This window comes from Ursus americanus, chromosome 17, assembly GCF_024610735.1.
Source record: "Ursus americanus isolate L20-20 chromosome 17, mUrsAme1.1.p, whole genome shotgun sequence".
Lineage (NCBI taxonomy): Eukaryota > Metazoa > Chordata > Mammalia > Carnivora > Ursidae > Ursus > Ursus americanus.
This window is the reverse complement of record NC_142143.1, coordinates 983,160-1,127,338: the sequence shown is the minus strand read 5'-3', so window position 1 is coordinate 1,127,338 and position 144,179 is coordinate 983,160.

Sequence of the window (144,179 nt, the reverse complement as noted above, 5' to 3'; positions counted from 1 at the left end):
ACACCCCTTGTAAAGTCAGGGCTACACTAGCGTCAGGAGTCAGCTAATGGTCAGGGTCCAGGGATAGTGACCTGAGACTGCCCAGGATTGGCCATCAGTCAGCGGGAAAGGCAGGATGGGGCAGGAAGCCGTGCTCAGCTCTGGGGTGCTGGGGGCTCCAGGGCTGTGTGCAGGGAGGGTGACAGGGTCTGGGTCCTAACGGTGTGGACCCAGAACGGAGACACCCAAAAAGCCGGGATGCCCAAGGGTAACAAAACAAAGCAAGAGCAAGTGCATGAGCTAGAGAAAGGCTAGCTTCCACAGGAGAGAGTTGCTCTTCGTAGCCATGGCTCTGAGTGAAACAAAAAATTAAAAATAAAGAGTCCACCCCTAGAACGTACAGCACCAAGAGAGAACCAGGTGTGAACCGTGGACCCTGCTGGTCCATTGACTGTAACACACACCTGATCTGGTGGGGATAGTGGAGGCTGGGGGCTGTGCATGTGGGGGCAGGGCTCAGGAAATCTCGGCTCCTTTCCCCCAGGTTTGCTATAAACTAACACCGCTTTTCAAAAAATTATCTTTTAAAAAATTTAAAAACATTTTCTAAAAGATCAGGCCCCAGCACACCCTCACCTCACACTTTATCCAAACACACTTAGGCTGGTTTGCATTTGAAATTCACTTTCTTATGTTGCCCCCACAAAAAAAAGTAAAGGAAGGAAGAAAAGCCAAATATTTAGTTTAAAGAGGGCTGAATTGGCAGTGCCACAGAGCAATTAGCAGAGGCAAGTACGAAGCTCACCTAGAGGGTTCTACTTTGCACATTATTCAAGAGAGCATGAGATTATAATTAAAAATCACAAAACTCATAAAAGAAAAAGCCACCTGAAGTGTGAGTCAAGGGAGGCAAAGAAATGCAAAATCAGGCCAGCAAAGCCTGAGGATATTGGAAGCATCCAATTTGGAATTTAAATAAGTGTGTTTAATAAGTTCAGAGGGATAGAGGGAACTGAACGTACGATGGGGAGCAAGGGGCTATCGGAACTGAAAGGAGCATTTGTAAAAGAATGAACTAGAACATCTAGGACTTCAAAACAGAACTATTGAAACTTAAAACTAAGTGCCTGCTCAATGCGGCTAAGTGCATCGAGAGAGCATCACTCAGAAGTTCCCCAGAGCAGCAGAGAGTGAGACAGGCTGGAGATGGGAGATGGAGCAGGAGTGATGAGTCTCATGGGCCACAGAGGGAGGGGGAGGGAAGGGGAGCGAGTGTCCAGAAGGAAAAGATGGAAGGAATAGCATGAAGCCCAGAGGAGAGGAGGGGGAGAGACACCGTGTCATATCCCGGAAGTACTGGGATCCCGAGTAGGATAAATCACAGAAGTCCACACCCCAGCACATCCTGGTGCAAATGCAAACCACCGACTCAGCACAATCTGGGGACAGCCACAGAGAAGGGATGGGTGCCCTGCAGAGGGGGCTCCAGACAGCCTTTACTCTGTGGCAGCCCTGGAGGCCGGAAGAGGTGGACTAAGGTCTTCGACGCACTGAGGAGATACCTGACAGACCAGGATAATAAACCTAGGACAAGACTTCGGTGAAGGAGAGAAATATGGCGGCATTTTCAGGACAAAGCCAAGGGTTTGTGATCACTTATTATATCACTATTAAATTTCAAAGCCATACATTTCAGGAGGAAAGAAGACTCCGGAAGGGAAGCATGTTAGCTGCTGGCTAGCATGTGTCTCTTTCTAGTTTTGCTTTCTTTTTCATCTCCAGCAGTGGCTGATGGAGACCGTTGACATGCGGTTGGTGTCAGAGCATCCCCGGTGTTCACTGCCCTCTGCTGCCCTCAGCTGTCCTGTGGCTCATGTCCTCACTGTATTCAGGGTCCTTGCAAGTGTCAGCTGATCCAGGTGACCATCCCCCCCAGCTGCTCTCCGCCTTCACTCCTCTCCACGGAATCGTGGACACCAAACCAAGTAGAGAGGCTGGAAGGGAGGACCACTGAGGCGGAGTCAGCAGGGCCTCTGCCCCCCAGAACCACCTCCACGGCCCCCGCCACCAGCTTCCCCTGGAGCACACTCACGTCCACCCCCACCAGGCCCTCCCCTCACTGCTCTCAGGCTGGTCTCCAGCTGCTGCTTCTTCAGGCTGCCTCTCCCTCCCGGCCACAGCCCTGCCGCTGGGAGCGTGCCACAGCCTCCCCATGCCTCCCATAACCTCAGGGCTAAAACGCCCACTCACCCCCCACCTCACATCACAAGCACAGCGACCGTGAGCACACATGTGGGCCACATCCGTGGGCTGTGATTTTATTCAGAATCAGAAGCACAGGGAGTAAAGCAGGTGCAGGGGGACACACAGCCGGTATTTCATGGAGCCCCAGGCCGCCCGACTCAGAACCTACGCCTGCAGAGCTGATGATGGACAGGGGTGGATGGGCAGACAGACGGGTGGCAGGAGGGAGGGAGGGATGGACGGTGGGTGGGTGGTGCGTGTTTGATTTTACTGGACTGGGCAGATAATAAGGTGCTAATTTCCCCCGGAGACGCGCTCCTGTCTGTGCGGGTCCCAGAGGGCACCGTGCACCGGTCAGTCCTCAGGGCAGAGGACAGTGAGCACAGAGACCCTCAGGCCCCCTCTCCTCGGTTATCACCTCCCTTTACTTTCTCCTGCTTCACCCCTGCCCTGTCTCTGTGACACCCGGTGGTTTTCTCGGCCCCGTCCTCATCTCGTCTCCCATCGCAGCAGGGGACGCCCAGCCCTCTCCTGCAGTAGAGGCTCTGCGGCCATCGCAGTCCATTCTGTGACCATGTCAAAGAGCTCAGGACCCCCCCTTTAGACCATCCCTGGGGGTCACAGCTGCCCCGTCAAAAGGCGAAGCTCTTCTCCTGGTGAGAAAACAAGAAGCGGAGAGGCGGAGATGTTTGTGCAAGCGTCCAGGACGCTCCCCGTCCTCGGGCTGTGTCTTCATCGCCCACCGAGCCGCCCGTGTACTGTCCTTCCCAGCGGACACTCTTCAGCCTTGAGTGTCTGGGGTAGAGCACGCCCACAGGACGTGTGTGTGTGTGTGTGTGTGTGTGTGTGTGTGTGTGTAAACGTGACTTTTCCTTTTCTCCCTGTCTCTCGTGCATCCAGCCACACATGCGCTTTCTCGTGGGGACAAAGGAAAGAGAAACACAGGTGCATAATTAGTGGTGCTGAGCGTGCACCAGCCCGTGTGTCTATGGACGAGGGCCTCTGAGTGCACGCGGGTCTGGCCGGCCTCTATTAATATGTGCACAGGAGCCAAGTATCCAGCAGGGGCCTAATAGATGCTCACAGCAGGTTTGTGCCTCAGGTACATGGACTCCCTTGCCTGTGCCTCAAGCAGCACCTGTGTGTCTGGGAGAGACTTTCCCCTGGGAAGAACTTGGTTTTTGGAGTTTACGGATCATCGCAGGATTGGGTTTTGCATGTGTCCGGGGTTGAGAGCGTGTCTCTCTCTGCTCCACTCCCAGCCGTCTCCCCACACACCCTAATGTCCTGAGGCTCAGCCAGGAGAGGGGCCCACCTTCTGGGAGGGCATCTCAAAGTCCTCCTGCAGGAACAGACTCTGCAAGGCTGGGTGTGAGGACAAGGAGCCACGAGAGCCGTGGGGGCGACTCCCACCCCTGCTCGGGGGACACCTCTAGCCAGACGGCAAGCAGAGGAAGCTGTCTGTCCATCTCCTCCCTGTGGCTCCAGTGCAGAATGGGCCTTGTGGGTGGACGGTGGACAGTGGCCGCAGGCAAGGACGGTGTGACTGCCCTGCCCCTGCACCACCTGGCGGGTCGAGGCCGGAGCCGCCTGAGCCCATGCTGGACTGTCACCGTCCAACGTTTGAATAACAGGGGCTCAAACCTACCAAACTCCCCCTTGGGATCTTGGGGACCCACTTTAGGAGTGGATAAGAACAACTGGGAGTGAGGGCCATTCGGGCCAGATCCGTCCGTGGCAACGGGCTGGAACCCGCGAGCTTCCTCCTACGTCCAGAGCCATCAGTGAGGACTCTGCTCCGCACGACACCGAGTGCTGGGCTTTCTGTGGCGCGTGGAGCCACGGCACTCTCCCACAAACACGGGGCTCATGAGGGGAGGGCCACGCACGCCGCTGAGCCCCCGAGTCGGGCATCCAGCCAGTAAGTGCTTCCGGAACGAACAACTAAATAAATGAACGGTACTGGCATTTGGAGCGGTAAGACTCATGCATGGGACTCAAGAAGAGAGAAGCTTGCTTATTGAATAAATATTTATTAAGCTCACTCCGTGTGCGAGGTGCTGTTCGAGGCAGTGGGTTTACAAGACTGAATGAAACAGCAAACACAAAATCCCGCGTAAGCTCCAGCTGGGGCAGGCGGCCAGCACAGCCGGTGAGTCACATTTCGTGGTCAGTGATGAGTGCTTTATGGGGAGGATGAGGCAGGTGGTGGGGAGTGTGAGAGGCGTGAGTGTGCATGTTTGCATGCACACACGTGTGTCCACGTATGCATGTGTCCACGTACACGTGCTCCTGAGTTCACACGGGGCAGTCTGGGCAGGCGTCGTCAGCAAGGTGACCCCAGGGCAGAGCCTTGCAGAAGGGAGGGGTGGAAGCCAGGGGTGGTGTGGGCACCTGCAGAGAGCCAGGCCCTGGGGACAGCGGGACCTGTGTGCCGCTGGGGGAGGGGGGAGCCCTCACAGTAGCACCAAAAAGGAGTGCATTGCACAGGGGCCGAGAATAGGAAGTCTCGACCAAGGACACAAAACAAAAGAAAACGCATTTAAAAATGGAGTTTGCCTTTGTCTTGAGCAGGAAGACGCACTGCTCTAGGGACCCACACCCAGCAGAGCCCCGTTTTATGTCTGGGGACGCCGCCAGGAACCAGACAGGCCAGAGTCCCTGTTCTCACGGCGCCTCCGCGGGTCCACATTCTCTGGTGCGCTCCTTATGGACTCGGTCGAAATACTAACAGGCGGTTTGAAACTTATAAAATATTCTGAAGCTCCTCTGGGAAAAGGAGCACGCCGCCCAGGGACTGGGTCGGAAAGAGCTGCCCCCCACGGGGTTGTAACGCGGGCGGCCCGAAGCAGCCGAGACTCGGCCGCTCCTGCAGCAGACGGGCAGTCGACACCACAGAAATAATACCACTCAAACGTGTAGGACTGTGTTCCAGGAGGACGTGCATGGAAGCAGAGGGGCCACCTAGTGACCACGGGGGCAGCGGGCGGCCCTTGGGAACGTGTGAAGCCGGAGTTCTGTGCCACTTTGTGCAAAATCACGACGCCAGACGGGTCAAAGCCGGCAAAGGGAACTCAGGGACTCAGGGAGTGCAAGCTGCGGCCCACAGACCACGTGTGGGAAGATGTGCGTGGCTTCGCACAGAGACAGCATCATGGTTTAAAGGAAAATGCACAAAAGGGAAACGCATTGTCACTCATGTCACGGTAAAGGCTCCTTAGGTATGAGTGTGTCCGTGTAGCTGAGCGCCCGTCTCCAGGGTTGGGACCCTCCATGCAGAGGCTGCGGGACCCTGGGCCCCTTCCCCAGGCCCCACGGTCCTGCAGGTGGACGGTCCCTCACGAGCACAAAACAGCCTGCAGTGGAGGTGGGCCCCCCGCCGGCTGCCAGAATGAAAGCCCGGAACATTCTTCTGTCCTGGGCAAATGCATGTACATGGCGTCACTCTGAGACAGAGGCCAGGGCATTTAGGACAGAGGGGACGGGGAACTCCTGCAGATGTGGAATTTGGACATCTGGGGGGTGGGCTTGGAGCCCGGACAGAGCAGCCTTGCGGGCAGAGGTGGCCCCCCCCCAGTGCCAGGGTGTGCCCCCTCTGTCCTGAGATTGCCCGGGAGACCACGCCGCAGCACGGCTCATCCACGGGACAGGAGGGACAGCTGCCCGCGGCCCTTCCCCCACCGCTCTGAGAGCAGGCGCCGTCTCTAGCCATGGACTTAGCAGTACGGTTTCTTATTAAATGATGAACTCGCCTCCTCCGGGTTTGACGACCCGGGGTCAAGGGCTGTGGGCTAAACACACCCTTGGTCATTTTGGTTTCCTCACTCCCAGCACCCCAACGTCACCTGACCTTACCAGGCACCCAAAACACACAGCGTCGCCTGGCGCGGTCCTGAGGTTCCGAATCCAGCCCTCTGGGCGAGGGTCCGTGTGGTTCTCATTTCTACCCTCCAGCATCCCAGAAACTACGTTAAAACCCCGCAAATTATCTCTGTCTCTGGTCCAGCAGCCCGGTCGAAGCCTGTCTGTGTTAGGTCTCCACGTCCAGCTCCAGACAGACAGACGGCACACCTCTGCCAACATGTGCATTTACTGAGCAAAAACTGTTGCTTCCGGTGACTTCCATCTGGTTTGGTACAAAACGCCTTTCCTCTGACACGAGAAAACAAATACAAGCGCCGTGCACTGAACCGAACCCTGCGTGTGCCTGGCGCTGTGTCGGGCCGGGGACCCAGGCGCTGGAGGCACAGGCGCGGGCTCTGCCTCTCAGGTGACCTTGGCGGGCTGTCGACCCCCCGAGCCTTGTCTGTGACGTGGCTCCGGTGACAGCCTTGCAGAGAGGGCTTGCTACGGTCACGCAGCTGCCGCGTAGCGGGGTTCAGGGCTCACCTGACGGTAAAGCGGGTGTTCTCTCCCCACAAACACGTCAACACAATCTGGCATCTGGGAGAACCCGCAGCCTGTGTTCCCCGCGCCCTCCCCTCTGCCAAGGACGGGCTGTGCCCTGGGAGAGGCTGGGGGGAAGGCCCCTCTGCAGGCACCCGACACCGTCCTCCCACCCTCTGTGCTCCCCCCAGAGCTCATCAACTGTGGAAGTAGAATGGAAGATGCATATTTTGGTTGCTTTAAATAAAATTTACTGATATATGCAGATTTCATGGCTAAGTGCCTTTTTTAAAAAAGCTTCCATCACGCCGTTTCTACCCTGTTGACGGGCTGTTCCTTATTATCTGGTGTAATTAGATTTAGACTTTCAGCCAATCTTCAGCATCACTTCAGCTCTTTCAGAAAAATGAAGGGAACTTTCCAAATGTTTTCCACAGTGTGATGTGGAGCCTAGGGACCATGGCAGCCGCACTGGGCTTGGGTAATCTGCTCGTCTCCCCGGCGGCCCCGGGACGGGGAGCCCCCCCAGCAGCTCCAGGATGGGGGACCCGCACACGGGAGCAGGCCGGCGCGGCCCACATCCCTCCGCCTGGCCTCGCTCCCTCTGAGGCTCCACCGGACCGTCCTGCGCTCGTCTCTGCCCCTCTGAATTCCCACCACATTGCAAAAACAGGAAGGGGGTGGGGAGGGAGAGAGAAGGGAAAAACAACCTCTCTCCAAGTAAATGAGGCTGTGGGGCTTTGGGAAGTTGCCAGACCCTTTCTATGAGGAGCTGTTATATCAGATTTCTCAGCAAGAAAGAAACAAGGAAATTAGTGTGCAGTTGAATTCAAGACTAAAATTAGCCATCTTGAAAAACAAATCCTGGTAAATACAACCAGGATTTATGGCTAAGATTACAGGCCACACAGATGGCGTTTGATGGCATTTTATCTCAAGGGAGAGAATATTCCTTTTACATTAGAACATCGGCATCATAGGTTCAGGGATTATGGTGCAGAATCTTACACCGTTTTGTACACACGGCCAGCAAAGGACCGGGCCTGTGGGCTCTTTGAAAGGTGCTCACAAAGCCTGCGCCCCGAGGGTCGCTGTGGCCAGACGCCCGGCTTCAGGCCGACTCAGACCTCCCTGTGCCGTTAAGCAGATGTCCTCTGGTTTTCAAAGACGCCCAGCAGAGGAAACTCCACGCCAGCGGACGGCAGTGTCCATGCCCATCCTATGCTCCTGCACTGCACATCCCGCCTCCTCCTGGCCTTCCTCGGGGCTCTAGGGACGAAGGGGTGGAAGACGTCATGGCCGTGCCCCCTGACATACGAGGGGGGCGTTGGCCTGGTACAGATTTCTTCCCCGTAAGTTATTTTCTTCAACAAAATAAAGACACAGGATGAAGGTTCTTCCAAAGAGCAAGGCACCTTATGTCTCAGGGGCCACGGGTCTCCTTGGTTGGGGTGGTCCGGGAGCATCCGGCAGCGGCCACGGAGACCCACGGTGGCCGTCTGTGATGGAGACCTCGTCTGCATGCTGAGTCCCAGACACGGCCAGACCTCCCACAGGGAAAGGCAGCCAGTGCAGAAAGGGAACCCAAAACGCGAACATCATTATTTGGAGGGCTTTGCAGAGTGTCCTTCTGGACACCGGATCCCCTTATCATCGGGGTGAGGCTCCAATGAGCCCAGATGGGTCTCACCACAGTGAATGTCCGGTCCTGTCGGACGTCGGTGTGCTCAGAGAAGGAAGGGGGTGTCTAGCCCTGCAGACACCTGCATGGATAGCGACCCGGGACTGGAGGGGCTTGCTCACAACCCCTACAGGACGTCCTTTCTGTGTAACTGGCTACACCTTTCATGCGGCTTTTCATTTTGGTCGTTAATGCCCCAAGCATTAAGCACACGGTGACAACAGCCTTGACACGTGGCTGGGGGTGTCTGCTGGGTCCCTCCACTGTCACTGCAGCTCCTCTCCCTGCACCCCACTTGTTAGGAATGAGTTAGAAGATCCAATCCACACTCATGGGAGGAGGCTTTCCTCCCCTTCTGCATCTTGGGACAAGCTCCCAGACCTGTGGCCCTCCTGTGTGCCGCTGCCCTGGAGTCAGCCACGCCTCCCAGGAGCCCCTGTTCCCTCCACCAGGACATGGTATTTAGAAACCAAGATCAGGGCACCAGGAGTGCTCACTGCTGCTGAGCCGTCACTGGGGACAGAGCTGGGTTTCACAGGTACGGGGGCCTGTGTGTGTGTTTCTGGTCTGAATAAAACACAGCTCCAGCCTGCGTTCTAGTCTCCTCTCTTGCTTTATTATAACGAGTCCAAGTCTCATTACCTACAATTTATTTACACATTTGTTCAACCCTAGAATACTATAAAATAGTAATAGAATTGTTAATGTGCAGAAACAAAGTTACCAACCGGAGGACAGTGCCTTACCTTCTTGTGTCCAATCAAAACACCCTTCCCAACGTTACTTTCAAGTCTTCCTTCTCCCCCCACCTCGCAGAGCAAGTTTATATCACATGTGCGTAATGCAGTTAGGTTCAGTTCATCCTCGGGCCCCCCACCTTCTCGTTGATGATTGCAAATTTCACAAAGCAAAGCTCACAGGGTCCTGACAGACACACGGACGCGCATACCCCCCACCCCAGGTTCATAAGAGCACCTCCATCATCTGAAAGTTACCTTCTCTGTCCCCTTGAGGCCAATGCCGCCCCCATCCCAAACCACCGACGTGTTTTCTATTCCCACAGTTCTTCCTTTTCCGGAACACCGTATCGCACACGATATGGGGTCTTGTGGGTCTGGCTCTGTCACTTAGAAAGAAGCGTTTAAGGCGCACCCTGCTGCTGTGAGATCGTGGCTCGTCCCTGTACCGGGGAGGGGTGTCCGCTGTGTGGGTGGACCACGGCTCTGTTGTCCATTCTCCCGCTGAAGGACATCCCAGTGCCTCCAGGTCGGGGCCATCAGGCCACGGCTGCTGTGAGTGTCCGCGTGTCAGCTTTGCATAGACACAAGTTTCCAATGTGCTTGGGTAAGTGCCTAAGGGCTGCGCTACTGTTTGTACGGTGGCCGTGTGGTCACCTCCAGAGAGGGCTGCCCGGCTGCCCCCCAGCACTCCCTCCAGCAGCAAGTGACCATGCCCGTGGCTCTGTCTCCCCTGCAGCATGACGGGTATGCGGTAATGTCCCTTTGTGGGCTTACCCTGCATCTTCCTAGCGACTGGTGGCCTTGAGTATCTTTCGTGGGCTTATCTGACACAGTGCGTCTTCCTTTGAGAAGTTTCTGCTCAGACACTTTCCCCGCTTGTAAACACTGTGCTGCTGGTCTCGCCGGTCATTGGAACAGCTCTAAGCAGGGCGGGCTCACGACCTCCCGAACGGCTGTAACCAGCCACTCGGACCGTTAGAAACTTCTTCCTGAAGAAATAGTCTCTCCCTCGTGTTCAGTTACCCGACCCAGGCGTTGGGTCTGAGTCCTCACAGAGTGACTCAAACGCCAATTTTCAGGACGTAGCAGGTGGACGCGGCACCCAGGTTTGATGGGAATCCACAGACGAACCGACCCCCACCCTCAGGCGTCCCCCCCTTCTTTCCCTCCCTGGCTGATGCGTCCATGCGTTCTCATGGGATGGGCAGGTCATGGGGGCGAACGGATGGGCAGGGAGGCCACATGTTTCAAACAGAGAGAAGCGTCTCGAGATATTGGAGTGAAAAACAGCACATGGATACCGAAAAAGACAAAGACCTGGGCTTCGAAACAGAAGGAAGAACTTGCTCTGACATTGTTTGCTGTGCGTGTTGAAGCCCGCTGTGCAGCAACTTTTCAAATAAACACAATTCACACGTCGATACCGGATAAATTATTTCCAATTCTATCTTGAGATGAATCTACGAATAAAATCCTTCCTCCCAAATTGTACCTCCGGGTAATGAAAGTGACTGTGTGCCAGGCTGACAGGGTTGATTCTGAGCACATTGGTTCTGACACGTGGCAGTATATCCTCAAACGGAAACCGGGGAAAGAGCGGGGCTATTTTTCAAATTGCAGAACTTCATACACACGCAGGCAACCAGGCTCCCGCGTGCGCGGCTCCTAGGCTGCCTTTCTCCGTGTTTTAAGTGTTGTTTCTACAGGTGACTTCCCGGTAATCTCTGTAAGTCCACCTGCAAAGCAAACTAATCCTGCCTCTAAGCTTTATTTGTCATTGGTACTTGAAAGACATTTTCCTATAGAAACAGTATGATAAATAGTGTCCCCGCCATATGATAAAAACTTGCAGCATAGAAAAAGTTCCCATTTTTACTCAGTAATTTGACACCCAGGATGACTTATTTGCAAGTGACGGACACCTCATTATCATCATCACAAGAGGGAAGCAGTCAACGGGCACCCCAAAATCAGAAGGGCTAGAAGCAGGCGCTCGACACCGGCAGGACCCCGCTGTCCTACATTCACTGGCTCTCGCCTCCATCAGCAGCTAATTTCTCTGTTCCCGGGGTCTCCGTGAGACACAGGACCGGGCGTTCACCCCCCAGCCTCCTGTCCTGGAGCTTCGGCAACGGAAGGGAGCAGGCCGGCCTCCGTCGAGGTCACCCGTCTGCACACCTCCCGTGAGGAGCTGGGACAGGCAACCCACAATGTCACCTCTCGCAGCTGGGGTCCCATGGGAAGGCCGGCACCTAAGACGTGGGAAGTCAAAGTCTGTAGGGTACCTCCGCCTTACAGGGTCCGAACTTGACCTAACGCCGTTCTGGGGACAAACTGAAAACAGGTGGAGGGGTCCCAACCCAGTCTGCACAGCCTGATAGGAGAGCCAGGAACATTCTCTCGGGACCCCAGGACGGGAGCCAGGGTGGGATCTGGGGAGTTGCCCTGACCATTCTCAGAGAAGGCACAGAGGGGGTGGGAACGCCATCACTCCCGGGGGCAGAGAAAAGGGGAGGAAGCCCCTTGGGCCGCCGTCAGGGCCAGAGGCTGTAGGAGTGTGGCCCTCGGAGGGTGGGGCGAGGCTGGATTGGGGGTGCTCAAAGAAGCTGAATGTTGTACCAGCCGCTGCTTCTGTGATGGAGGAGAGCCCTTCTCCCTCCCCCCTACCTTGCAGACCCCCTGCGCCCACACACAGAAGCTCGCAGAAGAAATGTGGTTTTCAGAACCCCCCCTCGGCAAAGCGGGGAGGGGTTTGTGGCTGAGGGAGGGTGTGTCCAGCAGCTGGCCCTGGATCGCCAGCCACGCGGCCAGTCCCCCCCATCGCTGGCCCCTTGCCCGCCCTCTCGCAGCGACAAACACACATGAGCAGTCTTCTCTTTCCTTTTTTTTTTAATTTTAATGTTTTTTTATTATACTATGTTAGTCACCATACAGTACATCCCCGGTTTCTGATGTAAGGCTCGATGATTCATTAGTTGTGTATAACACTCAGTGCACCATGCGATACGTGCCCTCCTTACCACCCATCACCGGTCTATCCCATTCCCCCACCCCCCTCCCCTCTGAGGCCCTCAGTTTGTTTCTCAGAGTCCATAGTCTCTCATGCTTCATTCCCCCTTCTGATTACCCCCCCTTTCTTTATCCCTTTCTTCTCCTACCGATCTTCCTAGTTCTTATGTTCCATAGATGAGAGAAATCATATGATAGTTGTCTTTCTCTGCTTGACTTATTTCACTTAGCATTATCTCCTCCAGTGCCGTCCATGTTGCAGCAAATGTTGAGAACTCGTTCTTTCTGATAGCTGAGTAATATTCCATTGTATATATGGACCACAGCTTCTTAATCCAGTCATCTGTTGAAGGGCATCTCGGCTCCTTCCATGATTTAGCTATTGTGGACAATGCTGCTATGAACATTGGGGTGCATATGGCCCTTCTCTGCACTACGTCTGTATCTTTGGGGTAAATACCCAGTAGTGCAATGGCTGGGTCATAGGGTAGCTCAATTTTTAACTTTTTAAGGGACCTCCACACTGTTTTCCAGAGTGGCTGTACCAACTTGCATTCCCACCAACAATGTAGGAGGGATCCCCTTTTTCCACATCCTCTCCAACAATTGTTGTTTCTTGCCTTGTCTATTTTTGCCATTCTAACTGGCATAAGGTGGTATCTTAGTGTGGTTTTGATTTGAATTGCCCTGATGGCTAATGATTTTGAAAATTTTTTCATGTGTCTGTTAGCCATTTGTATGTCTTCATTGGAAAGTGTCTGTTCATATCTTCTGCCCATTTTATGATTTATTTGTTTCTCGCATATTGAGTTTGAGAAGTTCTTTGTAGATCTTGGATACCAGTCCTTTATCTGTAGTGTCATTTGCAAATATATTCTCCCATTCCGTGGGCTGCCTCTTAGTTTTTTTGACTGTTTCCTTGACTGTGCAGAAGCTTTTTATCTTGATGAAGTCCCACAAGTTTATTTTATCTTTTGTTTCTCTTGCCTTTGGAGATGTGTCATGAAAAAGGTTGCTTTGGGGGCGCCTGGGTGGCTCAGTCGTTTGGCGTCTGCCTTCGGCTCAGGGCATGATCCCGGAGTCCTGGGATCGAGCCCCACATTGGGCTCCTCCGCTATGAGCCTGCTTCTTCCTCTCCCACTCCCCCTGCTGTGTTCCCTCTTTCACTGGCCGTCTCTCTCTCTGTCAAATAAATAAAATCTTTAAAAAAAAAGAAAAAGGTTGCTTTGGCCGATGTTGTAGAGGTTGCTGCCTATGTTCTCCTCTAGGATTTTGATGGATTCCTGTCTCACATCGAGGTCTTCTGTCCATTTGGAGTTTATTTTTGTGTATGGTGTGAGAGAATGGTCAAGTTTCATTCTTTTGCATGTAGCTGTCCAATCCTCCCAGCACCATTTATTGAAGAGACTGTCTTTTTCCCACCGGATGTTTTTTCCTGCTTTATCAAAGATTAGTTGCCCAAAGAGCCGAGGGTCCATTTCTGGGTTCTCTATTCTGTTCCATTGGTCTATGTGTCTGTTTTTGTGCCAGTACCATGCTGTCTTTGTGATCACAGCTTTGTAGTACAGCTCGAAATCCGGCATTGTGATGCCCCCAGCTTTCTTTTTCCTTTTCAACAGTTCCTTGGTGAGTCGGGGCCTTTTCTGGTTCCATACAAATTTAAGGACTATTTGTTCCAGTTCTTTCAAAAATGTCATCGGTATTTTGATCGGGATAGCACTGAAAGTGTAGCTTGCTCTGGGTAGCATGGACATTTTAACTATGTTAATTCTTCCGATCCATGAGCATGGAATATCTTTCCATCTTTTTGTGTCTTCCTCAATGTCTTTCAAGAGTGATTTATAGTTTCTGGAATATAGATCCTTTCCTTCTCTGGTTAAGTTAATTCCAAGGTAACGTATGGTTTTTGGTGCAATTGTAAATGGGATGGATTCCCTAATTTCTCTTTCTTCAGTCTCATTATTCGTGTATAGAAATGCAACTGATTTCTGAGCATTGATTTTGTATCCCGCCACATTACTGAATTGCTCTCTAACTTCTAGTAGTTTGGGGGTGGATTCTTTTGGGTTTTCCATATAGAGTATCATGTCATCTGCGAAGAGAGACAGTTTGACTTCTTCTTTGCCGATTAGAATACCTTTGATCCCTTTTTGTCGTCTGATTGCTGTTGCAAGGACTTCTAGTACTATGTTGAATAATAGTGGCGAGAGTGGGCATCCTTGTCGAGTTCCTGATCTTAAGGGAAAGGCTTCCAGCTTTTCCCCGTTGAGAATGATATTCGCTGTAGGCTTTTCATAGATGGGTTTTATGATCTTGAGAAATGTACCCTCTTCTAACACATCCCAGGTCACATGGACCAATTTCCTGCTACCCGTTTATGTGATTTTCACTGTTCTCTTTTACAAATAAAAGATGCAACACACGTCTTTGTTCAAATACCTTTACTTAATCTGTTGGTAAAAAAATGTGTTCAAGCAAGCAGACGTTTTAGATCCAAACCTATTGATTTTGGGGGGTTTTGAGAACAACCTGGTAGCAAGGGTTCGCTGTCCCAGCAGCAGGACATGTCTGGGGAGATGGGGCTTCCGGACCTGCCCGCAGAGCCTGGAGGTCAAAGCCCCCTGGGGGTTCCCCTGAGGTCCCCGAGACGCCAGCCGGTGGGACTGCCATGGCTGCCACCCTTCTCCACGGACGGTGTCCACGTGCACCCGCGCACACGCACACACACATACACGCACACACGCACACACACACGCACACATGGACACACGCACGCACACGCACACATGGACACGCGCACACATGCACACACGCGTGCACACACATACACGCACACATGGACACACACATGCACACACGCACACATGGGCACGCACACACATACACGCACGCACACATGGACACACACGCACACATGGGCACGCACGCACACACACATACACGCACACATGGACACGCACACACACATGGACACGCGCACACATGGCCACGCACGCACACACACACGCACACACATGCACACAAAATGCTTGAAGAAACAGCCTTATACGTTAAAAATAATTCTCTATTGTGTTTTATTTCTGACAGATTTCCAAGCATGTGATGGCCCCTCTCAGCGCACACATCTCAGCAGCACCCACCAAATCCACGCAGAGAGCAGACTGGCGGCCCCAGCCTCTAAGCACACATGTAGAATTTTCCAGATTGCTTTCCAAACACTGTAACAAATTTACATAAATAATATAAAAGAGAAACATTTTCCCTGCCAACAGACATGGTGTTGTTCCTTTTATTTTCTCCAGTCTGAGGGGTACAAAACATATTGTTTCTTTTATTTGCATTTCTCTAAATAATTGCGTATTTGAACATCTTTTTCAGACATTTGTTGGTTTGTTGATTTTGTCCTTTGGCAGCGTTCTAATAATATCGTGCGCTACGTGGAGTTTACAAATAGTCATCCTACATCTGTCATTTGCATTAAAATCCTTTAGCGATATATTATTTTCATATTGGCTTTATTTAAACTATGAAAAGATTTTCATTGCTGTTTGAACAAGAATATATTTCTTTCATGGCCTCTAAATTCCTCGTTAAGGACCATTCGTAGCTTTTACACGAAACCCCCAGGGTTGGCTTCCGAGTGCGTCACCATCACCACCGCCACGTAAGCCTTGGGACAGATGGGGCGCCGTCCCCGCCCCACCGGCCAAACCCCGCGGACGAGGTTCTGAGCCCCCCGTGCCCTCAGGTCTGCTCTTCCCAGCCCGAGACTGCGCCAGGCAGCCCCACCTGGAGAAGCCGGGAGCACGTTACCCCCATCAGGCAATATTTCAATCGCTGTGCTTCTCAGAGTTTCCTTGACCACTCCGGAGTCTCCTCCTGGGTGAACTTAAAGATCGTTCAGTAAGATGACTGGAGATCTACCTGGCACCACATTAAAGGTTCCGTGCTCAGCGTCCCTCAAAACGACAGCTACCTCGGTTCCCTGAGATCCTGACTTATCTGCTGTAATGAGACCACCTTTCCCCCCACAGACCTCGGACTTCATTTTCAAGATAATCCCTGTTTTGCCAATGTTGTGAACAAAATATTTCCCTCATTTCCATTTCTTGGTATTTTATTTCTAGAATAAGAAAACCTATTGATTTTCATGAGCTTATCTCCTGCCAAGCTATCTTACCAAGGGGATGCAGACATTTCTGCTTGAGTCAGTATCAGTGATGGGTGTTCTCCTCGGTGATTCACCATTTCATCCAGATCTGAGAGGTGCCACTGAAAACTGGTACAGAGGGCTCTACGTTGAAATATGTTTCCATTAATCCTACAAACCTGGATACACACCTTATGCAGTTAAAACCTCTTTTAACATCGTCAAATGTATATGGTCTCACTCTTACTCCTCCTGATGAGACCTGCTAGTCATTTATCTATTTTATTAGTGTTTTAAAAGAAATAGTTATTTACAAAACCTACTTAATACATCTCTTCTAATCTATGGTTTTCTTCTCTCACTTGGTTTACCTGGTGCATTACTTACTTTTCTTCTACTGTATTAATTTCTATCTTCTTGGCTGAACTGTTCCCTCACTTAACCTTGTTTTCCGTCTGTAAATACTGAAGTGCTGAGATCTCTGGATTTTCCTCGGACTATAGGTTTGCCCACAATGCATGAGCACGGGGACCACCTGTTTCCATCATGTGATCCCAAAACCTCGTGACACTAGCACCTGTGAACGCCACAGCATGTCCTAGCCTGGTTTCATGAGGCACCCCTGCCCCCAGCACAGACCGGGACACAGTTCCCAGCGTGGACACGGAGCGGCTTTGCACACTGGCTTCACAGAGATGGGGGGATGGCTCTGGTCTGCGCCCTGGGGCAATGGCCTGTGAGCGGTCAGCTGTAATGGTGTGCTGTGCCTGCTCCTGCCAGCAGAGGGCAGACCTGAGCTGGGGGCTGGAGCAGCCCGGTCCTGAAGCCCCAGTCGGGGGTCCCTGCTGCAGCCCTGCCGGCCTTCCACACACTCCTCCTGTTTCCATGAACCAAAAGGCCCAGAAGTTGGTTTGGGGTGTCTTTCTGCTTCTAAGAGTTTTCTAAGATGGACTATGATTTGAAATTATGAGCTTTTCTCAATTCGATCAAGAAGAAAATGAAGCATGGAGGTGAGGGGACTTCTGAGTGGTGCACACCTCCCCTGTGTTTCTTCTGTTCATTGTGGGAAGAAGCTAGTCCATCAAATGTTTGCCTTGGGCAACTGAGATTTTCTTTGAGTCTTTTTGGTGTTTATTTTCCCCCAACGGTTCGTGGAGCCTGGCAGACAAAGTGCATTTTTGGTTTGTAAGGGAAAAGTTGTATGTAACTTGCAGTATTGCTGTGTCTGTCTTCCCACCTGAAGTACAAAAAGCATTGTGAACACCTGAGATGTTACTGGCTTATTGGCCACTATGCCCCCAGTTACTGGAACAGTGTCTTACACAAAGTAAATGTCCTGTAATTAATTGTGGAAAAACTCAGTCATCGACAAAACCATCACAATACCAGGCATCCAATCAGAAATTAGTAAAAATGCAGAATGTCACCTACAACTCCAAGAAGAATCAGTCAACAGGAAAGTACACAGAAATGGCAGAGCTGTTTAACTTGCAGACGAGGACTTTGAAATGACTATTACAAATGTGTTTAGGGGGCGCCTGGTGACTCCGTCAGTAACGCATCTGCCTTCCACTCAGGGCATGCTCTCACGATCCCAGGATCGAGTCCCACATCGGGCTCCCTGCGCAGCGGGGAGTCTGCTTTTCCCTGCTCTCAGTCTCTCTTTCTCAACTACACAAATTTTTAAAAATCACTAAAAAAATAAAATAAATGTATTTAAGGATTTAATAAAACATGTGATCGCCATGAACAAAGAAACAGAAACAACAAAGAAGAAGAAAATGTAGCCACTGCTAAAAAAAAAAAAAAAAAAAAACCCACGGCAACACAGTATCGCAGAGACTGAGACACCGAGTAGAATCAAACAGTAGAAGTAAACCAAGCAGAACTTGGAAATACCGTAATTATCCTGAGGAAAGAGAAATACGGGAAAAAATTAAGTGACTTCCGTTACCCTCGGTACAACGTCCATCTGTCTCACATACTCATAGGGCTTTTTTCTAAATTTGATGAAACTTGAAACCCCTCCCTACAGACATCCATTGGGAAAAAGTCCTCAGTGGCCCGTGTGGAACAATGAGAATATCAGACACTGTAACAGCTGCAGTGACTGACACTCGTCAAACATGGAATTCCCGGGGCCGCAGCAGCGCTCACCAAGGTAACCTTGCTGCTCAGACTGGGCGGCTGCCGGAACCAACCGTCCACTTGGAAATAGAGAAAAGAGTTTAAATGTTTATCTTTCCCATATCTAGTTTAAAACTGGTGAGAGAAAATTATTCTTTATTGGAAAATCCCAACCGCTACTCAAAAGTAGAGTTAAATTAGAAAATCACCATTCTGCAACCCTTAATGGCATAATGGACTTACTCAACCAGCATCAATGGCTGTTTTCACATTCCTCAAGTGATTGGAGGGGGCATCAGGGTGGCTCCCCAATCTTAAGATCGGGAGACAGAAGTACCTCCCGGCACGATGAGTAGCAGCAAGCGGCACCCTTGTGGAGAAGTCGTGCGGAAACATCGAGCCGGAATCAGATCAAGCCTCCATCTAGCGTTCACACGAACACGGAGAGCGGGACAGATCACAAGAAGCCAGTTGGTCCAACAAATCAGTGGTATCTAAGGAAGATAACCGCTCTGGAGCGCAAACAGCTTGGTGGACAGCCGCCAAACTCAAGGAATAAACCAACTCTGAAAAGACCCCTTGGAGACAACAGGGAAATCTGAACGTGGATTGGAAATTATAGAACATCAGAGGATTACTATGACCTCGTCAGGTGTGATAATAGTATTGTGGCTCTTTGTAACAGCTGGATGGGTGGACGGATGATAGATGATAGACAGACAGATATCATTTATATGAGTGTGTGTGTATCCTTTTAAGTAAAGATGCATAATGAAGTGGTTGAAATGACATGATATGCCTAGAATGCGCTTTAAAATATTTGAGAAAAATCTTTGGAGAAATAGATGAAGAAATATTGGCATAATTTTTAATGCCATTGTATACATAGCCATTTATAATATGATTCTTTCCAGTCTTTCAAATATTTTATAATAAAAAGTTAAAATATTTTTTGAATAAAATAATGTATTAATGGATGTATCAGGAAGCTGAGCAGTGATAAAGAATTGGGAGTCAGAGAACATGATCAGTCATTAAAAGTATGCGATTCAATAAAAAAATTAACAGGACAGAAGATGTCTACAGCAAAAATAAAATTATTGCAATGAATGAATGAATGTGAATGAAATGCTTTTGTGTCTTGCACGCCCATTTGCTCCTTATGAAATGAGTGTGTAGGGCTGGACAGGGTCTACTCTTCCTTAGCTCTAGTCCTGCTTCTCTGGTCCCAAGCTGGAAAAGAACACACATGAGCTTGAAGAATATACCCTTGTGCATTAATTCACTTATGTCAACAAGGAACCTTTAAAAGTACAAAAAACAAAATCTAACAAGTTTGCTTTAAAGGTAAAGATATGATGCCCAGGGAACAGCAGAAAGAGTCAGGTAAGTGTGAGCTGTTAACAAACATTTAAAAGTCGGGGTGGGGAAGTGATACGTTCTACCGGGACCCCAACAGAGCCGTCCGAGAGCAGACCATGGCAGGTGGGTGGTGGCCCGGGGAGCACTGGGCAGCGTGCACTCCCTGGATGGTGGGGCGCACGCCGGGCGGGGCTCCCGCTGTCTGCTCACGGGAGCTTCGTCGGCACACGGTGGCGACTCAGTGATGTCTGCTAAGGTCTGAGTAAGTTGGAGCACCCGGGACCCGTGGCTCGGGAAAGTATTGACGGGGCCAGGTTTGCCCTGCTCAGGAAAAAGAAAAAAGAAAAAAGATGAAGAGGACACTTGAAAAAGTCCTTCAAATATTTGAAGAACGTTCAAGAAGAAGAAATAGTTGTCTTGTTGTGGGGGGAGTGTCCGCCAGGCGCTGACCTAAATCTGTGAGCATCAGAGAGCGGCAGAAAGATTATTGCTCGGTGTCTGGATGACATTTCTCTGGGTTTGAATCTGTGTTGTTAGAGGGTGTTCCTGATGATCTTACCCACGTAATGATAACATGCGCTGCTTTCGGAACGAGAGGCTGGTCTCAATGGGGGGGCCCAGCAGACGCAGAAAAAAACCTCGACCAAGCCTCTCTTAGGGGAGCTTCAAGGACAGGATTGTTCTGGGATTGTCCCTGGATAACAGGGGATCATCAGGTGTGGGGTGTGTGTGCACATGCATGTGTGTGCCCGTGTACACACGTGGGTGTGTGTGCATGTGTGCTCGTGTGTGCACACGTGGTGTGGTGTGTGTGTTTGCACACGTGTGTGCATTGTGTGTATGCATGTGTGTGCTCATGTGTGTGCATGTGCACTGTGTGGTTGTGTGTGCATAAATGCATGTGTGCGTACGTGTGCTCATATGTGTATGCACGTGCGTGTGTGTGTCAGAGAGACAAACGGGGAGGGAGAGGGAAATTTCGTGTGCACCTGTCTCGGCCCTGGGTCAGCGAGCACCACCCTTCCTCGTGCTGTGGTAAAGGGACCACAGGAGGCGTGTAAAGTGCGTGTAGCTGCTCTGGAAATCCGAACAGACACAGATAAAACCTACCACACTCGTCTCTAACCCCCTCAGATGAAGAGTTTGCCGCCCCCACCCCGGAAGGCCAGCACGTTTTATTTTCTGCATAGATACCAGGAGGTGTGGAGCGATACCCTTTCCCACTATTTTGGGTGGTGACTGCCGCTCCTATTGTCTCATGGCCATGTTTTATTGATAAATAAACATAGTACCTTGGCTTTGGTGCTGGGATCCCTAAGTCAGGGACAATGAAATAAATGGTATTACAGAAAGAAGCATTATTAACCGGCAGCCAGCACAGAAGTGCAAGGAATTAATCTCGCATCAATTCTCTGCTCTTCAATTTTTCAAGATCTCTCGGTAAAGCCTGGAAATGACACCCAGGAGTGTCTTGCAGACGAGGGTTTGGCTCCCCTCGCTGCCTCTTGCCCTTCGGGCGTCCTCGGGGTCCCACGTCCCCTCAAGGGGCATGAAACTCTGGACACACGGACGCACATCCGTGCCTTCCCTGGGTCTGGTGAGGTGACAGCAAGACGTTGCTGGGTGCAGGCCACGCTCCTCTGCCAGGGCCTGACCTTGGCTGAGGGTCGTTAGTGGTGGGGGCAGGTCAGCAGGGCGGTCGTGACTGTGCTCGTTTCCACTTCTGCGGGACACGTGATGTCCCTCCATTAGGAGTGATATGTATACACGCCCCATTTATCACTACACCTGTCACATGCCCAAAACATCCCGTAAACCATGTGGGAAGTGTCCACCGTGCTCACACGAGCTCCCGAATCTGTCTCGTAGCCCCCAGGGGGCCTGTCTCCCCGTCCTGTGCTTCCTGGGGAACCAATAGCCAGGATGGGCACCCAGGGGGTTCCAGCGGGACACTTGCTGAGAGAGTCCCCCACTCTACTCTTCAGGGCCCCTCAAATGGCTCCATCCACCACAGCCCCATTGCACCGGCCACACCCAGACCCACCGCTCCAGGCCAGCCCGTGAGTTGGCCCAGCGATGCTGTCCAGGGCTGGGGGGAGGGGCCCCCACCCTCTCACCGGCTCTAGCTCTAGGGCCCCAGCACACCTGGCCAGAGCTCTCTGTTGGCAGCAGGAACGGATGCACGGCCACCTCCTGCAGGAAGCCTCCCTGAGCTGCCGCCTGGCACGCCTGCCCGCAGCCTTCGCTTTGGGGACCGCTGAGCACCGCGTGGGCCTCCAAGGACCTCATCCACTTCCACAGCCTGTGTCCAGCAGGACAGCTGCTTACAACCTTGGCCGTCAATCTCTACCGTCAGCTAACACAGTCGAGGAAAAGAGCCAGACCCTCAGACACCGCAGACACATGAACGTGACCTGTGGGCACACTTACGCCCTCTGGGTGGGTGACACCCGGGAGAGCAGTCCCCCCCGCCACACAGGCGAGTCACCTGGACCACGCAGAGCCTCCCTGGCCATCCTGCACATCTGCTCCCAGAACCTCCCCTGTGCTCACCCGCCTGTGAGCGCTGACCACTCGCAGCCCCACTCACGTGTCCCGGCCCCTGTGGGCCTCCTGGCGGGTGACTACTCCGTCCTGGGGCCCCTCCCACTGCGCTCCCCGGGCTCCGTGCACCCCCAGCCCGCACTGTGAAGGCTGCTCGGGGGCTGGGCTTCATCCATGTCCACACCCCGCTGTCTGCCCAGCTTGCTCGGCGGGTCCCACAGGGCTGTGAAACAAGGGAGCCGTGAGCCACCAGGCCGTGGGGGCCGCGACCAGAATAATCAATCACGCACCTCTCCCATCGGAGCTCAGGACCCACGGATCCAACGGTCTGGCAGCATCCGGGATGAGTCAGAAGACTAGACCCAGCAGTGGAGCTGGCATGCACGTCCCTGCAGCTGGTCAGCATGGGCCTCTCCTTCCTGCCCCGGCCTCTCCTTCCTGTCCCGGCCTCAACTTCCTGCTCCGGCCTCCACTTCCTGCTCCCGCCTCTCCTTCCTACCCTGGCCTCTCCTTCCCGCTCAGACCCCTCCTTCCTTCTTGAACCTGCATTTTCTCACCAGCTTTGAGGCCGAGCACTTGAGAGACAGGAGGAAGTCCAGTGGGAGACGAGGTGGGGACACATATCGGCACCAATGTCAGCACTGCCCTGCCACCCCGACACCTGAGCTGTGCAGGTGGCATCTGGGCACGGAGCTTTCCAGAAGCTGCCTTTCTCCAGGATGGAGAAACGGGATGGTGGCCTCGTCCAGTGCACGTCCGCAAAGCCCTCTCCAGGCGCCGTGGGCACTGGGTCCCGCTCCATCCACGGGTTCCCGCCCACCCGGCTGTGGTTGTCGCACTGCTAATGCTCGGGTCTCTGTCCTCCTCGTGCAGGTGGGAAGCGCCACGGGTCACAGCGCTCCAGGTGAGCGTGTCCACCGGCTGGCAGCGCCCCTGGGCTGTCCACGCGGTCCTCGAGGGGGAGCCCACATGCCAGTTTGTAGAAGGGAGCTTAGTCTCTGCACCGGCAGGAAAGCTGGTCGAGACTTTCGGTGTCTTTTTCACCTCTTTCATTCTGAGGTTTTTATTAATTTAGTGGGGCTTCTTAATTAAAGTCTCAATGAATAATTGAAACGTAGCTTTGACGATGCTGGGGTGGGTGCCGTTTTGAGCTGTAATTGTAACTAATAAATTACTTACGTAGGTAAGACGGTGAAATCTTCTCTCAAGGGGAGCACTGATAATTTCAAGAATTTATCTACATGTCATTCAGAGAATTTCTGCAGAAAAAAAATAGATGATCAGAAGGAAAACCAGAACCAAACCTTATTAATCAGCCAGGTCTTTCTCTGAAGAGCTGGACCCACTAATGACGCCCCGCCATCCCGACCGGAGGAGGCAGGACCTCACCCGCCTCCCGCAGGAACGCGGCCTGGTTCCTCCCTTGGTCTCCCTACGCGGGGCGCCTCGCCAGGGAGGGGAGGGGCCCCTCCGGGGTGTCCCCAGTCCACGGAGCTCCAAGGGAGCCTGCGTGGCCGAGCCGTGTCCCTGGACAGTCCCCACACCCTGTCAGCCTGTGTGCCGCCTCCCGCACCCTGCCAGCCGGTACCCCCCCTCCCGGGGAGCGCAGACCCTGGACAAACGTACCTTACACAGTGGAGGCAAAGATGCCAAGTCTGAAGGGCCTGCAGGCGGACGGAGGGAGAGCTGGACAAGAGGGAGGGACGATGGGGGACCCTGAGCAGTGACGGGAACCCGGGCTGGACGCAGTCCTCTCCCACGGGTGCCGTGCCTGGTAGAGAGGGAGGCTGAGCCGCCGGAACTCCAGGCCTGGGCACCGCAGGCCCCTGGTAACGCTGCGTCTTGTCCAGCACAAACGAGCCGGCAGGATCCACGTCCACATCACTCCGGTCCTGGGGCTCCTGGGACCCCAAGCACTCAGAGCTGAGACAGTTTACGCCCAGTGAGAAACCCCTCTCCCTGGGTTCCTGGGGCCGACGCACGACCTCTGCCCAGCAGGACTGTCTGTGCTGAGTCCTGCGTGCCCTGCAAACACCGCGTCACATCGCACTCTAGTTCCTTCCTCGTCTCCGTTTGCCCCTCGTGGCCTGAGGCCCCCGACGCCAGAGTCTCCAAAACGCTCACTAACCTGCAGCCCCCTGGGCGGCTCCCAGACGGGGTCCTGGGCCGGGACCTGCGTCCAGGGGTGACCCGTGGCTCCGAAACACACTGAGGTTTGAGGGCCGACCGCTGTCCTGCTGTCTGTTGGGGTCCGGAGCTGTCGTTTGCTTGCGGGTCCTCAGCGCTCTACGGCCCCGTGGAGGGGTGAACACACCGTTGTGTTGACTCGCCAGCTACGAAGTGAGGGTCACGGCAGGCGTGGTCAATCCCCTGACGCCGTGGGCAGTCACGTGCCAGGTTGTGCGTCCTCGTGAGCGGCTCGGCCCCGCCCGGGCCTCCCCAAGCCCCTGGCACCCCAGCTTGGAGGACAGCACCGTTGGAGTCGTGCTGGCGCGGGGCAGAGGTCAGCAGGGCATGCGGCCCACAGCGGGGTGTCTGGGCACCTCCTTCGAGGAGAAGGGAAGCCGGTGTCAGGTCTCAGGAGAACCCCATTGTCCAGTTCCTCACATCTTCGGGGTGCAACAGACCATCTCGGGCACCCCCCTTGACCTGCACAGCCCACTGGATGGGAAGGGGGACTGGCCGGCGTCCAGCCGGTGGGACACTCTGGACCCCAGCGACCTGTCGTGAATCCAGCTAACCACACGTCATCTTAGAAAGAGGTTTAAGGTCTGTGTGCTCCGTTCTCTCATCGAGGAGTCGGGTAAAAATGGACCTACCACCACGGTGTGGGGTGGAAATCAGGGCATTGCCCCATCTAGGGACGGGAGGACTGCCCGTCCCAGGGTACGTGGCCACCTCCTGCTCACTGTACCCCTCACCCCTGCTCCGTGCCAAGCCCACGTCAGCATCTTCTGTTCCTGGACCACAACTCAAAGAAGACATGGTTCCTGCTCCCAGGGAAGAGGAAATGATGGCATGGCCAGCCATGTAACCCACAGAAGGGCGGCCGACGGAGAGTGGGGACCCGAAGGCCTGTGTGCGTGGGAATCAGGTTGCAACAGGAATGCAGGGCTCAGAACTGAGAAGGCAGAATCCACTCTCAGCAGGGAGCAGAGGGCCGGCTCTCTCCTCTGATTCTGGCTCTCTCCATCCTCTGGCTGCACCTGAGTTCCCGAGCCGCTCGAGACCTCTCTGCTCAGCCAGGAGCATCCTGAGTCATCCAGGTGGGGAAGTGGAAACTGCCTGGGACACACGCCCGGTGCTCTGGGCATTGCCAGGGACACAGCCCAGGGTCTGCAGCAGGAGGCCAGGGGAGGGATGAGGCGAGGGGGGCAGATTCTCTAGAAAGGAGGGTGGTGGGTGGGCTTCAGCTGACCTCCCCAGTACAGATGCCTGGAGGTGGGAGCCAGGTGCTGCAGAGAGCTCCAGGCCCAGGGCAGGGATGGCGAGGTAGGGGTCAGGGAGAGGTGCTCACAGGTGGTTGGGGAGCCCTGAGACTGGTAGCTGAGTCTGTTGAGAGAGGCCAGGGGAGACCCAGCCGCGTGAAGCACAGAAAGGGTCTGGGGGCCAGACAGCCGCAGAGTTGTCCTCAGCATCCTGGGGAAGGACAGATACAGATACGGTGGGGACACATGGCATTTGCTGAGACGGGGCTGAGAAACCAGGAACCCAAGGAGGGAAGGGGAGGGATGCCGGGCATGGGGGTGGGGTCTTGCAGGTCCTTTCCCCCAACTCACCAGCAGGTGCAGCACGTGCACGCACCAGGAGAGCTCTGCGGCCAGCCAGGGCCCAGGGCCACATTCTGGACCAGGCGGACGGCATCGATCCACGGACGCACCAGCGAGGCCCCTCAGGAGGCAGCACGGATCCCGCCAGTGAGGCACCTGGAGACAGAGCCGCTCCCCTCCTCCTTCCACACCGCAGGGTGCAGGCGGGGAGTGCGGGCGCTGCTTCTACCCGCAGAGCCTACGCTCCCTATGCCCGCCCCACGTCCCGCCACCTCCCCCCCGTCCCGCACGTCTGGGGACATGGATGAGGAGCGAGCTTTAAGTGCAGATCCTTGCAGTTAATAGTCCCTTAAACACGTAAAGTTAACAGAAGGTTCTGTAAATGTCTCCCCTTCTGTCGAGCTGGAAAATTACAAAAGCACCACTGTATACGGCTTAACGGAGCTTCCCCTCAGTGACTGGGAAGGAGCACCGCTCTCCCGCCGGCTGCTGAGATGCCGCACTTCCGGATTTTTCTAGAAGAATCCGCAGGAGTGAGATGAAGCTAGATGTCCCACGTCACTATCCCCACCTCTGGCTCGACTGAGCTCAGAGTTGTTTGCTGCCAAAGGGGCTTGTAGGCACCTGTTCCCCGTGCTCACACGGCATGGATCCCAGGTCATGTGCTCACTGGACGTGGTCCTACTTGACACGTTTCCCAGAGTCGTGACCCCTCCTCACGTGTCAGCTCCCGTGAGCCAGGATCCGTTCCTGGACGTTGCGGACCAGTTCCTACCACGGCATCTGCATGACGAGGGCCTCAAGATTTAATATTTCTCCACTGGTTTTCTCTGTCATTTCCTCGGCTGTTCTGGGGCCTTAATTTTAATTTCACCCTGTGGGTTTCAAGGTCATTCTATCTGATCTTTACAAGAAATCAACTCAGGCTTTCGTCCTGCATGGAATTTATATATTAGTTTGGGGAGAACTAACTTTGTTGTTTCAATTAAGTCTTTCTGACCAGGAACAAGGGGTTGCTTCTGCTGTGGGCCAAGGGTGTCCCCACAAATCCATACATTCAGGCGGGATGTGTTCGGAGGTGGGGCATTTGGGGGGTGATCAGTGCAGATGGGGAATAAGGCTGGGGTCCTCATGGTGGGATGAGGGTCCTTGCAAAAAAAAAAAAGCAGGAACCACAGGCTGTCCCTCTTGCTGCATGCTCCAGGGCCGTGTGAGGAGAACCGGAGGGACCTCACCAGAACCTGACCCCGCTCGCCCCTGTGTGGGACTCACAGCCTCTGGAACCAGGAGGAGATAAATTCCTGTTGTCTGAGCCTCCCAATCTACAATGTTCCCCTACAACAACCCCAGCTGACAAAGACAATCTCCCACCATGTTCCCAAAGATGTTTTTAATACCACAGCCAAGCCTCTTAACTAGACTTTGTCCTGGGTTTATTTCCTACTGCTTATTGCTAATGTAAAGAATATCGACTGATGTTGAAAATTTATCTTATATCCAGCCACCTCTACAAAAATTTTAAATCAACTCTAGTCAGGTCTTTTTTTTTAATTTTTCTTTTGTAAAATAATCTTCTTAGTTTCTTAGCTGTACAATTAGGTCATTAGGTAAAAAGATGTCTTTTCTTTGCTTCACCAGTATTTATACCGATTCCTGAGTACTTGTCTCCTTACCGTAGCTGGAGACATCAGAGCATACTGAGAGTGACAAGGGCGCTTCCTTTAAAGGAGATGACTTAGCGTTCTTACACTCGCCATTATTTCCCACATTTCATCCTAGACAAGTTTTTGCCTGGGGTTTTTGCATTAGTTTTCTATTACAGCATGACAAGTTACCATGAATCTGGTGGCTTACAATAACACGGATTCTGGCCTGGGCTTGGCTTGTGTTATGGACAGAGTGTGTCCCCCCCAAACTCATATGTTAAAGTTCTAAGCTCAAAGTGAGCATATTTGGAGGTGGGGACTTTATAGAGGTAATGAAGTTTAAATGCGGTCATAGGGGTGGGCCCTAGTCCAGTCGGACTGCTGTCCTTGCAGAAGAGACACCAGACTCCATCCCACTCTCTCTCCCTCTCCACTCAGAGGGAAACGTGGCCGTCTGCAAGCCACAAAGAGACACCTCACCAGAAACCCCCCTGGTAGCACCTGACTTGGACCTTCAGCCTCAGGAATGTAGAGAAAATAAGCCACCAGGCTGAGGTGTCTGTTACGGCAGGCTGAGCTGACCGACACACTGGGCCCTCTGCTCTGGGTCTCCTAGGCTGAAACTGTTCACGGGCTGCATCCTCATCTGGGGCTCAGCTGGGGAAGGATTTGCTTCCAAGCTCCTTAGACTGCCGGCAGAATTCATTCCTTTGTTGCTGTGTGATTAAGGCCCCTATTTTCTTGCTAGCTCTTGGCCAGGGATGGCTCTTGGCTGCTAGAGACCACCCACATGCCTTCCACGTGGTCCCCCAGGCAGTCACGGTGTGGGTGCTGCTTCTCCAAGGCCAGCAGCAGCCTGTCCCTCCTATTCCTTCTCTGCTTCCAGCCTAAGAAAACGCCACTTTAAAATGCTCACCTGATTAAGTCAGGCCCACCAGGATAGTCTCCCATTTGCCCAACAAAATAACATAATCGTGGGAATGAGATCTCATTGTATTCACAATTTCTACCCACATCCAAGGGGAGGGAATTGCACAGACCCTATTATATACCTGGGTCCTCTTAAAATCCTGTTTGCCACAGTTTTTAAGAATAATTTATAGATTTTCTTAAATGTCTTTTTTCCCTTTTGGAATTTGTTGGTGTATTGTACTATGATCATGGATTCCTAATCCCTAACCACGTTTGTATGTCGAATTAAACAACCTGCAGTATCCCTGCTTTGTAAATGTTTTAAGGTTTTTTTGGTGATTAAGTGCAATCTATTTTTTATATATTCAATCAATATTACAAAAGTGATCTTTCTATTTGAAGAGTACAAATTACGTTATACTGTTTGTTATTCATGTCGTCTAAATTCTTCTTTATTTTCTACTAGAGCAGTATAATTCCAAAAAGACGACTTCAAATATCCCACTACGCTTTTTTTCCCATTATTCTGGCTTTTCTATTTTTCTCTACTTATTTAGTTGTTATACTATTTGTCGCTTAGCAATTTGTGCCAATTCAGTTCAATATCTCCTAAGTTAGGCAATTATCATCATGTAACGCCCACTTTCCTCTCCAATATCTTTAAGCTCCTCTTTGTAGGAAGTTAGAATTGTCACTCACTTACACTGAGCCTCTGTGCCACTTGCTCTTAAGTGTTTCTTACAAATCGCAGAGCTGAATTTTGTTTTCTAAATCAATCTGTCATTCTCTGTCACTTAGAGAATTTACTCTATTCACATTAAGATGTCATTAATATTCTTAATTTTATTTCTTCCTTTTTACTTATTCACTTTCAACTCTATTCTTTTCTTACTGATTTTGATGCTTTGTCAAGCTTCTATCCATCACCTGGCTTTTTTCTTTCCGCTTTGGGAGCCCCGCCGCACTCTTGCGTTTCACTGGCGGTCACTACGCCTTGCTCAGCTACATACACATACACGAGTCCTAGACACCAGCATCCCTGACCCCTCAGCATCTTGCAGACACACCTGGGCTGGCCTCGGCTGGTGGAGGTTTCGCTCAGCACACCAGTCACCCCTCTGAGGCCAGCACGCGTCCCCAGCCCTCAGCCACCCCCAGGCTGGTCACCAGGCTCAGCTTAGGACAGAGTCTGCCCAGCAGAGGTCAGCAGTCACAAGCTGACGTGACGCTTACTGTGCTCCACAGAGGAGTTGGGACTGTTTGTTATGCAACAACCTCACGGCAACCGCTGACCAATACACCACCCACTCAGTGTATCCTGACCCGTGTCACACAACATCTCCCCACACACCAAAGAACTTACCCGAAAAATACGTTTGAGAGTTTTGTTTGTAAAAAGAAATCAAAAGAAATGCTTTATTTCTAGTCCACGCACAGAAAATTAAATGAACTATAAATTCTTAATGGGATGTCTGATAAAGCAGAAAGAACCTTCACTCCAGACACGATATTGGTCTTGACATTTACAACTTCATTAAACAATGAAACAAAGTCACAGTGTTCATAGCTCATGAAAGATGACAGGCCCACATTCAGGCGAGATTGAGACATTTAAGGATATGAGGTCGAGGCTTTGCCATGTCATCTCAGACTCAGAGTTAGTGAACTTTATATTTATCCAATAGTTATTCAAATGAATGATGGCACTTTATTTTAGGCGTGACAAGGAAGGTTTACGATGAGGACGATGCTGGGCCCGAGTCCCCGCATGGAACCACACCACCGTCAGCAGCACGTCCTCGAGGCTGAGACGGGCACGTGGTTTGATCGCCCAGCGAGTGATGGTCTGAGACCGAAATCCCCCTGTGGACAGAGTGAGCAGTTCTCCAAGGAAACAGTGCCATGGGATGTGCTGGTCTGTCCCTTTGTCCCCATGATGCTCCTGGCGTCCCTCTCCACCCCGACATGCTCCGGTCAGGCCCACGAACAGCCAGGTTCCATCGACACTGAGACCCCACTGACGCAGGCAGATCTCTGGAGAGCCGGGTGGAACTAAAGCCCTTCTGGGGACGCACCTGCTGGCTGGTGGCGGACGGGGCAGCCCTTACCTTCATCAAGGTCTGACTTTCACCACGTGCACCACTAGTCACACCACTTCTGAAAAACTAAAAGCAGGTTATGTAACTTCTCCTTGTCTATAAAAACCGGATAACAGGAAAACCTCAGCGGCATGAAGGTTGGAACCCATCTTGTACAAAGCGCAGGGGCCTGGAGATCTTACGGGGTGAGCTTTTTTATATTTTCCTGGAAATCCATGATTTTAAACACATTAGAAAAGAGTTTCTGGCATTTCCCTTCTTAATTTTTCATATGTGATTTTGTTAATAAATACAGGTTTGTCTAATTTATCCTATTATTAAAGATCATACTTTTATTTGTTTATCAATTCTACAGGACTTTTAAAATTATAACTTGACCTTTAATCGTCTGTGCCCCTCTCTTTCTCACAGCTGTGGGTCCTTCTTCTAACAACTCTGTCCAGCGCTTCCCTGACCGGGTGGACGGCACGGAAGGAGCTCCCGCAAAGCAGACCCGGCAAGGACTCTTTGGCCCGAAGATATCACCAGAGGAGAGGAGGTCTGGCCTCACCCGCACCCTGAAAACCCGTCCTGCCCGTGAGGGACGCTGTCCTCAGGATGCCTGGCTGAGACTCGGCTTTCTGCTCCCAGCTGGCAGGTCTGAAAGCCTAGAGCCCTTGGTGTGTCTCCGTTGGCCCCTGCAGGGAAGGAGCCGGGGAGGGTCCTGGGACTGGGCCGGGTCCGGCAGGGCAGGCGCTCTCTCCTCCCGTAGGGCTGAGGACAGGAGAAAACCCTCCATCTGCCACGGGGCCGATGGCGGCCCGTCTCTTTCCAGGGGCTTCCCTGTGAGACAGAGGCACCCGGCTGGGAAGAGACCCATGTTTCAGAAGCCACCTTCCTGAAGGGAAGCACGGAGTCCCAGGGATGGGCAGGGCCCAGCCACAGGAGCCCCGGGGAGGGAGGCTACAGGTAAGCTGTTCGCAGAGCTCTGCCATCGTCGCAGACCCCGCACGTATGGATGAACCAGCCGTCTGACCAGCCCCAGCTGAAGTCCACCCACTGCCAAAAAGAGCAACTCCCGACACCGTGAGTCGGGCTGCTCTTTCTACCTAGTTATTTGTGGTTTCCCATCTGAGTTAAGTTTTTACAGAAAATGTGCAATGACACCTTGATACTAATGTGTTGATAAAAACAGTGATACTAAGTGTTTAACAGTTTGCCAAAACCCTTCTTGATAATCGACGGCGTGAGCTTTTCAGACCAATGGCAGTGAAAACAGACATTGTGCTTTCTTCTTGAGTGTCAGGCGAGGTGACGAGTAACCCGCATCATCACCTCGTCTGATCTGCACAAGGAGCTTTCATACCCGTTTATGGTCGGAGAAGCTGATGCGGGGAGGCTGCCGTCTTCCTAGGGCCTCGAGGCCACGAGGCGGTGGCCTGAGAGGCTCCCAGACCCCGCAGAGCAGGGCCGGGCTCTTCCTCCCCACCCCCCAGGCCCCCAGACGCCGGGGACCCTGCAGTAGCTCCCGGCAAGAAGCAGAGCCTCCCGCCTGCCCGGACTCTCTTCGGCTCCATGGGCTCCAGCGGGAAGTCGGAGAGAAAGCAGCTCGCGCTAGTGCAGACTGTTCTGGAAGCCACACACCCGCACACAGAAGAGCCCGAGCTCACCTGCTGGACCCCCTCAGTGGAGGGCATCCCGTGCAGCAGGTGCGGTGAGTGGGCCGTGCTTGGCCGTCCAGCCCAGCCAGGCCAGCCCAGATCACAGGAACAGCAGCAAGTCCTGGGGATGCTTATTACACACACAGGGCAACTTGGACACCGTGGACGGGGTGACCCCACTGCCATCTGGGGTGTAGGAGCCTCATCTCCTGCTGGTCAGGGCTCTGACCAGCATCAGCAGGACCTGATCGTGAGGACTATCGGGAGCCACTCCTAACTGTCCAAGGCCAGGCCTGGTGTCCTGGAGCCACAGTGTGTGCAAGGCCTCTCGTGGAAAGGGGAGGGGGCCCTTCTCTGGCAGAGCTCGGTGCCAGCCCCGCCCACCCCGAGCAGGGCCCTGCAGGGCCGACCCCCTCCAGCTCCCCTCCAGATGCCCACACAGCTGCATCTTGGGCCGCTCTCACTTCCTCTCCCCTTTCCCACCCCCCCACAGATGAGCACACGCTCTCTCGACTCCCCGTCACCCAGACGGTTGCAGAATCTGTCCTAAGGACACCATTAAGACCTCCTTAGCATGGGAATGAGCAGCCCCCCACCTGCACAGGGCACCACCATCACCTCCACCCAGAGGGGCCCTGGTGGGGAGGAGAGAAGGGGGCTGAAAACAAAAGGAACCGAAGAGCCAGACCCAGGCCCAGCCCAGAGCTACAGCGGTCTCGAGGTCACCAGGCCCCACGCCCCTCCCCAACGCCGAGCCAGGCTGTACTCCAAACCTCCTCCCTCTGGATCCCAAGCGGAGGGCCCTTCCCTGGACATCCTGCCCGAACCTGGTTAAGGAGCCTCATCCGACCCAGCCCAGGGAGGTGGGGGCACGGCCAGCAGGTCCCGGCAAACCAGCAGTTTTGAGATTTGGGACGCGGGCGTGACAGACACCAGGGCATTTCCGCCAGCGCTCCAGCAGCGCTAGAGTCGGCTCCCCCGGGCTGTGAGCCCCCTGCTGCCGCGCCCCACACCGCCTGGCAGCCGACCTGCCACCCCCAGCCCGCTTCGGGGGGAGGACTGAACCCAGGACCGAGACCCACAGCCGAGCGCGCCCCAGGCCTTGTGACCAGCACTCGGGCGCGGGCGGCCGCGCTCCCTGCCTCCCCCCGCCCCCCACCACAGTTCTTCCGTCCAAATCTGGACTTGGCTCTGGCCTCAGGCCGCTCAGGCTGTACAGGGCAGGGGCAGGGGGAGGGCCTGGCACAACAGCCCCCATGGGCACCCCCTGCCTCTGGAAGGACCTCCACTGCCTTCACCCGGCACAGGGTGCCCCTCTAGGCCCCAGGAGGACCCTGGGAACATGACTTGCCAGAATGCCCTCTGCCCCCCACGCCTCTGGGAATCCTAGCCGTTCAGGTGACCTCCCACCCATGGGGCAAGAAGAATGTCTCCCCTCTGCACCCCAGTCAGACCCCTCCGGGTGGCTCCTGTGCGGGATGCCAGAGCTAGCTGGACAGACACTCCACCGGCAGGCTCTCCCCAGGCCACGCCGCTCGCTAGAGGCCAGCGTCTCGGAGGAAGGGTCTGCACGGCCAGGAGCTCTGAGCTGGGCCTTGCAGTCGGGACTCAGGCTGGTCACAGACTTGCCAGGTGATCTGCCCGCATCCCGTGTAACGGACTCGTATCAGGAGCTGTTGGAACGGCCAAGACTCCCGGGGCTGCACCGTCCCCGGCGACCACGCACAGCAGCCATGGGGGACACCGGACTCCTCACCCGGGGGGTTCATGCAGTGGCCTCCAGAGGCCACGGTTAGTGAGCACGTGCTCTCCTGTCCACACAATCTCAGTGCACTCCTGAGCTGTTTTTAAATACACAGCAGAACCCGAGTGATTGAATGTGTTATTAACCAATGATGGCTTGTGATCGCCAATTACTTAACTGAGAGAATCAAAGTACAAATTGCCGGGTCCGCTCAATTACTGCTAAAATGGCATAAAAGCATTTTAATTGTGATCAGGACATGCACTCTCCAGTGTGGATATTAGAGGAATAATGGGCAGTCATAAATACAGGGACCCATTTATCTCCTTATCTGCTTACCAAACAGAAACATCACATCCCAGCACACGGACGCAAACGGCAGAGCCGAGTTAATTAGGGTTACTGAATTAGTGGAACATCTACATTGGACTCTATCCCAGAGTTTAGTTGAAATTTATCTTAGCTGGGAGCTGGGTTTCCGGCTGAAAAACAAGTGTCAAGTAAAATAATGAACCTAATACAAAATTATTTTCTTAAAAGAATTAAAAACCTATTCCTGGGAGGTTTTTTTTTTTTTTCCTTTTTGCAAAGATGGCTTGAGAACTTAGAGGCAATTGTAGCTACAGAGCCGGGCATTAGCTCTGTTATGAAGGTGCCCTCCTTCCCTGCACTGACTCGTCCTTACTCAGCCGCATCAGGGGGAGCCGTCTGTCTCTGGGATCTGGGTTTCATGAGCTTAGTAGATGATAAGCGTGCCATGCTCCCATGGCCACTGGCTGCTCCCCCAGGACACCCAACCTGGTGACAGCACCCAACACTCTCTTATTCAGAATGTGAACGTGCAGGCCTCAGGCCAGCCTGCTGGCTGCCTTATTGGTGGTGGGAGCCTGGGGGACGGCAGAGGGAGCCCTGGCAGAAAGGGCTCCCAGACTGCTCCGTCTAAATGGCTCCGTCTAAATGCCCCATCTGTCCAGCACTTGGCTACCGGCATGGGCAGGAGGACAGAGATGATGAAGAGGGGCAATATTCTAAGAGGTAATGGATAGGAATCTTCCACAAATCTTCCTGGACCATCTGTGCAGTGAAATCCACCCCAGAGAGAGACGCCCTACACACCCCACAGGTCAAGGCCAGTTGGCACAGAAGAGCACCCTCAACAAATACACAGAACCTCGTGATAAAGATAAAAGGGCACCGGCTGTAAATAATGAAGATCCCAACACGGGGCAAATAATCAAGGACGATAGAATGGATGCTGTGAAGGGTGGGTCTGGGGGGAAGGTAAGACAGGCGGACGTCCTTGTCACATTCAGGGAAGGGTATATAGCTGGAGTAATTTTAGACCATATTATAAAAAATATGCTAAACATGCAAGAGTATAAATAGTTTTATTTTTTTATATTTGCACAGACACATAAATGTACCAAATTGACAGAAATAAACTGACTACAAAGGCTAACAATTATGTAGCTCTCTGCAGACACTTCACAGACATTAATTCACGTACTCTTCACCCAAACATTATGGTTAAGCACTATTATTATCCCATTTTACAGAGAGGGAATCGGAGTCACCTGGAGGTAAGGCCACTGGCCCAAGAACAGTCAGCTGGTAAGTGGTAGAGCTAGAATCCAAAGCAGGGTCAGTCTGTCCTTAATCACAAAACTAGACTGTCTCTCAAGAAAGTCGAATCAACCAGAGTAACATCAAGGAAAGAGGAAGAAAAAAGAAGCAAAGAGAAGGATTGATATGCACAACACATAAAATAAGTTGGCAGATATTTGTCCAAGTATATGAGTAATCCAATAAATATAAATGAGTTAAATATGCTTTTTAAAAAGTGGAGGCTCTCAAGCAATCATGTGAAAACAATTCAACCTATCTGTGTTTACAAGCCTAAAAAAAGGACAATGAGGATAATGTGTGTGTATGTATATATGCATAGATTGTGTGTATTTAATTTGGTTAGAGATAGAGAGAGAAAAGAAATATAAGGCATATCTTGGGCAAATAACATTGAGGCAACAAGGGGCACCTGCGTGGCACAGCGGTTAAGCGTCTGCCTTCAGCTCAGGGCGTGATCCCGGCGTTATGGGATCGAGCCCCACATCAGGCTCCTCCGCTATGAGCCTGCTTCTTCCTCTCCCACTCCCCCTGCTTGTGTTCCCTCTCTCGCTGGCTGTCTCTATCTCTGTTGAATAAATAAATAAAATCTTTAAAAAAAAACAAACAAACATTGAGGCAACAAAAAAGAATAGTTCTGATTTTTAAAGAGCAAAACAGCAATTAATCAAGGATGTGTAGTAATACTGAGAGTAAATGCAAATATTAATGTGACTTCAAAAACCATGGAGGGGGGCACCTGGGTGGCTCCATCGGTTAAGCGTCCAATTGTTGATTTCAGCTCAGGTCATGATCTCAGGGTCGTGAGATCAAGCCCTGTGTCGAGCTCCACACAGCATGGAGTCTGCTCGAGATTCTCTCCCTCTGCTTCTTGCACTTTCTTGTTCTCTGGCTCCCTTGCTCTCTCTCTCTCTCAAAATAAATAAGTAAATCTTTAAAAAACAAAAACAAAAAACCATGGAGAGACATGGAGAGAGCCACAGGGAAGCACTGGCAGCTGCAGCTCTAGTGGGAGGTTGTCCACAGAGTCCTCTCAGACCACGGTCCAGTGAGTGAGCAGATGAGAAGCATCTAGAAGCCTAAACAGCATAACAGAGGTTTGGGGTCCTACGTGACCTGTGACCTCTCCTGCTGGCCCACACATGGCCAGCCCACGTGCGTTCTCTGGAAGGGCACACGTGCGCATGCTGACGGCCAGCCCAGTCCTCCCCCTCTCACGGCCTCCCCCACCGCCTCTCGGAACCCCTGCCCCTCTGCCCTGCCAGTCGTCGTCCAGGTGGACCTCCGCTCAGGACACACTGCAGCAGGAGACTCCCCACACTCATTACTCTCCCTTCCCTAAACCCGGAGAACCCCTGTGGTGTGAAACTTGACAGCTCACTCATCATGCTCTCTTTTACGTGTGGGCATAAAGAGACCCCTGGTTCTGAGCCCCGCAGCAGGACGGAACCTGAACCTGCCTCCTCGGGCCTGGCTGCCAGCTGGCCAACCAGCAGAGCTCAGGGTAGGGGTTCTTGGGGGCCACCGGTATGGCTCCCTGGGGCTGCCTGGGCAGACTGGCTCCAAACTCTGGCCTGGAGACCCCTCCCCGGGACCCCTGGGCAGGAGCAGCCACAGCAGGAGGCAGGCCAGACCCCCTCCAGACCTCCCAAAAGGATGGTGTACAGAGAGGCCCTGGGGTGCTGGCCGCAAGAGCAGGGACCGAGGGAGCACAGAGGCTCAGCCAGAGCTGGGATGGCCCGCACTGGACTTGCCCCTGGACAGGGAGCCGTGTGGGAATGCCCAGTGGTCAGAGTGGGTCCCTGGAGCACACAGGGAGGACCAGCCTTTGGGCGTCCAAACCAAGCTCATACCTGGAGTGTCTGGTGATGGATTCTCTTTCAGTGTCTATGGACGGTCATCCTAGGATAAGGTTTGTGGACATCTGGGCCACACCGTCCTTTGCTGGGGGCCATCCTGTGAACAGCATCCTGGGCTGCACCCACTTGATGTCAACACCACCTCCATGACCTCCTGGTAACAACCAGGAAAGCCTCCGCACGCCGCCCCTGTGCCCTGCTCGCCGCGGCTGCTGGATGGCGCCTTGCGGGCATGAGTGATTCCGATTCCTGTGTGGCCTGCCGGGGAAGTCACACCATGCAGGACGGCATGCGGATCGTTTTCTCATGTCCATTGTTACTGGAATCTGTAAATCCTGGTGACACCTGTGGAAACCCCGGTCGAGTCACCCATCCGGGCCTACTCACAGGGTGGGAACTTACGCCCATTTGTCTCTGTTTCTATTACGCTAAGTCACGAAGGGAGAAATTCGTTTTAACCGCATGCCCAGCGCTGGTTTAGAAGGCAGACGCAGACGCCTTCCCCAGCGCTGGTCTGCGTGGCTCAGGACGTCCTCTGTTCTCAAAGACGCGGTGCTTACATGGGACGCTGGGGCGTCGGAGTTAATCAGCCCGCCCCCCCATGGAGAGCAGATTCCAGCAAGAGGTACAGGGCCCTGGAAGGGTCTCACTGACTGAGAGCGTCGCCGAAACTGTGCAAGGGCGGCTGGGTAGCTGCAGACGGCAGCCCCCGGGACGCCGCAAGGACCTCACAGCCTGACCTTCATCTTCCGCGTCTTCAATCTGCACTCTGATTAGCTTTTCACTTTCTCCATCTGCCGGGATTTGTCGCTCTTAATTCACAATAGATTTCCTTGTGTCCTTGTTCCAACTGTTTCCTCCACCCGCGGAGTTCCGACAAATCACCTCTGTGCAAAACCCAGCGTCATCGTCACTCAGACGAGGCGGCCAGGCTAGTGGGTGACGTGTTTCCACACCTGGGAGACAGAGTGTGCGGCACAGTCCCTCCCCAGTGAGATGCCCCTCTGCCCGTCGGCCATGCTGGACCCCTAACCAAACAGCACCATGTTCCAGAAACCTGCCAGTTTCCCATCTGGGAGACTGAAGGATGCTTCTGCCTTAAAATGATATCAGGCACCAAACGCCAACAAACAGAGCCCAGTTCTCCCTGAAGGCTTGATGAGGTCCCAGGGGATAGACAGAGGGGACTGGGGATGTAAGAGGGGAAATCAAGACACAGAAGACGCAGCGAGTGAACCGTACCTTCCTGGTTCACAGAGACACTCCCCAAACTCTTCTTCCTTCAAGCTCCAGGGAAATCCCAGGCTCCTGAATAGTCTGTGGCTCCTGAGGCCCCACTCAGCCCATCCTCAGGATTGTCCACTATTACCTAGGTCCCGTCTCCGGGCACTCACCCCTCCTACCCACAGGGGCCCCAGTCTCGGGGACCTGCAGATCAGTGGCCCTCCCTACCTCCAGGGGCGCTGTCTCCCTTGGGTGCCGCTGCACCTCTTACAAGCACCTTCTAGCTCCTAGAGAACAATCCACGTGGCACATCCCTGTGCAATGTTTCAATCAGACCAAGAAATAATTTTTCAGCTATGCCTCCCTCCAAAAAAACCCAAAAAATCAAGAAGCCTTCCTAGTTCTAACTGAACCATAATCATTCACACAATTTAAGACATATTTTTATATTACCAAGCCGATCATATCATTCTTTGGTCTAAATTACTGTGTAGGGCCATCCTGCCAATTTTCTGGAAACCCAGTTACAATCTGTGTTCAGAATGGTCTGGTGTCTCTGCCTCTCGAGGTCAAAAGTCACTTGCACATTTTAAATAACAACTTTCACTTCTCATCAAGATTTTTTTAAATCTTAAAATCAGGTGGGACCACAGCAAAATTCTAAATGCAGACAATGGCTTAGAGACTTTGAGGACCTGACTCCCCATAGACAAGAGGTGCTCACTGGGCCTTGACGTCCAGCACCATGACCCCCCCACACACCCCCTCTCCTTCATGCTTCAGAAGCGAGACACAGTAGCATGGCTGTTTGGAGAAGCCTACTTTGACAGAGCCAATTTGGTGCAAGAATATTCAGGTGTATCCTACATCTTCGAGCTTTTCATCAATTTCACTGCAACAGCAACAAAAACAGAAATGCTTCTACCTACTATTCCATTTTCCAGGTGAGGAAACTGAGTCTTAGAGAAGTTCAGTGAACGTCCTAAGGTCACACAGCACATCCCAGGCTCGCTTGTCTGACTCCACCACTGGTGCTCTCAAATGGTCTGCTATGTGGACAGCCCACTCCAGCTTTTATGGGTGCCCACCCTTCAACGCACTCCTTACTCACTCTTCCCCAAACATCATCCAGTTGCCAAGTCTCACTGAACCCCTGAGCTGTCCACATACCTCACCACTTCACTGACTCCTCCGGGACAAACCCACACTAGCCCAGGTCACTGCTGATTGGTTTACACCACCGGTATTTCAAGTCTTGAAGACATTACTAATTCCCTAGAAACCATGTAGTCAAACAGGACGTTGAGACCCAACTGAACAGAGTATCAGAGCTAACGTCCAAGTGTTGAATCCACTGTCCTTACAATTTCCAGTTTACAAATGGTCCATATTTGGCAAAATTCAACTCAATTTAGAAAAAATTAATGTGTGATTATTACCAGTGGACACAGGTCAATATCATATGGCACATGAATATATGAAATGCTCATAAATTTGGTGATGAAACAGAAAAATGTGTAAATGATTCTAACGTTGATGAGGATGAGTATCATGGTGATGATGGTGGTGACGGTGATGATGGTCATGATGATGGTGGTGGTGCTGCTGCTGCTGGTGGTGGTGGTGATGATGGTGGTGATGCTGATGGTGATGGTGATGATGATGGCGGTAGTGGTGATGGTGGTGATGATGGTGGTGGTGATGATGGTGGTGATGCTGATGGTGATGATGATGGTGATGATGGTGATGCTGATGGTGATGAAGATGGTGGTGACGGTGATGATGGTCATGATGATGGTGGTGATGCTGATGGTGGTGGTGGTGATGATGACGGTGGTGGTGATGGTGGTGGTGGTGATGGTGGTGATGACGACGGTGGTGGTGATGGTGGTGGTGGTGATGGTGGTGATGATGACGGTGGTGGTGGCGGTGATGAGGGTGGTAATGGTGGTGATGACGATGATGATGATGATGGTGGTGGTGGTGATGGTGATAGTTAACTTCATATACCAAGAACTATTCAATATTCATTATCACACTGAATATGGCAGAGGCACCATTAACTCTTCTTAATGTATGGATGGGCAAAGTGAAGTATGGAAGGTTGGTATTTTATGTTATTTGGTCACACAGGTCACACATGCCACACAGCCTGACTACTCAAGTGGTCAAGACTCAGACCAGTCCGGCTTCACGGCCCCTGCTTTCAACACTGGATGAGCAGACCAGGAAAAGCAATCAGTCAGAGTCTCCAAATTACAATCAATTTGTGCCATAAAAATGCACTGATACCCCTCTGACGAACACCTGAGGACACAGTCCTGAGCCAAACCCTTCGATCTCCCCTGACTGTCCATGGGGAAGTAAGCAAAATACTGGAGCCTTCTCCTGCCCTGCTGAGCCCCCATCACCTTCAACACACTGATGCCAGCCCCCTGCAAAGCCTTCCCTGACCTGTCGGCACAGAGCAAGTGTCCCTGGCTCCTTTGTGCTTCGTGACCATAACAGCTATCATCTGTAACACAAAAAGTGGTCACCGTGCTGCCTCCCCTACTAGGCTTTTGGCTCCTTGAGGGAGCCATGTGTATGTGCCCCCGTGTCCTTAATGCCCAGCACAGGCCATGGTGTCCATCTTCTCCACAAGCAAGCACTGACCAAGGGACTGCTCTGCTGAGCAGGGGTGTTCACCTACTCTGCTGGGTAAAGGGGCCGTAGCAGAGGAACCTCCCCTCGGGAGCTCCGGGCTGACCTGCCCAAACAGTAATCCAGTAGCTATTTACTCCCCGTAATGAATGCGATCAAGGAAGGTGTAGCCCGCTACAAGGACTGGAAATGGGGAGCACTAAGTAGGTCCAGGGTGGTAACAAGGTTCTCCGAGGAGGCGACATGCAGGCTGCTTCCTAGGGGGAGTGCAGGAGTCGGCGGCAAGGAGGAGCACAGACCATGGGGAAGGAAGGAAGAGGGGAGGAAGGAGTCGACAGTGTGTGGGGGACAAGCACTCTGAGCACCCTGACCCCCCCCATCTAAGTGACTGTATGGAGAGGACGGGAGACCCATCTAGGACCTGGTTTCGATCACATCATCTTGGGTCCACCCAACATGGGTTTCCATCTCACAGGGTCTGGATCTGCCCCTCAGTCCCCTCCCTGTAAAATGGACCCAACGGTGGCCCCGCCCCCGAGGACTCGTTGAGGAGAGCCGTACAAGGAGAACAGCAAGCATGTCCACACAGTAACATTTCAAGAGACGAGAAATAAAGAGCAAGGAAGGAGACTCGTTGACCCCACGGCCGCCCCGCTACAAAGGAGCAGCTGCCCTGCGTCTCCGGTGCTGCTGGACGAGACAGCCGGTCAGGACACAGCAGAGCAGCCGTCACTCGGAGGGCACCCCTCAGCGGCTTCTCTCCAGTCCCGTCTTCCTGTCATGCCTCAAAGTCACCACCAAGGCCAGACCAGCAGGAGCGAGAGGACAGAGAGATGGCGCGTGAGTTGGGGTGGCCTCGCAGGTCACAAATGGCACCACAGACGGAGTCCACAGCGGCCTCCTGGGCGCCCGGCCAAGTGGGACCAGATGGGCACACAGACAGGCGCTCTGCAGCTTAACCGTCCGTTCTCCACACATGGCCTCGCACAGTGCTCTCTTTGGTCTGATTATGATTAGACACGGTTCAGAGTAAAGGAAACAGCCTCAGTTTGTGGCCAGAAAGTTCTGGCTCTGGACGCAGGGTCCGTCACATGTGCATCTGATGAGTTCTGTTTCTTCCCGTGTCTGTGCCGTTACTCACGGAGAGTCACTGAGCTCGTGCTCTGTGCCAGCCCAGCACTGGCCGGCATACAAGGCGGCCGAGGGCCAGACCTCAAGGGCTCACTGCCTTGGGACGCCCACGCAGCGACCCACAGACGTAGGTGTAACATGCACACGCAATGAACATGCCCCACACGGTGAGAGAGGGTAACGGTGGAGTGGAGCCGCTAGCTGGTCGTGAAAACTCTGATATTTGATGGATCCACGGAATCTGGGAAGGAGAAGAAGACCCAGGAGTGTAGACAAAGGCCCTGCCCTGGGGGCGAAGAGTCTGAGGGGTGAGACCCCAGAGGGTGGGTCTGGTGGACGGGAGGGAAAGGTGAATTCAGGTATGATGGGTCAGATCTTATCTTGAAAATGTTCGCTCTACCGGTGGGGGAGGCTGGATCTGACAGGTGCCAACATGAATCCAAGCAGGCGTGTAAGGAAACCGCACTGCTTGTCCAGATGAGAGCTCGTGGTGGACTGCAGCGAGTCCACCATCACAATCAGAACGATTCTATCACCGAGAAACTTCCCGTGTGTCTCTAGAGCCACCCCTCCCGCCCTCCCGACACCCAGCGGCCAGTGGCTGGCTCTCCATCCCCACGGCTTTGTCTCATTTGGATGAGCGCACTGATGGAATCACATGCCATAGAGAAACCACTTCCCTCACTCAGATGATGGCTCGCGATCCGTGCACGTTGTATGTAACAAGCACGCCTCCCTTCTCGTTGCTGAATGGTACTCCGTTCTGTGGACGGCCCTGCGGCTTCCCCACTCCCCTGTCCAAGAGCGTGCGGTGTGGGCGCCTCTCACCTACCCTCTTTGGTGACTGCTTCCAGCGCTGAGCAATTACGACAGATCTTCCATAAACATCCTCGTGCAGATGCTTGTGTGAACACAGTTTTCGACTCCCCCGAGTAAGTGCGTGAGACAAGGACTGCGGGTCACAGGGCGAGGGCAAGCTCGGCCGTAGAAGAAACGGTCCGGCTGTCTCCTAGACTCCCGCAAGCCGTGTGAGAGTCCCATCTTCCTCACGTCCATGTCCGTTTGGTTCTGTCCGCGCTTCTTACTCGAGCCATCCTGACGGGTGTCTGGCGGTCCCCCAACGTGCTTCCATTTTGTATTTTCCAAATCAGGTGCTGATGATGCCACTGATGGCATTTTAATTCTTTTAAATCTGTTCAGGTTTGTTTTTTTGATTCATTGTGGTCCCTCCAGCCGAGCATTCCTTACGCACTCGAAAATCAGGACTGCCCCCCTGATGGCGGACAGGTGACAAAATCACGAATAAAGAGAGTAGCAGACACGAAATGAGGAGGGGAAAACGTAATGGACCATCAGGAGGAAGAAATAAACAACAGAAGCAAACCCACGATGATCTCAGTGTTGGAGCTGGGAGACAGGGTTTGAAATCACCGTGCTTACCACATAAGAGGAAACAGAGGGAAAGATAAATAGAACGGATGAAAATGGAGAGCTTAGGAGAGAATGAGAATCGTTAATGAGACAAATCGGATGGTCATTCTAAATGGAAAAGTACAAGAGAAAATATCCTTAAGAGCAGTATCCAAAGATGGAACGTAAAGCAAGAACCCGACGGTATCCAGTCGGCGGCCTAAACACGGGGGGCCGACTACTCGGACTGAAGGTAAGTGGAGGAATGTAACAGCACACCCAAGTGAGGTATTCCGGGGTGACGAAACCACCTCAGAAACGGAGACCCGGACTGCCTCCGATGAGCCCGCCGTTTCCCGCGTGCGGTGTCTGCAGTCCAAGGCTGCGCCGGGCGCCAGCGGAAATCCTGCCAGCGTCTCCAGAAGGTGGGTCTGGGGGCCGGAGTGGAAGGAGGCACCGACGTCCGATTACTAAGATTTCTACAGACAGCGTAGCCTTAAATTTGAAGAATAATTCCCCAAGAGCTCGTGACGGATTCTTATCTTCACAAAATGCCATCTACCAGCTCTGCCTTCTGAGGACGTCTTGAACCAGGGACCAGCCCCGGAGCCGAGGGCGGCCTTTGCACATCGCTTCCCAGCGGCGGAAGCCGCCGTCCCGTGAGGAGGTGGTGGCGGTGGGGCTGACGGGAGCCTCACGCCCGGCTCTCCTGGGAAACAAAGTGACCAAAGCCTGAAAACAGCACGCGGAGGGCGTCAGGTGTCGACGGTCATCCGGAAGGCCTATCAAGGCTGAGTGTGCGGGCGCTGACTCGCGGTGACACCGCAGGCCCTCATGGTGACACCACGGAGATGCCGAGGGACACGCCGACTCGGCTGGAAACGGTCGAGGAAGCAAAGATCCGAGCGTTTACCGCGCCTGTGTGCGAATCGCGCTGGAGGGCAGCGGGTCCCCAGGGAGCAGATGTTCTCTGAACAGAAGACGCCAGGTGGGAGGCCCGAACGCAGTGCTGGGCGACCTCGGGGTACCACCCGTAGAGTCAGTAGCGGGGATCCTCAGCCAGGCCCCCGTGCTCCCCAGGACGTGCGCCCGGCCTCGCACACTCCCAGCGCAGCGCCTGAACCGCCCGCCAGCAGTCTTGCCAAAACGCAGACTCGCGCTTACGGGTTCTTGCATCCCCTCACCCGGAGGGGACCCCGGGCTGCGGCAGGACCCACGGACGGAGGACAGCCGGCCGCGCTCAGACCCTGATTTCAAGGATAAACCAAGGAGCTGGGAGACAGTGAGGGGACGGCAGGCAGGACGCGGCCCCTGACGGTATTGAGAAATCACAACCAGATCTGGGGGCAATAACACGAAAGTCGTGCTTCAAAAAAATCGGCCTTATCTTTGATGGGCCGTGTGGAGCTGTTTACTTAAGAAGTAAATACCATTTGAAATTTACTTCCAAAAAATCCAAGACAGAAGGAAATAAGTGCACGGGGGTGCGGGTGGGGACCCCAGGCCGGACGAGGTCTGCCCATCGGCGTGGGTTATGTGGACGTAGACTCTGACGGATTCTGCTCTCTCCTTTCGTATGTATTTGAAATTTTTCATGACAAAAAAGTAGAAAAAATTATAGATACAGCTTGCTCACCATAGAATTGGAGGAAGTGAACGCAGTAGGACCAGCACCGTATTCCAGGTGTGGCTATGAGTCACCACACCAGGGTCTGGGATCAGCTCTCACCACTGGGGCTGCTCGTCAACACCGGGGAGGCCTGGACCGGCTGGTGACAGCCTGAGGCAAGAGGGAAGCGGAGAGCCTCCCTCGCCCCGGGGCCCCGCTCCGTGTCCCCACATCCAGTCTGGGGCCCCCACGGATGAGCTCAGTCGGGGAAGAGAGCATGCTAAGCCTCGCCAGTCACAGACACGCCCCGGCCTGTGAAACTGGCCCAGAGATGGCCTCCCTTCTCCACCAGCACCTTCTGAAACTGAACAAACAAAACTGAAAACAAAACAAAAGCATTGCTCTGTGCTGATGGACTGCAGAGTCCGCGTCCTGTTCCCAAAAGCAGAGGAAGAGCAGAAATATTCTCCCACTGCAGGAAAGGGAGCAAGAACCTGCCGCCATTAATAGACACGTGCGCTGCTTCTGATAAAGGAAAGACACCTTTCCTCCGCACACTCCCCCACCTCCCCAGCCACCCTTGCAGCAAAGGGTGACGGCGTGACCAGATCTGGCCCCTGACTCCTCAAGGAGTCTGCAGGGAGCTTCAAACAAGCATTGCTTTTCTGCTTTTCTGATGAAAGCTCCAGAGGGAGCGGCCTCTTCCCTCCTAGAATGTGGCTGTGATGCTTGGTGCTGTGGCAGCCACCTTGCCACCAAGAAGCTGTGAACCGAGTAAAGGAAACCTCACTGAACATGGAGTCCGGAAGCCCTGAAGGGGCTGCGCTCACGCACAAACCATACCTTTCAGGTGCACGACCAGCAAGAAGAGGGAAGATAAGGATTATCTCGACAAGCGGGAACAGACTTCACACAGGAATTTCATCCCCTGCTTCTGAGAGAAGAGAAGTCCCTCCTACTCCAGCAGCAACAACGCACCAGCCCCTGCCTGCAGCCAGCGAGACACTGCCACACCCCAAACTCTTTGTCTTCTCCAAAGAACTTCTGTCCAAAACACCCCTCCCCAGTTTCCTCCCAACACCTGATAAAAGCTGACCTCCCGTTTGCATCCTCGGACTTGCCTGTGGTCTGCCACAGTTTGCTCGTCCTGAGTGCAGATCTGTACTGTTCCAGGATAAGCTCATTTTGCTGGTAAAATAACCAGCTGTTTTATTTCTAAGGTTGACAAAGCTGTCAGCGGCAGAGCGGGAAGGCGAGGAGCCAGCTCCCCACCACACTGCAGGCCTACCCTGTGGGATCTTTCAATGTCTTTACTGCCCGAGTCTCTGTTGTTCCCGCTGTCTGTGCTTGAAGACAAGTGCATCCTAAGTGATTTAAAGTCTTTCCTTTTAATCTACCAAATTAAGGGTAAGAAGGGCTCCTTGTGTGTTCCCTGGGCTCCCATGGGCACATCCAGCATGCCTACCGCTGTCCTGGGAGCCGGTTGGACACACGGAGGTGGGCAGGGTTCAGGGGAACGAGCCTCCCTAAGGCATTGAACCCGAAGTTGGCGGTGCTCTCTGGAGGTGAGCGTGTGCCCCGGAGACACGTGGCAATGTCTGCAGACATTTCTGATCGTGGAGCCTGGGCAATGACCCTGGTATTTAGCCAGAAGGTGACTATTTCAAATGCCAGGTCAGAGACGGCCCAGATCTGCCCCGTTCCAGGGTTTTCCTTAATTAAAGAAAGGGGGTGAGGGGCGGCATCATTAATCAAGGACTATCCCCAAATTCCTGGAGGACCGGCTGTGCAGGGCTCCCGCGGCGCTGCCCCGACCTCACCAGCAGCCCGGCCGGATGGGGCCACTCCGGCCTCCGACGGCACCAGCGGGTCTCCACAGCCGCCTGGCTCTGGCAGGTCCCCACGGTGTGACTCTGTGCACACAAATGAGAAGAAATGCTAAACGTTCTCTAAGGGGCGGGGCATCTATCGGGAACGCAGGAGAAAACGCCCAGAACACAGGAAGGGTCCGCGGAGCTGCCGTGCTGACGCGGGTGCAGACCGCCTCAGGTGGAACGGCAGGACAGTGAAGGGATTTCCTGTCCTTGGGCTGTTCTGACACGTCAGACTGTTTGCACAACTACGTACAGTTCCGTCTTGGGAACACTCAGGAGAGGAGTGGGTTAGGACACGGCCACACAGGCCTGTAACATCCCGTCCACAGAGAAGGGGCGGAGAGCTCACCCCGTCTCCGTGGGGCACCTGCCCCTCTGTCCCCTCAGAGCAGGTAACCTGCCCTCCGGCCGCTCCCCTCCGCCCACTGTGACGTGGCCGACGGCAGAAGGGCGTACTGTCGAGATTCTGCTCTTTCTGACTTTGAGAAGCCAGGCCCCTTTGGCGTTCCCGGGTCTCTCACCGTGAATCCCTCTCTTGCTCAGGCAGCGGAGACCCAGCCTGCCCTCTAATCTCCGAATCCGCAGAGCAGATCAAACGGGCACGATATGCACACGGGCCTTTGAGCCGGATATTCACAGTGACGGCATTCCTGGCCTGGCCAGCCCAAATGTTTGGGGATCTGGGACAAATAAAAAAGAAATAGCTGACGAAGTGATCCCCAGCGCTCCATTCCAGGGCTGCGCTCAACCCCGCTATTTCGTTTGCATGATTTAGCAAAAGGAAGTTTGCGTTGATATGTAAATAGTAATGCAAGTCGTTTACATTGGAAAACAAAGGCGGGCAGAACAGCCTATTATATTTTATAGCCTTTTGACTACAGTCTCTGTTGCTGCCGGAAAACACAACAGCAATTATGCAGGACCTACAATTTAAATCGCTCTGCCTCGCGCTACTGTTTCAGGAATACCATTTAATAATGGAATTACGTTGTCATTTGCATATGGTGCTCTCGTTTGAAGGTGTACTCCGAATTTACTGGGCATGTTTATTAGCTTTCAGTGACTGACTTCTGGAAATTTGGTACGCACATCTTGCAGCGAGGGGGAAAAACCGGTGCATGAAGATAAACGACACCCGCTGTTAGGGAAGGCTGCCGAGAAGGGCGGCCCTGAGCGCCCTTGTTTTGTGGTATTGCGGGATCTAGCGGACCTGGAGAGTGGTCTCCAGACGCCCCCGTACTTCTTAGACTCCACAGCATGAAAGGCCCTGTGGGTCTGGCCGCCCACGAGGCTCTGTGGAGCCCAGGATGGGAGAGGCTTCGGGCGCGAGGAGCACAGAGCGTAAAAGCTCGTGTTCTTGACCCAGCGTCTGCACCGGCTGCGTGGGGGGGGCCGTGCCACATGCACTGTGCTGAGCAGCCCGTCAGGAGCTTTGCTGGGAAGGCAGCCTCGGGGCCCCGGCTCAGACTTGCGGACGCAGAATCTGCAAGACCCCCGGGTGGCTGGCAACCACGGCGGTCAACCCAGAGGTGATCATGACATTGTAGGATCGAGAAGCACGTTTCGCGTGGAACCCAGTTACCCGTGCGTGCGTGCTCGGGTGCGTGCGTGACCCGGAGGTGTCGTGATAGGATACTCACCGTGGCCAGCAACCCGGTGTTTCCTGTTCCGTTTCACTCAGTTCTACCGACAAATATTGGCCACCACCCTCTGATCTGACTTCATGACCTACCCATTGTGACCACAGTATTTTAGACTCAGCTCTAGAATTTCATTCTGGCACCATGACTATCTGGATCTCCTCCTGAAAAAAATCCTGAAAAAAAATCCAAATAAGATATTTTTACGATATAGGAAGTGTATCAGGGAAGGACAAAAAGCCAGGCCGCCCGCAAGCCGAGGGAGGAGGGCCCTAGAACAGGTTCTCGCCTCGAGCCATTTGTGGTGAACTCGAACATCAGTGTTCATGGTCTGTTGCCGGAGGAAGGCAAAGCCCAGAGTCTTCCCGAGGTAGGGAGCGCAGCGAGACCCCCCACAGGACCGCATCTCAGTGCGCAGAAGGCAAGCAACCCTTCCCATCACGAGACGGTCCAGCAAAATGTCGGTGTCTGACTTTGTGCTGGAATGGGCGAGCTCCTTCCAAGAGTTCTTGACAACAGGCCGTCTGACCCGATTAACAACCCAGGCCCACACTAATCACATGGTCCAGATAAAATCTCAACCCAGCCCTCCTCTTCAAGAGCCCCTGGACAGTGCCTCTGGAGGCTAGGAGATGTTCTGCAGAAACTTCCAGAACAGGGAACCGTTCTTCATGAAAGAAATCACAAAACGGACACAAAAACAGGAGACAATGAGCAAGAGAGAGCAGAAAACAGACGGAGGGTAGACAAAGGAGACGGAATGCATGAAAGACCCAAACCGACAACACGCTCCAAGGACCAGAGACCCGAGAAGGTGAACAAGGATCAGGCTGGGTCTCCACCGAAGCAAACACGACTGCTTCTACTGAAAAATGCAGTTGTTGAAATTAGTAACTCAGTGGTAGACTTAACAGCTGATAGACGAAGCTGAAGAGAAGGAAGGGTTAGTAAGCGAGAAGTTACAGAATAAATTACAGTGGACGCAGCAGGAGAGACGGAGAGGCCGCACTGGGGGGGCCAAGAAGCTTGAACGCAGAGTGAGGACGTTTACCTGCATTTAACTGGAGCCCCAGAAAGAGAACAAAGGGACAGACAGTAGGACAGAGACAATATTTTAAACAATAATGGCTGATAAATTTCCAAAAAACACAAAACAAAACAGAAAGCAGTTAAAGGTATCTCTGATTCAAGAAGGCCAATTAATTCCAATCAGAATAAATCTGAACAAAATTTATGCACTGAAACAACACAGGGACAGCACAGACACGCACAGATACGGAGAAGGTCTAAACGCAGCTGGGAGTCAGGAGGGGGCGTCTTCGAGGAACCGCGTGCAGCCTGAAAGCCGACGCAACCCCTCGCGGGGAAGCAGGGAGACGGCTGACTGGCACCCACAGGGCACAGGTGAGGTAACCCAGAAGTCTGCACCTGCACGTAGCACCTTTCAGCAACAAGATGGAAGCGTGCTTTCCAGAACCCAAACGCGGGGATGGTCGCACCAACAGACCCTCACTCACAGAAGTTAAGCGTGAGCCCACACAGAAGGTCAGCACTCCCAGGAGGTCTCCAGCAGAAACAGAGAAATCGCCAATGTGAGAGAAATGATTACGCAAAATATAGAGATACTGAGCTGTTACCAAAAACACAAGTAACCGCTACGGTGCAAGAGTCAGAGAGGTGACCAGAACAGCCGGGTCTTGGTCGTACACGGTGGAAGCTGAGGAGATCGACTAATTTTATAACTTGATGAGTTAAGTGTAGGAGTGACAACAGTTATAGACTAACCACTAAAACAAAAATGGTGTCCACTGTCCAAAGTGTCAGGGGAAAATTTCGAAAGAAGAAAAAATGTCAATGCAGAATAAAGAAAAAAAAAAAAAGGAGAGAAAAATGGCAAAGATTTCTCATCAACATAAGTATCCAGTTCTGACAGCAATGCTGGTGCAGGTGATACCCAAGAGTCATGGAAATAACTGTCCCCGGAAAAGACTTGCCCACGAACGGCCGCAGCTACTTTATTTACAATATGTAGCCGTCTGTGCAACTGTCAAGAGCAGAACAGAGAAACATGTAAATCTCAGCCTATCAGCTGTTGACGAAGGTGTGGAGCAACCGGAACTGTTACTATACCACTGGGGGGAGCGTACCGGAACGACCACTTTGGAGAAGGACTTGTCCTTGTCCGAGAAAGTGAATTTGAGCGTGATTTATGCGCAGGCGATCCCACGGCGAGGCTTCGGTTCTAACACATCTCTGGCCTGTGTGCATCAGGAAACAAAAGGAGCCCACAGGCATCCTGTCTATAACGGCAGAAAAACAGAACGCTGGAAGCAAGCCAGATGTGCACCAATCATAAAGTGAATAAATAAATCATGTTTATATATCCGTGCAAAGGCATGTCAATGAATATGAATGCATTGCAGTGACAGGAAACAACGTCAGCGACGTCAGGAGCATAATAACGGCAGGACTGTAAGCGAGTCTTGGACACGAGTCCACTTAATATAATACTAGGCTGTTTTATAAAATCCAAAGACACGCAAAAATATGAAATATATTGTTATAACCATAGGTGCAGACACGGAGCGACATTAAGAAGAGTAAAGGGTACGGAAAACAGCGTGGAGGACACAAGGGGAGGGAAGGCAGCCGGAGGGTCCGTAAGGGGCGTTAAAGGAAATGCTGGTTTCTTCCTCGAGGTGAGGTGACGTGGGTCTCACTACCTTGTTATTCCTGACACTCGACAGAGTTTCTAAGTTCCTGAAAGTCAATAAAGCAAGTTCTGAACAGTGCTCTGCGTCGTCCCCCCCTGCTCGCAGCGACGCCCCTACGTGCAGACCAAACAATCGATCCAGACGTTTCCCTTAAACCAGTGCAGGTTTCAGCAGCAATTCCTCCCGTCCTTGGGCCAGGAACGAAGAAGAGAAACGTGTAAAACTGAAACATTTTCGTGTTGGGGATTTGAGAGCCTGCCCCGTGCACTGGTCTCAGCACGGAGACCCTCCCGGGAAACATTCAAATCTGTCCTGGACTCAGATGTAGAGGAGGTGGGGTGTGGCGGGAGGGGAGGTCGTGTAGGCGGGAGATGGATGGGGCAGGGGAGGCGGAGAGCCTGGAGGGTCCCGGCGTCCCGACCCCCCAGCGCCAGGCTGTGAGGAACCAAGGAAGCAAAAATTCATATTCAAACCACCCAGTGATCTCTCCTTAACTGTAAGCTTATCACACTTTAAAAAGAGAGAAAAAATGTGTCAAGTTACATCGTGTTATCTGCATAGCGCCTTGGAGCAAAATATTGACATGTTTCCGATTTGCATGAAAAAGGCCGGTGCTGACCTTCTTGCTTCTGAGATGCTCCACGTGCCCAGGGTGAAGGGCACACGGTCACCAACCCCGCTACCCACAGAGCCCCAGGGCGCCTGCTGGCGTCTGAGACGCCGTCCCGGGGACCCCGGCACTGACCCAAGCGCCCTTTCTGGCAGGCGGAAGTCCCGCGCTGCATTCACGGGGCAGACACAGGCCCACAGAGCTCCGCGGGGCCCACACCAGGCAGAGGGGTGCTCGGGCGTCTGAGGCCGGTTCCTCCCCTACGCTGTCGGCTGACGTGCCCACACGCGCTCTGATGCGTAGATGTGAGTACACACGAGTTCAGAAACGTGTGCACGTGCGTGCCTGTGTGCACACGCGTGTACATGCCTGCTGACGTGCACACACGTCTGATGTGTAGATGTGAGCACTTCGGAACACACACAGGAGTTCAGAAACGTGTGCGCACACACGTGTGCGTGCCTGTCTGTGTGCACACACCACAGGCTGCCCTGCTGTCTTGCCGCTGAGGACACTCCCCTGCCAGCTCTCCATCTGGTCAGTGTCGCAGCCCCACCCTGACGGCTCTCGTCTCCCAGAGTCCAGAAGCCCCCAGCGTCCTGCCTAGCCTCTATCCAGGGTCCCCAAGGGGTCACCTCACCTCCTGGCAAGACTGTTGAGGAGAACTTTCACGGTGTTTCAGGGTTTCTGAGGCGGTCCTGTCACTCTGCTAATATCCCTGTTAGAGGTGGAAGTCTGTCCCTCAGAGCGCGACCCTGGGGGCTGAGACCCCGGGACCTGGGTGTGACCGTACTGGGAAACGCAGTCTGCAGAAGTAATCAAGTACAGCTGTCCCCCCGGGTTCCCCTCCCTCCCGCAGTCTGATGATGGAGATTTGACCCAACCTCGGAGGGAAAACCCCCAACAGCGATCACCAAGGCGGAGAGGAACAGAGATCCAGAGACAGACACAGAAAGACAGGCAGACAGAGAACAAGCCAGGCACCTGGGAGGGTGGTGGGCCACCAGTGATGGGGCTTCCTCGTGGTGGATCCCACGATTCCCCCCGAGCTGTGTGTAGGCAGAGGCTGAGGCCCAGCGAGGCCTCGATGTCCCCAGGGGATGGGCCTGGCCGCTGGCCTGCGGCCACAGTAAGACTGCAGCATCCCTGGACCAGCCCAGAGGGAGACGGGCCTCCCCTGGCCTTTGTACTTCTTCCTCTCAGTGGTGCAATTCTTTTTTGCCCATTAGAAGCCATGGCATTTTAGAGGATTCCGGCCTCACAGAAACAAAGACAGTGAGTAGGTCCTCGGTCCTCCGAGCACAGATACTCACAGTGCACCTTCGGGACCCTGAGCTCCCTGCTTCTCTCCACTCACCTGTAACAGTGCACACCCTGCCCGCCCCCACTCCAGCTGCTCCGAGGGCTCCCGGGTCCTCCCGGGTGTGTAGAATGAGTGTGGGGGAAGGGACCTCCCTGGGCAGCTGGCACCCCACACTTCCGGGCAGAGCGGCACCTCCTTGGAGGCACTGTCTGCCCCTCCCCGCCCTGGTCTGGTGGAGAGCTTGGGCCTCTCTGCACACAGGGCATCGGGGATGCTCAGAGGAGCTGGGTTGGGGGGCACCTGTCTCAGCAAACGACAAGCCACATTTGATGTGTCGAAAGAGTGACCCTGCAGGGAGCAAACAGGGAACAGGATCACAGAAGCCCTTCAGACAAGTTCTGCCTTATCTGGGAGAGAGGATGCCCCCAGGCCCACACCGCCACCCTCCCGCGCAGCCAGGAGCCCGTCCCCACGGCAGCCCTGCACAGTTGGATTTCCATTCTTTCAAACTCTTCTCGACCGAGCTCAGTTAACTACAACCCTAGTTCACCTCCGTTATTTTGATTTGCCTCCGCCTCCCAGTGCCGAGGAATTAGACTCTGGCATTCAGGCACAGCACAGCGTGACCCGGGGTCCCTGTTCACCCCGCGGCTGGCAAAAGGAGGGAGGCGGCGGGCGGCCGGGTGGCCCAGGGGCCTGATGAGCTCCATCCAGGCCTGGGCGTCGGGGCCCTGCCCCCCACATTCAAGCCTAGAAAGTGTCACAGAGACAGAGTCCCCACAAATTAATTAGCAATTAAAAACTCTATTTATAAAAGCAATTGGTGAATGCACATCTTGTTAAAATGCAAACTATTATTTCCAGACTACTTTTCAATAAGAAACAAACAGAAATGCTAGAGACGGACAGGGTACAGTGCAAGAACGTCTTCGAAAACAATTTGCTGAATATTAATGAACTGAAAATGTCATTTCTGGTCCAATTACTAGAAGTAATTAGTTTTTTTTTAATTATGGAGGAAGTGGAATTTTAATAAGGTCAATTTTACAATCACAGTTTAAAAAATACTAATTGTATTGTCATCACATCTTATAGAATAAATGGCATTAACTTGCTAACATCTGTTGATTTTAATGTAAATAAAGCAAAACTATCATTGTGTTGAGTTCTCTGGGGAGTGACAGCTGGGGACAGCCTCAGCCCTAGGGTCACCGGGAGATAACCGGGAGGACCTGAGCCCTGGCTTCCTGAGTTGGCACACCTGCGGGCACGCGGGAAGGGCCTGTGCGTGCCCTGTCTGACGTGCCGTGGACACGGGCTTCACGAATACCCCTTCGGACTCAAACCTCCACGAGCCCGGAGGAGGCAGCCCGGGACCAGAGGTACGGCCTAGTCCATCGCCCAGCATAGGGGCTGACTCCCTCCTCCCAGACCTCCAGCCCCGGGGGGAGCCGAGTGCTGGCGGCTGCAAGCCCCCCTCCAGCCGGGGTCCTGAATCTGTCTCTCATCCCTGGGGTCCAGGCACAGTCCGTGAGCTCTGACACACTTGAGACCACACGACTACACTGACCCGCCATTGCACACGCTGGCCTGACCACTTCTCCCGCTGCATCCCCCGCCCCCCAAAATCCACTATTATCTCCTCTTTGGAGCTGAGGAAAATGAGGAACGGAGGAACGGTGAATTCCCAGGCTGTGACTGGCAGCAGGTAGGGCTGGCCATGAGCCGAGGCCACCTCAGCCCAGAGGGCACATTCTCCGGCCGCAGCTCCGGCCCTGTGTGGGTCATCACTGGCCCAGCCTGCCTGGGCGCCCCTCCCCTTCCCCAATCCCAGCTGACCGCACTCAGGAGGGGCTGGCAGTGACCGAGTGCGGGCGAAGGTCAGCAAGGCCTCCTCTGGCCACACTGTGGAGCTCAGTTCACTGATGCTGGAGGATGCCAGCCTGCCAAATGGGGCGGTAAGGCCCACGTCCAGCCCTCCACTCCTTCTCGGATGACCTTCGCAGGACAGCACGCAGGAAACCTTGCTTGCATGAATAAACGTTGGTGAGCCCGGGGAGGGGGTGGACGGCCGCCCTCGCGGGGCAGCAGGAGCTCACAGAGGACCCATGGCTCATCCAAGGCCACACGGAGGGCGTGTGAGCAAAGCTGGACCCTGACCCCAGGCTGTTTTCCTCTGCTGTGTGCTGAGTGTCCTCTTACAAAAGGATCCCACTGAGTCTAATAAAATACAGGACAAAAACACGCTGCCAGGTTCAAGTCTCGCAAGAGCCCGAGTGATGTTCTGGCTGGAGCCCTGAGCTCCCCACCCCGCGAGGACATTTCCTTGCAAGGGAACAGCTTGCGGTCATTAAAATGGTTTGTGGGCGTTCGTTACATCCCGGGCATGTCTTGTTGAATTTTAATTACCCAGATTAAGATCTATTGATATCATTATTGAGATATATAAAAGTTTTATTTAAACATGGACAGCCCAGAAGTGAATACTCCCGGGACAGCGGGCGACTTTGCCACCTCCTCCTTGGAGCCCGTGGGCCAAGGACACTCGCTGGAGCGTGAGAGGGACCTTGGAAGCCCCTGCGGTGGACGCCCGCTGGAGAGGAGGTTCTCGGACGGGCCCGTGTGGCTCAAGGCTTCCCCGCGCACCCCACAGCCTCACGGCCGGTTGGGTCTGACCTTCTGTTCTCCGTCTCAAGGAGGTGGAGGACGCCGGGTGCAGAGGGGCCGGCCCTCATTGCAGGCTTGGAAGAGGCTGAGCCGGGAAGGCAGGAGCTGCTGGCGCCTGACCGCTGCGTGCTTACCCATCCCACCAGGGGCTCCTCATCTCCTGTCCTCACCTGACGCAGTCAGGGCAAGTGAAGGGGTGCAGTCTCCCCAGTGATAAGCTGCTCGCTCCCCGGGTGGTGCCCGGTTAGGAGAACTTAGCCTTTCCTAAAGAAAAGTGGGGTGCAGAGGTTGGGAGGGTGAGAAGGGAATAGTCAGGGTGACCCCCCTCACCATCGCAGACACAATCCAGGTGAATTAGATTTCAGTGGGAAAACAGGAAGTGAGACGTGTAGTGAGAAGTAGGAGGAAGATATTTATGGCTCTGGGGTTGGGGGTGGTTAACCCGGACACACAGAGCACAAAGCCCACGGGAAAGGACAGCACAGTGAATGCAGGATGCTTCAATTTCCTGTTTGAACAAGGTCAGTTTGCGTGAAGTATGACAAATCTCAGAGTAAGAGAAGATATTTTCATTTGTATCCACGTGAAAGGCGTAGTATCCCTAATGTAACAAGAAATCCTACAAAGAGATAAAAAAAACCAGCTAGCTAACTAGGAAAATGCGCAGAGGACAGAAACAGAAGATTCACAGAGAGAAAAACAAACCCAGAGGGGAAAGAGGCTTAAATTCAGTGGCAGTCGGACTCCGGCTGAAGGTTACCATGTAAGGTGCTGCGGCCGCGGGCGTGGGCCGGTCCCCCCCTGCTTTGGGCGTGACATCCGAATTCTACTTCTAGTGCTGAAGACCCGCTTTCCCTAAGACTCAGCGATTTATTTCAAGGCACATGTCGTGAAGAAACCTTCGCATGTAAGAATAAAGAGGGTCACACGGGAATTTCTCACTCTTCATTGTTTCTAATGGAAAACTCCAAAATCACCAGGTGGCCCCCCCAGAGAGAGGGCCCACCACCGGTCTGCAGCATGGAAGGGACTTCACGGAAAGCTAGTGAAATAGTTAAACGTGAGTCCGTGTGGATAAATCTGAGACCTTCCTACTGAGTGGAAAACATAAACTCTGACATTTGTGAAATGCACGTAAATGTTCAAGAATGCAAAAAAAAAATGTTTAATTCTGGCAATTCTCCAAAGTAGAAATAGAAATTATTAAGTATTGCCTTCAGGACAGCGACTTCCTCTGGGGAGAAAAGAAGGGAAATAAGGCCACACCATGCATATTTGTTACCCATTGCTGTGCAACGAGCAGCTACAAACTTAGCCCCTTAAAACATCTCAGGGCTTCCGCGGGCAGGAGTCTGGGTGCGGCTGAGTTCTCCGTGCAGCCGCCGTGTGTCTGTGGCCGGGCTGGGACGTGCCTGGAGGCTCAGCGCGATAGGAGCCCCCCCAGCACTACCCACCCCCCGCCTTGTCTGTAGGACTGAGGGCTGGAGCTGGCAGACAGGCTGAGTGCAACAGCTGTCCGGGGACGGGCTTGTGAGGACCCAAACCCAGGCTCCCGTCCCCTGGCCGCGGGGCTGCTGGCCACCGCAGGGGCCAAGAGCACAGGGAGGCCGATTTTCCAGGAAGTGGAAAGACAAGGAAACGGACAATCTCCAACCCTTGAGGCTAACCCGTCGACACTTGGTACTCGGTGCGGATGTCAGTACGGCAATATTCTTACCAATATTCATCTGTTTTTCCTGAATAAATGTTTTCCAAATGGTTGCAAGCCTTTGGTTGATTTCCAGTGTTCTGAATGTTGATTTGGGCTTCTTTTTGTTTGGCCGGGGTTCTCAATGCTTTTAGGAGTGGATTTTCTGGGATCCGTACTCCAGCGTTCAGAAGTCTTGCAGGGCTGGATTTTAAGCAATAAGCTCACATGGTTGTGGAGCTGGCAAGTTTATATCTGAAACTTCCAGGTCACATCTTTACATATAGAATCTATAGGGCAGATGGGCAGCCTAGAAATTCAGGCTGGGTTTCCATGCTGCAGTTGTGAGGACAATTCGTTCTTTCTCCTTGCTCTTAAACCTTCGACTGATTGGACAAGGCCCACCCACATTATGGAGGCTAACCTGTGTACTCAGAGTTGATCACCACATGCAGAAAACACCTTCACGGCAACATCTAGACTGGCATTTGACTGCACAACTGCACACCATGGCCCGGCCAAGTTGACACATAAATTTATACTTTTTCTCATTTCCCTCAAGTCCGGAATAAAGTCTGGGTGGAGCAGGGGCCACGGGGCCTGGAGATGAGTGTAGAACTTGGGGGCCTGTGCTAAGGGTGGCCTCAGTCTCCCGGTCCCCTGGCCCAGGGGCCAAGGACTACAGAGGCTTCTCCTTCTCTCTCCTTGCTTCTGGCTCCCCCATCATTGTCTATGATATTTTATATGACAAGTCACACAGGATAGAATGCAATCTCCATTTCCGGGGAAAGGCGAATGGGAACAGGGAGGTGAGTCAGGTGCTCTCTGGGAGCTGAGTTCACAGGGGGGAGCCCCCCAGATGCAGGCAGACGTTACCGCCTGTCCCCAGCCTGGCCTGCAGGGCGGTTCGACACCCCGCCTAGCGGGAGCGGGCGCTGTGGGGCTGATTCGGGCTCCACGGAGCAGCACCCCGGCCGGGGCAGGAGGCTCAGTAACTGGAGAGGCTCTGCTAAGCCCCCTGAGATGAACTAACATTCACAAAAGAAGGAAAAAGGAAGGTGGGGTCAGAGTTCCAACTTTGCTTATCTTTCTAAGATTACTTCTGACAAAAAAAAACACAAAAAAACAAACCAAGGGCATCAGGGTTGACTGGGTTAACTGAACGCCAAGGCTCTGCTCCTGGGACTCACACACGTGCACACGTGTGCATGTGCACACACTGACATGGACGCGTGCACACGCATGCGCACATGCACCATCACATGCACGCCTGTGCACACACATGTGCGCACACCATACACACCACACGGGCGTGCACACGTACACACCACCCACATGTGCACTCGCACACGTGTACACGTGTGCACACACAAGGAAACTCATGCACCACACACAGACTTGTCAGAACATGGCAGCCTGTCGACCGCACACCGACTTGGGGAGGCAGCCCCTGCAGGTGGAAGCTTGGCGTTTTGAGCTGATTCTCTGCATGGGGATCCCTGGGGGCGCTCTGGGCACCCCTTCCTCTTGTCCCTGGCCCCACTCCGCTCCTGGCTCTCAGGGAAGAAGGGGGGATCTCACCTGTTCTGCTGCTGAGGCTGCCAGTGAACCGCACGTTACCCCGGATTCAAAGACGTGGCACAGACTGATTTAAGGCCATGAGCGTCAGAGAACACCGACCGCCCTCCTGCCTCCTGCAAATATTTATTGTGCACTTAAAGCCTAAGAGGGAAGATCTCAAACTAAGTGTTTTCACCACAAAAATGAAAACAGAAAAAAGGGCACAAGAAATATTTGGGTGCAGATAGGTACGCCTACTAATCACCCTGATTGTGGTGACGGTGCCGCAGGTGCGTGTACTCGGCCCAACTCGCCAGATCATATACACAGAATGTGTGCAATCTGGGGACACTAAGTTGACCTCAATAAAGCTGAAACATTTCCCAAAAACATATGTGTAGGCGCTGCCTAGCACGACTGGCGCGGGTCTAAACGCGGGGGACAGCAGCGGGTTAGGGAAGGGACATCCGCTGGGCTGAGCTACGTCCCCATGCTGGCGTCCCCTCCCCCCACGCCTCAGGGTGGGGCGCTGTTGGAGGTCGGGGCCTTTAAAGAGCTGACCGAGGTGAAATGCAGTCCCAACGACGCGGCCGCATCCCCGGCAGGACCCTGGTCTGGAGCAGAGCTGACCATGTTCACCAACGACCGTGTTGCCCGCCTTCCTCGGACTCACTCTGGGCAGGAAGGCCCCAGGGGTCCTCACACGCACAAACGGCGGGAGAGTAGCCCACCGCCTCCTGGGACAATGACGGTCGAGGCTGAGACATAGAATGGCAACCCAAAGCAGGGGGTCAGGACGGTCAGAAGCACCCACATTTCCTGGGGGATTTTCCTCGCCCAGAGCAGGACATGTGCCCAGAAAGACCCAGGGAGACCCCGTGCTTCCGCCTCAGAGCTCTGGGCTCCATGTGGGCAGGAGGGAAGCTGAGGCAGCCTCTCCACGTCGCCCACAGCCTGGCTGAGCGAGAACAGAGCCGGGGCACAGGGCCCACCTGCAGAGACCGGGACGGGGCTCTTCCCGGTCCCCTCTTCCTCCTGTGTCCAGGAGAGAGTGTCCGTCAAACGTGAGCTGAACAGAAGCCACAGCCCACAGCCCACAGAGACATAGTAACCCCGTTAGTGTCGGGTCCCCTGGCTGGGACTCTGAGAAGCACGGACCCCACCGCACGCGGTCCCCAGCCCCAGCCTGCCGAGGACCTCCTCCTGCTTGTTCACCTCTCCTAAAAAGATGCCCTCGAACTGGACATTTATCCCTGAATATACAAACTGAAGAAACTGTTTTACTGTCGCCTGAACACCTTCTCCTGACGCGACGTCAGCGACCCTCCTGCCCAGAGTGGGGACAGCTGAGCCCCGACAGACGTCCACGCACAGGGAGCGGGTTGGGCCGTCCACGGAGAAGCTCTGTCTTCTCCGTCACGATCGTCACCTCGGAGAAGTTCCAGGCTGACGAATCCTCCCACTGGAATAATTTCTAGAAATGGCTCCTAAAAAGGTCGAACCCGACCGGACTTCACAGTCAGAATCTGGAGTGGGCGGGAGGGGGAGGGGGAGGAAGGGCTCCGAATGGGGCCTGAGCACATCGGCGGCGAGGGGGTGTGGGGACGCGGGACGTGTTTGGGGCTGTGTGGGGGTGGGGTGTGTGTTTGGGTTTGGTGGGAGGTACGTGGGGGTGTGAGGCAGGGGTGTGTGTGTGCTCGAGTGTGCATGTGTGTGAGTGTGCACGTCTGTGCTCGGGTGTGCACACGCGGTGTCCACACGTGGTGTGTGGCGTGCACTCCTCCCACCTGCTGGGGCCCTACAGCAGGCTGCTGTCCCTGCTTTGGGGGACAGTTTTTACACCAATCCGCTGACGTGGCATCCGAGGTGGACTCCGGACTCGGACCCGCAAAGAGGGGACACCTGTGGAGAGGACGTTCATCAGTTCTGCACGTCTTGCTGGTTTCCTATCACAGGGGAGCAGCTGCATTTGCTCACAAGCCTGAAACCCCCCGAGCTGTTCTCCCTGCGCCCCGACACTGGAGAGACACCGCACAGCTCACAGCTCACCCCGTCAAAGCCCTTTGTCCTAATGAACTGAATAATTTATTCATCGCCTCTTAGAGGACTGATCAGGTATCAGATCTGCATTTCTTTAGACGGGCATTTTTTTTCATTCTTTCCTGAACTGGTTGGATGGAACTAAGTAGCAGCAATCGGCCTTACAAGTCAACACAACGTCCCACTGTTCCTTAGGGTCCAGCTAATTAGAAGAGCAAAGCCAGGCAGTGAAATCCCTCCAGGCACATGGGTACCGGAGTTTACGAGATTAAGGGGCAACTGCCCTGGGATCTGTCTCTGCAGCCTGCGTGACCTCAGGAGACTTACACACTCGTGTGTGCACACACATGCACACACGTGTGCGTGTGCAGGGACACGCGTGTGCACAGGCAAGAGTGCACATCTGTGGGTCAGCAAGGCCACTCCTGGACCTTGACGTTCAGGCCCAGGTCCCATTCCAGGACCTTCTGCAGCCCTGTGTTCTGTGCGGGGACACTGACACCGCAGCGTTAGCCTGGACCAGACGGCCCCACCTCTGCTGGAAGAAGGAACATCCCGGGGCTGGGCCAGAGGGCCCCACAGAGCTGGGCGCCACCCACCTGCACAGCGAGGCCCCTCCCCTGGGCTGCGCTCCAGCCACTAGCGCTCACACTGACTGGTGACTTCGCCCACCCTGGGGGAAGAATCTTACTGAGGACTAAGGAGGCCAGGAGCCTCAGCCCGTCAGCCCATGGAAGGGGCTGTCCCCCTCCCAGAGCACGGTGCCGAGAAGGCCACCATCCCCACCGACCCCAGCCTGCCCAGGGGACCAACAGTGGTGCTGCCCTTGGCCCCCATTCCAGCTCTACACACCGGCCCCTTCCTGGGGGGCCCCGCAGCTCCTGTCCCCGACACCGACACCGGGGTGGGTGGGTGAGAACGAGGGCAGGAGGAGGTGGCCCTGGGCTCCGGCTGCAGTGCCCCCATCCCGCTCTGTTGGGAATGAGGGCAGCACCTTGATCTCCAGTAGCCATGGGTGCTTGTCCCCTCGAGTAAGCCCCTGGGGCGAGGGGACGGGTTGAGACGCATCTGAAGACGCGTTTTCCAGGCGCCCCCGGCAGGTCCTGGAGGAGCCGGCGGGGCCGACCTTGGGTGCGCGTCGAGCCCTCGGGCGCTGTGGGAACAGACCCGCTCTGCACCTGCACACGGAGGATCCGGACTCCCGGTGTCTCGTCCACATTCACGAGGGCGGGACGGGAGAAGCCAGCAGTGGCAAGTCGGTCTTTCCGAGGTCCAAACGCCCCTCCAGTGACGTCCTCGCTGCCTCGGGCGGGACTTCCTCTCGGGCTCATGGCCCCGCTTTCCCGTCAGTGCCGAGCAAGGCCTGTGTCCCGGGGGCACCACGTGGTCACGCAGCACCCAGAGTCGAGAGAAGAACCACCCCCCGTTACTCTAGACAAGCTTCCCACGGAAGAGAACACTGGCTTTCCGGTGCTTTCTCCGGAGTCCAGAAGCACGCAAGTCTGACGAGCGCGAGTCAGCAGGGAGCAAAGCGCAGTGAGTGAGGACAGCTGGCCTGGCCCCGCGTGAATACTGAAGAGCCGGCTCCGGAGGGGAGCAGTGGGGCCAGGTGGGGAGGAGACGCACCTCTTCTGGGGCCACTGCTCCCCCCAGGGAAACAACTCTCCTTTGCTGGGTGAGGACAGCGTGCCTGGCCCCGCGTGAATACTGAAGAGCCGGCTCCGGAGGGGAGCGGTGGGGCCAGGTGGGGAGGAGACGCACCTCTTCTGGGGCCACTGCTCCCCCCAGGGAAACGACTCTCCTTTGCTATAAAAAAGGCATTTTGTAGTCATGTTCTGGGCTGACTCAGATGTCGAAGGGAAAGTGCTGGTTCAGATAGAGCCAACAGTGAGCTCTCCCGGATTCCTGGGGACAGCCGGGCACCAGCACTCCCGGCAAGGGGGGGGCACGGGCACCCTGCCCCTGAACTGCTGTCTGCATGGCCTCCAGACGCAGCCACGCCCTGCCCAGCGACTCTCCTCTGACACCTGCTAAAGCCCCACGTCCCCCCCTGGACACCAGGATGTGGCCATGGCCAGTGATGACCAGGAGACTCTCTTTGTTGGGGTTGTGGGTTGCACTGTGTCCCCAAAAGGCACGTCCTAACCCCCAGTAGCTGTGGGTGTGACCTGATTTGAACATTATTTGCGGGTGATCCAGTGAACGTGAGGTCATTAGGCTGAGCCCTGATCCAACACGACCGTGTCCTTATAACAAGGGGAAATTTGGATGGAGACGCGCACACAGAGAAGACACCACCCGCAGGCCAAGAAAGCGTGAGGTCACCAGCCTGCCCACACGGGGTCCCACAGGTCCAGCCCGGAGGGGAGAGCATGAGTGTCTGTTGTTCAAGCCGCCAGCCTGCAGTCCCGTTACCGCCACCAGAGGAAGCTCAGAAGGTGGGAGCCGGTGAGCGTCTGTGTCCTGTCCCTGCAGCTTTCTCCAGGGTGACGTTGACTTCCTCGAGGAGCAAACCCACCCCCTTCACCTCGGATCCCGCCTCTGGCCAACACCAGGCCCGCAGGTGCCGTCCCATCCCAACACCAGGGTTAGCGATATAACACGTGTGCACACGTGTGCCCCGGCAACCACACGCATGTGTGCCCCGGCATGTCTCCACGCGGAGCAGAGCACGTCGTCCTGTGACAGAACCTGCCTGGGGGCCGGGAAGGAGCAGGAGCGCGCGTCTGTGTGACCAGAGACGACTAATCCCTCCACCTGTGCAGTAAGATGCTTCATTATTCTCTAAACGGTGGCTGACACGGAGCACACCGAAGGACCAGTTTACCCTTCTTCCTTTTTCTTCTCTTTTTTTTGGGTATCTCCTGCCCAGGAGCTCGCCATCCTGAGACAGCCCGGCCGGCAGCAGCGGCGCGCACGTGGGGCCCCTGGCAGGAGGGAGCGCATGCCCTCTGTGCCGCGTCTGCTGCAGGAAGGTCTGGCCCGGGCCGACGGCCACCGGGACACGAGCCAGCACGACCCCCACTTGTCTTCAGGACAGAAGCCGGGAAAGCACTTGGCTTCGCGACAGACTCCAGACCCACACGTGGCTATTCCCGAGTTACAGGCACCAAACGGACTTGAGAAGGAAATGTGTAGTACGAACCCCAGGGCACAGACAGCCGCGTTCCCCAGGCGCTGGGCCTCGCGGCAGCCCCGCCCATCCCACCCGACCTTCACGCCCCGGGGAGCTGCCAGGATCACAGGGTCATGGAGGCCACGCAGGAGGACCGCCAAGGTCCATCTCTCCGGGCTTTAAATTCTCACATCTGTTTTTGCTGAACACCTGGATCCTGAACATTCCCGGGGACCAGGGCCTGTGCCCGAGTGGACGCGGGGTAACCGCAGCGGGAGAGCTGGTGCTCACTCCAAGGTCACTCCGGGATTCGGAGGGAATGAGTGGAGGTTTGCTCTTCGAGGAAAGGCGTGATGGAGATGCTGGGGGGCGGGGGGCACAGCCTGGCAGCCCCCAGATGGGGATCAGGTGCCCAGGAAGGCCAGCGGGCAGGGGGTGAGGGGTGGGCATCTGCCAGCCTTGGGGGAGAGGGGCTCCCCTGGGGTCTCTGAGCTGCCAAGCAGAGTCTGCCGTCGGCCTCCGGGACAGGGAAGAGCTCCAGGATCCAGACACGGCGGGTCGGGGCCGGCAGAGCTGAGACAACACCGGTTAATGATCACAGGGCTGTATCTGCTCACAAACCACACACACCGAAGGAAGTAGAATAGTCCAGAATCTTCCGGCACGATCCAGCGGGTGGGTGGCGGAGGACTCCGTGCACCGTCTGCCAGTGACCTCGGCAGGCGTGACCGGCATGACCGAGAAGCTCGCACACAGAAGACCCAGCCCCCAGCCCTGCGCCGAGCGCACACGGTGCCCCACGTCCACGGAGCCCGGCCGCTCACGATCCGGCGCCTCCCGCCAAGCGGGGAGGGGGGGGGCAGGGATGCGGGGAAGGCGTCCGGCAGCGTCCAGCGCGGTTCCAGGTGCAGAGTGGAGGCATCAGACGTTCGGGCCGACTCCGGAGCTACGCCCGCTGAGCGCCAAGGGGAGGCAGACAGGAAGGTCTGTGTGAGGCCACCAAACGCAAGGAATTATCTAAATCTTCCACAGTAGTTTTCCCTGCCCATGTTTTTTGTTTCGTTCTATAGAATTTTATCTAGTAAGTATTTATAATGGTTCAAATTTAAAAATTATTCTAAGTCAGAAGTGTTGATGTCTAGCGACAGGCCAGAATTCACTGTCATTTTACGATTACCCGTTGTCGTCGGGAGCATGTCCACACCCCTTTGCCCCGCGGTGGGAAGGTGACGAAACAGAAGACCATGGTCAGCAACTGGACATGGCCAGTCACAGAACCTCCAGGTCGATGAATACGAGGGAACCCAACCCAACTCCGTGATGACAAAGCTGCTGAGAGGAGCACAGCGTAACCGCGGACGGGACACAGGAATCCCCCTCGGGCGCCGCGTCTGGGGCGCCAGGCCCACGGCCAACGCCCGATGGGGAGCGCCAGCAGCTGTTCAAGATCGCTCACCGCCAACCCCAGAGTTTCCCAGACACGACGGGACAGAGATGTGGTCGGTTCTTACCCGGTAACACAGACGTGCCCGCAGACCAGCCGCGGGGCTGATGCCCTCCTTCAGAGGCGAGCTCCGGGAAAGACCGTGGGAGCCGAGAAAACCCCCCAGCGCAGCCAGAACGGCTCTGTCCTGCGGGCAACGTCAACCTGGTCAACATGGCCTGTAGACAGACGAGCACAGCATTAAGGAAACTGACACCTAGGCCGACGAGCCTTGGGTGATTTGACGCTAGTGACCGGCTCACGGCCAGCAGGGTCAGAGGCCGACGTGGAGGTCACTGAAGACCACTGCCAGGTGGGGTCTGAGCCTGGGTCCCTGGTGGCCGGGGTGTCTCTGGACCCAGCGGTGACACAGGGAAGCCTGGACGAGCCGGGAGGATGGCGCCCGGCCTTCCCCCACCACGGCCTCATGCAGCTGGGCCAGCCGCGGGGACCCTGACGTGTGGTGCCCCAAGGCAGCCCCGAGGGCAAGGGGTGGCCCAACCTCACTGCAGGAGGTGCCCGCCCCCTTGGACTGCCCCAGAGCCCCAGGCTGGCCCTCCGGCGTGGCACTAAAGCCAGTCACCGCGCCCCCGCTCAGCTGTGCTCCGTGTAAGTCTTTGGATGACTGAGAGAGCCAACGGAGATGGTCGGGTCGTCTTCCTCCCTGTCAGTAGCTTCTGCATTTGTCTGCTTGGCCTTCCAACGACCAAGGACCCCAACCAGGCAGCTCCCACCACAGGGAGGTACTGTCTCACGTCCTGGAGGCCGGACGCCTGAGATCCAGGTGTGGGCGGGGCTGGTCCTTCCTGAGGCCTCCTCCTTGGCCAGTGGGCACTGTCCCTTCCCGTGTCCTGGTGTTTCTCTGTGCACCCGAACCCCGGTGTCCTTCTTGCAAGGACAGCAGTCCTGTGGGATCAGGGCCCCACCCTCTGAGCTCACGTCCCCTCAATGACCTCCGTAAAGGCCCATGTGCAGACCCAGCCCTGCTGAGGATTAGAGCTGGAACCCACGAACCTGGGTGGGAAGAGTTCGCACACCTCCTGCCCCTCCCGAGTCCCCGCAGAGGAGTCGCCAGCCCGATCCCGGCACGCGGGCTCAAGGAAGGTCAGACCGGCGAAGACGAGGCTTGGAAACAGAGAGAGCACTGGCCTGGAATGCATAAAACGCAGCCGTCTGGACGCCTCCTGCCAGCACCCTGGCTGGCAGCTCCCAGCTGCGCGTTCCAAGATGAAAGCCGTCGTTTGGAGCGGCTCCCACTCCCGGCTACTGTTGAACAAACACAGACAGAGCGCCTGGGGGTGCAGACGAGGCTCCGGATGCTGGCAGCCGCCGCGAGCACTTATGCACCTCTCAGCACCCTCCCCGACGCCCCTGTGCCCTGCCCTTTATCCCGCGGTCCCCCGACAGTGTTGGAAGTGGGTCCATGTGGAGCCCTGTTCACATTTCACTCCGCTCGCCAGTTTGGTGCCGTTCTGTTGGTAAAACAGGCGACCGTGGAAGTAAAGCCCAGGGGAAGGCGTGCCGACACCAGAGGAGGACCTGGGCGTGGCAGGAAGTCAAGCGTGAATGGGGCCTCGATGTGGGACGTGAATGCTCCCTCCTCCTGCACCTGCCGGTCCCACGGACCCCGACAGGACATCCGGGAGCTCGGGCACAGGTGCGGCGTTGGGGCCGCTCGTGTGAGGGGTGCGTGTCTTTCCATGCAGACTTCAGACGGTCGGAGGAGTCTGTGGATGGTGACACCGTCTCCGCGAGGTGGAGAGCAGGGTCCCGCTGGGTCCCGCTGGGTCCCCTCTCCTCTCTGGGCAATAGGAACCACGCTCACACCTGCCTGAGCGGCTCAAGGTCGTCCAGGTCACAGGCTCATGGGGGCCTTTTAGGGGCCGTCAGGGGAGGGGCAGGGGACAGACGGGGTAGAGGGGCGCCTGGGGGAGCGTGGCCTGCATTTCCGTGGAGCCCTGCGTGCCCCGGAGGCCGTCTTCCTACAGGTCACCTGTAGGAGCAGCAACGGGGTGTGAAGGCAGCGCGAGAGCTGCCCTGAGTCACAGGCACAGCCACGACGCTAGGGACGGCCAGGACCTCCCCCACGGCCGGGTGCTTCGGACAGGGTCGGCTGCCCTCCAAGCCCGCCGCCCATCCCCCTCCACCCCCTGCACGCTGCACCAGCCAGGCAAGCCGGAAGCAGGGAGGCTGGCTCCCACCCAACGTGCCCCACGTGCAGCATCTCCTTGGTGGTTTCCTGCCCCCAAACACCACCGGTCATCACCACACACGCAGGCTCCGCCGCCTCCTCCCTCCCATCTCGGGCAGAACATCCCGACCCCACTCTTCGTCCAGATCCTGCCGCCTGTGGCTTCGCCTGAGGTCTGCTGCCACGGGCACACCCCCGCCCGCACCCGCCTGCACCCCATCTCTGCCGCACTCATCCGCCCACACGCCCCACAGGTCACGCGCTCCACCACCGCCGACCATCGCCAGACGCTGGGCTCCAGGACGTCAGAGCCACGCCCGTTATCCCTACGTCTCTGGCTCCTGGCCGCACACGTGCAGCATGAGCTTCCCTGCAGAACGAAGGAATGAATGAGCCCAGTGCCCCTCGAAGTAATGACGTACAGGAAGGAGCTTGACTGTCCGACAAGGACACGGTTATCCTCAGGATTTGCAATGATTACGCAAAGCATCCTCCCAAAATGTCAGGTCACACAGACGGCGTCAGCCTGGGACAAGCAGGTGACACAGGCTGACCCACAGCTGTTTCCAGGACGGCGAGACAGAAGCTGCGGGGAGCGGCGGCACCCCCGGAGGCCAGAGGGCCCAACCACACGGCACCTGCGGGGCCAGAGTGGTGCCTGGCACTGCCGGTTTTCAACACCGATTCTATAAATCTGGGGGGGGGGGTGTCTGAATATATGCTTTAACTTTTTTCTCTAGAATTTCCCTCATTTCCACGTTCCTTCAGAAGAATATATAGGGGTGCCTGGGTGGCACAGCGGTTAAGCGTCTGCCTTCGGCTCAGGGCGTGATCCTGGCGTTGTGGGATCGAGCCCCACATCGGGCTCTTCTGCTGGGAGCCTGCTTCTTCCTCTCCCACTTCCCCTGCTTGTGTTCCCTGTCTCGCTGGCTGTCTCTATCTCTGTCACATAAATAAATAAAATCTTTAAAAAAAAAGAAGAAGAAAATGTAATACTTCATTAAAAGTAATTTTCAAGGATCAACTTGGGACCTCGTAAACACGGTGTGTCCCCCAGGCTGTGGTTTGGGGTCACATCCAGCCTTCCCCGAGTAACAGGACTCGGAGAGGTGGTGCCAAAGGGAAGTCAGGGGCAGTTTTGCAGAAGGGAACACTGTCTTCCCTGCGAGGTGGGCATTACAGGGCAGCCCTGCTCAGAATGCAACAGAATTCTTTGTAATGGATGCATTTTGGCAATGACACAGTCCACCCTGGAGAGGCATCCCTGTCCGTCAACAGCAGACACGGGCGGAACATGATTCTGCAGGGGGCGTCCTGTCTTGGTCTGGGCACCAGACAACTCTCTTCATTCGGATGCTTGTAGCAATGGAGACAAACCGCTCTGACCCATTCTGGGCTAAATAATAAGGAAAAGGTACAGTGAGCAACTGCTGTGTAACAAACCATCCCAAAACTTAGTAGCTTAAAATAACCACCGTTTGTTATTTCCCATGAATCTGCAGGTTTTCTGGCTGGATCTTCTGCTGACCTTTTCTGGGTTCACACATGTGGCTGCACTTAGCTGGGAACTGCAGCCAGCTCACGCAGCTGACCTTCCTCTCCGGGGGCCTCTCATTCTCCAGGAGGCTGGAGCAGACCTCTCCAGAGCAGAAGCTACTAGTCTCTGAGGCTGAGACCCAGAACAACTCAGCGTTCTTCTGCCACGTTCTCCACCACATCTCCTGGAGCGAAAGGAGACCCCGGCTCCTGGTGGGAGGAGCTGCAAAGAATGTATGGCCGGAAGGTTAGCAACCCTCAGGACAGGAAGCTCGGGGTCAGGTGGGCTTCGGGGGGCTGACCAGCAGCACAGGGACACCAGCAAGCACGGTGCTCCTTCTTCTCTCTGCCCTGCATCCTCCGTGCGGGTCCCACCCTCAGCCTGGGGGGAGACGGAGGCTGTCGCTGCTCCAGGCATCACATCCGGATGCGGCAGCACGCAGAGATTAAGGAGGAACCGCTGCTTCTCTCCTGGGGGCGAGGGAGCGTCCCCAGAGTCCTGAAGTCCGTGACCCCTCATGCACCCTTGGTCAGAGCGGAGCACATGCCCACCTCTCCCAGTGCTGGCAAGAGGAAATAGGGCCCTCACCGTGGCAAGGGGAGAGGGTGGCTTCCCCAGACCAAGCCAGGTCCCTTGGGAAGGAGGGTCGGATGGACACTCAGTGGGAGGGGAGCTGCCTCAGCCCTCCGTGAGCCTCTGCTGGAAGATTTGTCCAATCACTCGTGTTCAAAATCAGGCCGCAGGCTCGGGCGATCCGTCGGAGGCAGAAGGCAAGGTCTGTAGGGACAGTTAGAATCTGACGGACGTTGTGCTCTCTCAAATTAATGCCACACATATCCGAGACAGAAAAGTTCTAGTTTTCCTATGAAAATCCCATTTAGCTTCAAGAGTTGTAAATTTTAATTTAATCTGACAGCCCCTACCATCTCCAGCTCTAAGGAGGCCCCCAGGCACCCGCCTGCCTTCCAGTATTATCTGTGATGGATGCAGAGTTAATTGTCTCCCAAATCGCATTTGTACAACGGGCTGGAAGTTATCTGTGGTGTGGAGGCCAGTGTTCTTTGGGCTGCAATCTGTGCATGTGGGAGGCTTATCGTCAGGACGGCTACGGCTGTGAATCCAAGACTCAGAGTCGGGCACTGCAGAGGTGACCTCCATGTGAGCAAGAACGTGGTTTTGAATCCTGCAGCCACAAGATCCATGTTACAGTTCTGGAGCCAGCAGGTTCACACACAAGTAGCAAAACGCACGCAGATAACAAAGACATGATGCCTGAGACCGTGAAGCGTGCGTCTGTACAGACACCTGCACACGAGCCTGCTTGCATCTCAGTGGCCTCTGTGGTGGAAGATGTGGACAGACCAAGGACAGGACACTCTGGGAGAGACCGTGGGACCTGCTCCACTTTTGTCAGGTGATGTCTCTGCTGCTGGGAACTGTGGGTCATGGTGTCAGGAAGCACTACAGTGACCGTGTAGTGGACAGCCCCGGGGGACACGTGTCCCTGCTTGCTGGTGTGCACGCCCGTGTCTCCCCTCGTAGGCACATGCTCAACAGCAGAACACAGCACAGAGCTTGACCACCTACACAGTTATGTCCTCATGTTACTCAGAACGGGAGACCCCATTTCTCACGCACACGCACTCCCACTGTCTGGGTTTAGGGGAGCAGGGTCATGTTGAAAAACCCTCGTGCTAATAAATGGAAGGTGGCCTCTAGGACCCAAGGCAGCCTCTGGCCAACAGCCGGTGGGAAACTGCAGCCTCGGTCCTACAACCACAAGGAACTGAATCCACAACAAGTCAAATCAGCAGAGCAGGAAATCCTTCCACGGTCATGCCACAGATGAGACCGCAGCCCGCCGGCAGCTTGCTCGGACCACGTAAGACCCTGGGCAGAGGATTCAGCCACACCACCCAGACTCCTGGCCCACAGATGCCGTGAGATGATAAATGTGTGCCACTGTAAGCCACAGATGCTGGGGGATTTGTTACAGAGCAGTAGCCAACCCATTAGACCCATGCTCAAATCTCACCTTCTCCATGAGGCCCGATCTGACCCCCACATCAGTTCCCCTTCCTTCTTATCTCTGTGCACCAAAGCCCCGATGGCCCCTTTGCTCTGTGTTCAAGCGTGTGTCCCCTCCTAAGTGACCGTGTAATTTGTGCATTAGGTCCCCCTCCCCTCCCGCCAGCTGGTCTGTGAGCTCCATGGGGGCAAGAATTTTCCCTTGTTTGACACCAATATGACCCAAGCGCCCACCAGTGCTGGGCATGTGATGGGTACTCAGTAACCTCTTGTCAACTGAGGCCTGGGTTGGTCAGCTGACCGTTTGCCCAAGCAGAGCACGTCGCGGAGATGCCTGGTCCACGTTCCGTGGTTCCCGGAGTGCTCACGTCCCATCCAGCAGCACAGGCTGGACACCTACAGGCCCGCTTCCTCCCTCCTGGGCATCAGCAGAGGCCACAACACATCTCAGGTGCGCCCACGTCCCGCTCTGTCTCCACCATGCTCACACCTCCGGTTTAGGCAAGTCCTGCCAAGCTCGCCAGCACCTCCCCCGCCACTCACTCCCTTCCTCTGCGGCAGAGTGAGCACTCGAGGCAGATCTAAGGCCTTCCTGTCAATTCTTATTACACCCACTCCTGTTGTGAATACATGTCTAAGAGGACAAAGGCCCTGGATTTGTAGCTGTCACCTCCGAGTCATCACCGTGCTCTGGGGACTCTGTATCCTCCTCCCCCCCGTAACTCCAGGGCCGTGCCGTGGGCGGCATGCATCTGTATTTTATAGATGGGGAGGCAGAGGTGGAGGAGGTGAGAGCTGCAGCATGGCAGGACCACGACCAAATCCACGTCAAAATCCACGTCAACTGCTCTGCGACAACGAGCTCTTAACCTACGTGTTCCACCGCACCGTGTAGGAGCACCTTCTGTATACTTACCTTCTTGCAGCTGCTCCACCCCTGACCGGGGATGGCCCACCTCCCCATGCAAACCTGGTGTCCAGTCCTGCTGCTGCCTGTGAACACATCCCACAGTGCAGGTGCCCTGTGAGCAAAGTTCGCTCCTCCCTGAGGTCCTGTCCAAACATTTTGTGTCCGGGGTCCCCTCGCCGGCAAGTTTCCTCAGAGACACGCCCCATGGGCTCCATGCTCAGGGTGGATGCCTGCAGAGGTGCAGAGGCATGGCAGCCACTCTGGGGCACTGAGGTGGCCTTGTCTCCCACCAGTGACAGCGCAGAGGCCTGGGGGGAGAAGGGGGCAGGGAGGAGAGTGTGTCCTTCTCCTGCTGCTCGCCCTCTGGGAGCACCTGAGTCTCCACCTCCCAATGGGTCTGCCGGCGCTCGTACGGTCGGCTCCACAGGTGAGGCCGGGCGCTGTGTCGGTCTCGGTCTCGGCATGGCGCCTCTGCCTGGTAGGCCTTTGCTCTGTGAAGCTGAGAGTCCAGAGAGGCACGGGGGGGTGTGGGCAGCGGGCTCGTTCCTGGACACCTGCTGTATTTCCGGTGCTGTTCGCGGCCTCCCACGCTTTGGCCTTTGCACGTCTCCAGAGCTCTGAGGACCCTGGTGCCCCCACTTCCGGTGGAAGCCCCTTCTCTAGACGTAGAGGAGAAGCAGCAGAGTGGACAGCACGGATGCTGGTGAGGCGAAGCCTCTTGGGATGTCAGTGAGGGGCGTCCAGGAGCTCGGGGGGCCGTGCACAGCCCCGGTGTGACCCACTGGCACCTGGATGGACCCCAGCCTGCTGCCGTGCATGTTCTCAGAGGAGAAGCCATGAGGCGGGGGCCCCACCCAGAGCTGGGCCTGCAGCATGACCTCTGACCCTCGCCCTTTCTTGAGAGCCCCTCACCCTCCAAAGGCATGGCTCTGAGTGTGCCATCCGCCCTTCACACAGGCTCCTCCCTCCAGGGATGGCCTCCAGCGCCCTCACCAGGACTGCACGCGTCCTGAGAAGGGCAAGCAGGAGCACGGCTGGTGCACACGGTCCCTCGGTGCTCCGGGAAACCACTCCGTTCCTGGGTAGCAGGCTGCCGGGTCCTCGAGAGGGGTGGGTGCAGGGGGCTGCTGCTGCCGTGTTACAAACCACTGAGCTCCTGGTCGTGAGGTTGGGTGGCTCACGTGTCTCCCTTCCGTGTCTTCTGCATTAGAACACACGCTCCTAAGGGCATCATTCCATGTCTCAATACTTGCCCAGCTCAGAGAAAATACTAAAAATAACCCTAATAATTGTTATTCCCAGACTGAGCCGCCAAGGCACCCGTCGGTGGTGCCAGCCGGTGCGAGACCCCGGGAGGGTGAGCCAGCGGGATGCCGTCCCCGGGCTCCGAGGGTGGACCAGGCAGGAGGAAGCGCCTTCCTCCCCAAACCGGGCAGCCCCACCAGACCTCCCCGGGGCCTCATGTCAGCTGAAGGGAGGACAGGCGAGCTGGGGGTGGCGGCCCTGATGACCCAGAGGACGGAGGGGCTGAGGCCCCACGGAGGCCACGCCTAGAGCAGGTGGACCTCCAGGCCCCAGGGGAGGAACGTCACTGACTGTCACTGCCCTGTAGTGGCGATCCTGCGTACAACCCATGACCACGACACGTGTCATCCGTGGTAAGGGAGCGCTGAGGCCAGCCCGCCGTTCGCGGGATGATCTGGTGGGGAAGGCGTCTTTCTCCCCCCCCCACCACAGGCGCCTGGGGCGCGTCCTCCAGCCTTGTTTGGAGGCACAAGAAACGTGTGAGGCTCCGCCCCTCCTCCTGTCTCACAGAACTTAGGTCTGACATATGAAGCCTTCTTTTTCATGGCACGAAGGGGCAGTGTTTGCTTCCACTGGTCTGCAGCCAGGACGGTAGGGACGGCCTCTCTGCTGCCGCCTGACCCCTGCCGCCCGCGCTCACGGCAGCCCGGGGACCTGCTGCCCCCCGCCCCGGCGCCCAGGCCAGAGGGGACAGGCGGCCGCCGCCCGTGAAAGTCACGAAGGAATTAGCCGTGAATGATTTCCCTGTGACATTACGGATCAAAGGGAAGTGACAGGAAGACAAATGTGCTCCGGGGGCCCTCCTACCCCGTCGCCGGGACAGCGTCCGCCCAGTACGCTCGCCCAGCAATGCCACCAAAACCGCGTGCCTGCATGCGGGGCCCCACACGTGCCCACTCGCATTTCTTCCTCTTCCTGCTGAAGGACCAGCGAGCACGGGCTGAGCCCTGGCCAAGCCGCGTGTGCAACGACGCGGAGGCTCCACCGGGAAGCCAGCCGGTGCCTCCCTGCCAGGAACACCCCCCCAGACACACCCTCCTCCGCCCAGTTTGGGTACAAACAGCAGGAAATCGTAGATACGATTTTCAGAACCCCACAGAAGCGAGCCCCTCGAGGGCTGCCAGTGACGGTTTGAGGATGGCCGCTGCTCAAAGGGTCGGGGAGCTGGGCCCCCAGCCGCAGACCTGCCTGCCCACGGGAGCCAGGAGCCGCCTCCACCACTGCCCATGGAGCAAGACTGCATCCACGTGAAGACGGGGATGGTGTGGGCTCGCCTGCAGGAGGGACCCCATGCCTGGCCCGATCCCCTTCCCTGCTGTGACCTGGGGCATGGCACCAGCTCACTGTGGAGAAGATTCCATGCCCGTAAAACCACGCGGTACCAGGCTGGCTCCCTGCTCACATCCTGCCTGACCCAGTGGACGGGGAGCTGCTCCCGGGTGCCCCTCACGGCTCAGGCTCCCCCCCGTGGGGCTCTGCCCTCATTGGGGCCCCAAGGTCCTCTCTACTGGGGGTAAGGGGAGCAGGCAGCCCAGGCCCCTCAAACACAGACTGGCAGGTGACGGGACCCTGTGGACCGCATAGCCCAGGGTCCACCAGCTCGTGACTGTGAGTCACAAGTGTGCGGAAGGTGGGAATCCGCTACAACCGTAGACGCAGCACTGCCCGGCCCAAGTCAGAGCAGCTGAGCATCTGGGGAGAAGCCGGCCCAGCCCCTCAGGTCCCTGAGACGCCTGGTGACTCTCGGGGACCCTGGCCCAGGACCAGCTGGAGGAGATGCCCCGGATTCAGCCAGAACATTCTAACAGGATCCCACGCAGGCGCCGGTCTTCGGACATGGGTTCAAGCCCAGCGTGACTTCAGCTAACTCCCTCTAACTGGCACCCGCCGGATGCTAGAACTGTCCGAGTCTACAAGCCTCCACCACTCTCCCCGGCCCCTCGGCAAGCTGGCCTCAGTCCCCCCTGATCCTGAGCCTGGCCCTCGGGTGCGAACCCAGACCCCGGCCACTGTCCGCTGCCCTCTGGAAACTTCCGGAATGTTGGCGCTCTCCCTGCACGGTGGCGCTGCAGAGGCGAGGCGTGCCGTGCTGCTCGTCAGGAGGAATTCAGAGGGGAATCTGGGACTGTCCCAGGAGAGAGCAGCACTGGCGAGCTGCGGAGCGTCGGGGGCAGATGGCGGGACCCAGGCCCCCGGCGGGAAGGTCTCTCCCGGATCACTGCCCGAGCCACGTGAGGAGAAAATCCAAGGGAGACATCATAAAAAAGAAAAACCAACAGACGGTAGCTTTCCTAAAATGAAAACAAAACTGGTCATTCTCTGCCTTTAACAAACCAAAGGTTATTTCTCTAAAATAAGAAAAATAAGAAATTATAAAGTTCCAGAGGTGCCTTTCATTTTGGATGGATAGTATAAGCTCCTTTTGAATTTTAACCATTTCAAGGTAAAAAAAAAAAAAATGTCTCACACCACTCATGCTAAAGGTCCGTGCCGTTCGCGGACCAGAGCGGAGGCCAAAGGCCAGGTGCCGGTGACCAGGTGCCTCCTGCACCAGCGTCCAGCCCCCCCCACCCGCGTGCACAGCTCTGTGCACACTCCCGGCCTGCATCCCCACACCCCACACGGTTCTCCCGGGCAGACAACCAGGGCCCATTCGGGAGGACGGGTCAGGGGCCAAGGCCCTGCTCGGGCTGGGGCAGGGTCCACGGAGAACCAGCGCATGGTGGGCCCAAGGAGTGGGGACGGTGGCCACCGGACGCAGAAGGGGCAGCACCCCCAGCCCTATCATGGGCTGAACTGTCCCTGATGGTCGGTGTATGGTCTGGTCCTAAGCCCAGGACCACAGAACATGACTGGATCTGTAAACAGGGTCGTTGCAGGAGGATGACAAAGATGAGGTCATCTTGGCGTACGGTGGGCCCCCACCCAGTACAAGTGGGGTCACTATGGAAAGGGAGAGCACGAGGTGCAGATGAAGGCAAGACTGGTGTTGCTCCCACACGCCAAGGACCAAGGCCCAGAGCAGATTCTCCCGCCAGGTCCCAGAAGCCACCAACCCCACAGACACCATGATCCCAGACTGCCAGCCTCCAGGTCGTGAGAGAATAAATCTCTGTTGAGTTGGCCTCCCCGTCTGCGATGCTCTGCAGAGGCAGCCCCAGGAAACGGACACAGGCACATCCGCGGCCACCGCGACAGGCACCCGCTGCAGACCGGGTAAGAGCTGCCCGCCACATCAACCCCCACCCCAGGCCCCAGCCCACGCTTTGCAAAAACAACGAACTTGCCGAGGGCAGCAGCTCCTTCCGCACAGGAGACGGCCCCAGTCTGGCCCCCTGGGCACTGCCCACCTCAGGCCACACAGCATTCTTCAGGGTCAGCACCGTGACCTGATTTCAAATGTGTCATTCTTTTTGTTGTGGGGTCTCTCAGGTGAGCCGACCAGCCAGACCCATCAAGAGAGCCAGCACCCACGTGTGGCCATCACCATGGACAAGTGCCCAGACCAGCCCCTCCGTCCAACGGAGACTCACCCCAATCCCACACAGCAGTGCCTGCCTCCCTGTCTGCACCCGACACAAAACCTTGGCCAGCCAACCAGCCACATTTGAGTCCCCACCCCCCCCCCGGGCGCTGTCCGGGACTTCCACCGGACCGTTGGCTGGAGGTGGTAAAAGCAGAAATCCCAGCTTCACCCCAGTCTTAGAGGGGATGTGTTCAATGTTTCAAGCTGATGACAACACTGTCTAGAGGTTTCTCGCAGATGCCCCTCCCTGGGGTTAAAAAACCCTCTCCTATTCCCAACCTTCTGGGAGGTTTTGTCATGAATGGGTGTCAAACTCTGCCAGATTCCCTTTTCTACATCTCCTGAGGTCATCAGTTTTCTTCTGCTTTATTCTGTGATGCGGGGAACGACACTAGGTGATTCTGAACTTTCAAGCAAGCTCACCCCCCTGGCCGTGCCCCACTGGTCACACCATAATGTTTCATGTCACTGGAGTTGGGTCTAATTAGGAAGCATTTCTGCGCTTGTGCTCATTGGAGATACTGGCCTCTAATCTGCTTTCTTGTTCTTTCTTTGTTTTTGTTTTTTATGTTCAATTAGCCGCATATGGTACATCATTAGTTTTTGTTGTAGTGTAATTTGCTTTCTTGTTAAGTGCCTCTCATGGTTTGGTGTCCAATGAATTGGAAACATTCCTTTCATTTTCTGGAAGGGGTGGTATACATTTGACGTTATGTGTTCCTTGAACATTGTATAGACTTCTCCAGCAAAGTCATCTGGGGTTGGATTTTTCTTTGTGGGTACAATTTTTTATTTCTTTGATTTTTACAAGATCAATTTCCTTCCTCGATATAGGACTACTTAAATTTTCTATTTCTTAGGACAGATCAATGAAACCAAGAGTTGGTTCTTCGAAAAATTTAATAAAATTGACGAACCTCTAGTTAGACTTATCAAAAAGAAAGGAGAAAGGACCCAAATAAAATCACAAATGAGAGAGGAGAAATAACAACAAACACCAAAGAAATACAAATAATTATAAGAGAATATCATGAAAAGCTATATGCTAATAAATTGGACAACCTGAAGAAATGGATAAATTCCTAAAAGCACATAAACTACCAAAACTGAACCAAGAAGAAACAGAAAACTTGAACAGACCAATAACCAACAAAGAAATTGAATCAGTAATCAAAAATCTCCCATCAAACAAGAGTCCAGGGCCAGATGGCTTCACACGTAGGACACTTAAAGGAGAGTTAATACTGGGGGCACGTGGGTGGCTCAGTCCATTAAGCGTCTGCCTTCAGCTCAGGTCATTATCTCAGAGTCCTGGGATTGAGCCCTGAGTAGGGCTCCCTGCTCAGCAGGAGTCTGCTTCTCCCTCTCCTTTGCCCCTCCCCCTGCTTATGCGCTCTCTCTCTCTGTCTCTCAAATAAATAAAATCTTTTTTAAAAAAAGTTAATGCCTATTCTTCTCATGCTATTCCAAAAAAAAGAGAAATGGAAGGAAAACATCCAAACTCTTCCTATGAGGCCAGCACTACCCTGATTCCAAAACCAGACAAAGACCCCACAAAAACGGAGAATTACAGACCAATATCCCTGATGAACATGGCTGTGGAAATTCTCAACAAGATATCAGCAAATCGAATCCAACAGCACATGAAAAGAATCATTCACCACGAGACAGGCACAATCAAGTGAGTTTTATTCCTGAGTTGCAGGAGTGTTTCAGTATTTGTAAACCAATATGACACACCACACTAATAAAAGAAAAGATAAGAACCATATGATTATTTCAATAGATGCAGAAAAGCATTTGACAAAGTACAACATCAACTCATGATAAAAACCCTCGACAATGTAGGTTTAGAGGGAACACACCTCAACATCATAAAGGCCATCTATGAAAACCCCACAGCTAATATCATCCTCAACGGGGAAAAACTGAGAGCTGTCCCCGAGGTCAAGAACACGGCAGGGATGTCCACTCTCACTGCCGTTGTCCGACACAGTACCGGAAGTCCTGGCCTCAAGAATCAGACAACAAAAGGAACTAATAAACACCATCAGATCAGCAAGGAAGAAGTCAAACTGTCACTATTTGCAGATGACATGATACTAGGCTGGCTCAGTTAATAGAGCATGTGACTCTTGATCTCAGGGTCATGAGTTCTAGCCTCATGTTGGGGTAGAGATTACTAAGAAATTAAATTAAATTTTTAAAAAAATTTTAAAGAGAAAGAAAAGCCTAAAGACTCCACCTAAAAACTGCTGGAACTGATACACGAATTCAGTGAAGCCACAGGATACGAATCAACGTACAGAAATCTGCTGCTTTTATGGGGCGCCTGGGTGGCACAGCGGTTAAGCGCTTGCCTTCAGCTCAGGGCGTGATCCTGGCGTTATGGGATCGAGCCCCACATCAGGCTCTTCCGCTATGAGCCTGCTTCTTCCTCTCCCACTCCCCCTGCTTGTGTTCCCTCTCTCTCTGGCTGTCTCTATCTCTGTCGAATAAATAAATAAAATCTTTAAAAAAAAAAAAAAGAAATCTGCTGCTTTTCTATACATCAATTATGAAGCAGCAGAAAGAGAAATCAAGGAATTGAGCCCATTTACAACTGCACCAAAACCATAAGATACTGAGGAATAAATCTAACCAATGAGGTGAAAGACTTGTACCCTGAAAACTACAGAACAGTGATGAAAGAAAATGGAGATGACACAAACATTCCATTGCTCATGGATTGGAAGAACAAGTATTTTTAAAATGTCTATACTCCCCAAAGCAATATACGCATTTAATGCAATCCCTATCAAAATAGGGATTTTTCACAGAGCTAGAACAAAGAATCCTAAAATTTGTATGGAGCCCCAAAATACCCCAAATAGCTAAAGCAATCCTTAAAAGGAAAAACAAAGCTTGAGTTGTCATGATTCCAGACTTCAAGCTATGTTACAAAGCTATAGTCATCAAGACAGTATGGTACTGGCACAAAAATAGACACATACATCAACGGAACAGAACGGAAAACCCAGAAATGAACCTGCCAGTATGTAGTCAGTCCATCTTCGACAAGCAGGAGAGAGTATCCAACGGAAAAGAGACGGTCCCTTCAACAAATGGTGTTCGGAAAACCGAAGAGCCACATGCAGAAGAATGAAACTAGAATAGTTTCTTATACTATACACAAAAATAAAATCAAAATAAAGTGAAGGCCTAAATGTGAGACAGGAAACCATAAAAATTCTAGAAGAGAGAACAGGCAGTAATTTCTTTGACATCAGCCACAACAATATCTTTCTAGATATGTCTCCTGAGGCAAGGGAAACCAAAGCAAAAAAAGGAAAATTATTAGGACTTCATCAAAATAAAAAGCTTCTGCACAGGGAAGAAAATGATCAATGAAACTAAAAGGCAACCTACTGAACAGAAGAAGATATTTCAAATGACATATCCGATAAAGGATAAGTATCCAAAATATGTAAAGAACTTATCAAACTAAACACCCCCCAAAAATAATCCATTTTAAAAATTGGCAGAAGACATAAAAAGACATTTCTCCAAAGAAGACATACAGATGTCCAACAGACACATGAAAAGTTGCTCAGCATCACTCATCACCAGGGAAACGCAGATCTAAACCACAGGGAGACACGACGTCACACCAGTCAGAATGGCTAAAATTAACAAGTCAGGAAACAGTGGATGTTGGCGAGGATGTGGACAAAGGGGAGCCCTCCTACACTGTTGAGGGAACGCAAACTGGTGCAGCCACCGTAGAGAACAGTAGGGAGGGTCCTCAAAAGTTAAAAATAGAGCTATCCTACAACCCAACAATTGCACTACTAGGTATTTATCCAAAGAATACAAAAATACTAATTTGAAGGGACACATGCACCCCAATGTTCATAGCAGCATTATCAACAACGGCCAAATGATGGAAAGAACCCAAATCTTCCATTGACAGATGAACAGATAAAGAAGATGTGGTGATATATACAATGAAATATTACTCGGCCATAAAAAATAAAAATCTTACCATTTGCAACAACATGGATGGAACTAGAATGTATTATGCTAAGCAAAATAAGTCAGAGAAAGACAAATACTATATGATTTCACTCATAAGTGGATTTATGAAACAAAACAAATGAGCAAAGGAAAAGGAAAAAGAGAGACAAATCAAGAAACAGACTCCTAACTCCTAACACAGAGAGCACACTGGTGGTCACCAGAGGGGAGGTGGGCAGGGGGACGGGGGAACAGGCGATGGGGATGAAGGAGGGCACTTATCCTGATGAGCACCAGGTGATGTATGGAAGCGATGGACCACTACAGTCTACACCTGAAACTAATACGACACTGTATGTTAACTATACTAGAATTTAAATGAAAACTTTTTTAAGTATAAATTTTTTTTTTCTTGTATAAAGCTTGGCTGGAGCAGAGCCAGCAAGAATGAAGACAGCACCCAGTGACATAAGCAGGGGACCCAGGAGATGTGAGCAGGACCCACGGCTGCACAGGAAATGCTCATAATCAGGATGAAAGTAGCATTTGACATACTTTCAAATTTCTTACTTTAGATAACATCAAATTCAGGGACAGAAAAATTTGCAGATGCTGAAAATGCCTACCTTGATATTAATTCTCCATTTACAACTTAAGTCTAGAGACCTGAATTGAGGGGCTATAACATTATTAGCTCCTGGGTGACACCTTGATCCATGATATTTTAGCCTGGAGCAGAAATTTTATTGCTGCATTATAAAGCCTTTAAAAATACTATTTCTCACAGACGTACTTGACAGAGCTACAAAATTTCCATGCACATAATTACGCTCTCAGAGGCTGGTAGGGGGGCACAGCACAGTCAGGGGGCAGTTATGTTCTTATTTTCTATGTTGCTATTTTTATTTCTCTTTAAATAAATGTTTACGCAGCTCATAAAGTCAGTTCCCATGCAAATGCTCATGCTTTTAGCTACAGAAGGTATTCCATAAAAATCAGGATACAGGCAATGGGGCCAGGTCACTCCTGGGTCAGGACAAGGCACTCTTACCCTGCCAGCTATTAGCCCCAGTAGTACCATCGGTGGCATTTCTGTGCCCAGGAAAGCCAGACATTTGGGAGATGGTATGTCCATGATGGGGAAGTGAGTTGTTAAAACGTGTGCCTGGACCCAGTGAAGGGAACTAGATGCTTTCTCACCATCCTGAAGAGCCAAAAATGACTTTGATTTGATCACAAGTGGAAGTTGACATTTATTGGGTCTTAGTGTGGAATTAGAAGCCCATTACTGTTATTAGTTTTGAGATATGATTGTCTCTTTTCCGTGGCCCCTACAGGTCCCCAGTTTCCTCAAGATCTGTCTGTGTCCTATTACCCAAAACATACACTCCTGGCATCACTTCCAGCATTATATCATCACCACCATCACCACCATCATCACTATCACCATCATCATCTCCATCATCACCACCATCATCATCATCATCACCATCATCACCACCATCACCACCATCATCATCTCATCACCATCATCACCACCATCATCACCACCTCCATCATCACCACCATCATCATCATCATCACCATCATCACCACCATCACCACCATCATCATCTCATCACCATCATCACCACCATCATCACCACCACCATCATCACCATCATCATCACCATCTCCATCATCACTATCACCATCATCATCACCATCTCCATCATCACCACCATCATCATCATCACCATCATCACCACCATCACCACCACCATCATCATCATCACCATCATCATCACCATCTTCATCATCACCACCATCATCATCATCATCACCATCATCACCACCATCATCATCATTACCATCATCATCACCATCTTCATCATCACCACCATCATATCACCATCATCACCACCATCACCACCATCATCATCACCATCATCATCACCATCTCCATCATCACCACCATCATCATCATCACCATCATCACCACCATCACCACCACCATCATCATCATCACCATCATCATCACCATCTTCATCATCACCACCATCATCATCATCATCACCATCATCACCACCATCATCATCATTACCATCATCATCACCATCTTCATCATCACCACCATCATATCACCATCATCACCACCATCACCATCATCACCATCATCATCACCATCTTCATCATCACCACCATCATCATCATCATCACCATCATCATCACCATCTTCATCATCACCACCATCATTATCTCATCACCATCATCACCACCACCATCACCACCACCATCATCATCATTACCATCATCATCACCATCTCCATCATCACTATCACCATCATCATCACCATCTCCATCATCACCACCATCTCCACCCCCATCACCATCACCACCACCACCATCATCTTCATTACCATCATCACCATCATCACCAGCAGTGCCCTCCCCACCATCCTCTTCATCACCATCTTATGGTGATTATAGCCACAATGGGTCATTTTGTTGGAAATCTTGCTAGGTGCTTTCACATGTGACACCTTTTGACCTATACATAGACATACTGATGATGGTGAGAATGAGGGACCTGGTATACAGTAGGCTGAGGTGGGAAGCTTTTTTGTCACGATAAGCCTGGGGGTCCTTGGTAGCTAAAATTATAAAGGAAACCAAGTTTGCCTTCTGAGTGCCCTTCACCAAACACTGCCTCAGCAATCGCTAAGTGCCAGGGACTATCTAACCACCCTCCACCGCATGCCTCGGCCCACACCAGCCAGGAGATCCCAAAGCAAAAAGGTTAAAGTTCAGCTCCTCACCTCATTGTACCCGAGGCAAAAACAGGGGGCCTCTGAGAACTCTGGGACCTGGCCAGTCTCTGGGAGAGGTCAGCCCAGCACACAAGACCAATGAACCCCCATCTATGTGTACCCTCATCCTGGTTCCAACGTACCACCTACAAAGAGCTCCCCAGGGGTCTCCATAGCCTTGCAAGGACTTTTCCATCCAGCATGCCTTCAACTCAACTCCAGACTTATGGAGCCCCCCAAGAGCAGTGTGCATGCCAGGTTCTGCCAAAGATAGAGGGGAAAATGAAAGTACAGTCCTCGCCTAAGGGATTTTGTAATTTGGTTGGTAAAACAAGACATCGCTACATGAAAACTTAAAGACCTCATGAGAACAGCATGAGAGAAGCCACAGGTAGGCCACAAAACACTGCCAGGTGGAGCGGTCCTACACCCCACTTCTGCATGAGCTTGCGTCTAAGCCCCACCCTGATGCGGGAGACCACAGCCCCACGTCCTCAACTGCACCAGCCACGCTCCGGGATCCCTTCCTTCCAAAGCTCCGTGGCTCACGATTCTCGGCCAAGGCTAGGTGTCAACACGGGGACGTGAGCACGTCACACACGCGAGGCCGGCTGCTCACTAATGCGCCCCACACCCCGTCTCCCAGCACCTTCATGGGACCAGGCGGCCAGTTACCAGCGAGGTGCGTGGGTGGGTGTGGCAGGGTCCCTGTCCATGGAAGCACAAGGGAGCCGCACACCAACCCGCCTGCTTCTCCTGCAGTTGGGTGCGATTGTGAGGCCATCTGCCGACATGGAGGAAGCAGCACATGGACACCACAGAGGTGGGCAGCGGCCCTGGGCGGCCCCCACCCTTAGCTGGACCTCCGTGGACAAGAAGACAGCACGCTCTGTCACTTTACCGCGTCTGGGTAGCCTCCACCCCAATCCGGGCCAGGCTCACCCTCCACGGCCCCGCTCTGGTTAGCTCGGGGCTGGCAGGCTCCCAGAGGCCACGGCTCCAAGTAGCACCACCGCCATGGGCTCGCTCCCGCCCCTCCTGAGGGAGCCCGTGGAGTGGGTCCTCCTCACAGCCTGGGTGCCCAGGACAAGCCCAGCAGAGGTAAGTTCCAGGCTGCACCTCCAGGCCAGTTCCCAGGACCTTTCCTGTTTGCAGACCTGCCCGGATGGCTGTTTCCAGGACACCCGGCAGGTCGTCAGAGCCGTGGTCTCACCTCTACAGCCTCGCAAAGAGGACCGTGGGACAGGACACGCCTGCAGGGCCCACGCTGCCATCAGACACAGCCCAGAGCCCAGCATGTTTGCGTACCAGCTCTGAGAAGGGCCTTGTCACCCGCAGGACACACGCCCCACCAAGAGCTCACGGGGGTTCCAGGGAGCCCTGTCTCCCTGCACCCCATGCGTCCGCCGGCCCTCACTGGGATGCAGCCGACACAAAGCCCGGTGGCCGCGCACGTGGAGCACAGTGACACAGGACCGCTGCCCTGGGTGGTGCTGGAGGGAGGGTGGTCTCTGCTCCGTTCGCCCTGGGTCCCCTGTGGTCAGAAGAGCACCTAAGGCCCATCATCATCAGAGGCTCCCTGGGTCAGTGAGGCCAAGCCCAAGGTCCAGGGCCCGGAGGCAGACGGAGTCCCAGAGTCAAGGCTGTGGCCGGCAGGTGGCTGCCAGTCCCCTCACAGAGTGTGTCCCATGCTTCCCGGGGGGGCAGGTGTCTCTGGGATGCATATGAGGAGCAGGGAGGTCAAGCAGGCAGAAGTCTCGGTCCCCAGGACACTTCCTTGAGTCTACTCCAACAGACACTTACTAGGCACCCACTGTATGCCAGATCCCCCCTAAGCATTGAGGACCCAGAGCCGCAGGGCAGACCCCAGAACCAGGGCAGAGACTCTGCCTGGACGTGGACAGGCGGGTAGAGTGACCCCCAGGCAGGTAGCCGGGCTGAGCCAGGGTCGGGCCTTTCCTCCAGAGCAGAGAACGAGGGAGGTGGGGACCCGGGCAGACAGATCATCACCGAGCTCTCAGGAGGGGGACTTCCCTGTCCTGTGCCCTCCAGGCTCCAGGAGCCCCCCAAGGAGCGTCAAGGTGGACGTGGCCAGGGCGAGCCGATAAATGTGTCTCTTCCTTGAGTTTTACGAACTACAGTCCCCTTTGATTTAAGCACTAAGAAATTACTTAAAGTTTCAATAAAACAAAAAGGCTTCTGAGGTCAGAAATGAGGCGTGTCGAGCTAATAAAGTGGAACGTGGAGCTGTCCCGGCTCCCTGCTCACAGAGGAAGGTTGGGGGCCAGCAGGGCTGCTGGGCTCATTGCAGAAGGGGTGGGATGCCAGGGACACTAGGCTGGGAGGGGACAGAGGAGACACCCAGCTCTGCCGGACGGTGGGGACTCCAGGGACACCCGGCTCTGCAGGGACAGGGTCGTCTCCTCCCTGTAACCTCTAGAAGCAGCCTCTTGGAGCTTGGGCGGGCCCGCTGGGTGGTTGGCCTGGGGAGCAGGGACATGGGTGGGATGCCCCTTCAGCCATATCTTGCAAGGCCTGGGTCCCCCTCGGGTGCCGGGTGGCAGGAGGGACCGGTTCACGGCACACAGGTCATTGTAACGCTGCTCAAACTTCTCCTGTAACTTCTACTTAAAACAAACCCCATCAGGCCCCTTCTCTTCTGCTCCCTCAGGATGCCCATGGGCAGCTCACTGACCGGGCGCCGTCCTGGCCGCCCGTCTGCGCAGCACAGCCACACCCTGTCTTCCCTTGCTCCTCTTTCCGCGACGGCCGTCACTCCACACGGGCTGCTGTGCTTATGGCTGCAGCCGCCTCCCGGTGGGCCGTGTCCTCCTCCCCGTTCTGAGCTCCATCCCTGCACCCGGGGCAGCGTTCGCGCCCAGAAAGTACTCAAGATCTGTTCACCAAACACATGAGAGAGACTCGGCCCCTCTGCAGGCCAAGGGGAGGTGGGGCCCGGACCCCGGGACCTTCGCCCCTGACCTGCCCCGTGGGCTCTGCCTGTGTCTCATTTCACATCAGGCTCTTAATGATTTCTGCCTTAATGAAGGGGACTGACAACAAGAAAAGGTGAGGTCCGCCCAGTCTCAATGGTGCACCTGCGGAGACCCAGCACCGCAAGCCCACACGGGCCCGCACGTGTCCCATGCGCCCCTTGCCTCCCATCTCCTGTAAAATTCAGGGAATTTGGGGGAAAATCTCCAGTGCACCATACAAATTCCAGTTCCTTCCTTGGTCCCCAGTGGATCTGGATAGCCAGAGGCCCCAAGACTACACTCGCTCACAAGTAGGCTTTGCCCCAACCGTGGACACAGGCTGTGGCCCCAAAGGGCTAGGCAGCATGGCACAGAGTCCCCGTTTCCGATGGGACCCAAGGCTCATGGTCACTCGGGTCTCCAGGTCCTACTGTATCCATTTCCCAAGTGCCCAGTCCACCTGGCCCCATGTCCAGCTGCAGCCTGGTCCACGTCACCTGGGGGCCCTCTGGCTGGACGTCTGCACCCGTAAGGACCCTTGTTCCCATCACCCAGTGTTTGGCTGTGCAGAGTGGGCCCAGCCTCTCAGACCACCAGGCCCCTGGCCCACATCGCAGCGTCTGCCCGGGACCCAGCACCCAGCACCCAGCACGAGCCCTTCACCACGTCGGCTGGTGGCAGGTAGCGTGACGCCCTGTGGGCTGTGACCGTGCCTGCCTCGTGCAGGAGCGAGAGACTGGCAGACAAGAAACGTGCTCTTCTCAAGGAACTCGCCACCAGGTGTCTCCGACCTTCCCAGAGCTGTCCGGGCGATGCCCTCCACTTCACGCAGACCTGCGGGGGCCTCACGTCGCCTCTGCAGACGGAACAGCCCTGGTGTGATTCATGGAGAGGCCACGGCAAGGGGCCACAGGACGGACGCCGCAGCCTGAGCGCCTTCAAACCCCAGGAGAACTGCTTTCCTAGCGCCCAATGAGGCTCTGGCCTCGGGCATCGGCTTCTGGAAGCGGCCACGCCTTCCTGCCGTTGCGGTCAGGCTCGGCTGCTGCTCCCGAGCGGAAGCCACAGCAGGACCCCCCTTTCTCCATGGCAATTGTAATTAAAGCTCTCTCAAACCATGAAGGCCAATCTCTCTGAAGTGCCCCTTTGGGCCTCTGCCATCCGTGCTCTGAAGCCCAGACCCTGTGGGCTCCCGCCTCTGGGCCAGGAGCCCCTTCTCTGGCGGGGTCCCCGCATCAGCCCTGCCATGGACCACACCATCCCCCACTCTCCCTCCCCCTGCCCGAGTGCCCTGCCCTGACACTCCCAGACGGATGGCCCCCACAACACACAGCAGCGCGCGGGCCCATGTGTCCACCTGCACAGGGGCAGGTCCCTTAAAGCACGGCGATCGCGACACGTCACACAGCACACGCCCCTTGTCCGCTGACCGCGTGCACGTCACCACTTAGTCCCAGAACTGATCAGCCAGTGGGCGGAGTTGGCAGAACCGGCACCACCTGGCAGCCTCCACCTGCCTGCGACACAGTTCACCTGCGACCTGCGGGAGACCCGGGGCGTCGCTCGGCTTTCCTGAGCCCAGGCTCCTCCTGCACAAAGTGGGAACGAGCATCTCAGGCTCATCCGAAACCCAATCAGGACACAGATGGAAACACACCGGGTAAGCCGTGAAGGACTATGCATGCACCCACACGCACACACGTGCACACATGCATGCAGGGGCACACATACACGGGCACACACAGACCCACACACACATGCACACATGCATAGGTACGTGCACACACGTGCACACACACTCACAGCCCTCTACTATTGTCAGCGTCACTATTATAACCTCAGACATCACAAGTCCAGGCTGTTAAGTCACTGAGGGACTGAATGTGCCAGAAACACACAGAAGCCCTGTTTTCCCCTGTAGACACGTGGAGTTTGTTCTGCTTGTGTTTTATTCAGAGAAGGGTTGGGACTGAGATGCCACAGCTGGTCCACGGCCGAGAACAGACAGCGCTCAAGGACAGCTGCTGCGTCCACGGCCAACGTGAGCCTACTGGGACCACCTTCCCCATCAATGTCCCTGGGCCCCAGGCACCAGCTGCCATCTGTCCCACCTGAGGACCACACGGGAGCAGCCTGGACATGGGTGGCCCGCACCAGCTTTTTCAGGGGTGCAGGACCAGGGAGGGCCCAGATCTTCAGCCCCCTCTTCGCCTACTCCACCTCTAACATGAGGAATAATCAGCACCCAGGACAACTGAACACCAGCCCGGCAGGCATCCCCTCCGGAGCTCAGGTCGTGCAAGGGACTGACCTGACATGGCAAACGGGATTCTGAAGGTGGGATTAGCTTAGGATCTGAGATGCAGGGAGGTCATGGATTATCTGGGTGGCTCAGTGTCATCCCAGCGGTCCCCATGAGGGAGGCAGGAGGGTCAGCACTCAAGGAGATGGGCCAATGGGAGCAGAGGTGGCTGAGGGCAACCCTGGACAGTGGGAAGGCTGAGGACCCCCATCCTCACGCAGCCCCTCCATGCCTGTCCTCCCTCCCCCAGTGTCAGCCTGACTCTGCAGGTCCTCTGAGGGCAGCAACCCAGCCTGGGGCAGGACAGGAGTGAACCAGCGGCAGAAAGAGCCGCTGTCCCTCCAGGGTCCTGCATGGAGCTGAGCAGGGAGGGGACACAGTGGAGGACAAGGCAGCACGCCTGGTTGTCTGTCCACTTCACTTCTGGGCGGGGTCAGCAGGCAGTGGGCTGGCAGGTGTCCAATCCCAAGCGCCTTTGTGAAACTCTAGTAAGGAGGAGTTGCAGGCATTAAAATCACATCTTTGAAAAGAAGGCACCAAGACTGCTAAATCCAAGAGGTCTAGCTCGGTCCAGCCCCCCACCTGTGGCTTCAGCCTCAGATGAGGCAGCCTCTTTCCAGGTAGGGATTCAGAAGAGGATGGAGCAGAACAAAAGCCACCTCTTCCCCCTCACATGTTATCCTTTCTCCATCCCACCTTTTCCTCCTCACCTGCCCACCTGCTCCTCCCCACCTGCCCACCTGCTCCTCTCACATGCCTGCCTGACCACCTGCTCCTCCCTCCTGCCCTCCTGCTCCTCTCACCTGCCCACCTGCTCCTCCCCACCTGCCCACCTGCCCTCCTGCTCCTCTCACCTGCCCACCTGCCCACCTGCTCCTCCCTCCTGCCCACCTGCTCCTCTCACCTGCCCACCTGCTCCTCCCCACCTGCCCACCTGCCCTCCTGCTCCTCTCACCTGCCCACCTGCCCACCTGCTCCTCCCCACCTGCCCACCTGCTCCTCTCACCTGCCCACCTGCCTGCCTGCCCCTCCCCACTGCCCGCAGCCCAGACTTGCCCCACTAAGTGGACGTGAGCCTGAGGAAGTTGTGGCTGAGCCCCCACAGCCCCTTTCCTCCATAAGCTCACTCTCACTAAGTGTAAAATTAGCCATAATATCTTTGCAGCTCATTTCATCATTACAAAGATAATGAAGATTTTAAAATACTTTATTTGAAATTGTTAACTGGTTCAAGCAGACGCAAGGAGCCGAACCACCCGAGTGAGCGCTATTTTCACAAATGTAAACCATGTTGTTCTCAGCTCTGTCGGCAAAGGAGACGTGCCTGGAGTTCCACGCCCACCGCGGGGTCTGGGGCCCCCCCTCCAGAACCCCTCAGGGCACCTGTGGGGAGGGAGACTGGGGTTGGGAGCCCCAGGAGCGTGGACGCGCACCTCCGTGGTCTGGTCGGAGAGCCACGTGCAGAGCCAGAAACTCACCCACCTGGCCCCGGGGAGCCACGATGCCTGGCGAGGCCCTTCTTCTGCGGCTCCTAGGCCAGGAAACCAGGCAGGGTGACCTTGACAGGGACACGGGATGGCCACCTGAGTTGCACGCGCCCCAAGCACAGGGCACAAGCCCAGGACGCTCTGCTCGCACGTGGGCTCCAGCCGGCAAGCGCTGGAGCACGCCACGGCCCGGGACTGACAGGGAGCCACAGGCCCCGGGGATTTATTAAACATCCGAAGGCGATTTCCCATTAACATTTACTATCTTGGCATCTTAGAGAGAGTGAAAGTTGATTTCAGTTCAACATCCTGTGGGGAAATTAGTTCATTTTGCTAAAGTATCTTAATAATTACAGTGACATCAAGGTTAATTGCTTAATCTGGATTGCCACAGTGCAAGCCGCCAACTCCCCACGCAATCTGTGCTATAATTAGTGCAGGGCGTCCATATTTAGAAGCGTTTCCACAGGAATAGCAGAGTCAGGCAAGGTGATCGATGGGTGGGACCAAGAGGACACTTGGGAGAGGTGCCCCCACTGGGATCCCTGAGGCCATGCAGCCTGGAGCGTGCGGGACAGAGCAGGCTCCCCGGGCCACGGAGAGGGGCCCTGGCTGCCCTCCTGCACCCGCCACCTGCACTGGGGACAACAGGAAGTGAACACCCCCGCCGGTCCCCTCAGCCACAGAGGACACCCTCTGACCCTGACCACAGCCAGGACCACAAGATGGAAAGGCCACTTGAGATAATGAAGCCCTGGAGGCACCTCGGTAATCCCCAGGATTGTCCCGGGACCCACGGAAACAGAAAGTGCACTTGCAGTACTCACCACGCCAGGCAAAGTGGGCACTGAGCTCCCACCCCGCGCCCAGGCGTCCCCGTGCCCAGGCGTCCCCGCCAGGCTCCAGCAGGAATGGAGTGGATGGAGGGGCCTGGCACCCGCCTCCCTCGCCCCGAGACACACACTGACTTGGTTCCGGGCGGCTGAATCCCACATGCTCGCGGCTCCAGCTGGCACGTCGTGAAGGGAGAGAAGACGTGACCTTCCCAGCCGCACCAGCTGAGCCATTCCCAAGTCAGCTGGTCGTTTCCTGGTTGACACCACCCACAAGAGGGGCTGGCACGTGGCCCTTCTCCCGCTTCCCCCCGCGAGCAGCTGGGCGCCTCGGCTGTCCAGGAAGTGTTGCGGGGTCCCCGCGGGCACCCCAAGGGCTGCTCCCGCTGTGTCTGGTGCCAATACCAGCCCTGCCATGTTCACCGTGCAGTGGCTGCAAGCCTCATCTCCACTCCTGGCGGTGCCAGTGCCCATGGCCATCTGGGGCTCCCACTCCTGGGACACCCCCGGGATGGGCCGCACAGTCTGTAGCCCTCCACAGCCCCCCACAGATCCACTCCACCCGCTCCTGGCAGCCCCACCTGCCCCATGAGCACACCAGGGTCCAAGTTTTTGCTAAAATATGGGCTATTTTCTGGGTAGAATTTCCTTAGAGCTTGAATCAAAAGTACACGTTGGAGTGGGTTTCATCTTGCCTGGACTAAAATAAAAAGTTCTGTCACGGATCACGACATAGAAGTTAGCCGTTCCCACGCGGCACCAGGAGCCGCTCTCCCTCCGTCAGAACCTGCCTGGGTCTGCGATTCTCTGTCCAAACGGTCCGGCAAACACGGGTTTGCCCACGCGACCGACGAGCCAGACAGCGCTCACCCCGCGCCCGCGCCCGGAAGGTCCAGGGCGAGGCTTCACCACCCGGCGAGGAGCCCACTTCCGATGCCGCCCACAGAACCCAGCAGGGACTGGGAGGGGAGCCCCTCGAAGAACAGTACTTAGAGCCGTTCTGCAATGCCAGGTCCCAACGCGACAGAGCACCCCACGTGGAGTTTCAGGAGTAACGATGAGGACCCTGTCCCCGTGCCGTCCTGCCTGAGAGTGAGACCGCTCGCACACTCACTCCCACCCCAACCTGGACCTGCAGGCCCGCCCTGCACCACGCGTCTCAGCCCTAAACTGTCTGCTTTTGGGCGTGAAGGTCTATGAACTGCATCTAAATAGACTTACGGGGCATGTGCTCCCCTCTTCCCCCGAGGCCACGGGGGCCCGAGAGGCCAGTCCCGTGAGCATGCCACGGGCTCATGGTTCATTTTCCAGGTCTCCTCCATGGAGCAGACGTGCAGGTTTCTCTAGGTATTTATCTGGGGGCCGTGGGGAAGGGGGGCATCTGTAGTCTAAATAGATAATACCACGTGTTTCCCAGCGTGGTTCACCCACTTCTGATCCATTGGCGGCATGCGGCATCCTCGTGGCCCAGCTCTCAACAGGCTGCTGGGGGTAAAATAAACAATCTGGTGGGCGGCCTTCACACCTTGTGCAGGAGTGGGGCCCCCCTCCTACTTTCCTGCTCCACCTGCAAAGAGCAGCCCTCTCCTAAACCCAGAAACTCTCACACGTTTTTGTTTGTTTGTTTTGCCAGATTGTCCATTGAGCTACCGGACTACTTGTCTTTTTCTTATGAATTTGTAAGACATCTTAATATATTTTGGAGAATGTGATAACTTCTGTCCAAAAACAGCCAACATAACTTCCTGCCCTCCATGAGCCTCGAGCCTCCGCCGCCTGTCACCCCTGCGACCAGCATGGGGTCCAGCAGCCTTCACTTCTTGCTCTTGGAGCCTGGGGTCCCATCGGGATGGCTCCAGCCCAGCCGCTCTCCCACTGTAACAGCGTCAGAAACCCAGCCGAGGACCAGCTGGTTGAACCCAGCCAGCTCCCAGAACCGTGGACGTGATGAGGGTCGCTATTCTGAGCCTGCGAGGTCCCAGAGCTTTGCTACACAGCAACACAGAACGCTTGTGGGGTTGTGTTTTATTTGAAAAACTCATCACCATCTCAAAGACATAAAGATATTCTTACAGTTTCAATGGGTTTTTTTTCCTTCGAGTTTTGGTTTTCACAGTTAATTTCTGAGTCGTCCTGGAGTGTATTTGGTGTACGGTGCGAGGTAGGGACCCCGCTGGATCAACAATCAAGTGCATCAGGGAGGATTTAAGAGCAGGCAGTCTGTTTCCTCTGCTGTCGCAGCAGAATGAGAGCCCCTTCCTTCTCTCACAGGCTTGGTTCCACGTTTCTGGCTCTTTTATGCTCAGTGTTTTCTTCTCATTTCTCGCCTTGTTTCGATTGAATATTTTCCATCGCATTCTTTTCCCTGCTTTGAATCAGAACTTGCACAGTTCACACTTTGTAAAGAGTGACTCTAAGAATGCTAGCATACGCATCAGAGTAAGATTTCAATTGGTATCTTTATCATATTCCTGCACAAAGCGGGATCTCGGAGGGGCTGCATTCTGAGTGCCACCTTCCTGATACAATTTATTTTTGTGTAGTATTTAGGTCTATCTCTTTTTCAAATTCTGTGGATCAGAAATTATTTCACTGTGCTATGAAGTGTTTACAACTCACTTTGTTAATGTCTCCTTGCACCTAAGACTGTTCTCCCCGTGCTGATTCTCTCCTTCCTGAGTACGTTCTTCAAGAAGGGCCTTTGAGGAGGGATCATTGTACCTGAAGGGTCACATGCATGCACCGGAGTGGGAACACCCACAGGACCAACACTGGGGGGAAGCAGCATTATGGAGATCGCTGCCATCCCTCCTTCAAACCACAGGACCCTCTCTCCCCAGAGCTCACCACGATTACGATTTTATCACTCTAAAGTAGTGCTCCCTTTTCTACATATGAGTAGAATCATGCAGTATGTAGATTTTGTGTCCACATTCATAAGCCCCAAATTAACTGAGATTTTAAGACTTGTTATTTACATTTATTTTTTACAGCATTACATTTGTTTTCACTTTTTAATACTAATTTGTCATATGAATATATAAAAGCTAACCTATCCATTCTACCATTGACGGACATCGGACTGTGTCCTGTTTGTGTCTATGACAAATCATGTTGCTGACGACATTTTTGTGTTTGTATTTGGTGACTTTCTATTGGGTATATGATGGGCTAGAACCACGAGGTCACACACAGGTGTGCCTACACCTGTTTTCCAGATTGTTATACCTGTTAACTCCCCCCCCAGCAGTGTGTAAGAGTCCTGACTACTCCAAATGCTCACCAACATTTCATATTGTCATTCTTTTTAAAGAATCTTCTGGCAGGTCTGTACACCCCATGTGAAATTAACTTGCATACCCCAGATGGCCTACGGGATCGAGCACCCTCTCGCATGTTGTTTACCATCTTGGACACGGGTACCAACTTGTTTGGGATTCCCGTTCATGCCTTTGCAATCTATTAGGTAGATGGGGTTTTTCCTATTAATTTGAAAAAGTTCTTTGAACGTTCTTTAAAAAACTCTATGTTAGTTTTACACACTGCCACATCAATTCCTGCTTTGTGACTTTGTTCATCACCCTCCCAAAGGTGTCCTTCATTGAACAGAGGTCCCTACCCTTAAAGACCAATGCATCAATCTTTGGCTTTATGTTTAGACTTTTTTTGTGTTTAAGAAATCTTTGCTTGCCCCAGATTTATGAAGCTATTTTCCTATTTTATATCCTACAAGCTGTATTGATTTACCATTCACAAAATGATTTCTATATATGATATAAAGTAGGGTCAAGATACAAATGTTTTCCATTGGGACAAACATGGATCAGGACATTCATTACATCCGGCACCATTGATCCGAAATGCCTGCTTTTTCTCCAATGTTATTTGGTACCCTCTCTTTTTTTCCCATAAATCAAGTATCTACATGTGTTCGTCTATTTCTGGGCATTTCATTGTGCTCAATACTCTTATCACTGTTTCGATGGCTACAACTTTACAAGAAGGGCTGGTATCTCATAACCTCCAACTCTGTTCTTAATTCTCAAAACTCTTCATGGTCTTAGTCATTTGCATTTCAAATAACTTTTATAATCAATTACTAACTTCCACTAAAAAATAATTGTAGTGGAATTTTAAGTAGAATTGTTCTGAATCTAAAATCAGTTTGTCTGTGGATTTACAGATAAACTTCCAGTCTTCTGGCTTCTTGCGATGACACTTTGTCGTTTTTATGATAAATATCTGGCACATATTTCATATTATTCACCGCTATAAACTTGAAGTTTAGGACACTATTATAAGTAATATCACTTAGAAAATTTCATTTTCCCATCTTTGTCGCTGATGTATAAAAATATACTTAATTTTTCATTATTGACCTTGTATCTAACAAACTTATCAAAGTCACTTATTAGAGATTATCTTAAATTTTCTACACAAAATCACGCTGTCTGCTAACAATGATGGTTTAATTTCTTCTTCCCATTCCTTATTCTTTCATGTACCCACATTTTATCCAGTTACTTTATTCATTCATTCATTCTGCCAAACTCTTCCAAAATGGCTCCACCATCTGGCATCCCACCAGCAGTGTATGAGGTCTCCAACTGCTCCACATCTTCGCTTAGACGTGCTGTCATCAGTATTTTCTCATTTGAACCATTCTTGTAGTGAGCAATGGTGGGTATCACATTAAGAAATCTGCATTTCCCTAATGGAACATCTTTTCAGGGGCTTATCTACCATCATATATCTTCTTGGGTGAAGTTTCTGGTCGTATCTTTTGTTTTCTTAATGTTGGGTTTAGAAAATCACTTGTATGTTCTGAATGCGAACTCTTCCTCAAACACGTGAGCTCCACACATGATTGTGCGTTCTGGGCTCTTCCTTTCAATGTTTCAAGGGTGGCTTTTCAAGAGCAGAAGTTCTTAATCTTGATGAAGTTCAATGTATCATTTTTTTTCTTTTACGGGTCATGCTTTTGGTGCCATATCTAAGAAATATTTGCCTACCCCTAGATCACAAAAATTTTCTGCTCAGTTCTAATCAGTTCTATAATTTGAGGTTTTACATTTAGGACATGCACCATTGGGTTAATGTTTGTGTGTCGTGCGAGACACAGGTCGTGGTTGATTGTTCCGCTTACAGGCATGTAGTAGTATCAGCATCACTTGCCCCCAAAAATTACCCTTTTTCCACCGCAGTGTCATTGCAACTTCATGCATAGTCAATTGGCCTGATATGTCTGGGTCTATAAATAGACTCTGTTCAAGTCAGCTGACCTGCGTGTCTATCTTTCACCAATACCACAGTATTTATTGTTGTGGTTTTTGGGGAAATCTTGAAAACAAATGATATTTTGTTTTTATTATTCTTCTTTTTCAAAATTGTTTTGGCCGTTTAGTTCCCTTGTCTTCCCATACCCTAGATCGACTTGCTGGTTTCCATAATAACAGGACTGATCGTGATCACGCTGAGTACGCGGGTGAGTGTCAGGAGACTGACACCCACCAGCGCACTGTGCCTGGTTGCTTACTGCTGTCCTTTTATTTATTTTTCATCCATATTTTGTAGTTTCATCTTACAGATTCCACACATCTTCTGTTAGATTTCTCTGTAGCGATCTCTTTTTTATGCTGTTGTAAATAGCGGCATATTGTTAAAATTTTTGTTTCCAATTCTGTATTTATTGCTAACATATAGAAATACATGTGTGTTTTTGTAAACTGGCCTTATATTCTGCAATCTTGCTTAGTTCACATATTTGTCTAGGGCCACCCGTGTCTGAGACTGAGTTCCAGCCGTAAGAGGACCGAGCTTGGAGATCCGATGCACGGCATGGGGAGTGTACCTCACGATACTGTACCCTGCACTCAAGAAAGCTGCTGGGAGTAAGGCGTGAGATGTGCTCACCACAACACAAACACCGTAATTACATGAGGTGTTGGAGGTGACAGCTGTCCCTGCTGGGATCGTCCCTCCACAACGTATACGTGAATCAAGCCATCGTGTCATGCATCTTAAATCCATGCGATGTTATACGTCAGTTGTATCTTGACAAAGCTGGGGGGCACGACCCTCCTAAACCCACCCCCACCCTTATGGACTGAAGAATGCTCCATGGCTTCCCTGTTGCCCAGCAAATAAGATTTCAATCCCCAAGCTTGCGTCCAGGACCTCCATCACCTGACTCTAAGCCTTCAGTCCCCATTTCTGCTCCTCCTCTTGACCCTGGCGTTCACACCACCAACACGGGGCTGTGCTGTCATCTCCAGAAGCAGGGCCCCTTGTCCACGTGCTCCCTCCACCACATCCATCCCCACTCGGAATCTCAGCACATGACCACCTTCTTTCTAAAATTTTCCTGGGCCTAAAAAATGTATATTAGTAAATTAGAGAAAAATATTATTTCAATGGATGCAGTTTATTGATATTATGTATTTGATGTAATATATAATATTAGCATCAAAAATTCAGGCTTCTCTCTTTACCAACTACAGTAAGGGTTTTTGCTATGTTTGTAACCTCTCAGCTCTGTTTTGGGGTGAAACCCTTCATTCTCTTATACTGGTAAGTTTTTACTGTGGACATTGTAAGGTGTGTCTCATCGATTGAAGTGGCTTCTTATTTCAGTAACAACAGGTTTATTTTCAGGCTTTCTGATTGGTTCTTTTTCATCTCTACCTACAGACGGAGAGATACTTACCTCCTTCCCCAAGAGCCCTATCATTTTTACTGCTTCTGGAGAGGAGGCACCCCTGAGTGGTGGCCTTATTGCTCGTCCCTCCCACCGTCTTTCCTCACACATGTTGGAATGGGGCTCACAGGTGCATCTTGAGTGCGGCTGTGGGAGCCTTGCTCTCCTCCTGCTCCCCTCCAACCTTCCATCCTGTGGTCCTGCGCTGCTTCTGGTGGTGTCCCCCAAGGTGATCTGTCCTTCTGTCCCCAGGTGTGCAGGCCCAGGGAAACAAGCGCCCCAGACGAGGAGCAGTTCTCCCCTTTGTCCAGGCTCCGTGCAAAGCAGCGTTGCTTCTCCAGGCTCTGGTTAGGGCCCCTTATCCCTGTGGGGTGCCCGTTCTTCTGGAAACACTGTCCCGCCCTTTGTCGCTTGCTGAAGGTGTTCAGCAGTATCCTGGTATCTTTATGCTCTCCCGCACAGCCGAGGGCTCGCAGCAGACAAAGCTTCGGAGCAACATGGACCACAGCAGCCTCTTGAATACAAGTAGGTTTCTAACTGGAGATAACACATCATAAAACATCAGAACCATTTCAAAGTTGCAAATAACACAGGGAAGCAAGTGGCTCTAGAGGACCATCGTGACAGACGTGGATGAGGATGAGAAGAGTTAGCAGGAAGCATAAGGTGGGACGATAAAACCAAAGCCCAGCATTTCTCTCGTCAGAATAAACCTGAAAGGGGTAAACTGTCCTATTTAAAGAGAAAAATGAACAGACTGAGTGAAAACAGACAAAGGGACCTGACCCTACACGGTGCAGGAGGCAGCGCAGGGCCATTCTCTGTCCCCTCTGCCTCGGTTTCCATGCATGAAGACCAGAAATCATAGTAGTGCACTCGGGATGTCCTTATAAAACCCTTATAGAGGGACGACTCAGTCAGTTAAGAATCTGCCTTTGGCTCAGGTCATGATCCTAGGGTCCTGGGATTGAGCCCTGTGTTGGGCTCCCTGCTCAGCCAGGAGTCTGCTTCTCCCTCTGCCTCTGTCCCCCTCTCTGGCTTGTGCTCTCTCTACGACAAATAAACTCTTTTAAAAAATTGTTTTAATAATAAAAACGTTATCGAACAACCCAGCTTGCTGAGGGCGTTCAAGGCAGCACGTGGGCTGCGGCGGGCACAGAACTGTTAGAGCGGCATTGTTGGCGTTGGTGGTACCACTACCCTGGGCCACGGCGGGAGGTGGAGACTGGCAACCACGCGGGGCAGCCGAGTGCGGTGTTGAATAAAATGGGCAGAACTGTAGCACGTGGGAAGAGAAGCTCCTTGAAGCGGATGCAAAGACGGAGTAGAAGCCCAGGGAATCCCACGCGGTCTGTGCACCGGGGAACCACGCGGGGAACCCACAGAACAGCATGTAGACACAAGGGCGAGGGAGTCCCGGCACCCCTGAGAGCAGACCAGCCCCGGCCCGAGGAGCATCAGAGACCAAATCAGGGGACAGTCAGCACAACGAACACGCTCCACAGGGCAGGCTCTCGGGACGGTCACACTGAAGATCCACGGCGGCCACCAACTTCTCATCTCCCTGGGACATTCAGAAGCACTTGCATCCACGAAATGAGAACATGACAAAGACCTCCAACTCTGAAACGGAGTCGGCAGCTTTCTCAGGGCACGGCGGACGAACCCGAGGGCTGAAGCTTGCAGGCGCCTCTCCCTGAAGACGTTCACGATGGAGGGATGCCAACAGTATGCTTCCCAAAGCAGGTTCCCCAGAGCACCCCTCCCATTCCGTGAGATGACAGAGGGACAAAATGGCATAAAATTGTGTGCTTTGATGAGCAGACCCTAATTCAAGCCCCACGCTGAACTTCACTGGGTGGGGGACCAGCTAGCAAGTCTCTCGTCTGAAATTGGGGGGACAGTGGTGTCAGTCTTGTGGGATGAAGCAAATCTGATGAGCTTGCGCTGCACCCCACTGCCCGGCCCTGCACCCTGCTCTCCGGCCCTGCACCCACAGCCCAGGGCTGCACCCCTCGCTGCCAGGACTGTTGGTGAGCGGGAGTCACGGGAGGGACGGCGTCACCGTCAAATGTGCCTAGGCGTCCCTCCCGTCCGGGAGCTGGGTGGGAGCAGCGCATGGGTGACAGCGCGGCCACCGCTCTCCGGGCAGCTTCCCCAGAGGCCGGTTCTAGTTTAAGAGCTCCCCCTCCCGCATTTGCGCGTTCCCGCCTCACTTGGTGACGAGCTCCCCCTCCCCCATTTTTAATCTGTGTGTCTGTGAGGACGACCGTGCTGCGGCTCCTGGTCTGACGGGGAGGGTGTTCCAGCTGTGCCATCGATCACAGCGGGTCACGCAGCGGGTCACACAGCAAGAAGGCCGGGAGAGGACGGCTGCGGGCTTCCCACACGCCCCGTGAGGTGGGTTTTCGTTTCCAGGTGACAGCAAGCCATTCCGACCTCGCATTTGTTCGGTGATTAGCGAACCATCATCGGGAAGCCCCGTCGCACGCAGCTTTTCCAAGTCGGTAGGAAACACTGCGCTGGGCGTTGGGTTGTGCGTGTGGCTTGTGCGTCGGCTGGCGGGAACACCGTCACTAGGGAAAGCGCGGGATAGTCCTACTGGGTCCGCTCGGCTTCCTCGGGATTTGGGGGTGGCATGAACCCAAGGAGAGGGTCAGGTGGGAAGAGATCAGGGGGTGCAGAGCTGGGCTCCCCACCTCCAGGCTCTTCCTGATTAGCCCCCAGTTTGGACCCAAGTGGGAGCACCACAGAGGGGGGGGACAGCCCGGTGGAGCCAAGGGTGTGAGGACCGGCCCTCAGTGAAGAAGAACGGTGTGTTTCGGGATTGTGGGCTGGCGGGAGCCTCAGGGTGCCCAGGGCGTCTCCACCCGCCACACAGCCACCCTCCAGGCCCCGGGCAGCCAGGAGCTGCTCCAGCCTGGCCACTGTGCGGTCAGCGGTCACTCCTCGTCGCCCCTTCCTGGAGGGTGTGGCCCAGGGCCTATGCCAGGATGGACTGGGTGGATGTGCCCTGCACTCCATTCGTTCAAAGCACGGGTTTAGCACCTACTGTGTGCAGCACTGAGTGATGGGCACGAGGTCAGGGGTCAGGGCTGCACCCTCAGAAAGACCAGCCAAACGGAGCCTGTTGCTTGTCCCCACGGCAGGAAGGAATCTGCCAGAGAAGGAGAAGCTGTCCGGGGGCCCCAGGCCTCTGCCCACCTCCTGTCCTCATCACTCCACGGAATGACCAGAGCCCTGCTCCACCTGGACGGCCTACAGAGGAGGACGTTGGCCCCTTCACCCAGCATGCCCAGCGAGACAGTGGGAGATGCTGGGGCACAGGGAGGCCCCTGGCCGCCCAGCCTGGGGCAAAGGTCCTGGAGAAGCCTGTGTTTGCACCCGAGCCTGGGGGTGATGAGCAAGGCAAGGCGGCCCCAGGAGGGAGGAGGACAGTGTCTGTGGCGAGTGGAAGAGCTGGGGACACTCAGATGGAAAGGACCCCAGCGCCTGGTGTAGACAAGGGGCACAGGGCCCCGTTGGGAGGGCACCGAGACCCTCCACGCAGTGAGATCCTTACCCAACACTGCTGGGGCTGCCACCTCCCAGGGCCTGGCGGACCCCGACCCAGCCCCACACCCACTGCTGTATCTGCTCTTTGGACACCAGCAGCCTGAGAACCAGGTCATGATGCTCCCTTTCCTCAGAGGAGGCTGGAGGGCCCCCTGAGACCCCCATGGCTGGGCGAAAACCTGTTACTGACCACGAGTTCGTCCTGCTCACCAGCGCCTCCCGCCTCCAGCCCCAGCCTGACCCGAGGAAGGACAACGAAATGCCAAGGGCCCTAGTCACTGACACGCAGAGGCTCTCCCGCACCGATCTCCCCAGAGCTATATTAGCAAAACGCTGTCCAACAGAAAAGTGAAAACAACCAGTCATTCTAAGAAAAATAATTAATCGAATGCCAAATGTAAGCACTGAAAGTTTTGAATAAATGTAGAGACACAGTTATGAGAGCAAAATATTATCACTTGCCCAGCATAATTATTTTCTTGGAAACAGCCGATGATTAATAAGGCACATTATAAATATGCTTTTGTGCACCAAATCTCATCTCTCCAGCCTAATTAACATGCTACGGAATTGCCCTTTCAGTGCATAAAGACATTTAAAATATATATTTCACGAAATCCGAGTTATTTGTCATAACCTCCAAAAGGAAAAAATAAAATATGAAGAATGCTACAGTCATTTAAATACTTTATAACACAACTGTATTCAAACAAATTAGTCCCCTGGGTTCTGGAGGCACAGGAGGACGCAGGACTCCCGAGGGAGGTGACAACATGCCCCCTGCGGACCCCGCATCTGCTCCCTTCTCACCGCACGGGCTCGGGCTCGGGGTGCAGAGGGCAGCCCCACGCGTAGGCGCCCGGATCCCCTTCCGCCCGACGGAGCCAGAGGCCTGGACCTGCCCTCACCGCCCTTCACAGGTGCACGAACTGAGGCGGAGCCCGCGGGCGTCGCATCCACACACAGAGCGACAGGGTCCCGTAGAGCAGCTCCCCGCGGACACGTCCCTCGTGCGGTGAACCAGGAAATGAGGGTGGAGTTTGACGTCATGAAAACATGGGGGATTTGGGAACACATCTCACGCTGAACCGTTAAACTGTGGTTTTTAAGTGACCGTTTAGATGTCAGTGGCGTTCTACACTGTACTCGCTTCAGGTGCACGATGCCCTGACTCAGCATCGCAAACACCGCCAACGACCGCAGCCAGCCCAGTTGGCGTCCGGCAGCGCTTACGGGGTTTTCTTCTCGCGACGGGAACTCCGAAGACCTGCTCTCGGCGGCTTTCAGACACACTCAGCCGCTTACCGCTGGCCCCTACCCTCTGGGACCGCCGATCCGTTCTCTGCAGGGTGAGCTGGGCTTTTTGGGTTCCGTTTTTATATGCCACACGTCAGTGAGATCGTACAGCGTTGGTCTCGGTCTGACTTACTTCACTCAGCATCACGCCCCAGCTGCATGCACGTCGTGGCACACGGCAAGATTCCGTCTTTCTGATGGCTGACGACAGTCCATCGTGTGCGTGAACCACACCTTCTTTATCCATTCTTCTGCCGACGGACGTCTGGGCTCTTTCCAGAGCTGGCTACTGTAGATAATACTGCAGTGAACGTGGGGTGCAGAGAGCTTTTCCAGTTACTGATTCAGAAACACCAGCAGTGGAATTACTTGATTATATGGTAATTCCATTTTTGAGGCCCCTCCATGCTGTTCTCCAGAGTGGCGGCACGAGCTTGGATTCCCACCAACAGGAGGGCTCCCCTTTCTCCACGTCGTTGCCAACACCTGTTGTTTCCTGACTTGTTGATTTCAGCCGTTCTGACCGGCGTGACGTCGTGTCTCCCTGTGGTTTGGATCTGCGTTTCCCTGATCATGAGTGACGCTGAGCTCTTTCCAAGTGTCTGTCGCTCACGTGTGTGTCTTCTTTGGGGAAATGTCTATTCATGTCCTCTGCCCATTTTTAAATCGGATTGTTTTTCTTTGGCTTTTGAGTTGTAGGAGTTCTTCATATATTTTGGATACTAGCCCCTTACCAGACATGAAATTTGCCAGTCCTCTCTCCCCTCCATAGGCTGACTTTTCATTTTGTCGACGGCTTCCTTCGCTGCACCGAGGACTTTCGTTTGATGTGGTCCCACTTGTTCATTTTTGCATTTGTTGCTTAATTGTCCTGGGGGAAGGGATTTTACCTTTGTGTCCTGAGCTGGGGGCTCCCTCTGTGAGAATGAAGTGTGACCCCACGGAGCCCAGCCCTGGGTCCCTAGTGAACCCCACAGTGTCCCCTGGCTGACCATGGGCCACAGTCCCTCGCCAGGGATGGGTGTGGGTCTCGCCGTGAGATGTGAAGGGAGGTCCCCGGAGCAGCCAGGAAGCTGATTCTCACCCTCCTAAACAGACACCTGTGAAGAACAAGGTCCAGCTGGTCTTTCTGCCTTTCAGTGCTTTCATTACAGTGTGAGCTCCGGGGCTGCTGCAGCCACCTTGAGACCATGAGGGGAATGGCCTGTAGTAGAGGCGGGAGTCATGGGGACAAACGCCTAGGCCCGTGATGATATCCTGGGAGCTGCCTTATGCCAGGCTCCGCTCTGCAAGATGGGACGTCCATGCGTCTGAGCCGGCTGACGGGTTTCCACTGCTTGCCGAGGTAAGGGAAACATCACTAACGGCGCTCCGTGCTTCGTAGCGTCGAGTCTGGACCGTGGAAAGGAGGTGTCAATGAGTCTTTTGCTGAACAAGATCCAGGTGTCAGCAGGGATGGTTTCTCCTGTCGTGTAGACGCCTCTCCCCGAGTCCTCAGCCGGCCGCCCCAGGGTGTCTGTGTTCTGATCCCCTCTTCTTACAGGAGCACCCGTCACGTTGGACTAGGGCCCTCAGTGACCTCGTTTTACCTTCACCACCTCTGTAACAGCTCGGTCTCCTGACACAGTCACACTCTGAGGGTCCTAAGGGTTAAGACTCCACCATGTGGATTTGGGGGGCATGGCTCAGCACCTAACAACTGACGGGACAAGACAGCACTATGCGGGTGTCGGGGAACGCCCCGGGGGCTCCAGGTCGTCTGGGCGTCTCCAGGCTGGAGGAGGCAGCACAGGCCCCAGGCCGGGGGGCACGGGTAACCCTGGAGCCCCATAGCCTGAGGAGCACCGTCTCCAGACAAGGCCTCCTTCCACGTCTGGGATGCGTTACCCAAGGCTCGAGATTGCAGCTCCCTTGGAGGGTGACGGTGGCCACGGCCGTCCCGCGGTTGCTGGGACAGGTGGGACCAGGAACCCATGCTGACCTCTGGGGAGCAAGCCCGCGGGGGGGCCCCCACCTCTCGCAGCTACACAGCTGTGTCCCAGTCAGCTCCTAACAGATCACCCCTCCTCTCCCCAGAGACCCCGTTCTGAGGGCAACAGGCCCATCACGAAGACGTGCAGGCAACAAGGGTGACCAAGGGCTTCTGGAAGTTTCCAGACAGGGGTCATGGGCGGGACCCTGAGAAAGATGACACATTCCCCTTTAAACCCTCGAGAAACCCACACCCTCCAGGAACTTCAGGGAAGAAACCCCAAATCTGGGCCAGAACCCTCAGAGCCTGCTTCGGACTTGATGCAGTCTGGCCTCGTTTGGTGACAAGCCTTCCATGAAATCAACACATGCTGTTTTTTGAAAATAGAGAATCAATTTGTGTGTTTTCTGAAATTAATTCTTCCTGCCAGCCTGGAGATAGCGGGAACCTGCCAGGGAGAAGTGGCGGGTTGCCCTCGAGAGGGGGACCCATCCATTCGGGAAGCCTCGTTCCCACATCTTGAGACCGTGGATGCACCGCAGGGGCAGGCGGGTGAGGGCACGGGCCTCGGGCTCGCGGGTCTGCCTACCCAGCTCTGCATCACGCCTGTTCACCGTCGGGAGGCCCAGCGCTTCTGCACAAGCCCCGGGAGCATCCTCAACCAGCCCCGCGCCCACCATCGGCCGGGAGAACGAGACGCTCACAGGAGCCACGTGTCCACGGAGGCAGTAAGACACAGACCGTTGTGCAGGTGCCGCGAGGACACGGCACAAAAGAACAAACGAGAAGGTAACGTTCGTGGTGACCATGAGGCGGTGCAGCGTGAAGGGGGGGGGTGCAGCCTCGAGTGGGGGAGCCCGCGGTCGCTGCCCAGTGGACAGACGCTCAGAAGGACGCGCTACAGCCGGGCAGGTTTCTGTTCCATCAAAGGGACAAACGCCGCAGGGCGCGCCCCGGGTTATCTCCAGGCTGAGCTAATGGCCACTGTGTTGCCCTGTGCATTGATTCCTAGATTTATTTTGTCGTCAAAAGGCTTTGCTCACACGAGGGTCTTTTCTCTCCCCGTGTGGTCGGTGCCAGAGCGAGACCCGCAATGTGCCCGAGCGGAGAGCTCGCTCCTTCAACCTAAAGGCCCAGCGAACCCCCACCACGGCTCTTAAACCCGCCCTTACGCGACACAGTAGCAACAATTCCGCCCGCGATCTGCGACCCAGTGGAGAACCCGCGGGGGATCCGTCCTCCCCCGTGGGGTCCGGGGTCATCCGTGGGCCGGCGTGTGGGGGCCTGGCGGGCCTGGCGGGGTCAGACTTACCCGGCTCACGCAGTCGGCACCGCGCAGTGGCTCGCTCCCCGTGCAGGCCGATCCGCAGGGCGCCCGCGGGACCTCCGGGCAGGAGTGCTCCCCCGCGAGTCCCAGCTCTCGGGGTCTGTGTTCGCAGGGGCGCGGGGCTCGGGCTCGGGCACAGAGCATGACGAGTCCGTGGGCCACCTCCCGACTGGCACGGGACGCGTCTCCCATGAGCAGCAGGCTCGACGGGCACATGGGGGAAAGCTCAAGCACAACCAGAAAACCAGAGAGTCCCCCGTGCGGATCCTGCGCCCGGGGAAGGCAGCACCCGCGAGCGCGAGCGTCGTCAGACGTTGTCCCTTCGCCCCGCGCCCCAGGGAACATGGCAGCCGTCCGAGGGCACAGCGGCTTTGGCCAGCCGGGCGCCTGTTCAGCTCTGGGTCCGATCAGCTCGCTCGGGCAGGAGGCGCAGCACGTCCGTCCCGCCGCTGAGCTGTGCGGCGCCTCCATTTTGGATGAACCGCGGGCGAACGTGCGGTACGTGCGGTACGTGCAGTACGTGCGGTACGTGCGGTAGCTCGCCCGTCGCGCAGACCCCGCCCCCGGGCGCATCCTCCGCCGAGCGCGGGATCAAATCGCCGGGACGAACGCGGAGGAGGGTCGCAGGGCAGGAATCGGTCCGCGGGGCCCGCGTGTCCGAGCGACGGCAGCGCTGCACCGACCGCGTCGCGGGATCCCCTGGGGAGTGTGTGCAGAACGGCGCGCGGCCCTGCGCAGCGTCCCGGGCCGAGACCTCCACTCCCGCACCTCCCCCGCGGCTCGGCGGCTGGTTGGAGACTCCCGGCTGACGGCGCGGCCAGGGGCGCGGTCCGCAGGCCGCTCTCTGAACCGCGTGTGTGTGCAGACCCCCGGGGGGAGTGCGTGCACGTGCCGCTCTGCGCGCGGAGACCGTCCGGCTGACCGTGCGTCACGTGGGCGGACACGTGGTGAAGCATTATTCCGGGCGTGCCGGTGGCTCCTGACGGCGCAGTGTGAACGGTGCGCTGAGCGAGGCGCATGCCCTCCCCGGTGTGGGGGCCGTCCAACCCCCGGGGGCCCGAACGGAGCACAGCGCAGAAGTCAGGGATCCGCTCTTGCTGACTGTCCCCAGCCGGACGGAAATCTCCTCCTGCCTCGAGCTCAGGCTGGAACCCACGCCGCCGGCCTCCGGGGTCCCTGGGGCAGACGCCAGACCTGGGCTTCTCAGCCCCCATCATCACGCAGCCAACTCCTTACCGTAAACCCGTTGGTTCTGTTCTCCAGAGAACCTGCCAGATACAAGGACCGTACAGTCGAACGTCTCCGTTAAAGCTGGAGACATCTGTTTCAGCAAATGTGAGTGACGGGAGCTGTTGTGTTTGAAACCTGGTAACTGGCCAGAGGCGCCTCTTCGTGGCTCCGTGGATGGGGCGTCCGTGGCAAGACAGCCGGCAGGTGCTTTGTGATGGAGTGCTTCCCATTCTGGGAAATATTGCTGCTGGAGTGTTAAGTAAACCGGCCTCCAGCGGATCCAAGGCCATCCTGTTGAAATTCGTGAAATGTAAACACACTTTAATTTCTAAAGGGACCGTCGAGGCCTGGCCCCCAGATAGTGGCGAATCCGGGATTTTTGTCTTGGGGTCAGACGTTCTGTCGACCGCCGCCCCTGTGGGCACTGCGAACGGGCACAAGAGAGAAGCCTAAGGCCATGCACACACTGGGAGAGAGCGGCAGGACGAGGTCACCGACCACATGGCCCTGAGGAGTGAGGGGCGCCCCGTCCCACAATGTGTGCAGCCGACGGCAGCAGGGCCCCTCCCTGAGCCCGAGAGCACGGGCAGCAAAGCTCACACCTTACACAAACAAGCTATGGGTGGATTGAAATCTGAAGACAAATAAACCAACTGCATGACCCCAAAACTTGAGAATATGTATGCTTCCTAAATAAGGAAATAAAATGCCATCAAGGAAACAGATATATTTAAAGATGTCTTTAATGATATGGGAGGAGCCGCACAATGTCCGAAGCCACTCAGGAGCCGGGAGGAAATGTGTGAGAAGTCAGGACAGGGGAGGCCCGCTGTCCCCAGCAGGAGGACTGAGGCAAGCAGAAGAGGCGATCCAGCTTTTCAAGGGAGAATGAGACAGAAAAGTCAACCCAAACAGCCAATGGCATGAAAAGGCTCACGAGGCCAAATCAAGGGTGCTGAGCACCCATTTCCCACCACTACGCAGCCGCCCCTCAAAAGAGCATCTGTGTCTGGTGCCCAGGTGGGCAGGTGCGCGTGGTGCGCAGGTGCAGCAGGGTGCAGAGAAGCAAGCTCCCCCATGGCAGGTGGGACTGGAAACGGCTCCAATCACTCTGGAAAGTCACCAGGCGATGAGCACGGGGATTTGCAGTACCCGTGTTCTGGCACAGCCTTCTCGGTGCCAGGATGTCTTCCTGGGCCACCAGCTCCGCCGCCACGGACCTATGTCCTCTCAGGACAGGGTGACAATTCTACACCCGTGAAGGATGCTCAGGGGCTGCTTGAGGTGGGCTTGGCTCAGAAAGACCAGAGGAGCGGGGGGTGCCCAGCGCAGAGATGGAGGAAAGGCAGGAGCGGGAGGTAAGCTGGGAACAGGCGGGAACGCCCACCATCTTGCCGCCACTGCCGTGGCCCACGCGCAGTGATAAGGGTGGCGAGGCGCTGGACCAGGCTGCACGTCGTGTGTGAACTCGTGCACTTGCTGTCTGAACGCCATGTGATCTGGTCCAGCAGCGTCATCGTGCCACCACAGCTGCTGACCTCCAACCCGTTCAACTCACGCCCACGCCCCGCCTCCCATGCCCGGGACAGAGGGCTCTTGCTTCCCACACCCTACGGCAGAGGCAGCTTTGAGCACACACCAGGGACCAGACCCGTGCCAGGCGCTCCCACGCTGGTCTTGGCACCAACATCCTGGCGTTGGGCGCTGCTGTCCGTCAAAGGCTGACGCTGCTTGGGAAGGAGCCCGTGTGAAGCTGGGGTTACCTAACGCGGCCCAGGTGTTCCAGCCACTGTGGGGGCCTCCTGACGCTCCCCACCTTGTGCCCCAAACAGGTGGGGGCCAGTGACACACAAAACAGGCCTTCGTGGGTCACAGCTGCTCACAATGCCCTATTTTTAATTCCTCCAGTTTCAACCCAAAACCTCACACTGCAGAAGAGACCGCTCTGTCCCTGCAGAGCCCAGGGCTGTGAGCTGGACCCCGTTCCTCCCGGAAGCCAACCATCAGGCAGGACCCAAGACACAGAGGCTCTCGGTTCAAACAGTTTTCGATGCTGAATCTTCAATGCCTTCCCTGTCCTGTGTGCCTGGGCCATGGACAGATGAGCAGACAAATGGACAATTACAAACAGTGACGGAAAGACAGGGAGAAGCTGTGGTCTGTGCTCTTCCCCGCACCAGACCCGAGCGGCTTTTTCCAAGTGCGTTCGTGTCCCTGCAGGCAGTCTGGCTGACGGGGCGAGCTTCAGGCTCGTGTTGTGTGGGGGGTGGCCGAAGAACATGGCCGCAAGCACACAGGATGGCTTCCAGGTTATCAGGGTGGCCCATGCCCCCCAGGAGACCATGGCAGACCCTGGGCAGACCTGCTGCTCACGTGACCTCCACGTCCACACGGCGCTGGGGAGGAGGACGCAGGGCCGGGAGCCAGCCAGCCCAGGCAGCCTCCAAGGCTGGAAGGAGAAGAGCCATGCCCAGGGAGAGGGCTGCCCGCTGGTCCTCGGGGAGCACGGCGTCCCGGCTGGACCCAGACGTTGCAGGCACAGGAGAGAGGGGCCGTGTTCAGACTGGGAGCAAGAAAGCACACGACCCAGCCCGCGGCACACGACCCCCACCCGAACACCCTCCCTCAGTGTGGTGCGCGGCCGCGGGGCTGCTGAGCTTGTGGGCACTGGGCGGGTGGGGCTGTGTGCGGCTCGAGCTTCATTCTCTGCCGGCACCCCCGCAGTCTGTGGGCACACGGCATCCCGTGTCCTGTCCCCGAATCCAGTTGTCCGCGCACGCTGCCCAGCGCCGCGAGCGAGGGTCGCACCTTCCTCCACGGGGACAGGAGTGGGTGACTAACCGCAACACTGGGTCCACATCTACAACAGTAGCCAGTTGTACTAACATAATTCTGAAACAAGAACCCGGGAGAAGTGCAGGGAATGATCTCCTCCTCCCGCTGCGGGGGAGGGTCACCCTGTCCCCGGGAGGAAGGTGGGGGCGTGAGCAGCGGAGGCCCAGGAGAACATTCGCCGGAAACACGAAGCCAGCCCCCTGGTCGCAGAGCGGCCCCAGCGCCCCAGCCGGACCACAATGAGCCCGTTCCAGGTACCGCCCTGCTGATTCCTGGCGATGTTTTATTGACGACGTGGTAATAACGGAGGCTGAAAACAGACGCGCCCCCCCCCCCATCCGGGTTCCTAAGGGACAGATTCGTAATAATTTTCGTATGCACAATAACAAGACAGATAAATACATCGCACGGTGTCTAGAAGCAAGAACCGTTCTCGGCATAATTAAATGCATGTTTCATAAAACATGTTGGGGAAATCCGAGCATGTCCTCAAGACATGGAGAGGACACAGACGCGGGGTTCGCTGTCAGCCGTTCCGAGTGTGACTCAACGCCCGTCTGGCTCCGGGAGTGTGTCCCAGGTGCTGACCCGTTCACGCAGGAGGCGGCATCTCCATATGTTGGTGTCGATTCCCTTGCTGAGGGGTTACCCAAGGGGTGCGTGTGCCGCAGTGGACGAGCCCTGCGACCTGTCCCCTCCTGGGGGCGGGGCAGGGCCAGCTCACCGCATGCCCGACTGGAGCACAGTAGGTCGTCCACAGATGCTCACGGGTTGAACTGAACGAACTGAGGCGATGCCTACGTCACTTCTGGTTTCCTCATGGGAGATTCCCAGGGAGGCCTCGCTCTCTTCCCTCCACACCCTCAGGTGAACCCGTGTCACTGTCACCACACCGTGGGGCTCCCGTGGGGACACTGCACTGCCCCTTCCCACTCTCCTCCTGTGCTCGTGGGGAACGTGTGCCCCATCCCAGAGTGTTCCCATGAATTGTCTCCACCCAGAAACACGAGCAGAAGGGACGTGTGTCCCTCGGCCGGGGCTGCGAACACTGACATGAGACTCTCTGTCCTCCTGTGTGTCGTCTGGGGACACAGATCAAAGCCCACCGCCCAGAGCCTCACCAGAGCTGTACAAGGATTGGGACTGCGGGAGACCCGGCGTGGCCAGGTCCTCCCAGGTACGTGCAGCTCCTCTAACAGCTTGGTCCTGGGCAGGCCCTCGGGGGCCGGCTCTCTGGTGCAGGAAGACCTTCTGTGCCAGCTCGTTCCTGCTCCAAGGACCTGGGGGGTGGGGGGGAGCCTGAAACCAGCAAACCACACCCCAGACCAAACCCAGCCAGCTACGTTTCCTGCAAATCAAGTTTTATGGGCGCTCACCTGCACCGTTCGCTTATTGTCTCTGCCCGCGTGGAGGCTACAGGGCAGAGAATTACAATAGAGACCCCACCACCCACACAGCCCACACTATTCGCTCTCTCATTCTATAAAGCAAGGCCTGGCTACGGCGAAAAGAGCAGGCTTCCTGGGATTTCAGTGTGTTCTTCTGCTCCTTGCTGTGAAAGTAAGGTTTCCAGGATTTACTAGGCACGAGGTACCCCAGTAGCTCACTCACACCCCAGCAGCCCCCAGGCTCCTCTCCGGGAGGGTCGGTTGGGGGGGGCAAGCAATCTCCAAGACCACGCAGCCAGCAAGGGCCTGCCTGTCCTGGGCCTCCTTTGCAGGGCTGTCCCTCTGGGTCCCTCTCAGGCGTGTCACCTCTGTGGGCACAGCCACTGTGAGAGGTGGGGGCTGCATGCTCACCCCTCCCCAAGCCAAGGCTCACAGCATCTGTGAGTCCTGCCTGGGGCTGCCTTGTTTGGTGTTGGGGGCTGCACCTGGCACCGGGCACCGTGACCCATGGGGCCCCTTCTCGGGGACTCAAGTTCACAGGTAGAAAAAAAAGTATTTGTCCAAATACCTCCCACCATCAGTCTGACCGCCCACTGTCGTCCGAGGAGCTGGCTTCCTGGAGGCGCCGGCTGGGGCGCAGACTTCCCTGGGCCAGGGGTCCTGACCCGCAGCTCCACACCTGGCCCTTTGCAATTGTCCTTTTATTGTTCTTTTTAAAGTCGACGAATCTGAACGCAGTGGTGATTGCAGTCAGTCTGTGAGTCTCAGGCCCGAGAGGCAGAGGCCACTTGCATCCCTGATGCCGTGGGCAGCGTGGCTGGCCGTGCACAGGCACATGCAGACATACACCTCGGGAGGCCTGGGTTCTGTGGGTCTCAGGGGAGCGTGGGGAGAACCCCAGCCTCAAGCCCGGGAGGGAGCCTGCAGGTGCAAGGCTGCTCGCCAGGAGGCCGGGAACCTGGGCTGTGCCTGGCCCCACAGGCCACCTGGGGTCTCCGGAAGGAAGCACAGGGGAGGTGTGCACACGGCCCTGGGAAGCACCAGCCACGTGCCAGGCATGGGGCAGGGGCAGGAGGGAAGACGGGACTCACAGCCTGGCCCACAGAGATGGAATTTTCCAGCATCGCTGCTAAAGACCCCTTATTCAGTGACATCCGCACGGCCCCGGGGACGTCCATAGACTCGGGCCGGCCAGGGCCCCGCTGGCACATACATTACCCATGACTGCAATGCTTCTCGGAATTATGAATTTTAAAACTTTCTAAAACTGACCACATTTTCCTGCACGCTCCATTTACAGAGCAAGGGGACCACTTTTCAGAGCTCCTTATGGGAAATTAGTGACTGGGATTGTGTGTCTCCAGATGCATCCGGGACTGCAGGCCTCCAAGTCTCTCACCGAAATGGCCCTCGTGGGCCCGAGAGCTGTGTTCATCAACGCCGGCTCCGTCTGTTGAGAAATGTGCCCGTGGCCGGGGTGCGGCACCAGCCGTGGCCCCGGAAAGCCAGGAGCCGCCGTGGAGGCCGCCGAGCGAGACATCTGACAGCACGGGAGCTCAGCCCCAGTCCGGCACGGGAGCGACGCGGTCTCCAGACCCCGGCCTGCGCCCCGGCCGCACCTGGCCCGGGGAGGACAGAAATGGGCTGGCAACGCCTCATTTAGCCGCTCCTGCTGCCTCCCGTCCCCTGCTCGGTGAACCCCCCCAGGCTGCGCCGTCCGACCATCGGACCGAAGGCCAGGCTCCGGTTCCAGCTCTAAACACCGCAGTGTCCCCAGCAAGCCCTTCAGAGGTCAGGTGGCCTCTCCAGGCACTGCAGCGCCCCACCTCCACGCTCCGTCCACAGCAGCATCCCAGCCTCTCCTGCTCCTAAACCCTCACGGCACAGGTGCCTCCTCCACCAGGGAGCCAGCCCTAACTGCACAGACCGCCTGGTGCTTGGCTCAGACCCCCTCGTCAGCACTGACGTGGCCCTGGGACTGTCGCATCCCCGATCCATCCCGGTAGCTGCCAACGGAATTCCCTGAGGGCCGAGGCTTCTCTGCTGCCACAGGGTGGCCCGGGCAAGTGCTGGGCTCCGAAGAGGCCACGGCCCTGTGTGCAGCCCCTTCTCCCCATCATCCCGAGAAAGGGCCAAGGAAGCTGTGAGGCTTCGACACCAGACGGGGCACAGCCATCCTGCAGCTCTGACCACCGCCCGGCACGTGGACCGAAGGCCTGCTAATCATCCCTGGGGGAGGGGGGCAGAAAGGCCTCGATGGCGGTCTCAGAATTCCCCTCGGAAGGCGCACGTTAGACTTCAGAGACGTGTGAGAGCGATGACGGGGCTGATGGCCAGTGTGTCCTGAACCGTCTCAGCTCTGAAACAACCAGCAGCGAACAGAACACGGGCGGCCTCCATGGCTCCGTGGGGAGAGTGCTCGGTGCTCTCCCCGCTGGCCTCCTGCCCCCGCCCGGCTGGACACCCCCCTGGGGCTCGGGGTGGGGTGGGCGGAAGCACCTGGAGCCCCTGCCCCACCTCCTCGGGAACGGGACACAGAACAAGATACGGGGTCACAGGTGGACGACCAGAGATCGGACGTGTGGCTCGTCAGCCCGACTGCACACGGGACCCCCCCGGATCGGTCGCCAGGCAGAGAGAGAGGTGAGGAGTCAGCCCCTCACCAAGGGGCGTCCACACAGGGCCCCAGACGTGGGTGTGTGTGCTCCCCTCCCCGCCTCTGCGCGGCCCTCACTCCCCCGCTGCTGGGAACGCAGCAGTAGCGAACTGGCCAGGTGGAGACCAGTCCCCTGCAGGGGCCGTACAGAGCGGGAGAGCGGGCCAGGCGTCCGACGCCCTCGTGCGCCGTAGCCTCGGAGGAGCAGGAAGGAGGGCTTCCTGGCAGAGAGGACGCACGTGACCCGGGAGGGCAGAGCATGTTCCAGACCCCGCGTCCCCTCAGTGCCGCCTCCCCCGAGCGGCTTCTGTCTCCTGAGATGCTGGTCGGGCAGGAAGCTCCTGGCCTCCCTGCGTGAACTTACCGAGTCCGGCAAGTGAAGTCCGGGGCCTTCCTCGCACGTGTGAGACTGCACCACGGGGCAGCGTGTCCGCGGGAGCCGCAAATGGAAACCTTCTTGCACATTCCCCTGCGCGGCCACGCCTGTGTCGGTGAAGCGCGTGTGCCCACCGCCCCCGGGCGTGCGTTCTTTCTTTGAACAAAACACAAGGGGAGGCAAAGCGATTTCAGAAGCCTGGGGCCTGGATTTCCTTGCTTGGAGGGGGAGGGAGGTCTGTGAATACTCAGAAATTATGTGCAGTTTTGTGCGTAAACGTCATGCATTTTTCTAGGAGGGGCACCCCCAAATTACACGCGCTCTCAGGAGCACTCGCCGTGCTCAAACAGCAAAGCGCCAGTGGCCGCCGTGAGGACGCCCGGGACCCAGGGCCTCCGCACCTGCCAGCGGACGTGAAACGTGGCCCAGGCTTCACAGGGGGGCGCCCACATCCGATGCCACGAACACGAGAACGGCGCTCCCCCCAGGCTCACACAGGGCCCCTGGCCCGACGGGGCAGCGGGGTCTGGCGTCTGTCGGGAGTGACAGAGGTCCAGTGCAGTGAACGTGCGACAGGACCCTGGGGACGGGATTGCCGGCTCCTGGTGCGCATTTCCAGATGCCAAACAGCACTCGGTCAAAACCGTCCACGAAGGCCAGCAGCAAGCGCTGTGCTCATCAACCCCCCACCCCCGTCCAACGTGCACATTCGCACAAAAAACTAAAGGACTTAGAGAAAGATGTGTGTCAACGGGGCCAGAACATACTCTGCCGCTCCCCAAGTCTCCAGATGCCCACTGAGTGGACAGTGCTGTCCCCACCCTTGTCCCACCTTCACTGCTCCAGCGGAGACAACAAAATGTAAGGCCCCTACTCGCACCTGAAACTGGAGATGTTCCCGCGTTCACGATGTGTGCGCCTCTGAGAAACGAAGTGACTTCACGCCATGCACTCATGCTTCTTTCGGTGGGTTTGTCCTTGCGTTAGTGTTTGTAAAAACTCTTTATATATTGAGGGTAGCAACTCAGTGTCACAGCGGTTCTGATTCTGACTTTGTGTGGACGGCACCCTGGAAGGCCTCCTGAACAACGGGGCTACTACTCGTCACTACTCAGTCTGCCCCTGTCCCTGTGGTTTCTCGAGTGACCCACTGGGATATGGAGGTGACCACAGCCCAAGGAGCTGAGCCATGAGGAGCTGAGGCCCACGCACTTGGGGCCCCGCCCTCGTTGTGTCCCGGTTCCCTGGCATTCCCTCAGCCGGACCCACGCCCCTCACCCCGCAGGAAATCCCTCTCTTCCTGAGTTCCCGCAATAAGCCCTCGGCCTAGCCCTCCTCTCCTGAGAAAACTAAACCATTTGGAGCCGGCACCGTTAGATCCAGTGAGGTTTTCAGGAGATGTTTCTGGAGACCCTCTCCCTGGGAGGAGGATGGTGTGTTTTACAAATGTGCTCAGGCCGGGAGGTGAGGGGGAGAGAGCCCCGTGCAAACAGGGTGTGTGGGAAAGAGGGACTTAGAAGCCACCAAACAAAAACCCTCCCCACGAGCAGTGGTGTATTTGGTGGGTGTAGACCCAAAGCAAGCACCCACATCCTTGGACCCCATCTACACGTCCTTGCAATGGCAGCATGGAGAACGGCAGGCACCCAGAGCCCAGGAAAGGGAGTGGAACCGCCTTCCCCGGCTGGCGTCTGCAGAGATGGCCGTGGCGACCCCGTGCTCCTGTGTCTGAGCGAGGAAGCTGGGTCTCCCCGCCCAGGCGGCTCACCTGCAGGGCCACCGACCCGAGCCGCGGGAGACCTGAGGACGGGCTGACTGCGGTCTCCCCATCTAGCAGCCACCGTGGCAACACCAGCCAATGCCAGTCAATCACTGGTCAACCCAAACGTGCACTTTTCCCTTTAAATACATAAGCCCATGTAATAGATAAAGACATGCTCACTTATTCCCTTGATAACGTGCGTGTGCACACACGTGTGCGTGTAGTTGCGTGTGTAGCATGTGCACGTGTGTGTTCAATGCGTGTGCGTGTGCACATCTCACTGCATTACGTGGCACAGATCGTGTCAATTCCTTGGCCTTATTTCCAGATCATTTTACTCCCACCTGAGGTATAATTGATAAAATATACACTATGCACCCGTTTTAAGAGTTCAGTTTCATGGGTTTTGCCAAAGGTGCGCCCCACACCCGGCCTGCAGAGCTCACCCCGGCCGCCCCGGCTCCCCCTGCTCGTCACCGTCCATCGGATTGCAGACAGACAGACTCGCACAGGACGTCTCTGTCTGCTTCTCTTGCTCAGCATGTTCTCAGTGTGACCCGCGTCCTTGGTGTCCCCGCGGCTCACGCCTCTTCGTTTGGAGTCAGGGCCCACACGTTCCCATTCACAACAGAAACAGCACCGCGCCCATGCCCTCCACCGGGATCGGCCTCACGGAACGTGTGCAGGTCCAGCCCGAGCCACGGCGCCCGCGAGCACCTGAACACGAGTCTTGTGGGACGCGGGTCTTCTGTCCTCTCGAGTGAACGTCTCAGAATGGCGCTGCTGGGCCGTGTGCTACGCGCACACCTAACTTTGTAAGAAAATGCCAACTGTTCTCCAAAGCTGGGTCACCGTGGCTTCCTTCCAACGAGCCATGACATTCTCCTCCACGCTTGGTCTCGTCTTGTGGCCATGGCTCCTCGTGGCGTGGCTTTGTGCTCCCCGGTGCACAACCTCGGTGACGTGTCTCCTTGGCTCGCTAACGTTTATCGCACACGTTCTCTTGAGACGTGTCTGTTCAAAGGTATCGATCTCTTTCTAAAGTCCTGTGGAGTTGTGCGTCCTTCCGACTTGGGACGAAAGTCTCTAGAGCCGTACGGGTGACGGTCCTCGCCGCTACTTCGCGACGTGCCTCGTGCTGTGCTTACAGTGACTTCCAAATAGGGAACGTTTTTAATTTCGATAAAGTGCAATGTATTGATTTTTTTCTTCTTTTGTGGCTTTTTTCCTTTTTTTTTTTTTGTCTGTCTGAGAAATGTCTGCTTACACCAAGGTCACAAAGACTGGGTCCGCATGGTTTCTTCTAGCGATTCTAGAGTTTCCGTTCATCTACGACCCATTTTCTCCCAAACCTCGTGCGCATGGTGCAGGGTTGAAATTCGTAGTGTTTCCATGAAGACGTCTGTCCCTTCCTGGCTTCTCTGTTCTGCTCCACCCATCTTCCTCTCCCTCTGACCATATAACACCGTCTTGTCCACACTATTTTATGGTAAATCTTGAAATTGGGAAACAGAAATCCTCCAACTTTGTTTCTTATTTCCAAAATTTTTTGGGGTATTTCAATCCTTTCCATTTCTGCATAAACTTTAGAATCAGCCTGTCAACTCTACAAAGGGTCTTCTGGGATTTTATTTGGGGTCACACGGATTCTACAGACCAGTGGGGTAAGCTGTGGACATTCATCTTCGGACCACGAACGCGGGTCCACAAACATGTCCTTCCACATATATGCTCGTGAGGATGCCTCATACACACTCCGCTTGCTTTGTTCCTCCGCATTTCTTGCTTCAGATGCCATTAAAAGTGGTTTTGTTGTTGTTCGAAGTTGTTAATGTAATTTTTTCTGATGTGGGCATTACTCACTAAAAGATTAAACTGCATCACCAGGGATCACGTCAAAGTCTTTTCCACGGAAGGGGCGGCAAGCAGGCCGTGGGCCAGAGCACCGCTGGACACGCTCTGGACCCCCGCGCCAGGCCGCCTCGAGGCCCGGCCCCTCCACCGAGATCTGTCGCCCGCCGCCGGCTAAGCCCTCTCTGCTGACCATCAGCTGCTCTGTCCGCCCTGAGCAGCACGCCGGCCAGCCCCAGGCCCCAGTCCTCCCTCCGCCCACGTGGACCAGAGCATGTGTGGTTGCTCCGGAGACACCGTTCGCGGCTCAACCTTCTCGCTGACCCCGGACGAACAGCAGGTGCGTGCTGAGTCTTTCTTGACCTTATAGCCGACCTCAGAATGTTCCGTATCTGATAATTCTGCTGTTGACTAAAACCGCATTGTCGCGGGAGGCCCGTTTATCCGCGCGGCACGGCGCCCACACACGCCGGCGGGAAGCAGTGGGGTCACGGTATCAGCTGTGCAGACGCTCGGTCCGGGTGCACCTGCCCCGTCTGCCAACGTCCCGCCAACGCGCATGGCCACGGCATGTGCCGGGAGCGGCCGTGGAGCCAGCGGTTGTCCAGATTGTCTGCTCGGCTGGGAGGTGGGCCCCGCGCCCCCCAGGTAGACGCGCTCTCCCTGCGACACTGGGAGCTCGGGTAAGTCCAGGCACGAACAGGTGCCCACGCAGGGTGCGCACGAGGCCGCAGCGGGCAGGCTCCGGGGCCCCACCGACGGAGGGGACGGCCAGGGGTCTCGGGTGGGCGAGCCGGCGGGGCCTCTCTCCTTGCCGGCCCCACATCAGTAATTAACGGAGCTTTCCCTAGAGGCTTCCCCACGTGGACCCTCGGACCCACCCCGCCGCCTGGACCCTGCGGCTGCCGTCAGGGCGTCTCCACGCCTCCCGCACTGGGGCCCCCACGTCCCGGGGCTCAGGGCCACGCGCTCCTGCCGACGCACAGCCCTCGATGTGTCTGTGTTTGGTTCTGATTGGAAGACAATAGAAGAATGAGACTCATCTGTATTCGCAGCATCACTAATGTAACACGGAAGAGAAGAAATTAAGAGAACACACAATCCATGCATGCAAATCCGGCTACAATTTATTACTCACGATAACAAAAAGAAGCTTTTAATTAGGAATCAGCTATTTTAAGGACAGAGGTAGGCGTGGGACATGACTCCCGTGCTCTCTACATAACAATCTTAAAAAGATAGAACTTTGGTAGGAAACACACCAGAAAAATTAACAGGAATTGTGTCTGGGCAGCCAAGTTATGGATGATTTACTTTTTAATTTTCTTCTTTGTGTCTTTAGGTGTTTTCCAGACCCTTTATAATGAGGTTTTTTTGTTGTTGTTTTTAGTTTTTTAATAAAAGTGTGCTTTAAAATCAGGGTCAAGTCAAAGTTGATGTCTACTAATTAAACTACCTATGCCAGGTTGAGGCTGCTAACCCCTGGCGTGCACATGGCCACGAGGGTCCCAGCCTGGGGGCCCGCGTGCTCCTGCTGGATTTCAGCGCGTGCAAGGAGCGGGCTCCCCCCGCCCTGAGGAGAAGACGCTGCTCTGGCTCACGGAGGGCACGAGCCCAACTTAGGTCCAAAACCGCAGGCCTAGTGGGAAGGCCGCCGGCCCCTCCAGGACTCACACACCCACACGGGAAACAAAGGGAGAGAAAGGGTGAAGAGCATAGCTGTGGTCTGAGTGCCCGCCTCCCCCTCCCCAAATGTGTCTGTGGACGCGCTAGAGCCCACGGGCGCTGGTGCCGGAGGCCCCAGAACAATCGCTCCCCTTCCATCACGGGAGGACACAGCGAGGGGGCAGCTGCTCGCTGGGGAGCAGGCCTCATCAGACAGCGGGGCCGTGGCGTCCTGGGCTTGGACTTCCAGCCTTGGACCCTCTAGGCCAGAGGGTGAGAATGAACGTATCTGTCTGAAGCCCCCGGCCACGATGTCATCGCTAACACAAGTCCTGATGGACGGCGACAGGTGAGAACCACCCTTCCAAGTGCCCTCTACAGCCCACGCTCTGGTTCAACATGGAATCAGCTCCTTCAGGTGTGTGCGCAGACGGTCCCTGGCCTGCCCTCACTGCCAGGGACCTCCCAGCACACGGAGCCACGTGGCCACCATCTCACAAGGCTCCGTGGCCTCCTCCCTTAGCGACCTCTGCAGGGAAGACACCATCCTCATTGACGTGGGACATTGCTGCTCTGGGCCGCCTGCCAGGAAGTCTGCCAGTGCATCTGCGGCCGCATGCTGGCCACATGAGCCACGTGACGGTCCTGTGCTCAGATCTGGATGGGGTCGACTGGAGAGGTTGGGACCCAACCGGCCGGGACTAGAGGTCCCTGTGCAGAAAGAAGCAAGACCAGAATCCCGACACCTGAGCACCCCCGACGCCCCCCACGCTGCACCCCAGGCCAGTCCCCTCATCACTGAAGCCCTGACCGCCCGCCTCCCTGCGCAACGGAGGGACGGGGCCCCCAGAGTCAGAATCTGCAGCCAGGACTCTTCCTGAGGCATCCCAGACCCCACGTCACACAGACACCACTTTTGACAAAACTGAAGTGGAAAGATGCCTCTTGACGATTCGGGGGTCTGCCCACAAACGTGGACACGCGTGGTCCTGGTCTGCAGTGCTGGCAGGCACCTCCCTCTAGGCCCCAGGACCCCCCGGGCACTGGCCAGGGGATGGGGGTGGCCACATACCATGCATCCCGGGGGTCTCCATGCAGACGGGGAGCAGAGCCCTCGCAGAACGCATTGGAACAGAATGGCACAGCCTCACTGCACGCGCAGGCTCCCATCTTGTTAAAGACAAGGAAAGGGGGCTGGGCCTGCAGGAAGTCCAGTCCGCGACAGGTGGGAGGCCCTTCGGGATGCGGCACAACAGGTGGTGAGTCTGAGAGTCCGCGACGGAGAACAGCAGTTTCTGGCAGAACCGTGAAAGAAGGAAGCGCCCGGGCAACAGAAAGTTCCCTGCAGGCAGGGCCGCTGGACAGAGGGCTCTGCCACAGGCCCTGGGGGTTCTGTCGGGGGTCAGGGGGCATGCTGCCCTCAGGAGCAGAGAAAAGCCTGGAAACCGTGACATGCCTCCAGGGCCCCTCCTGCTCCAGACCACGCATCTCGCTCAGGCCATCATCCCCTTGGGCCATCGTCCCCCTCGGGCCTTCCCTGGCCTCTGGGGAGGAGCCGCGCACCAGCCCATTGGACGCTCGCCCTCAGTCTCCCCACCCCCCTCCTCCACCCGCCATCCACTCGCGCTCTTTCACTTGCTTGTCTGATAGCCCCCTCCCCCGATCCAACCCCCCCGGCCGCTGGGTGTGGACGCTCAGCGAACCTGATCCAACCCCACGGCCGCCGGGTGTGGACGCTCACCCCCAACCTGACCCAACCCCACGGCCTCGTTTTTTGCTAAGCGTAAGTGACCTCCCTGGTAGACGTCTCCCCGAGAACTTTAATGCTGTTCTCATTAACTCTCTCAAGCCCCCTCCCATTTTCAGGGACCGTTCTTTATGCAAACACAGTGGTTAATTAGACAGTTTGTCGAGCTGTTTAAAATGCATTCTCCTTTAAAAGAACAAGTAATCACAATAAAGAAATCATAGCATTTTTAATATCAACTAATTCTTCCATCAGATTCTTAGAAAAATGAGTTCACATAAGTTATTAATTCGCCTCCTCTAATTTCATTCATAAATAAGTAAATGCATCTCAGCTCACGCTGACAGATGGGAAGGTCGTGATACAGGAACCACTCCACGTTTGGAGAGAAATCAGGGGGCGAAAGTGACAGGGATGGATTCAGGTGCCCTGGGGGGTCAGTGCAGCCTGTCGCACCCATCAGAGCTCCCACATGGGCACCGTTCTGTCCTGTGAAACACCAGCTGCCCCGCTCAAGGCCCAGAGCACAAACACGAATCCAAAGGGACGAGGAAGGGCACTTCTCTGAAGCAACAAGAGGCACTGGGCTAAGTGGTGGCCGGCGGGACGGGCAGCGGAGCCCGGGGCCCTGGTGAGGCCAGAGCCCAGCACAGCGCCGGAGCCGAGGCGGCCCGCAAACGCTGCAGGCCAACGCCAGGCCGCGGTGCAAGGATGGGGACAGGCACGCAATGCGTCACAAACCCGACTCCTCGGGACCCTCTGGGCTGGCGGCCCCTGGAAGACAACAGCACCCAGCGCTGTGTCTACAACGCAGACGGGCTCAGAGAAGCGGCCGGGCTGGGGCACACCGCCAGCTGACCGTGTTCCCAGGAAGGCCCGGAGGACACTGCAGTGTCCACCGTGATGTGAGGGTGGCTACCTCGTGGCCAGAGCTGGTGGCTGGTGCTGTCGCAGTCAGGCTCCCCAACAGCAGCTGGGGGTCTGGATCGCCCATCGGCAGGACGGGGGTCATCGCAGGCCGAGCAGCAGGCAGGACTTGCCATCATCCAGACCTGCAGACACCACTGAGATGCCCTTGAACCTGCAGCTCCGAGGCAGGAGGGGTGGACGGCCAACGGGCTGTTGCTCACTCCTCCCGTAAAAGGAGGCCAAGGGTGAGGCTGGGAGGCCAAGGACAGTGTCCAAGAAGAGTGACCGCCCCTGCTCAGTGTCTGCACCTGGATCCACAGATAAAGGGAGGGAGGAAGGCGCCTGGATGCCGGCGACAGCGACCCCCACCTCCCCTAGATGACCTCTGGACGTTGACCTGGGGAGGAATACCCTCACCCCAATAGAGCAGACAGGCTCCTGGGGGGCGGCCGCCCGTGTTCCAGGCACATTCTCCACGGACGCCAGGTGCACGCGATGACTGTGTTCCTGCCCAAGTGGGGCATCTGAGGGTGGCCCGCGGCAGCCGTGTGGACAGCTCCCATGCCCTGAAGCCCTGAAGACGAGGCGTGCGGGCAGGCTCCACCCCCCACTTGGTGGATACCTGTGGGCCCACCATTCATTGGCAGAGCCCCACACTGGTTCCTGACCTGTGGGGAAGACCAGGTGGAACGTTCCAGAACTCCTCTCCCTCACCCAGATGAGAGACCGAGAAAGAGATAGACACACAGGCACAAAGAGATGAAACCAAAAGCAGTACCACGTCCCAGGGGGACAGCAAACTCGCCTCCCACCTGTACAGACCTAGGGATGCAGGGGTGAGGCTTCTTACAGGGAGGTGTCCCGGGAGCCCAGTGGCCCTGCATGCAGGGACTGTCAGCAGAGGGTGTGAGGACCCGACTCCGGGCCACCTCTGAGGGGCTGTCCCAGCTCAGAGCCCCAGGGCACTCTGCTGAGAACCCTCCTCTGCCCAGTTCCTGGAAGCCCCCCAAAGGCTCCCCCATACCTGACCTATGCTCCGCAGAGCCAGGGACAACCTTCAGGAGCCCGGACAAGCATCTCAAACCAGGTGGCCAAAGGCAAGCTGCCTCCCCTCCTCATAAAAGCTGCCTCTGGCCACCCGGGCCCCCACGTCCCCCTCACGCCCTCCGAGCCACCTGTATGGGGGGTGGTCAGGCTGGGTCAGCAGCTCCATCTGTGGGTGTAGCCTCAGCCACTCCTGGTGGACCAGGACACAAGCTGGCCTTTCTAGAGATGAGTCACAGAGAAGGGCGGGGACTGGGGGCTGAGAGTGGGAAGCCACCTTGATCGGGTGGGCATAAACCTCGCTGCCCCTGGGGCCGCCCGGGTGCAGGCCACTTTCCCAGCTGCCTCTGGCCACACCGAGCCTGGTAATGGGCCGGCCGCGCACAGCTCTGCCCCCTCTGCAGGATTTGTGTGGCATCTGTCTCTGGCGGTGGCGTGCCGGGACTCCAAGCAGAAGCCAGCGGCCAGGTCCTGAGCTCTGGGCTCATGCCTCGGGTCCTCTCTGATTTGGAGTCTCTGTTTCCCAGCCCCCACTTCCTCCCTAACTCACTGCCCATCCCTGCCCCTTGCAGCGGAAATGCCATCTGGGAAACATTTCCGAGCCACCTGCACAGTTCTTTCCTCCAGCACGGCTGCTGTGTCTCTGTCATTAGCCACACATGGTGCAGCTGCTGGGAAAAAATGATGGTAAGACCCAGGATCTCCCACTGTGACCACATGCACCCATGAGAAGATGGGATGAGCCCCCCATGCAATTCGGGGTGTGGGGACAGCGACCAAGGCATGGGCAGGTCACATGTGACCCAGGATAGTCTGGCTGGTTCTTCCTGGAGGTCAGAGGAGGAGCCCATCTTCCAGTCTAACAGATAAAAGAGTTTGTTCAAAAACATAATAGCATTCACATATCAATTAATATGAACACCCATTAATGAAATGAGGGATAAAAATCATACAATCATCTCGAAAAAAACAGAAAAAGCATTTGACTAAATTCAGCATCCATTTATGATAAAACACTCAACAAAGTGGGTATAGAAGGAATGTACCTGAACATTAAAAAGGCCATAAATAACAAGCCCACGGCTCACATCACACTCAGTGGTGAAAAGCTGGAAGCTTTGCCCTCTAAGATCAGGAACAACACAAGGATGTCATTCTCACCACTTTCATCCAACCTGGTTCTGGAACTCCTGGCCACAGCAATCAGACAAGAAAAAGAAATCAAAGGCATCCAAATTGGTAAGGAAGAAGTAAAACCATTTGCAGATGACATGATGTTATATACAGAAAACGCTAAAGACTCCAACAAAAAACTGCTAGAACTGATACATGAATTCAGAAAAGTCGCAGGATACGTATCAATGTACAGAAATCTGTGGGTACCTGCATGGCTCAGTCGGCTAAACATCTGACTCTTGATCTCGGGTCAGGCCTCAATCTCAGGGTCATGAGTTCAAGCCCTGCGCTGGATTCCATGCTGGGCATGGAGCCTACTGAAAAGAAAGAAAGAGGGAAGAAAGGGAAGAAAGGGAAGGAAGGAAGGAAGGAAGGAAGGAAGGAAGGAAGGAAGGAAGGAAGGAAGGAAAGAGAGAGAGAGAAGAAAGAAAGAAAGAAAAAAGAAAGAGACGAAGAAAGAAACCTGTTGCATTTTTATATACTAACAATGAACTGTAAGAATGAGAAATTAAGAAAACAATCTCATTTACAATTATATCAGAAGGAATTAAATACCTAAGAATAAATTTAACCAAGAGGTGAAAGACCAGTACACTGAAAAGCATGAGACACCGATGAAAAAATTTTAAAAGATACAAATAAATGGAAAGATACCCCATGCTCACGGATTGAAAGAATCCATGGTGTTAAGATGTCCACACCACCCAAAGCAATCTACAGATTCAATGCAATCCCTATCAAAATTCCATGGCATTTTTCACAGAAATAGAAGAAATAAATCTAAAATTCATATGAAAGCGTAAAAGACCCCAAACAGGCAAAGCAATCTTGAGAAAGAAGAACAGAGTCGGAGGCACCATGCTCCCTGGTTTCAAACTATATTATAAATTATAGTAATCAAAACATAGCATATTAACATAAAACAGATACATGGATCAATGGAACAGAATAGAGGGCCCAGCCATAAACTCATGCACATATGGTCGATTAACTCATAATAAAGGGGGCAAGAATATACAGCGGGGAAAGGACAGTCTCTTCAACAAATGGTGTTGGGAACACGGACAGCTACATGCAAAAGAATGAAACTGGACCGCTATCTTACACCACACACGAAAGTAAAGTCGAAATGGAGTCAAGACTTGAACATAAGACCTAAAACCATGAAACTCCTAATAAAAACCACAGGTAGGAAGCTCTTTGACATCAGTCTTGGCAACGATTTTTTGCATCTGACTTCAAAAACTAAGACAACAGGGTAAAAATGAAGAAGTGGGACCACATCAAACTAAAAAGCATCTTCACAGCAAAAGAAACCATCGACAAAATGAAAAGGCAGCCTATGGAATGGGAGAAAATATTTGCAAATAAAAGACCAGATAAGGAATTGATATCCAAAATATAGAGAGAATTCACCCAGAAGCCAAAAACCAAACAATGTGGTTTAAAAGTAGGCAGAGGACCTGAGTGGACGTTTTCCCAGAGACGACCTGCCAACAGACACGCGAAAAGCTGCCGGACATCACTCATCAATAGGGAAATGCAAACCAAAACCACATTTCACCTCACACCTGTCAGAACGGCTCGTGTCGAAAAGACAAGAAACTAATCTGTTCTGTGTCGACTGCATCTCAATTAATAAAAACAGTGGCAACAATGTAGTTGGCGATTATCACTTCTGGGTGAGTGAAATGCTGCAGCCCAGTTGTGAGTGCGGAGGGACGAGCTGGGAAGGCCCCGTATGAGGCACGTGCAGCGCTCGTGCACCGCACGGCACTACTTGAAGTGGACTTGCATCCGTTATAAATGGATATTGCAAACTCTAGGGCGACCACTAAAACAAACTGAGGGCCTCAGAGGGGAGGGGGTGGGGGAACGGGATAGACCGGTGATGGGTAGTAAGGAGGGCACGTATTGCATGGTGCACTGGGTGTTATACGCAACTAATGAATCATGGAACTTTACATCGGAAACCGGGGATGTACTGTATGGTGACTAACATAACATAATAAAAAAATATTATTATAAAAAAAATTAAAAAGTTAAAAACAGCAACAACAGAGGAAGTGCAACAGATGTGCCACGAGAGGAGAGAAAATGGAATCGTGCAAACGATCAGTTAAAAGTATAGAAAAAGAGCCGATGCCCAGAGAAGAAACAGAGCAGAGAACAACGAACGGCAAACAGTAACTAAAGCTCTGGATGCTATTCCCACTGTAGCAACAGTCACTTTAAACGGGAGTGGCGTAGTTAGAATGGCAAAAATAGACAAGGCAAGAAACAACAATTGTTGGAGAGGATGTGGAGAAAGGGGATCCCTCCTACATTGTTGGTGGGAATGCAAGTTGGTACAGCCACTCTGGAAAACAGTGTGGAGGTCCCTTAAAAAGTTAAAAATTGAGCTACCCTATGATCCAGCCATTGCACTACTGGGTGTTTACCCCAAAGATACAGACGTAGTGAAGAGAAGGGCCATATGCACCCCAATGTTCATAGCAGCATTGTCCACAATAGCTAAATCGTGGAAGGAGCCGAGATGCCCTTCAACAGATGACTGGATTAAGAAGCTGTGGTCCATATATACAATGGAATATTACTCAGCTATCAGAAAGAACGAGTTCTCAACATTTGCTGCAACGTGGACGGCACTGGAGGAGATAATGCTAAGTGAAATAAGTCAAGCAGAGAAAGACAACTATCATGATTTCTCTCATCTATGGAACATAAGAACTAGGAAGATCAGTAGGGGAAGAAAGGGATAAAGAAAGGGGGGGTAATCAGAAGGGGGAATGAAACATGAGAGACTGTGGACTATGAGAAACAAACTGAGGGCTACAGAGGAGAGGGGGGTGGGGGAATGGGATAGGCCGGTGATGGGTAGTAAGGAGGGCACATATTGCATGGTGCACTGGGTGTTATACGCAACTAATGAATCATCGAGCCTTACATCGAAAACCGGGGATGTACTGTATGGTGACTAACATAATATAATAAAAAATCATTATAAAAAAAATAAATAAACGGGAGTGGCGTAAAGACGGCGACTAGAAGACACAGACTGCCGGGGTGCAGGAGAAGCAAGACCCAGCTATATGCTGTGTACAAGCAACTCGCTTTCTATGTGAAGGCACTGACAAAGCCAAGGGATGGAGAAAGCCATGCCCTGCTCACACTGGTCAAAAACAGCTGGAACCATTCCGCTAAGATCAGACAGAGCGGGTTTCAGAGCAAGGAAGGTCCTCAATGATAAAGGAGGGCATTACGTAATGATAGCAGACCCAACTCTCCCAGGAGGTGTAACAGTCCTTAATGTGCACTGGCTGGCATCAGAGCCCCACGAACCCCACCCCACCTGGTCAGGTCCTCCCCCTCCCTCAGCCCCATGATCTACACTGCAGGCACACTATAGGCCTGGCACTCATCCCCACTGTCCTGAGATGTGGGAGCTCTACCCACCCTGCCCAGCTTTGCTCCCTTCAGCTCCCAGATGGCTTCCCTGAGCTCCCCCTTCACCACACACCTGCTCCCCCTTCACCATGAACCTGCTCCCCCTTCATATGCACCTGCTCCCCTTCACCATGAACTGCTCCCCCTTCACCACCCACCTGCTCCCCCTTCATGTGCACCTGCTCCCCCTTCACCACCCACCTGCTCCCCCTTCATGTGCACCTGCTCCCCTTCATCATGCACCTGCTCCCCTTCACCACACACCTGCTCCTCCTTCACCATTCACCACGCACCTGCTCCCCCTTCACCATACACCTGCTCCCCCTTCATATGCACCTGCTCCCCTTCACCATGAACCTGCTCCCCCTTCACCACACACCTGCTCCCCTTCACCGTGCACCTGCTCCCCTCCACCACGAACCTGCTCCCCCTTCACCACGTACCTGCTCCCCCTTCACCACGCACCTGCTCCCCTTCACCATTCACCATGCACCCGCTCCCCCTTCGCCGTGCACCCGCTCCCCCTTCACCGTGCACCTGCTCCCCCTTCACCACGCACCTGCTCCCCCTTCACCACGCACCTGCTCCCCTTCACCGTGCACGTGCTCCCCTTCACCATGAACCTGCTCCCCCTTCACCACGCACCTGCTCCCACCTGCAGCCCCTCCCCGCTCTAGCTGTCTAGAGTCCCCACCAGCCAGCAGTGGGTCACAGGTGAAGACCTCTAGCAGTCCAGGTAACAGAAGCCAGCAGGGGTTGTCCTTGGCCTGGGCTCTTGAGAGAGGGATGGTTGGAGATTCACCGCCAGCCCCCTACCCAGGAAGGATGCAATGAGGGAGGTTGAGCAGGGTGGCTGCTGTGGGGACCCCCAACCCTGGGATGGGAGGCAGGGGCTGGTGTGAAGACTCTTCACAGAAGGATGCTCCAATGACCCCATGCTCTTAAGCTCAGGAGTCCAGACCCCGCCCCTGAGGCTCCAGGCAGGAGGTGGGAGTGGGGTTCAGCATCAGGACTTGGGGCACCAGCTCTCTGAAGGCATCTAGATGAGTCATCATGTGACAGAGCCCAGCAGAAGCCCAGGTGTGCTCACACTGTGTGAGGCTATGTCCCTGACACTGACCCCCCCACCTCTGGTTGCCCCCCCCCCACCCCTGGACGGGATGGAGGCCACTCTTGGGCCCCGTGGCTGACCTGCAGGATATCCGACCTCCTTGCCTGGGTGGCCCTGACACTCTGTGGGGTGAGCAAGCAGCAGCCACCCCGTGGGGGAGGGGGGCTCCCCAAGCAGAAAGGGGTCAGGGATCTGTCCCCTGAATCACAGGGACCACTCGTGTTCTCTTCCCAGTGACTCTGAAGGAGCGTGAGCACTCACTGAGGTCTCTGGAGAAAGAGCTGAACCAACATAATCGAAGCCTCAGAACGCCGCGTGCGCGTGGCTTCGAATCATGGTCACCGGGAAGCAAGTTGGAAAGGGGCATTCACACAAGGAGGGCTTTGCAGAGCAGGGGCGCAGAGCGGAGACACGCCACCGCGGACTCGGGGACTGGGCCAGGCATTTGTACGGGGAGCAGGAGGCTGAATTTCACGGTGGTGCCTGAGCTTTGACAAAGACTCCTTGTCCAATATTTGTTGTGGAGGCAGAGATAACTGTCAAGTAGCACGCACTCCACTCGGCACCACCCCCAGGAGTGAGAACCCAGGAGCCAGAGGGGAGGGGAGGGAGGAGGGAGCAGAGAGGGGATAGGAGGGGAGGGAGGGGAGAGGGAAGAGGGCGGAAGGGGAGAGGGGAAGGGAGAGGGAGGGAAGGGTGGTGGAGGGGAGAGGGAGGGGAGAGACTATCACTGCTCAGCCTCACCGGTAACGCCCAGGCCTGTTGAACTTTGGGAGAAATTACCTGGAATGGGAGAATATATTTGCAAATGACACTACAGATAAAAGACTGGTATCCAAGATCTACAAAGAACTTCTCAAACTCAATACACAAGAAACAAATAAATCATAAAATGGGCAGAAAATATGAACACTTTTCCAATGATAACATACAAATGGCTAAAAGACACATGAAAAAATTTTCAAAATCATTAGCCATCAGGGCAATTCAAATCAAAACCACACTAAGATACCACCTTACGCCAGTTAGAATGGCAAAAATTGACAAGGCAAGAAACAACAATTGCTGGAGAGGATGTGGAGAAAGGGGATCCCTCCTACATTGTTGGTGGGAATGCAAGTTGGTACAGCCACTCTGGAAAACAGTGTGGAGGTCCCTTAAAAAGTTAAAAATTGAGCTACCCTATGACCCAGCCATTGCACTACTGGGTATTTACCCCACAGATACAGACGTAGTAAAGAGAAGGGCCATATGCACCCCAATGTTCATAGCAGCAATGTCCACAATAGCTAAATCGTGGAAGGAGCCGAGATGCCCTTCAACAGATGACTGGATTAAGAAGCTGTGGTCCATATATACAATGGAATATTACTCAGCAATCAGAAAGAACGAGTTCTCAACATTTGCTACAACATGGACGGCACTGGAGGAGATAATGCTAAGTGAAATAAGTCAAGCAGAGAAAGACAACTATCATATGGTTTCTCTCATCTATGGAACATAAGAACTAGGAAGATCAGTAGGGGAAGAAAGGGATAAAGAAAGGGGGGGTAATCAGAAGGGGGAATGAAGCATGAGAGACTATGGACTATGAGAAACAAACTGAGGGCCTCAGAGGGGAGGGGGTGGGGGAATGGGATAGGCTGGTGATGGGTAGTAAGGAGGGCACGTATTGCATGGTGCACTGGGTGTTATACACAACTAATGAATCATCGAGCTTTACTTCAGAAACTGGGGATGTACTGTATGGTGAATAACATAACATAATAAAAAATATTATTATAAAAAAAAAAAGAAAGAAATTACCTGTGAATCCCAGGTCCGGGTGCCCATTTCCACAGAGCAGACGGGACCCCTGTGCACAGGGGCAGGACTCAGGAAGGGAGGGCCCCACACACCTCCCCAAACTGGCCTGAGTGCTGACTGGGCACGCGGCAGTGGGAGCCCAGGGGCAGCTCTTTGTTCAGGAAACAAAGCAAGGGGCTGCTGGGCCTCCAGCTGAGGCTGGGGGGGGGGGTCCCCTCCCAGGTGAGGGACCAGGTAACACCAGCCACCAGCTGTCTCCACAGGTGGACACTGAGGGTGCAAACCAATGGCTACAATGGAAACGCACCGAGGGCCAGAGGCTGCCCGGCTCGAGCATCCTGGGCTGGTGTCCTAATGAGCACAACACTCCAGAGGCTGCAGCCTCTCCTCCTAGGTCCCTTCACGTGCCACTGGCCCCTCCTGGCCCCTCACCCCCACCCCAGGCCCCCCGAGACGGGGCCGCAGAGCACAGCCTTGCGGGGAGGTGCTGGCCTCCACCAGCAGACAGGCTCCCCCATGAGGGAGGCGGGGTCTGCTCTGGGAGCCCCACACCAGCCTCAAGGTTAGCATTAGCAAGCAGCATCGGCCTTCGACTGATGCCAGATTTGGATCCTGAGACTTAAAGACAGTCCTGACCCAAGGGAGGATCCCTCGAGGACACCCAGCCCAGAGCAGGGGCCACCCCTGGGGGAGCTGGGGCCAGGCTGGACTGAGGCCGCTGCATGTGGCTCCTTGACCACTAAGCCCTCTGGTACTGGGGGATGGGACCACGCTCCTCCCACAAGACCCCCCACGAAACAGATGTGGGCTGCCAGCCCCTGCTTGCGGGGCGTCCCCGGGCCAAGCCCCCGCACGTCGCCTACTCTCTGACTTGGAGTCGTGGGAAGGAGCATTCAGGTGGGGAAGACCGTGTCCCGCATGGGGATGCCCACCCCGGGCCTCAGGGGAGGGCCAGAGAGAGGGGCAGGGGGCCACACCCGCAGCTGCAGCGCCTGCACAAGGCCTGGGAAAGGAACTGTGTGTGCGGACAGCCCAGGGAGCAGGTCACGGATGGGGAGCTCCTGGGACTTGCAAAGCATCAATTCGAAGTCTCTGCGGGTGAAAAGGTGGGGACGGGACCCCAGAGAGCTCACACGCTGTGTCATCTGGGTGGCTATGTCCGGGTCCCCACAAACAGCACAGACCTAGGGATGAGTGTGCTAGTCCTACCCCCACGTCCCCACAGAGCCCCCCAAACCCTGGGGGGTGGCCAGTGAGGGCACGGCCCCCTCCACCCTACCCCTTGCATGGGGGGCACCCAGTCCTGGAAAGAGTGAGATCTGGGCGCTCGGTGACCCTCCCCCAAGGTTGACGGGAGCCAGACTGGTGTGCAGAGGGGTCCACCGCCCTCCCCCACAACGAGGGAACGGTTCGGAGATGATTCTGGCTTGGGGTTCATCCCACTGGGGAGACAGCGCATCTTTCCCCAGAGATCCGAAATGAAGTGGCTGCTCAGCCCCTGTCTGGACACTTATAAGCAGCCCAGGGCCCTGCCGGCAAAGGCCCCAGGGCGCCCGCACCACCTCAGACCCTCCCTGCTGGAGACCGGGGCACACAGGGCACGGCTACGGGAGGAGCATAAGTAATCACTTGCCTCCTTGTGCCCAAATGTCCTTGTAATTAGCAGTTCTAGAACATAAATAAATTGAACCCTGTAATTTGTCAGAGTCCAAGCATGCTTTCCCGTCCCGAAAACAAACAGGTGTGTGTACACTTCAGAGCAGTGTCTGAGGGAAGCTGTGCCACCTGAATTACGAGATCTGTGCCCCCGCGTTCAAGCCAAAACTGGGGGTGGGGGTTAGGACGGCCCAGCCTCTTCCGGCGCTGGGCTGGAGGCAGGCCTGGGCCACGGGGTGGGGGGCCTGAGGTCAGAGCAAGCATCCTCCAGGCCCAGGGCACCTTGTGGACCCCACCAGCGTGTCGCCTTCACCAAATGCCCAGCTGCAGGGCTTCCAGAACATTCCATCCCCTCCCTCCTCTAGCAGCACGTGCAAAAGCCAAGCTATGCAGCACAGGGGGAGGGGCCTCACCTGTCATTCCTCACACACCTGCAGACACACCCAGGCCAGGCAGCTCCTGGACCAGCCCAGGAGGAAGCCTCAGCTGCGGCCCCGTCATCTGTCTGCCCGGAGCAGAAGCACGGAGGTCTTCTGAGCCGCAGGGATGCATTCCAAGGACTTTCCGGTAAGAAACAGCAAAAATCCAGGCATTAACCAGTGAACTGGTCACAGACGACAGTCCTGTTCGGAGACAGTGACTCCCTTGTTCACGTATTTACTTAATTTTAAGTAAGGCTCCCCAAATCCCTAAATCAACAGTGGATTCTGTAAATTGTTGTATAAGAGGAAAACCAAAGTCCTGGGAATGGCGGTCCGCATGAAACCGCGGTGGCACAGCGCCATCTGCGGGGAGACGGGGACACAGCCCCCGTCCCGCTCCACGACCGCGGATCCCACAAAGGGAACCAGGAACGGCTTGCAGAACAAAAGAGCAAACTGTGGCCGCCATAATTCAAAAACCCTTACATGAAACGTCTGAAATGAAGTGGAATTATTTTTAGGGAGATCTTATCTGAATAGGAGCTTCTGTGTTCCGCAGATTTCGGTTTCAACGGCCGTTGACGAGCTCATGCGTGGGGGTCCGTGGCCCCCTGAGGCTAGTATCCCACACGGACGTGAACTCGTGAACTCGGGCAGCAGGACGGGAGCCCCCCAGGCCGCTGGAGCCCCCGGGAGAAACAAGGCCTGCGTCTGCTCTCCGAGGCTGTGAGACCGCGCGGCCCTAAGCCGCTCCCTGAAGACCCAGGCGCACAAACGGCCGACCTTGGCCTGAGGAAGCCCAGGCCTGTGGGCGACCCAGCCCCGGCGGGCGGGAAGGCTGGGACAGGAGAGACTGCCGTGGGGAGCTGGCCGGGCTGTGCTCTCTCTGCTTCTTTGGCTCTTCCCTCTTCCCCTGCCCCCCTTTCACAAACGTCCTCAGAGCCTCTGTGTGTGCGGGGCACAGAGTGGGGGGCTCTGGGGGCCTAAGAGGAGTGGCTCATGGAGATGGGGCCTTTCTCCCCAGAATCTCAACGTGGTCCGGATGCAGGGCCTGTGAGGTGCACCCAGGACTTCCTGAGATTTGAGAAAAAGAAGGGCATGACCTTCCTCCTGTCAGTTCTCAACATTCAGTGGCAACCCTTGTTCCAGTAAATGGCTCTTTGTTTCATTTTGGGAAATCACATCAGGGACAGAGGTAACAGAATTCTTAAAAGGAGTGCTCTGTGGGGTCTTGAAGGATGAGTCAGATGTTGGTACTAGAGATGATGGAAAATATTCAGGCATTTCCCCATCCTCCCATCCACCCATACATCCAAATACCCATTCATCCACCCGCCACCCACTTACCCCTTCCTCCCTCTACCCGTCCACCCATCCATCTATGCACCTATCCACGCACACACTCCAAGCCACCATAAACTGATGCGTGCTCACCATGGAAGGCCTCCCCTGCAGGGTGTGAGTCTGGACTGATAAATGGGACTCAGGGATACCCCGTGTCTCTGGGTGTGTTGGAAGCTCCGGGCGTGGAGTCAACAGATCCTAATTCACGTCCTCACTTGGCTCTCGGCAGGCTGGCCCAGGCCGATGACCCGACTGCTCTGGGCCCCAAGGCCACACCTGTAAATGGGAACGATAAGACCCCCTTCTGAGCATCACTGAGAGGATTTCAGGAGACACTGCAGGGCTCGGCGTGGCGGGTAGGGGTGTCCCCAGATGGGTCATGTAAAGCCACACTCAGCCACGTCCTCTGCTGGCTCCCTGTCTCTGCCCCCACCACCACCCCCCCACCGCCTGTCCTGGCCCCACTTCTATGGCCAGCAAAGGAGTGTGGCTGAGCAAGGAGGGTACACGTGGTGCCCTCACCTTGAGCAGGACCCACTGAAAGATGTCTGCCCTCCACACCCACCCCCGCAGCATCTCTGAGTTCCCCTGATAAGGGGGAGGACGAAGAGAGAATGAGGGGACAGCAGCAAGCAGGTGACAGGTGCAGGGCTGCAGGCTCTGTGCTCTGTGAACCGACCGCTACCTCCCGAGTCCTCTGACACGGCCAAAGGCAGGGCTCACACGAGGCCCATAAACAGGGTGTGAAAGGGACACAAAGGGGTGCTGAGGGGGATGGAGAAGGGACCCCAAGTCCTGCACCACCCCAAAACAGACCCTCTGCTGAGCAAGTGGTGTGCTTTCGGATCGTGTGAATGGTCTGGCCTCGGGCGGGGCTGGGACGCAAGGCCACTGCGGTGAGGGCGCGTGCCCACAGCAGCCGCCATCCTACCGGTGTCTGCAAACCCGTCTGTCTGTCCACTTCCTGTTAGCAAGCACAGAGCAGCCCCCAGGGAAGTGCTGCCGACAGCTTCCCCAGACACAGCACAACCTGCCCCCTGCCCGTCAGGCCTATGATGCGGCTGCTTCATCCGCTCCTCACGGCCTCCCCTTTCAGCTTCAGACCCGCGGGCAGGAGGGTCACACCATGTTCCCAGAGGTCCTGGTCTGTGAGCGGCAGAACCGGAATCTGGACCCACGTTGTGAAACTGCTCAGCCCAGCACCCCCAGGGGTCCCACCACCAGCTCCCAGCCCTCCCGCCCACACAGCTGGGCTCCTCCTTCGGGGCCAGCTCGGACCTCACCCTTGCCCATCTGGAAACCAGCCTGGTAAGGAGAAGGTGCCCGGCCCTGACAACCTCACCTCGGACCAGGGCTTGCCCGGGTCCTGGCCCCAGGGCAGGTCTGTTATCACCCTCATTTGGGGAGAATTCCGCCTTCAGGAAGCATGGGCTTACAAATCTGGTCTTGTAATGACTTTCTCTGTCCACTTCCCTGGGGTGGGGGGTGGGAGGTGGGGGGCTCCTGGGCCCAGACTGGGGTCTGGAGTCAGCTTGCCAGCTTCCTGAAAGAGAGAGAGACAGAGAGGGAGGGAGAGCAAGCCACCCGCTGGCCCCGGGCACCAGGCCTGGTCTCCAAGGGGCTCTGTACCCCAGGAGGACCCGAGCTTGGTGGAGTGGCCCCAGGCCTCCCCAGGCCCTTGACCAACAGCAGCTGGAAGCAGAGCCCATGAAGAAAAGGCCACATCTCTGGGCCGTCCTGACATGTGCATTGGCCTGAGTCATCTGTGCTTCTGTGGTTAGAGGGTTTGGGGGGCGGGGGTGGGGTTCCAAGCCCAAGTCCCATGTGGAGATGACGTGTGGCCCTGGGGGTCCTGGGAGCAGCCCGGTCCCACTGACAGTCTCCTGAGCCCCCGAGTCCACTCTCAGCACTGCGAGGACACCCCCGCCTGACGGGCCCCCAGGATCTCAGACAAATGCAGTTCCCACCTCCGTCCCCTCCAGACTCTGCGATCCATGCTGCTACCTAGACTGCTGCTTTTGCCTCTGTGATTGCTTTCCTCAAAATCTCCCTTATCTGACACCCCATTAAAAATGAATTCAAATGAATCAAAGGCCTAAATAAAACTAGGAAAGTCTTAGAAGAAAACACAGAAGGAAAGGAAGCCCCTTGACGTTGGACTTGTGCTGATTTCTTGGATGGCACCAAAAGTACAGGCAACAACAAAAAAGTAGATAAGCTGGGCTTCTTCAAAATTAGGAACTTTTGTGCTTTATCAAGAGTGCAAAGACAAACTACAGGATAGGAGAAAATATCTGTGTATCTTCCACCTGAGGAGGGAGTGATATCCTGACTATGTAAAGAGCTCCCCCAACTGAACAACAACAGAAACACCCCAATGCAAATGGGCAAAGGACTCTGCTATGGACTGCACGTCTCTGTCCCCTAAGTTCACGTGTCGGGGCTCGAACACCCAGCATGATGGTATCTGGAGGTGGGGCCTCGGGGGTAACTGGAGCCAGCTGAGCTCACGAGGGTGGGTCAGTCCTGCTGGGATCACGGCCTCATCTGGGGGACGCGGGGCAGCGCGCGGTCTCTGCCAGCCAGGAGGAGGCCCCGGCAGAGCCCAGCGTGCCGGCACCCCGATCCCAGGCCCCCAGCTCCCAGGACGGCGAGAGGAGACGCAGCTGCCCTCGAGCACCCCTGTCTGTGGGAGGCAGACCCGAGCACACGCTTGTCCAAGGAAGACGCACAAATGCCAGAAGCACATGAAAACAAGCTCCACATCACTATCAGCCTTTCAAGATAAATACTGAACTACCGGGGGATAAAAGTCATGAGTTTAAAAAAAAAAAAAAAAACACCCCCCTTATTTGGGATTTTCCAGTTGCCTAAAGAAGGTGGATTGAAGTCTGTCTAAGCCCATTACCGCTGCTCTCACTGAATACGCTGAGAGCCACACAGGGACCCGGCCACAGGGACAGGGTGCACCGGGGCGGGGGGTGGGGCTGGGACCCCAAATGCTATCGCAGGGCATCACGGTGTGTGGGCAGGAGCCGGGGAGCCGGGCGGGGGCTCGAAGCAGGGGAGACAGGACAACCTGGGTTCGGCTACAAGCCCAGGAGGGAGAGCCAGCGGCCTCGGGAGCCGTGGACGGGGCTTCGGAAACAAGGGGACCTACGGGGACACCCGTGCCTGGGGCGGAGGAGACGGACTGCGAGCGGCCGAGGGGCAGCCCCCGGCACAGGCAGCAAACCAGGCTTCGGGGCCTTAATAAATTGAAAACAAAACTTTAAGCTCCTGCCCCTCTGGGTAAACTTTTCCTCAGAATTAATTTCTAAGATAAATTGTTTTGGAATTGTCTGGTCCACCTCATCTAAGCCCCCAATGTTTTTCTGATTAGACATTTTCATCTAAATAGACCCGACGTCTGAATGGCACCTCAATCCCGGCCGTATTGACATCTGCCAGCCCGTGGTTTATGGGGAAAGTATGAATTCCTCGTCGATGGCTTTGCTCAAATTGAGCCGTAGTCTCCATGAAATTAGATGGGCGCTGGGCTGTGCAGGGGGGCCCCGCACACCGCATGGTTTCTGCGGCTGTGGGCGGGGGCAGGGAGGAGGGTCGTGGAGGGGGGCCAGGGACAGGGGTCCTGGTCAAGGGCGCCCAGGGGGAGCACAGGAAGCAGGCTAGTGGGTGCACACGCACCTGCCCGAGTGTAAGGTGGGCCCCTGGCCTGGCTGTGTTGGGCCGCGTCCTGGACCCGCGGAGCCTCACGCAGCACTGGGGATGCGCTGACACAGTTTTCTTTAAGGACACGGTTCCTTAGTTGGAGCAAAACTAGCAGCCAATCAGCAAAAACCTAATGAGCCTGAATAAAACCAGGGTGCGTGGTGTCCCCTCCAGCAGGTGAAGGGGACTCAGCCCCCGTCCAGGTGAGCCCTAGGGCAGGGGGTCCCCAGAACTGTCCTCTGCGCCGCCCACCCCTGCAGGACCCCGCGAAGCACAGGGACAGGCCGCATCTTCCCCAGGGGCACACGCAGAACCCCACAACGGTGACGGGCGAGAACCCGCAGCCTGAGCCCCCACCATGCGGCCCGGCCACCCAGCACCACGAAGGCTCCGCCCCTGAAAACCGTGGTTCAGAAACACTGACAGTGGTTTCCCCGAGTGAGTCGAACGCGTATTTACAATTTAGAGGCTCTGAGAAGTCCCTCGGGTGCCGACAAGGTCCCTGCCAGAAAACAGATCATATGCACACTTGAAAGCTTTAGTGGCGTCCAAACACAGGAAAATGTGGATTTTGGGGCGCCTGGGTAGCGCAGTCGTTAAAGCGTCTGCCTTTGGCTCAGGGCGTGATCCTGGCGTACCAGGATCGAGTCCCACATCAGGCTCCTCCGCTATGAGCCTGCTTCTTCCTCTCCCACTCCCCCTGCTGTGTTCCCTCTCTCGCTGGCTGTCTCTCTGTCACATAAATAAATAAAATCTTTAAAAAAAAAAAAAAAAGGAAAATGTGGATTTTGTTACAAAACACTAAACACTTCCATTTAAAACAAAAACAGTCCATAAATTAAAAGGCAAACAACTAGGAAAACGTCTGTCCCGCTCCTTGTTGTCGGGGTCCCAGCTCAAGCGCCAGGAGCCTGAGCTCCGGCTCAGAACGAGAGGGCGACCGCGACCGCAGACCACGACCCCAGGCTCCCTCCTTCCCGGCCTGCGGAGGGCGCTGGTGGCCCCTGCATGCCGGGGACAGTGCCAGTGGGGAGGGGACGTGAGGACAGATGCCTGCGGCCCAGGCAGGGACTCCCAGGCTCTCGGGAAGGCCCAGGGCTCGGCTTCTAGTTTTCTGCAAAACTCCCAAATCCAGGAGAGCTGTCTTCTGAAACAGGATCTAGCATTTTCCAAGTTTTTATTTCATCCTTGCTTTTGAGCTCAGGCCTTCTCAGGGGTGTGAACTCAGGCCTGGCACCTCCCCTCAGGGTCTACACCCACTTGACCTTGAGTGACCTTGGGCCCGTCCCTCGAAACCCCCACCAGTCCCCTCAGCTGTGGTGTGGGGTCTGGGCGTCCTGCGGGCTGGAGGGGCAGCACTCCACTCTGGGAGCCCCGTGCATGGTGCTGGCCCCCACCATCGCCGTGGAGCCCTCTCCCCCACCTGTGCCCTGGAACTGGGCTGGAGAAGGACACACGAGGCAGCTCAGGGCTGCAGGGAGGCTGTCCTCCACCCCCAGCCCTATGGTCTGCCGGCGTCCTGGAGCTCGTGAACCCAACATCGCATCACCCCTCTAGATGAAAGGTCTGCTCAGAAAGAGGGGCCCAGCGCTCAGCTCTGCTGGTGGTGGAGGGGGCGTCTCAGCCCAGACTCAGGCCCCAGACCCCAACACAGGGTCCCCTGAATGAGGGGGTCTCTGCCCTTGGCACGTACGAGGCTCACTGAGACCCGAGGGCAAGGCCTGGCCTTCTCCGTCTGGAACTCGCCCCCTCGCTCAGGCTCTGACCCCTCCAGCAGACACAGAGAGAGGGCGGGCAGAGCGCCTTCCGCGGACGTGATGGCTGAACGTGAACACGCGGATAGGGCTGCTGACCTGCGAGGGAAATGTGCAGGCCCCTGCACCCGGGACGCTGAGGGGTCTGCCTCCCACCTGTGCTCTGCAGAGGAACTCGAGGTCCCAGCTGGTGCACAGGGCTGAGCAGGTCCACTCAGAGGCCACGCTGAGGTCCACGTGCTGCTGCAGGAGGCCTCTGAGATCCATAGCCACCACGCTCACTGCCCACTGTCCACAGCCATCGCGTGGCTGGACCCAGAGCTGGGGCTGGCTGCTTGCTCTGCCGGCTGTCGGCTGGTCCCAGCCTTTCCCATCACCCGCTCGCCCAGCCGGCCCATCTGGCCCGGGCTCAAGGACACCCAAGAAATCGCCTGTGCCCCCAGAACCAGGCCCCCCGATCGGCCGGGGCCTGCCCTACAACAGGACTCCAGAAACTCCTGCTTCAGATGTTTCCCTTCCAATGGGAGGGACGTGCATCAAATCCACGAGGTGCCCATCAAATCAAAGCCACAAATGCCACACCTGGGGCGTATGAAGGCGCTTCCCCCGCTTTCCGGCCTAAGACAGAACGAGGGGTGGTGATACAGAACACACGCTCATTTACGTGGCCGCGACTTCCCAAACGCTCAGGAGACAGGTGAGAGCCGCACCCCTCCAGCCCCGCCTACGAACCCACGGTTCACAGTGTCCTGCCCTGAGGTGTCCATGTGTTCCAGGTGAGGCCAGGCCGGACCCACAGGGATGGCCGCTGAGATGGGCCGTCCTCCCCCTGCGCGCCTCCAGTACGCAGCTCCCGCTGTCGCTACGGTGTAAAAGACCCCGTCCCCCAGCACGCGGGTCCAGCCCCGTGGCCGGGTTTACGACTGTGAGCGTTTGCACAAAGCAAGGGCTCAGCGGCCGCTCCAGCCGCAACTCGCTGTGTGAACAACTGGGGCACCACGATCCACGACCGACCACGCCGCCCCTTCCCGCGTCTGTGGTCGGTCCCCGCACAGACAGCGAAGCACGTGTTGTGTGATTTCCTGCTCGCCTCCCGGTGACGCGCTCTCCTGACGGTTTACAAACGCGGATGCTCCGGAGTGGAATCAGGCAGCTGCCGTGCGAGTGCAGCAAAGACACGAGTGATGGGCCTGGAGGTGAGATCGGGACTGAACACCACGGCGTTGCGGGGAGCCCTCCGGCTGTGGGACGTGGACACGGCGCCCTGGGAGGCTCTGCACCAGAAGACCCGCCCACACCGGCGAGGAAGGCTGGAGACGTTCCCGGAAGGTGACCGCTGAGGGCACGGAGCCCCCAGGTGCCGCGGACACAGAAGGTGCAGGGCGTGGAGTGTGCGGAGCCGACCCACCCTGCAGGGGTCGCGGCCGCTCTCCAAGGACGGGACAGACGCATGCCTCACGCGCTTTGTGTTAAAATGTGACCCACTTACACCCTCCGTGTCTGCTGTCTGAGTTAGCTTATCGTTAACGTCACCGGTTCCTCCCGTAAGCGGTACCCAGCAGCAAGACGGTTTCCGTGTTGGGGCAGAATGTCCCGGGGAGGACTCCACGGCTCCAGCCTTTTGTATGGATTTGCGCCCACACAGGGCACGCCCCACACGCCAGGCTCACACATGTCCCCGTGTGAGCCTCAAAGCAATCTCTGGAGAGAGTCTGTCCCCAGTTACAGATGAAGAAACTGAGGCCCGCGGGGCTGAGGACTGCGCTACAGGTCACACTGGAAATCCAGGGGAAGCCACAGATGCTCTGAGCCGTCACCTGCTGCGCGTCCTCGGGTCGACACCCCAAAGTCAACAGTCCAATGACCGCTCACCTCTGACGACGCTCCGTGTCCTGGGCCTGGGTTCACTGTCTGTGTCAGCACCACACCCCGCTCTCCAGCACCCTTCACCCGAAACACGGATCTAACAGGACAGAGCTCTGTGGCATACTTCTAGAGACCTCCCCCGTGGCACCAAAACACAGGCCTTCAAGATCCAGAGAAACTCACGACTGGCTGAGCGTTTAGACCCTTGAGTGCGATCCCCGGTTCTTCAAGACGGGATTTAGTCCCCTCAGTTATTCACTTTCTGCAACAAAACCTTAACTTCTTAGAACTTTTCAAGTCCCAGACACACATTTCGCAGTGGATTCAGGCATAACAAGGATCTGTTTGGGAAAGAAGTCCCCATGAAGAGGGAAACCGAGGCTCACGGCCTGAGGTGGCGCTGGCCGCGGAGTTACTCTCCCAGCTCGGGGGATAATTGAAAGTTCAGAAAAATTTAAAGTTAATTACAATAAGAATATGTGATTCTGAAATAACGTGTTCCATTTCAAATGCTCACGTAATTTAACAGAGCCAAGTGAACACACGTCTGCCCCACCCCCAGTGCTTTCCAGCCCCCGCCCCCAGCAAGGCTCTCGAGGTGGTCACAGCCAATGTTCGTGCCCCCAGCATGGGACCCGGCCCTGCCTCCCAGGAAGCCCACACACTCCTTGGGACTGTTGGGTGGCAGGCTTGAGGAGTGGGGTCAGGCGTCTTGGGCCTGGGGAGGAAGGCACCAGCACCCACAGCCCTGCGCCCCCACCCGGGGGGCTGCCGCCAGCCTGCGTGACCGAGCTTGGTAATGGTTCAAATCAGCTCTTCCGTGGATTTCAGAGTAAGTAATCAATTCCTTTGACAGGATTTAAGACAGAGGGAAGAGCTGATTAGATTAAGCTTCTGCTCTGGAGCCACGGGGGGGGGGGGCGGGGGGGCGCGAGGTGATGCCCTCCCCCCCATCACTCCCTCCCTCACCCCCCAGGACCCCCGCCCTTTGCCCAAGCTGTGCCCTCCCTGAGCTCCCTTTCTTGTCTCCCTTGTAGTGAACGACCTCGAGCGCACGCGGTCTGACTGCTGGAGACCCTCGAGGCACAGGCGAACCCGGCGCCCCCGCACCCCAGCGCGTGCAGACCACGGGATCCTGGGCTCTAACTCCGTGAGGAGGCCTGCGCCACAAGGCTCACCTGGCAGCGTCCTTGCTCAGGTGTGCAGGTGCAGGGCGAGAAGCTGCCAGGAGGTGGCACCCCGTGGTACTTCCTTCCTGGGAAGAGGCGGGAAGAGGCCGGAAGAGCAGGGGTGCAGCTTACGGGCTCCTGCCCCATGCGGGGTGCGGCCCAGGAGGCCAGCGGCCCTCACAGCGCAGGCGGCTCCCACGTGGCAGGTCCCGCCCCGCCTGCCTTCTGGGGTCCAGGCCTGCAGGGAGCACCCACCCCGAGGCAAGCAGACACAGCCCCGTGCCAGGCGCCCTGCACCCAAGG